The sequence below is a fragment of the Desmodus rotundus genome, chromosome 10 (genome assembly GCF_022682495.2).
Source record: "Desmodus rotundus isolate HL8 chromosome 10, HLdesRot8A.1, whole genome shotgun sequence".
Classification (NCBI taxonomy): domain Eukaryota; kingdom Metazoa; phylum Chordata; class Mammalia; order Chiroptera; family Phyllostomidae; genus Desmodus; species Desmodus rotundus.
In genome coordinates, this window is record NC_071396.1 from 5,041,148 (window position 1) to 5,185,326 (window position 144,179).

The 144,179-nt window shown below is 39.5% G+C and overlaps 1 protein-coding gene across 1 annotated transcript; it reads left to right on the forward strand.

Moving 5' to 3' along the window:
* Window positions 1-7,505: 7,505 nt before the first annotated feature.
* Window positions 7,506-110,502, forward strand: BRINP3 (BMP/retinoic acid inducible neural specific 3). Its single transcript, XM_024576073.3, has 6 exons — window positions 7,506-7,696; window positions 17,872-18,062; window positions 38,658-38,763; window positions 43,442-43,678; window positions 80,426-80,648; window positions 109,176-110,502. The coding sequence occupies exons 4-6, from the start codon at window positions 43,597-43,599 to the stop codon at window positions 110,290-110,292; spliced, it is 1,422 nt and encodes a 473-aa protein (XP_024431841.2). The 5' UTR covers window positions 7,506-7,696; window positions 17,872-18,062; window positions 38,658-38,763; window positions 43,442-43,596; the 3' UTR covers window positions 110,293-110,502.
* The last annotated feature ends 33,677 nt before the right edge of the window (window positions 110,503-144,179 follow it).

Consider the following 144,179-nt stretch of genomic DNA (forward strand, 5'->3'; position numbering starts at 1 on the left):
GTGGAGAAATTAGCACTGTCAGTTGTAATTTTAACTGTTAAGCAAGGCTGTAAAAGTTGAACAATGATAACGATTGAGGCAATATATTATTTTACAATAGAACTTTTTATTTAAATGTCCTAAAATGTTTTTTATGAATGTTATGCATAGGAATTACCCCATTTACTTTTGAGATACAACATTTATGTAAACCATTTATCCTGATCTGTTCTCTTTACTCATTCTGACGGTAATGTGATTATCTGTGCAAAGGTAAGTGAGATCTAGCCCAAAAATTAAAAACAAAAAAAGCCATAAAACTGATCTATCCAGAGAGACTGCAGAGATGTTTGCTACGTCGCAAACTTGATCCACTAGATCAAGGTCATCAAGGTCATTTTGCCTAAAAGCAGTACACCTTCCTTCATCCCCCACTTGAGGTTTCATTCCAAAAGAATTATTATGTTGAAGAGGTAATATATGTTTTCCACAAGGCCACATTACAAATAAGCCACGTTTCTTTCTTTTCTTCAAACACAAAGTTATGACTGATTGCGGTCCTTGTTTTTACACAGTATCAGTTGAATACTGCAGAGCGAACCACATTTTATGTTAAAGTATGTGCCTATGATATGGTGCCGCAGGAGAATTTTCAATATAGAAGTCCTTGCCAAATATTACTAATCACGTAGTAGAGATTTGTATAATTTTGAGAAGTGTAAGAGTGCAGTGTTTCCTATAGAATTCTTTAAGTTTAAAAGAGGAAGTCACAAAGAAAAAATTAAGACACTTGAATTTCTTAAGTCCATATGCTGGATTTTATAGCATAGAAAATTAAGGTCGTTTAGTGTAAAATAATTTAGTGCACAAATGTGTGATTATAGAATTCTTCCTCTGTTCACGTTTCCGTTTTATAAAAAATATTTTTATCAGCTTGTTTCATACACAGTGTTACTTGTCTATTAGTTGACTACGTACTTTCCTACCATTTATGTGAATGGTTATTTGAATTACTGACTCATGGGGAAAAATTAAATTATCTGTGATTTTCTTTTGATTGTTAATTTTTTTCATTATAGCGTTAGCTGCTTTTATAGAGTTAGCTCCCCACTGAAGTGGGGAGAGAAGGTACTTAATTGTGTCTGGATCTGTAATTAGAAGAACTGAGTCATCTTCTGTTGATGGGGCAAATTACTGGCAATTTTCCAATTTGCCAGATTTTCACATATATCACATGAATAATTAAATAATGAGAATGAGCCAAATCCAGGGTAGTTCATTTTAGTTGGGTGAATTCAGCACCATCTGGGCTTCTGGCTTTACTAACTTTTAATTGACCTTGTTCTTTCAGAAGAGTACTAATACCCAATTTATTAGTTATTCAAGCTCCAGCCGGAACCAGTGAGGCCACTTGTTAGAACACTTGATTGCCGCGTTAGTCTAAAATGCAGAAATGAAATCAGTGCCTGGCTTTTGATATTAAAAGCTCATTTTTTTCAGTGTCCATTTAATAATTACATAAAACCATAGCCCAATTTCTTCACATTTAACTTATATTTTCTCACCCCTTTTGAGTATTTTTCTGTTTTGCTTAGTTGCAGCCTAAGTAGAAAATATGTTCCGCTCCACCGAAAGCATGGCCGCCTTCCCCTCCACAGCCATGCTAACCGCGTCTGAAATAGTCCTGTCGTTTGCACCGTGGCAGTTAAGTCACCCACAGAAGAGTCGTTACACCACGGGACTTTGCGTACGGGGACTTCCCGATAGGGGTGCATGCAACGATTGGCTGGAGACAGGATGGGGGGCGCAGATAGCAGAGCTGTGTCCGCGTGTGTTATTGGTATCTTTAAAGCCGGTGGGGGATCTGTAACAGATTTGTTTTACGTAAATCCCAAACGCAGAAGACAGAAATACTAAGTGCACGTTGGAGACCACGTGTCAATTTGTAATCCGTGGATTCTGATGATGACGGAGAAAAAGGAGGCACCTGCCAGGCTATGTCACGCCAGCTTTATGTTTGTTTATAAAATGGTGTTCTCGCGACTCAAGCCTGATTCCCGCCGAAAGATTATAATTTGGGGAATGAATGTTCCATACCTTGCAAAATGAACATTATAGATTTTTATGAATATTTGTTTTGTCACGAAACACCAGCATCCTTACCTACCACGCATGGGTGTGGGAAACAAAATTAATAGCAAGTTGAAATGAGTTACGCATACCTTAAAACCTATGACCTACTATAGCATTTTTATTTCCTTTAACTACATGGAAAAAATCATAACATTTAAAAAGATCTTTAAGACATTATAAAACATGTATTTTATGAAATTGAGTTACTATTTAAACCTAATTTTATTATGCAAAATTTTCATAGAAAGATTGACAGTTTGTCTCAAAAATGTAATTACTCTAAAAAAAAAACCTTGGTTTTGCCTTTTTACCTTATGCTACTTGAAATGAAGCAGTTACTTTATTACAAACTCAGATATTTAATTGGTTAGGTACCTTGTTATAAATCATGGATTATAAATATTTGATCCAGAGTTTAATGTAGGGGTTGTATCTTCATGAAGAAATCTCCATGAAATGATTGCATAAATGTTTAAAGAAAGAATCAAAATGCAGATTATGTTTTCATGATCAGATAAATATAAGTTTGGGTTTTTTTCTCCCTCAACACCATTTAACTTACTAGTCTGTGTCTGGACCAAGAAGAACAATTTGCAGATTCTTTGAGTTAGTTATATGTATAAATTATTTTGTAAATTTTGCTCATTAATTCCACTCAACCTTACTACCTCAGTTGATAATCATATGTATTTGCAGCACGGGCGGCTTGAGACACAAATCTGTGACTTCACAAGGGTACACAGACCAAAATTCCCTGTGACATAAACAGTGTCCCCTGAACCACTTTAGCTGTGGTACAAATGTTACCTCTTCAAAAACTGCAGAGTCGGCGTTGCTAGATGTGCGCTCAGAAATAAAACGATTGTCCGTCAATGAGGTTAACAACTTGCCAGTGTTCTTAGAGCTTCGAATTCTGTTCCGAACCGAGTTGGTGAGAATGGGATTTCAACCTTGAGATATCTGACTCCTAAAGCCATTCTCTTTAAAAACAAACAAACAAAAAACCTAGCTTTATTTTACCTCCCCCAAATATTTAAATTCTTATATGAAATGCAAATATTTCCCATTTTGTAGCCAAGATAAAGAATTGATTTTTAAATTAGCAATGTAAAAATAGAGACCTTACATTTGTTTATTTCTTTTTATAGAGAGAAACAGAGTGGGTATTTTATTGTAGCTCAGTATGTCTGTCTCTGCTTTCTCTGCACTGATCAATAATTACCAAATCTGTGTAATTATATGTATGTAATTGATGAAAAATTGTGGTAAGTGGTAACAGATGTTAAACTGTACATCCAAAATTTAGAAAGAAATGAGTTTGCTTGTTACACAATCCCCTCTCTCTTCAACTTAAAAAGTCATTCATTGACACATGTATGTGTACTTTTAACATCAAAACTTTTGCTAACATCTGTTCAAACAATGGTTTGATTTAAACGTGGATACTATAAATGATTTTTATCTGTGATGGTATAAGCATCAGATACCTTTATATTTTTACTAAATTAATTACCTTTGGGAATAATGGCAGTGGCTATGATAATTAAATTCTGCATTATTTTTATTAAAATTGAAATAATACCCTATTAGACGATGATGTAAAATTATGTACGATAAAATTAAATAACTTTCGGGCATTTCATAGCCCTGAAAATTTAACATCCTTTAAGAACTGGAAGTATATATCACTAGCCACACCAGACGGTTCTTTACATGTTTCTTTCTAACTCCATCTCTGTTTCATTTTATTTTCTGCTCTCATCAGGCGGCCAGAGGCACAGCGAACTCTGCTGCCTCCCAGGGAGGGGCAGTGCTTTGGGCAATCTTGCTAATTTGTGATCTCTAATCTACTCTCAGTTTGGCAGCTCATTCAAAATGCGCCACTCGTGGATGGTGCTCCTCGGAAATCCTGCGTGTAAACATTTTACACAACTCCTATCTGTCATTGTGCTTTTATGTGCACAGGTTGATTCTGCTGAATCCCTTGCCTCTAACAAAAATACCTGCCAAAGCTTTGAAACCCCCCAGCACTCTTAGATCTTTGTTAAAAGGTGGTATTGGTGTATCAAGTGTCAGGAGGCCAAAGAAAGCCCATTCTCTCCGCTGCCCACTGCTTGGCCTTCAGCTGCTTCAGAAGCCGTCATCCAGGCTGTTAGGAACGTTTGCCTTTTCCTGGCCAAACGGAAAACAGCATCATGGGTGAGCTGTGGGAGCTATCCAGAAAGACTGTTAGAAGAGCCAGCTTTATACCTAACAGTTACACATCATAAAATTAGGGAAAACTAGTACTGATTATTGGTGGCCATTCGTAAGATCAGTAGGATTTTACAGATGTAATTAGGAAGTTATTGGTACTAAAGATGGGCAAGTCAATTTATGATGCTTCTGCTGGATTTCTTCACAGTTGGTTAGTGCTTGGATATTATGTGTTTTGTTTTAATATTCTGTGGCGTCTATGAATTTCAATGAATATGGATAGAATTAAAATTAAAAGCCAACCAATGTAGTACTGTGAAAGGCAATGTCATAATAGCTTCTAGGGCTTAGGCAACCAACTTTATTTAGAGTGAATTAGCAGATAAAGATAAATCATTTCAGCAACAGCATCATCTAATTTTGTCACTGTTTTTATGTGGCTTTTTCTTTGATATCAAGTCCAAAATATCCAATGCCGACAGCGGTAGCTTCTATGTTTGGGGTGGGGGGAGACCAAGTACATATGTGTAATTTTAAAGAAATCATGGTAGTTAATATATTTTAAATACATTGAATACAATTATGTATCACATAGAATTTAAATGTGGATACAAAAGGCAATGGCAGTGGCAAAGTAATTGATAAGACTCTTGTTTTCCAATCTTCTGCACAAGGTGCGTAGGGATAAATGACAGTAAATATTGGTGTAAAAAGTCAACATTACGTGGACACACAGAATAATAGATGCTTGCAAGTCAGAATTTTGAGCAGGCAAGCATACAACTCTAATCAACTAATAGAGGCTCCTCAGTGCCAACAAAAACATTTTCAAAGTAATGCTCTGGCTGAGCTGGTTATAGCCCATTTGTGTGTTTTACAAAATAGCGGCGCTTCCGAGAGGGCCAAGTTACATTAAACTCTAATGATTGTGCCTATTTCATCTGAAAAGTCCAAAGTTATGAGAGGAGGATACTCGTATTCTGTGAAGGCTGCAGGTAGAAGGCAGCATTATTTGGAAACAACAGTGTTCTTACTTAATAGAAGCATAATGCGTCTGGCCGGACGCTACCTTAGATGGCCTGCAGGTAATGTGCTCTTGTTATGATAACCATGCCCGACGGTGTGTTTTCAATTCAGCACACCATTGCTTCCTCTTCCCCAGCTTTAATAAATGCCTGGTCTAGTGACAGCGGAGGGGAATCGTAGCTGCAGGAAGGGAAGCGCCGCAGACTGTCATTCCTTATTGTTTCTCAAGGTACCCCAACGTCAAAATGCTGTACGTCTCTCATGGTGTACCAGATTGTATTGCAAGCAATGAACCAACGAAGAAGCTCATAATCTTGGTAGCTTTACATGACAAAATTTATTTTTAGTGCATGCGTGTGTGCATCCCAGCGAGCTGTGGGGATGGGGTAGGGAATGAGGGACCAGGCTAAGCCAACAAGCTCATCGTTCACTGGTCAAAGGAAGCCACTTGGTACACTAACTTGAAAGGACACCAATAAATGTCACCTTATCCTGTGCCCAGGAAAAACGAGGCACTAAGTATTTGTATTCATATCTAATAACTACTACTTTCAACATGGTACTTAACTATGCAGACATGACTTACTTTACTTCTGGTGTTCTTATCACCACTTCTCAGGATTCATTCCATACTGTCTCTCTGGGTTTTCACCAAAATGTATAGAGATTATAACAATGGTCGTGTATCATTAAAATATAAACCAAGTGGGGTGAGTGGAAATGAGAGATCTCAGACCTCAAACCAACATCTATGTTTTCTACACAAATTACACTTTTTGGATATGCACAAAAAAGTATAATATTTTACTTCATTCTTTATATGGAAATATTAGAGACTGACCAAGAGAAGAATTTTAGATGAACAATTAGTTCTTGAAATTAAGATAACAGTTTGCTGTAGGTACTAACAATGCTGGTTTTAATTCACTGATTTAGTTGATTGATTGATTACTTAGTTTTACTCTTAGGCTGGTGATACTCCCAAAGAGTTTGCCCTTTCGATTTGGTTGTTGCATGACGGAGAACAAATGAGTCAGGTGGGATTGCAAGGTGTTCTGTTCAGCTGAAACGTCAGAAGGTGAATCCAGGCCACAAACTTCACGGAGGCCAACTGGGGTAATAACAAGTCCCCCTGATGCTGAAGGAGTCCCGGGGAGGCTGGCCCCATCTTAGGTTCTTCACAGCCATACGAGGTCTGTGAGTATAAGGGAAGAGAAGGCACATTCACAGTGAGTTAGATTAGCAGCATTTGCATCCAACGGCAGCAATAACTTGGCTAGAGGAGTTGTGCTGTATAAGCTATTGCACACTTGTATGTTTGCACATAAAATATTTTAAAATCTTTGAATTGCAATTAATTGATTCCCATTTTATCTTGCTTCGTGTAAACCTTGAGTCCTGAGGTTAGAGGTTTTCTTACATTCATCTAGATTGCTAGCAAGATTTCTGATAACAATAGACAGTAAATTGTAAACAATGAATAATTTTTTTGTTAAATTAGTGTTATTAACTGATCTCAGAAAATGACAAATTTGTTAAGACTATTTTACAACCATATCGCCACTTTTCTAACTTGGCACACCCAACTTAGAAGTCATTTTGCAGCTTGGGAAATTGCTAATCAGGTTGAACTTGGGTTTCAAAATATGTTATCAACAATAATTATTGTAAAAAAAGTTTCTCGATCATGTTTTTTTTTAATTCTTCCACAACTCTATAATGTCCTTAAGATATTATAAGTTTCTGTGCTAAAATGAATAAACAAAGGAATCATTAGAGTGATGAAAATAAATCCATTCTCTTTTTTCAATTTCCCTTAGAAAATGAAAAATATTACATTAGTTTTTTTTTCTTTTTTAATAACTCTATTTCATATTCTATGCATAACGGTATCATTTTCTTATAAGTACATCTTTTCTTTGGGGGAAAAATCAGTAGAAACTGTTTACTTTAAGTGGTTTATTTTTTCCTCTGCATGACTGGGTTTTACAATATTCACTCCAATTAAATAAATTATAATATTGCTTCTCCTGCTCATAACACGCGGCATATTATTACAAGCAAGAGGTACTGTAATGTAGTGACCCCAGCTAAACTACCAAGTGAGTTTTTCAAATGAAAACATTCAGATAGATTATGTATTTATGAATAAAAATAAATTTGCTTTTCAGGGAGTTTGGCCGCTGGAAAGTAAATAACCTTGCAGTTGAGAGAAGAAATTTCCTTGGCTCCCCTCTGCCTCTTGCCCCTGAATTCTTCCGCAACATAAGACTTTTGGGACGTCGACCTACCCTTCAGCAAATCACAGAAAACCTTATCAAGAAATATGGGACACATTTCTTGCTATCTGCTACTTTGGGAGGTACGACTCTTTGAAAATACTTGTGTCTGTGTGTGCTTGTGCATAAAACTGTATACATTCAAAATGTTGATTAATCCAGACAGCTGCAGTGTGAATGATTCTAGAGTTCACTCACTAAGTCATTTAACACACTTATTAAGTCATTACTAAATGCCTCATATGGTGTTCACAGTGATGTTTTGTGAGGTAGATGAGTATCACTTCTGCCTGGAAGCAATTTGCTAGCATTTGTTAAATATAGGCATTTTTATTACACACTCTAATTCAAGGTAATATGCCAAGATGTGTTTAAAAAAATGAGTGACAAATAGTCTAATCACAGATGGAGTCCTCTCCTTAGGTTACAGAAAGCAGGAAGGATTTTCTGGAGTAAATATTGAAGATCTGAAATCACATTTTTAGTACCATTTTAGTATTTCTGATTATAGTTGATATTCAATATGCAAGGGATGATAAATATTAATTATGATGCATAATGTGAAAGTAGAGATTGATGCTATAACTTATCCCTCAATCAATTTATGAATTTGTAAAAATTCAGAAAGCTATGGTTTAATAATATCATTAGATCCATTTTTTATTATGGAGGTGTATAATTCAGCTTTTTCAATGCATTTAAATGATATTTTGGGAGGTAATATCTAACAGGAAAAATATATGGCATTTGCCTAAAAAGTTAAGAATATCCCAGAATGTTATATATTTTATTTCACATGTTACTTTATATAGTGTGCAACCATTCCATTGAGAAATGGATGCTATTCTTTCCTGGAATGAAGGGCATCGAACAGAACTGGATAGAAAAGCATGAGAACAGTGAGTTTCTCAGCTAGTTTCAGGAAGTCGGGCAGGCTGATCGTGCCCAGGGAGAGGTGATGGGAGACACCGCCTGTTCTTTGTTCCCCCGACTGTTAGGTGACGAGTCTTCTCTTTCCTCTTCCCATTAGTCCCGTCTGTCAGAGGGCCAGGTCCGTCTTTTCCTCCAGAACAGCCCATACTGTCCTCTTTCCTGCCCTCTGCCCCAGCATCGCCAAACCAAGCCAGCGTCACGTTTGTTGCAGAATATTCCTCAAGCCCCCCCTCCGCTTAGGTCTCACCGAAACTCGAGTCAGGTCCAATCAGTTAATTTTTAATTAAAGCAGAAAAAGCCATGCACTTAAAATCCGAATGCCTGGCTGGGGCTTATCCGACGCCCTGACGGCGGCCTGTGTCTCACACTGCTCTCTCCTGCTCATGCTCATTTTTTTTCAGCCACCGTAGTTTTTCTGCTCTGATGTTACTTTGTGAAAGAGGCCTTTCCTGACCATCCTGCCAGCACTAGTGCCCGGCGGACCCCTGATATTCTCTACTATTCCGTGATCTTTGCATTCTTTGTAGCATTATTAGTATGTGGGATATTTTATATATTTGTTTCCTGGTTCGTTGTCTGTCATTCCTGCGGATTTTCCTGAAAATAGGGACCTTGCCTGTCCTCGTCACCACTTTACCCCTGTCGTTAAACAGTGCTGGGCACAGGGTCTCATTAAATACTTGTTAAATGGGTGAATAAGTGAAACCACACTTTGCTGGGAGGCCGAGGTTGTCCAGTTCACTGACTAAATGTCAGGAGTATAATGCATGCAGAGGATAATTGAGATATAATTTAGGAGGGAGACTGAATGAGAGAAGCATGCCCAGGGAATCAGATGTATCAGTTAAACAAATAAAGACTCGGAGTTGGAGAGAGCCCCGCACCCGAGACCAGGGGAGCCAAGCCTGGGCAGGCTGGGAAAGGGCAGCTCCCGGGCACATTGAGAAGCATCAGTCTGCATGTCACCTCAGGAGGTCAGGTGAAAGGTGTAGGTGGCTCAAAAGGGCAGGAAAAGCTGGCTATGAATGCACACTGTCTCCACTCCCTTCCTCCACAGATGAGTGATGCTGAAATAGTAGGACAGAGATGTCAGACAAACCTGGCATTGAATCCTGACCACCTCCTCCTTTTAGATTTCTTTTCATTTGACCAATTGTAAGACTTTAGCACCTGTGAAGTCACTTCTCTGCTTTTTCAGTTTCTTTGGTAGAAAGGGACACCTCCAGGACAGGGTCACAGGAGGAGTTGTGTCAGTGGAGGATATTGTCCTTGGCACGGCGTGTGGCATCATTGAAACACGATGCGTTTGTGGTATTGTTGTTATGGTGGTACAGATAGCCAAAACAATCACAAACTATCCGAATAATTACGGTTGTAGATTCTGTGAAAGCCGTGTGTATTGAGCTTAGTAATGTCAGTCGTAACTAGTGCAATAAAACCTAAAGTAGCAGTGAAGAATTATTTCCATAACGTCTCGTTAAAAAAGTCCATTGGGTTTGAAACAGATAGAAGGCTTTATTACCACTCTCAGCAATGTGTGGTACCCAGAAGAATTTCAGGACATAAACTAACGATATTCTCCAAATAACAAAGGAAGGGGCAGAGGGCAGGCAGAGAGATCAAAAAGTTGAGATGATTCTCATGGACATTTTTGTTCTTTAGTCATAAAATTATGGTGACTTTGATTTGTTTCATCGTTTTGGTATTATGGATGCCACATTTTTGGTGTAAGATTAGCTTTTGTTTTGCAGGTTGTGTGTGGCATTAAATCACTTCTTCAGGTTGACTCTTCCACTGGTCACAGTATGCTGTCTCAAAATTGCTTTGCTTGAATTATTTAAAAATCTTGTTCAAACCTTTTTTAAAGTTTGTGGGGCCCTCGCTTACCTTCACATCTCTGAGTTTTCCAATGATTTAGTGTTCCTGGTATTTTCTACTGGAGGTAGTTTCCTTCTCTAAATGTTACTTATATTTCTCTTTTGGAGTCTGTTGGGTGATATTAATAATTTAGCTAAAATGCATGAAATTATTTAAGTAGCTTAAGGATATAAACTATTTGCAATTAAAATGTGTACCAGGTTGATTTCATGCAATTTTAAAATTATCGCTGTTGTAATTACACGAAAGCTTTTTTGTTACTTAAGTATATTTTACTTCATGAATTTTACTTGACTGAATATGTAATTGTGTTACTCCACTTTTTAAAAAAATTCAGATTGGTGTTATTTAACTTGAACTAATTCTCCCTCACTCTTTAATTAGCTAGCATTAAGAAATAATTCTAATACTGACACACTGGATGCAATGTACACAGCAAATTTTTATTTTACTTTATTTTATTTTACTTTTTTATTGTTTTGCAATTACAGTTGTCCCCCTTCCCCTCTCCCATTACTCCCCCCTCACCCTACCACAAAAAGCCAGTTATTTTATAACTAAGGGCTTCCGAAGTAATTAGATTTTCAACTAAATTTACACATTTAAAAAATCTTGAATGTAAAATAGTCACTATCAATGTTAGTGTGATGAAAGGAAATAAGTTTTAAAAATATCCTTTTCCCCGTGAGTTATTTAATACACCACGTTACTGATTTAGACATGAACCTTTGGATAGCAGATCTGAAGCCTTAAATGGGGTATTTTATGATAGATAAAGCCAGTGATTGAATTATTTTCCTATAGGGACAAATAAATTATTAAAAACCTTCTTCAATATATATCGTTTTTCCCATTTATTTCATCTTATAGCTTACAGACTATTTATCAATATAGAAATTCAGCTTGCTCCTCTTTGGAAAATGATATCTAAACTCCATCACTGCTTAAATATCTGAAATAAGCTACTCAATTTGCAGAACCAATCGTGTAACAGATTGCACTCCGGGGACATATCGATTTCTCGCTAAGGAATATATTTCATGACTGTTTTGTGATAGATTTTATTACAATAAATAAATGACAAATACCGAAGTAAAAGTGTATCTGTGTACTGAATATAGACGTACGAAGAAGAAAAAAAACTAAGTTAACAGGGAAGAAAGAAGGACTTGAAGGTTGGGGGCTTACGAAGGAGAAGAAGGGTGTCTGCTGGAAACGCCAGTCTGGGTTCCGGATCCACTAAAAAGGACAAAGGAAGACGGAGACCAGAAAATTCATTTAAGATTTTATAAAAATGTCACAACAAATATTTCTGATGATTTTCAGTGTGACCTCATCTCCAGAATTACACAGACGTGTCCAACCACTCAGAGTCATAGTCCCGAGCCACCCGCCATCCCGAACTCCAGTAGGGAGCTTGGCTCTGTCAAGCCTAAGGCAGGGAGCAGCAAGTTCAAGTGTGCAGTCTCTCCTCACAGCACGAGCGAAAGAGGAAGAAGAGGAAGAGGCAGGCTACTCGGGCCAGGCCCTTCCCTACCGCAGCTTGACAGCCCCCTGCACCTCAGGGGGCAGAGTCAGGAATGCAGGGACAGCGACAAAGTTTGGGTGAGCCACCTTCTCAGGAAGAGGGACGCAGGGAAGAAAGGTACTCTCTTCCTGATAGAAATATTTTTAGAAATTAGACCAAATTTTTTTCTAGGAGCCTATAGATTTGTTCACTTACAACTTTAAAAGCTATGTTTCATTTTGAGCAACCCAAAGACAAGTCCAGCTGGACCACTGGTTTTGAATGTATAGAGTTTTAAAAGTCATAATTAATATAATTTTCTTACTATGTGATTTGAACGCTTTCTTTGGAAAGTGCTTCTTATAAGTGTATTTTATGGTTACCATATTGCTCAACTTCAGCATTTCATTAGATATTCCATTTTGTTTAAATACATTTTCCTCACTGATAAAATGAAAAAAAGCATGATTGATGAGCAGAATAGTATTTATTTAAAATAGCTGATGCACCCTCAGTGACAACATAGCATATAAATTAGCCTGCACAATACTTTATTTAGTCTGAAATTATTACCATCTATTGCTCGCGTATGTATGTATCTCTTTCAAAGAAAGAGCAGAGTTCAGAAGTCAGGTAGTTAAGTTATCATATGGATTGAATATCATTTTGATTTTTTTCTATTTTCTTACATCCCCAAAAGTATCCAAAATGTAAATATTCTCATTTAATTTCAGAAATACTTACTTCTCTCTTATCTCTATGTAAATTAAATTCCATATAAATAATCCCGAGATAGTTTTTAAATCTCTGTCATACATCACCTTTCAAAATCGATTAATGGGTGTCTTTCTCATTTTCACTTGGTCTCTTCTTAGGAATTACACATTTCTTTTATTTTAGCTTAAGAGTAACATAATAAAGAAAGGAAACCTGTCAAAATATGTGCCATTTATTTCTTAAGCAAATATAAATAGTTATTGAAAATGCACGGAACTGTTTTCTCTAGTAGGATGCGTATTCTGTTTTAAGAAAAAGAACTGAAAGGAAAAGAAATATTTTCTGAAACTTCACATCCCCGAGAATCATTAAAATAGCGGCGCTCAGGGAACAAGCCTGCGACACTGGGGTTTAAGTGTGTACTCACACTGCTTCACGTGAATTACATCAGTTCCTCTCTCTGTCTCTCTCTGTCTCTCTGTCTCTCTGTCTCTGTCTTGCTCTCTTTCTCTGCCTCTCCCTCGTCTTTCTCTCTCACTTTCTCTAGTGAACAAAATGAAAAGTTTCAAATTAAAGCAATGCTGCTTATTATCTTTTAATTGTTTCTAAAGCAGTTACAGACTAAAATGACTTGAAACCATTTATGTAAATAATAATATGGTAACAAAGAAGAAAAGGAGTTACAATTGCTAAGTCAGTTCCTAATGAGATTCCTGTCAACTAAGTCAAAAGGTACATGCTCGGTTTTCGCATATTATAAATTTGATTATAGACTTTTTATTCTTCTTCATCACACTTGGCTGAGGTAGATAAAACCCCTGTGAAGCTGGTAACACATTTTACTCTGATTTAGAGCCTCATTACTCGAGTGTGGTCCACGGTTGCACACTATCAGCATCACCTTGGAGCTGGTTTGAAATGCAGAATCTCAGATTCCATCTCAGATTCATGAATCAGAAGCTACATGGTAGCAAGAACTCCAGGTGATTTATATGCACGTTCAATCAGAACAGCACTGTTTTGAGTTTCTCTATAAATTTAAGTGTCCCAGAAAATTTCCCTTCTGAGAATTAATCTCACCAAAATAATAGCAGGAATCTACTAACTATACATAACAAAAATGTTCACTGTGGCATTGTGTGTAAACAGCTCCAAAATACCAGTAACTTAATTATATTTCACTCAGGGTAGATTCATTTCATCTAACCTTGGAACTATTTATTTCCAATTCCTCTTTTTTTTTTAATGTTATTGTTCCATAGAGAATAATGGAATGGTATCTGAGTAATTTTGTTTAGAAAATTTTTAGATGTTTATGGGGTTACTGTTAATAATCATAAAGTCAGTTTTCCTTTTAGAGTGTTTTGCAAAACATATTATGTTTCTCTTCCAAAGCTGCGTAAGGCTAGCTATTTTCTTCTCAGAATATCTCGCAGATGCCAGTTGGTGTTAAGCCAACATGTCTGTTTTTTTACTGTCTTTATACATTTGGTTCTGCTTCTTGTCAGAAGCCAATTTTTTTAAGATTGGTTTTCCCCCCACTTTGTCTATTTTCTAAAACACTGTCTTATTTCCTATAACACTATTTTAGTGGAAAGATAAGTATATTATCAGGATGAATACTTTTTAACATGTTAAGCTAAGGGAGGATGGTCGTCAATAATGAGAGCAAAGCAAACAGTGAGAACGGAAATATAATTTTGAAAGGACAGCAGGACTCAAAATAACCTAAGACTATAGTTCAAGGGATAATATGATCTGTCTTTACCAAAAATAGAATAACATTTTTGAACTAAAAGGACACATCAAACGTAAAACCTACAATTAGATTTAAACTATGCTTGCAATGGTTATTTTTGTAAGAAAGATTTCTACTCAAATAGCAGTTCTTTGGAAGTAGAACTCACACAAAAGCAAAACAGATACTCACAGTGAGATCTTCGAGTGGAAGGAAGCTGAGTGACCAGGAAGATATCTGCCATAAATGCACGTGTTTGTTTGTTTTTTCTGGGAAGAATGGAAATCATTATAGGCCAGTAGACTAACCCAAGGTCAATAGCAGTGATGACATAAAATACAGCCAACCTATCAGAGTTAGCTTCGCTTCAATTATAAAAATCTCAGTGCATCGAAACAGTAACAGAAACTGTGTCTTCCCGCAGACCCCCTATGATTCTCCTCATTCTGAGAATCAAGCAGAAAGGTCCTCTAGGGAACATGCTGTCCTGTCCCCCTGGCAGAGAGGACAGAAAACTGACTTTATGATTGGAACTTGGCCATGACACTCAGACCTTGTCCAAGGTCACGGCATGTCCAGTTTGGGTGTATTCCACCAACGTGAGCATCTTCCTTTCCAATACCAGGCTAAAGGAAATCATTCACACACTTTAGTTCTTCCCTGAAGTGCATCTTCAATCCACGTGTGCATGTTGGCATCCAGGATGGGTCAGAAAATACTTGCAAAAAATAGCCCAGTCTGCCACACCGTCCTTATTGGTTTATCCCTAGGATTTTGTTTTTTTTCATTCTCTTGTCCATTTTATTTTATCCTGACTTTTTTGAGAGCTTCTCCTCTCTCTTCAATAACTTATCCATGACAATGCAAAATGAGAAAACCCAAGTGAAAGATAACAGTATGAAAGTTCTTTAATTTCTGTTTCTCATGGACACTATATATAATTGAAAATTTAGGACAGAAACATAAATAATTGTGAGGTCCACAGCATATCAAGTGAACTGATCATAGGGTACCATTAAAGTCATGGTTTTTTGGTTTCTTTTGTCCTGTTTCTCATTCTCTGTGAAATTTTCCTTCAATATGTGCATTTAATGTCCATAAACTACCACGGTATTTTAGTTGTAAAAGACACGGCTGCATGGTTACTATGTGAAATAATCACATCTTTATATATCCACAGTATTTCATCCTTTTAACTTTCTAACAGACTCAGAATGTTGCAGAGCTTTCAAAATTACGTTTAGTATTTTCAAAACACATGGATGTCCTTAGGAACTCATATCATGCTTTTGAACTACAGCTGGCTCAAAAACATGAATAGAAATGGCATTTGAACAAAAACTTTTGGGTTGCTTGAATAATATGTCCACCTTCAAACCTGAATATTGTGTTATTTACATAAAATTCAATGTACTTTTGTAATTGAATATCTGAGAGAGATTTACAACTAAAGTTCAGAATGCATTTTTCTTTCAAGACCGACTATAAAAGTCTCGAAGAATGTGAAGACCATCAACATCACGAAAGCATGATAGTTGTGTATGATTAAAAAAAAAACCCATCTCTTGGAGAAAATAAATGAGCTTATTTGCCATTAGATTGAGCAGCCTTGCCTGTCTGTGTGTCTTAGCTACTTAACAGTGCATGATTTACAGAACTTTGATATAGTTGTGTGGCCTGTTTGTAGCCACGGGCTTTCTACAAGGTATTCCTAAAACGGAAATGAACAACAGTAATTTGAAGAGCCTCATGTGCTTCACTGCGGGGAAAGCTTCTCTGCACATGAACTCATCTTCCACTGTGGAGAAGGACTGTGAGCAGTTTCTGGACGGATTCTCTTTATCTGGGCTATCGGAAGGAATAACCAACTGCTGTCTTTAATTAGCCCATATATCTTGATTACAAGATCCACTAGAAAATAATTTTGACTAAGTTTAGGCTCCTGGGGTGAAATTCAGTATCTATGGAATGCTTGCTTATGAAAACTTAAAACCCCCTCATTTACTGTTAGATCCTAATAAAAAGTGTAGAAGGAGCAAAGGATCTCTCTGGAGCCTCTTCTGTAAAGACCTTCCAAAGCTCCACTGCCTAGGACCATTATTTTTCGGGGGGTTTCTGTGAGGAGCTTAGGATTTCAACATATGAATTTTAAGGGGGCACAAGCATGCAGACCGCAGCACTGGCATGCACCACAGAGCTGAATTGTGGTTCCTTAGGGTGTCACAGCACCGTCGTTCCTCCTCTGTCCATGTGCAGGACGCCGGTTTTGGCACACGTGTGAAATCTCAGACTCATTGGTCTTCCTGAGTGAGATACATTCACACACATTTCCACAGTAGCTGATCCTCTCTTTCTGAGTGTGAATAATTGTTGGGGATTTTTGTTTGCTTGTCTGTACAGTAACTTACGTATATATTCTCTTCTCTTTTGCTTTTCGGTGTTCCCATCGAAAGCTATTTATCGTGCACATAACCTAATGCTGTTAATAATTTGGCCCACTCATTTGTGTTTTTGATGGATTTTTTTTCTTTTTCTTCAGCTACTCTGATGAGTCTGCTTGATTTTCAGTGTCTCTAGTATCTGTTGACCTGACCTCTTGCCGAGACACAGGGGCCGTTGCTTAGGATTGGACAACTACCTAAGCCATGCCATTTTAAAATGGTATTATTTTACTTTGGGAAAGACATGCCAACTACTCTTCCACTAGAAAACCTCAGTGGGTATTTTATAAAGCTGGCGTGTCAGTTTGTAAACGGGCACACTACCGCCCAAACAGATGGATGCCTGAAAGCAGGAGAACAGGCAGTGCCGCTATGTTGACTTTGACACTGTGCGCTGTCGCAGAAGACAGAGGTCGGGGCGTGCCTGGTTCTCAATGGTAAAGTTAACCAACATTGATTTGGTTGTTTTGGTTAACATTTGAACACTGAAAACAGTTACAGTTATAATAGGTGTGCCCTATGCAGGCAACCTCTGAATTTAACATATATTTACATAAATATAGATGAATTTATATGGCTTCTCTGTACTTTAAAGGTATAACTGAAAACTAAATGACAAAGATATCTTGATCATGTTTCTAGGCGCCATGCTGATCTATGGCAAACATTTCTGCATCATTCTAATGTTATATTATGCACTCCACATTAAGTTCATTTTACATAGTTTCTTAATTTGCTTTTGGGCCACATGAAAGCTAGGCATCCTAAGCTCTCTCAGAAATGGAATAAAATCTAGGGGCATCACTCCACAAAAGCAGCCACTCATCAGGCACTAAATTCGCAGGTACAGCTGCCAGCATCTCGAGTGCTTTCCCAGGCACCAGGAAAATACTCGCAGAACGACAGGAAAGTGGAAGTCCTTGCCCTTTTGTTATTTATCCCTCTTTTGTTTCATTATGCCTGTCATTTCCTCACCTTCAGATAATATTTTTTTTAATGGATGTTAAGTGGTAAACGGGATCATGTGAACTGTATTCAATGCAGGAGAGGAGTCCCTCACAATTTTTGTGGACAAGCGGAAGCTGAGCAGAGGGTCCGAAGGAAGTGATTCCAGTGCCAACAGCTCTTCAGTCACCCTGGAGACGCTGCACCAGCTCGCGGCCTCCTACTTCATCGACAGGGACAGCACCCTTAGGCGACTGCACCACATCCAGATCGCATCCACTGCCATCAAGGTAGGAACGGGTTTGCCCTACAGGTACGGGGCACCATTGTTTTTCCTATCCCCAAAGCCCATTTTGAATTGTTTGCATGTCCCACTGACTTAAGTAATTGTGTTCTGAGGTTATTTTAACATTCCCTCTTGTCATCAGTAATATAATATATTCAAGATAAAATTATGTGTATCTTAATGTAATTTTTTAACTTGATCTTTGGGTCAAGGTTCTTCACGGCCAACTATTAATTGATGTATCGTATACTCAAATTATGTACTTTTATCCTGGGAAACACAGAGTTCTTCACAAAGTGCTCGTGGATAAAGTCTTTTTTTAATAACATTGATTTTTTTTTGTAAACCTCCATATTTTATTTTAGTAACTTAAAAACATTGTCCTTAGAAGGGGCTTTGTTAGACTCCAAGAGGTCAGTGATGCAGAAGTGATTAAGAAGTCCTGCGTTAAGTGGTATTTTCCCTCAGTGCTTTTAAAATTAAATGCAAGTGTTTGGTTATAAGTTTCGAGAGGGCAAGATACACCATCATCTATAGTGAATGGGTAAACTCCGTGTGTTCACTAAAGTCCTTTGCTGAATTTCCTAGAGCTGCGAGGGAGAATAAGGTCTTTATTTTATTTTATTTTATTTTGAGAGAGAGAGAGAGAGAGAGAGAGAGAGAGAGAGAGAAAGAGATTGTGGTTTCCAAGCCAGTAGACATTTTGGCATATTCTCTGGCAGTTTAGGTCAGCACGTATTGTTTTGACTAGTAGCCATTGCAAAGCTAACAGACCAGAGAGTTTGCTCAGTCAGTGTGCTAGTGTGATCCTGGACTAAGGTAACTAGAATAAAATAAAATGCAAAGATCATTTTTTTGTTTCAATTGTAATATTTCACAATTGCTGTAAAAAGCGGTCTTTAAATCTATTGTGCTGCTTTATGAGATTAAAAGTAATGTGTGTATTATTTTGTCAGCAAATCGAAAAGTGAGGAGGACTTCAGCATCTGGGAACGCTCGGTAAAAGTAGCCCACGAAATGCCTTCCGTGATGATGAGCAGGAGAGAATAAGGGTGACACAGGAGTATCTTTAGCTTAAGTTTACAGCAATAATGCTCCCCATCTTCAGTAGTGCTAGTAGATGAGGTTGGGAAAAGGGTTCTGCAGACGTAAATTACGCTGTTATTGTTAGTTTATTTCTGACTGCAGGACTTAAGTTATGCTGAGTAATCAAGTGTATACATAGTAGTTAGGCTGTATAGATCAAAATGTAGCCAGAATGAAAGAAGATGTCTTAGTTAATTTAAAAGTATTGTAAGTGAGGGTATTGTGAGAGATGTTTAGCTTGAGGTTGCTGGGGAGAGATAGATTTTCTTTTCAGAAATCAATTTCATTGATATAAACAAGAACTTAAAATGTGTTTTCTAATAGAAGACATCATTGTTGTAAGTGTGTTTATTATATGGCCATTGATCTTTTTCGCCCAGCACAGAGTAGAATCATACAATAGAGGTTTTGTTCACACACTGGGGAGAAAATACTCATTCACGCTCCATGGGGAGACTCAGTAGGTATTTGAGCACACTCGCTTCTCCACAAGTGAGCTTGGATCACAAAAGGCATGCATTGTAAAGGTGCCTTTAAAGTGTAACGTAGTTTACAATGTATTACTGTCCCCAGGCTTGGTTTCTAGGCCCTGGTGACACCTTTAGGGACAATGAGGCTTTATGACTCAGACAGTCTAGCAGTAGGGTGGAGATGAGACCCAAAGGATGGTGGCTTTTAGGAGTAATCTGAGAACCGCTCTGGGGAAGGGAAGGGAACGGAGTGACCTGGGGGCGGGAGAGGGAATTGCTCATCTCGAGAGCGCTGTGGCCTTGACAGGTGTCCTTCACCTGTGGGCGTGTTGTGCGGTGTGTGCCCAGTGTCTGCAGACGGGAGGAGGGGCTCTAGATCAGGGAGAGCACACGGAGAAGAGTGTTGGAAGGACACCGGGATGGGTAGTAAACAGAGGCACCGCCACGTGGTGCCGTGTTCAGTCACAGATGGACTGCGTTCAGGGCCTTGGTCCAATCAGATTACGAGGGAGCGAAATTTCCCATCGCCTAGTGACATTGTACCGTCTCAGCAGGGTGCATTTCTCACATGTTCGCGGTGATGCAAACCTACGAGGCTGCCAGGGAGACAGAAGTATCACGCCCACAATCCCAGGAGCAGGCGGCACCATCTCGGTTCGTGTAAACGCAGGCACTCTGTGATCTCAGGACAAAACCGCCTATGGAGGCCTTTCTCACAGGTGTCCCCAAGGTTACCTTGGAGCACGGACACACGCGTGTCTGGTGCTGTAACAGAGGGAATGAGGCGTGTTCCACAGGCGGCAGCGTGGCTGAGGGTATAGTCACAGAAGTACAGAGGGAGTGCAAGAAAGAAGTGCTGAGGATGGGGCTGGGGGAGGCACCTGGGCCTCTCAGGATTTAATGTAGGGCTGGATGGGCTTCTCTTCCCCCTGAGCTGTCGTTTGAAATGCCTGGCGAGTCTCTGGTCCAGGGGCAGTTGCAGCCGGGATTGCTCTGAAAGCTCCAGGGAAGTGTCCTGTGGTAGAGTGCGTGGTGTCCATCTGCCCTTGGGGAGGTCTGCGGGCCCCCCGGGATTGCGTGCACACTTTTATGTGCTTGTGCATTTTCCAAAGGTCAGTACCCTTTATTTTCATTAGTTAGCAAAGGCATCCCTACCCAGGTAAAAGGTGTCTTTAATTATAAGATTATAATTGCTTAGACAGAAGGAACTAACGTGGTAAGAGGGGCTGAGTGGGTGGGGGTGGGAGGTTTGTACCTGGAATCCAAGGCATTTAATTACTGAAATCCTTTATGTTTGAATAAATAATTCAGTACCAAGTGCCTTTATAATATATTTAAAATCAAGAGCTTAACTCTTTTACTAAATCCCTAAAGGTTCCATGACTTGCTATTCTGTGTTAAAGATTCAAACTAAGTGTACAAAGAGCCACATTTTCTTTGATTATGTAATACATCTTGTGTTTTCAGTGCCACATAGGAAGCATTTAATTTTTTAAACAAATTCACAGAATTTTGGATAGTTTTGTTAAACAGTAAAGGCAAATAAGACCATTATCCACTAATGGCAAAAATATAATGAAATCTGCAAAATCATGCCTGCTTTTGTAATGCTAATTCTTACAAAAACTCAAAAGAGTTGGACAAATAGCGTTAATTACAAGCCTTTTCTAGGAAATGGAATAGAACAAATTATTGTTCTTATATCTTCTAATTATGATATAAATAAATAAAAGAATGGCTCAAATGAGGCTTAATTAACTTATATTATCCCAATTAATGGCATTTACATCAAATATTATTTTCAATATTATTTTTAGTACAATAATATAGCAAGAATAACAGCTACATTGGCCACTGTTCTCAAGTGTCAATTCAACTGACTTGTTATCTAAAAGAGCGAGCTAATACATGCATGAGGTTTATTTTGACTTAGTCTAATGAACTTTAATATTATATTATTGGCAAAGGTGAGAAAATAAAAATAGATTATATACTTTTGGAAAAATGTAATCTAACACCTAATGTGGGATATGCATTGCATTTTTGAAAATTTTTCTAATACTTTGTTTTAAAAATTATATTACATGCAGTGAGAAAATTAAATTACTTCATCAGACACTATTAAAAATTTTTAAAGATTAAATTATGATTATTTTCCTGAAACAAACTCTGATATATACTGTATTTTAGGCATTTTTCTAATATAGAAAAAATGTATATCAGATAGATTTTTTAAAATTATAATATTTAGACCTGTATTCCAACAAATTTTTATCTCCTCCATGAAAAGCAATTAGATAACATTTTAAAAAACATAATAAACATTGATTGCAATAACCCTGCCTTCAACCAGAAAAACAAGGCTGTCTCAATCTTACTTGGTTTGTTTTGTTGTCCTGTTAATACATTGTAGCTATCAGTATGACATCAGCACATTTATGCAAATCTGTTTGTCATTTGACCTTTATGTAGTTATTGGAGGCAAAATGAAATAACATTGTGTCAGGAGTCACATCTTTCCCCAGGAACCTTGAGTTGGTTGATTAGAAACCGTGATTTGGAACAAAGACTCACACAAGCAATTTTAAATCAGTAAAATTTTGAACTCTGTTTTTTCTCACATATGAATTATACTTGTAGGCCACAAAAAATGTAAAAGAAACAAATGTCAATTGATACCACCAGGATAAAAAAAAATAATTTTACAGGGCTAGAGCATAGGGAAAAATCTAGAACTTTTCAAGCAACATCAGTAAAGCAACCTCTAGGAAAGAAGGAAAAGAAGAAAAGAAAGAGCAAAAAAAAAAAAAAAAGTGTTGAAACCTTTACAAAATATGCCCATTGCAAATACTGAAAATGTCTTTATCAGGCAGTAAGGAACAGTTGGCAATTTATGCCATATGGAAACTGAAATTTTACATTTATTCATAATATGGAGAAAAATCAGAGAACAGGATGAATTTCAAGCTGTAACGTACTTTTAATTAAACAGCAGCGGCTGCACTGTTTGTTATTGTTACGTAACTATGGTATGGATGCTGAAACAGCTCTGAAAAATGTCACAGGCAACCCCAGCTGGCTTTTATCTGTCACCATCCTCACGGCCCTTCGGGCTCTGAGGAGCAGAGTGCCAGCTCTTCTAGTAAGCAGGAAGAAAACACAAAACCCTCCTAACCCTCTTTTGGAAACAGCTTATTTTTATTAAGAATGCATGGTTGCTCTTGTCTTTTACAATGATTCTGTGTATTGCATTTACTGTTCTGCAAAGCATCAAGATCCCCACGCAGCGGAACTAGAAAGATCCCATCAGTATTACAAACATGGGAAGCTCTTTGGCAGAATGTCCTCATCTTTGAAGTGCCTGCAGCACTGAGCTTGCAGTAGTGGCCCTGGGACTCGACACGTATTAAACGGATTTGGTTGAATTTGTGAATTTCTAGCTGCTGGCAAAGCAGGTGCTTAGGAAACATTTCTTCCCAAACTATGTGCAGATGGACTATCTGTTGCATTTATTTTACAGAGTATCTGATGACTCCTCAGTAGAGAAAGTACTCACCATTTATTGAAAGAATAGGAATTAATTTTGTTTTCAAAATCATCTTTTTACCAATCATCAGTATCTGAATTCAAAGAAAACCTAGATTGGTTTTCTCACATTTAAGAATAGCTCTAGAAAGTAAAGTAAGAAGATTTTAGTTGGGATTGGAATAGGTGCATGGTTCATGAGCTATCTGGATTTTGGGTTTTTTTGAATTCAGAATTTATTTTTCAATTTACAATAAGATTGACAGGAAAATGCATAAGTTCCCCATATATCTCCCCCTTATATGCACGCGCAGCCTCCCGCATCAACAGCGTCTCCTAGCAGATGAACCTGCGCTGACACGTCATAATGAGCCAGAATCCGGAGTTCGTGTTGCGATTTACTCTTGGTTTTGTGCATTGGGTGGATTTGGACAAAAGTATAATGCCATCCATTCATGACTGTAGTATCACCCGGAGTATTTTGAGTGCCCCCCAAATGTGTGCTCTGCCTACTCATCCCTCTTCTCCTCCACCCCCTGCAGCCACTCACTGATCTTTTTACTGTCTCTGCATTTTTAAATAAATGCTGCTAAATATTTTATTAAGTTCAATGAAGGAAATAAAATTTATATTGTACTTCTCCCTACTGTTCTAAAATTGGTTTATCTACCTGTTAACAGGAGATAACCAGCCATTGTTAGATGATACATGTTTTCTAAGTTTCCAATTGCTTTCCAGAGATAGACTTAACTACTTGCTTGAGAAATATCCTCCTATTTTCCTTTTCTCTACATATTTGTTCCTACTTCCTGTCGCAGTATGCCATATTATATCAGAAAAAGGCAGGAGAGCAGAACAGTGAAGAGCTCTGATTCTTTTTTTTTAAAGATATTATTTATTGATTTTAGAGAGGGAGGAAGGAAGGGAAGAAAATATCGCTGTGAGAAACACTGATCAGATGCCTCTTGTATGTGCTCTGTCAGGACTGAACCCACAACCCAGGCGTGTGCCCTGACCAGGAATGGAACTGGCAGCCTTCCACTTTGCAGGACGATGCCCGACCAACTGAGCCACACTGGGCAGGGCGGAGCTCTGATTCTGAAGACACATGCACCTGGCTGGTGTCCCAGTTCACTACCTATTGATCACATGATCTTGCTCAGATTAACTATATTCTCTATCAGTTTAATCATCTATAAAAGGAATATACTGATATCACTCACATTATATTGCCATCATGAACGTGAAAAGATTTAATATAGTTAAGGTGCCTAGAACAGCAACGAGTACATATTAAGTGTTATATACATGTTAACTCAACTAATTAGCCTATAATTACAAGTACAAGATAAGGCAGACAAACAGAGGACTCAGGAACATGCTCTAATGCAGAAAAACAATGTGAAAGAGAGTAGAAATGAGTCAGGGTCGCCTTACCCTTTTCAGAAGAAGTCGGTTAGTCTGAAGGGAACACAGAGGCAGACGACTTGTTAGAACTAAGCTGCAATACCCGAATCCTTGTTTATGAAAACTCACTGAACCTAAGACGAAGGCTCGCTTTCTGGTGAATTTATGCATTTCCACACATAATCATATTGGAAGGCTGTTGAGAAAATTGGTTTGTACAACATTCCAAAATTCTTCTTTCAAAAATTCAGGGAATAAAAATAATTTGGAGGATCCCAAACTTAGACAGCTTCCTATTTATAAGTGTTCAGTTGCTATTTTTGCCTAGTTTTTTATCATTAATTATGAATCTTGTGATTACTAGGTCTAAGTGTTCATAACTCGCTTCTTATCTTTTTAACAAAATACTCATTTTTTCAGGACTCAAGGAGATAAGAGACAGTTTGCTCTTCCCCATCTTAAGTTATAGCAATTTTCAACTCATTGGAAAAATGAGAAAAACCCTAGGCAAGGTCATCTTCAAAATAAATTTTTCGTTGACTTTGCAGTTTTGAAAAAAATAAGGTATAAGTATGGTATACGGAAAGAAATGACCTTTACACCAGTTAACCATCCATGTAACTCAGTAAAGGGAGGACATTGCCAATAAACTATTGTGCTTTTGAGATAATTTTTATTAATAGAAATGTTGACATGTAAGAAATTATGTCAATCATCAACCATCAACACTGTCTTGACGAATCCTAAATATGTACAATACTTCCAGTCCCACCCTCAACCCAAGTTCCCCTCTGATTTTTCCAGTAACCTAAAATGTTTTCCTCTATTTATCACGTGTTTTTTTAATCAAATTCTAAGGTTAGAAATAAGCTCTTCGCATGCCATTCTCTACATTTCTTCTTTATTCCTAAGCAGCCGGTGGTTCTGTAGATTTCTCTTCTTCTTACCCCTTCCTTCCTCTAGGTCCCTGATAGGAATGTAGTTCAGGCACATCTCGCTGTAGAGCCCCATAGCTTTTCTCCTTGGCTTTATTTTCTTGCCTTTCAAAGAGCAAGACCGTCCCAAGAACAATCCTCCACAATACTTCCTTGAACCAGACTAAAAAGTTGCTTGACACTTGGAAGGTTTCTGATTTCCTGTTATATCTAATGTTCCACAGATAACAGTCTCTGGATTTGAATGATGTAATGCCTCTCATTGTTTCCTATTCAACCATTTCCATAGTGACTTGAGTAATGGCATAAAGGAAACTGGGAAGGAAGTAAATAGAGATGCAAAACCATCTCAGGAAGCTGGAGTGTAAATGAATGTAAAGATTTGACATGCTATTGATATACGTGTAAAGTTAAAAAAATATTTCCTTTTTCTTCATTAACATTCTAAACCTTCAAAATAGTATTCCTAGCTCTTAAAACATGAACACTTTTTTTTTTTTTTTTGGTCCAGGGAATTAAAGAAGACTGAGCTAGGTTTAAAAAGTAATTTCTGATGTAATATATAACACTGAATTTATTTTATGCCACTTGGTAATGAATATTTTCCCCTTCACACTGCTTAAGAGGAGTTCAAAATGTGAGTGATCAAAACTGACCTCACGAAGTGCTGGGCATAGAGTTTCTATTTCAGATTGCGGCTCCTCTCTCCAGTTGCACTGTAAAAGGGAGAGGGAGGTTAAACTCCTTTTACATTTTAAAGTGCTCTTTAAAGTGCATTAACTTCCTAACATTTTTGCCCTGAAATGCTATACTAATTTGATATTTCTCCTGTATCATTTTTCTATCTAACCTAGGCAGAAATCCGAGTTGACCTTAATTGTATTTTCTTTCCTTTTAAACTACAGTCTCCTTTGGCAATTTCTGGACTCCTAGATGGAAAATTTTGTCATTTTAAAGCGATTGGATATTTTCTTTTAAATTTAGAGGTTTCTTCGAGAACTATAATAATCTTGTCACATTTAAAATATATAGCATTAGGCGTGTGTGACTTATGTAAGGAGAAAAGGTTGGAGCCTGCTTCAGTTAAGTGCATGAGAAATGGACTTTCACCTTCCCATAACTCAAAAATGGCTAAAGCAATTTAGTTCAAACTCTCCAACAAGTTCACCTTTGGTCAGAGTTAAAGTTTGAAAAATCTCCTCCAAAATGGAATCACACCCAGAGAAAATTATAACCTAAAAAGGAGATACAAATTTAAACATTGCTTATTTTTTCACTGAATACATAATATTGCTGTTTAATTCAAAACATTTTAATGCTTATTTTCATAGAAATCAATTGCTAGTTTTTATAGTTGCTAGTTTTTAAATCTGAAGCATCCAATCTTTAAATTAAATTTTTATTATAGTAAAATGAGTGAAACCATTTACTCATAGTTGAATTAATAAAATTGTCAATTAAAGCAAAATATATACATAATGTGTGACCCTGCAATTGCTAAATGCAATCAAATTTTTAATGTCCCATATCAGTGCAAATTTGTACAAAAGTTTACAGATCACCCAATTAATTTGTCGACTTGGTGAGTGTTTATTTCGTATCTGTGATCCACCCAACACTCGTAGGTGTTAAGGCCTTTATAAGTGAAAAGGCCATGAGTTTTAGCCCTGAAATATTTAGTCTGGTGAGACAGATAAGTAGAGAGAAAAAAATAAGGCAAAAATAACTTTACCTCAAGGACACTCACTGATTCTTGTCTGAGGGAACGGGTAAGAATATTCAGAAATAGTAGGGTAGTCGCATGGGAAGGAAAATCCAGACAAAAGGCAAAAGCTTTGAAATGTGGAAGAGTAAGCTGGGCTAAGAAAATGTAGAGGATTTCAGTGTGTCTGAAGAATTCTGTGACTGATTAGTGAAAAGAAGTGTTTACCAAGGTGGTAATGACATGAATTGAGGTTTTTTCTCCCCAGTATTTGCAGTTCTTTAGCTTGTCCCAATTTCTTACCCATGTCTTTAGCGCACCCTTTTCCACATGCCTTTGTGACTTCTGCGATATTCGAGGAACAGCTTTTTGTCCCCTTAGTGTTGGCCCTGGTCTTGTGACTTGGTCAATGGAATGTTGGCAGACAGGGCACAGACTGGAACTGTCCTTTTGTGGATAAGCTTCTGTCCTCCCGCTTCTCTCACCATCAAGTGAGCTAGTCTCTGGGCCGTTGCCAGAACCAGCGCCCTGGGAGCAAACCCACGCCCCCTGCACGGCCAGGGGCTTGTGCCCAATGCCAGCCTAACCAGGTGGGGGAGGCAGATGGGCCACTAAGATTCCACTGACATTGAGCAGTTTTTAGCACAAGAGAGTCGATTATGGGAGTAGGACAAGGGTAGTTACAAAACACGTGAACAAAGCAGGAAGCTAGTTAGGAGTCTGTAACAAATCCTCCGACATGTCAATTACTTTATGGTGGTGGTTGTTCCAGTGGGAAGTTTATCCACATTGTATCTCAGAAATGTCATTGAATTAGAAAATTCCAATGGCATAGAACTAAGTTAGGATGTGGGTGCGATTACTAAGGGAAGAGGAGACAGAGGCCTTCACTGATGCAGTAGCCATAAAGAAACACATAGATTTGGGAACGTAGAATTTATGTATTTCATACAAAGCACTGGAAGGTGTAGGGGAAGAAGCTAGAGAGAATGAAAGTGGATTTAAACCTGTGCTTTATGGTGGACGTGGTCCTTCCATTAATTTGATAGGGCATGACAGGACGCTGGATTTATATGTACAGAGCTAGTAAATTCAGTCTGGGGCACGAAATACACGAGGCATTTGTGACAACCCAAATAGTAACATATAAAATATAATTGCAATTATGGGTCACAATGTTCAAGGGAGAATCTAATGAGAAAATACGTGAGCATTACCAATGTATAGGTAATAAGTGAAGAGATGGGAGTGAACTAGATCAATCACAGAGCACTTGCTGGTCAGGAAGAGAAAGGGGCATTCTGGGAAGATGACAGTTTAAAGACAGAATTGATTTGCTCCCGCCCCACCTGTTCATGTCCCACCTGTTCATCTCTGCCAAGCCTGATAGGCTTAGGTGCCCACTAGAAAACAGGCCCTGGGTAGTGTAAGAAGTTTCTGAAGCATCTTTTCCCCATCTGGGATGACTGCCAGTCTGTCCCCATAGTTTTGGAAAGTCTTCATTTTGAGTATCAGAAAGCACTTGATCCCAGGGAGGACAGAGCAGGCAGAGACGGCTGGTCCCATGTGAGTTTAGCCTTGTTTCCCTGACCCTCAGGAGCTGAAGAGTAGTTTAATAAATGGGCAGAGTTCTCCTAGTCCAGGCACGAAAGCACCTCAGGGTGGAGAAGCTAAATCTTAATAGCTTCACAGAGAACTAATAAGCTACTGCAGTTCCTTTTAAGCTCACAATTTAATTGCGTGGAACAGTCTTCGGCTACAGCCGATGATGTATTTCAGCAGTTGATCTGGACTCCCACTGGGTAAACATGAAAAAACCCCAAGCCATCTAACGGCCAGAACAGAAAAAGGAGGAGCAGAGAGAACATTCATTCTCAACTTCTAAAGAAATTCAGATGCTACAGAAAAGTCTTGAAACCTTGACAAATACAGCTCAGAATACGTTGCTCTTGAGAAAAAAATTTAACAATTAATGGAGAATTATTACAAATAGAACATTAATAGATAGTATACCTCAAAACTGTAGGAATGAAAAGAAAGAAAAAAATTTTAAAAAATTGAAGTTGGGATAGAATATAGATGTTACATCAAGAAGATATAGCATCTGAATATGTAGGAAGTTTATAAAAAGAAAGAAGTACAATAAAAAAGTACGATAAAATTTATAACCTCCAGAAGGAAAAGAGTTTCAACTTGGATATTATATCGCTATGAAACTATTCAGTAACCAATCTATGCAGCTTGCTTTTCCGACTTCCTGATTAACAACAGACTTTCAGAGACTACTGTGCTGGCAAGAGGCACAATTGTTATATCAGTAAATGAAATCAAATCTATACTAATGTAGGGGAAGGGGGCACCCAACCTAAAACAACTGATTTAACACGGCAACGTAACACCACTGATAGAACAGCTCATAACCTCTCATCAGGCCCCACGAATACATGATCAAATCCCCATATACTCAATACGTTATCAGGTAAGGACTACTTGTATGTCAATTGAGCCAAGAGAAGTTGACATAATAATTTATTATAAAAGGCAGATTTACTTTCTTCTTTTGAAAATCTTTCAGAGGAAATAATTAAAACAATATTTTTTACAAAAAAATACAATCAAGGTTGAGTCGTTTAGAATAAACCACTTAAGAAAGGTTCCCCCTACCCATGCTATGTGAGTGACATAGGCATGAATAGGAATTTTCTTTTAATCTTTTAGAAAAGGGGAAAATGTAAGTCAAAATATCAATAACATACTCATTGAGGAATCACTTTCTCTAAGATTTTTAAAAATAACTTGATGGGAATTAGCGTTTAGTGCGGCACAGAGTTCGCCTTCTTGTATGACAAGGGGCACCCTCAGAATCGCAAAGTGAGTGAGTAAGCCTGAGCCCTTACAGTCACGGTGCCCCCAGGGCGTGTGGGCTTGGGCTGCACTCTGAGAAAGCCTTGCTGCCAGTAGCGCGTGGTGAAGTTGCTGTGCCACCCTGGCCTCCGAAGGACGTAAATGGGAAGAAATGATACAGAGGAGAGGAGGAAGACAAGAAATGCAGAGAGTCCACGCTGGATTTATATTATTTTGTTTCCAAATTTTTAAATTCTAAATTAAATATTCTAGGAAATACACAAATGCATACCTAAAAAATCACAAAACTTCTCGCCCTTTCTATTGTGTTATGCCTCCATTAATTATTTATTATAATGTATTGTCTCATTAACAGTTATAATCCTCAGGCTTTGTTTCAACTACAGAATGGAGGAAGGGCAACAATGCATAATGCAGTTACATTATTGCTGAGTGATCTGTCCAACGTATGGCTTTTTTTCTTGGCTCTTAGAATTTTATTGGTACACATGTAATTCATGTAGCCTATAAGATTCCTCTTTCTTTAATAGATATTTTTGTTCATTTAAAACCATCTTAGTGCTGACTTTGAATGATTATCAGTTGCAAAAGAATTGGGATGTATCCTAACTTTCTTGTGAGTAAAGCCAATTCATTTTTTGGGACAAAGATAGAAACGACAGTTAAACTGTTCCTGTAAATGGCCAATTGAAACCGGAAATCCATTTCTGTCTTTCCAATGATGCCCGAGTCTGCTGAGTCTTCACGTGGTGTGCCCTTCTTGCTTGTTTTATTGGGTGACAAATGGAAGGATATGTCAGCCTCACAATGAAAGCTTAGTTAGTCTGTGCCCAGACATTAGCTGTCTCATTAGAAAAAGGTAACTGAAGTCACCGTGCAGAAAGTTTTGCGATGTTTATGGAATTCAGAAACAGTCAACGCTTATGAAACTTTAAAAGACTATAGTAAAAAGTTTTACACTTTTAATCATAAGCAATACAACATGGTTTAATAAACAGTTCAGAATAGTCCCAGTAAGTAGGGGATTTCAGGAGAGTAATACAGCATTTTTGGTAAAAGTGTCTTTTTGGAAATAGAAGAGTAGGCACTGTGGGGGGTGCCATTACACTATCCTGACTTCTAAATTAAAGGAGACATTTCAAAATATTAACAAGGTGGGGAGAAATGCAGACAACTGTACTTGGACAACAATAAAATAAAAGCATTAAATAAAATATTAATGATGAAATAGTGTTACTACATGTGCAGCACAAAGGAGCTCTGTCTAAGCAGGTGCTCGACTTCCGCGTCCTGGTGTGGCAGAGCCCTGGGTGGCTGGCACTGTGACGAGTGACAGATTGTCCCGGCGTGTGCCTCGCGTCCACTCCCAGCCATGGGCCATTGGCACGACTCTTGATTCTTCCGCTCTCTTCCTCTAAAGGGGGGATAGGCACTTTCACCCCAGCACTTGACATTCCCACCTGCACGTTCTTAGTCACCTCGTCCAAAGGAAGCCGAACAGATTAATTTGGTTGAGAGGAACATCGGCTCACAGGTAACCCCTTGACCGAGACTCCAGGTAAGTCCCAACTAGAGAGTCTGGGTGGATCAGGAAATACACCAATGCAGTAAATTGTGCAACAGCCATTAGTGAAAGCACGTGGCTCTGTTTAGGGCGACCCTTTGCTCACTCATCCCAGCGACAGAGGCATTAGCCAAGTCATGGGTTAGAGTCTCTAACACCTTTGGTGTGTTCGCTCTCCTGTTTCCTTGCTCGTTCTACCAAAGAAGAGAGAATACATCAACCCTGAAGAATAGTTTGAAGTGGTGGGGTCTAGAGGGACAGAGAGGGCTTGGGGAATGAAATAAGAAGAAGCATAGGGAACAGCACATGCATGTGCTTTTGCAGAGGGCAGTCTCTGTCTCCAGGGGGGAGCCACTACGGGCTGAGGACGCTCTGCCGTGACTTGGTGATATTGAATGTAGCCTCTCATATAACTCCTACTTCGGCACTTCCGCCCATTGCGGACAGCTGACAGCGTCGTCGTTGGAAACGATTATGAAACAATAGCAGTTGTACGGGATGGTTTATAGAAGCTCCAAAAAATAGTATTTATGTTCTGGACCCCGAAGTATCAGGTGCCGTTGCATCCCCAAGCGTGTGGTCGTTTTATGGAGATTCAATAGCTAAAAGGCAATGTGATTGCAATTCGTAGACCAAACAATGAAGGAAGTAAAAGCCCTCTAAATGTTTTACTTCTTCCGTTTGCCTTCATTTCTAAAGTAAATGTATTGTTGTAAGCGCTGCCCTGAAATACATTTATTTTTTATGCGAAGGAACGGAAAAAAACCTGTGGCTCCTGACTTCTGAAAACGTGATTCCTCCGGGCAGGGGAGGTGGCAGCCTGGCACACCGCAGCAGTGACAAGTGTAGTGACTGCCTAATAACTCACCAGAGCGCGGACAACAGGCCACCACCCCGAGCTGGTTGCAATCTGTATTTGCTATTTGTAACGCCCCGAGGCAGTGAAGCTTCACTGCTTCCATTATTAATACTAAGTGCATCAGAAAACTTAGCCAACTCAAGGGTAAAAACGAGATTCTATAGCTTCTATACAATGAAGCCCAAAGTCACCCCTTATGCAACATCATCAGTTACAGGCGTGGCAGACGGAGCTTTGATAGAAACGTCGTTTTTCTAAATATGTGTACATTGTACTTAAGGAACCCAGAGAAAGCTTTTTTGTTGTTTTAACATGGAGTTTCTTGGAATTGCTGCGATTTGGGGCTTGTGTTATTTAAAACAGAAATCGAAATAGCATCTGTAGGAGTGTGCTTATGGATCTGGCCTCTCCACGTCCAGCCAAGAGCAGGCACTGAAGTCCCTGGACACTGCGGTCTGTGAGGGGTCCCGGTGCTGTTCAGCAGCCCTTGGAGTGAAAAAAGTGTGTCCAGTTTACCTTATTCCATGGCACCTGAATAGACACTTTATGAGTCTGGGAGAACTTCTCTCTTCCATCCCCACGTGAAACTTTATGTTTTCACGTGTGTTCAGGGAGCAGGCATACCCTTCCTCATTAGGGTTATCTGGGGCAGCTTGTGAGTGGCCTGCACATGTGTTCTTTGCATGCAGGCTACTTACGGAGTATGGAGAAAACAGCTCAGGCATTGTAACCCTGCCTGGGCTCATGGTGGCAGGGACAGGTGAAAACTGCACCCACGCCATTGCTCTCCAAAGAGCACACACTCTGTTTTGTCCCCAGATAAAGTGTGAGCTCTTTTGTGTTACTCTCCTCGGACCTTAATAGCTTAATTCACATACCATATTTTTTGGACTATAAAACGCACCCCCCCCCAAATTAGGGAGGAAAATTGGGGTATGTCTTATAGTCCGAATGTAGCTTGTCTGGCTCACTGGGTGGGGGCGGAGGGTGGGCTCGCAGTGGAGCAGGGGTCACAGGAAGCAGGAGCAGGGGCGCAGCTGCAGGAAGCCTTTACGGTCCAGTGCATCTTATAGTTTGAAAAATACGGTACTCTATTTTGGCAACAGTGTTTCTCATTTCTTAGAGTTTACAATTTATAGTTATAGTGTTTATTTTGTACATGTTTTATGGATACACCTAACTTAGTATTGTTTATAGTCATACTCTTTATCCTCATGTTTCAAGGATCGCTGTTCCTCCAGTAGTACAGCCTCTAGAAAGCTTTAAAAATGCAACCCTAGAATAAATGGTTGTGATAGTTAAATTATAGGAAATGGAACCAGGGAAAATAGTTTTCAGCATAAAGGCATTTGCACAGATAAATAATTCAACAATTCTGTTTTACATTGAACTTGATTTGTTTGTGTACTTTTTATGTGAAAATATGAGTCATCTTGGCATTGGTTATATACCATGAACTATTTTAAACTTCCATTAAATGGTTGGAGCATGTTCAAGAAACACTGACAATGTCAACTATACTTTAAATCATAATATTAATTGTGTATAATGCACCAAGTGCAATGCTTATTACTGTGTGGAGATGCAAGAAAACTTCACAGTGATACACTCTTGTATTTTTCACTTGGGGACATGAAGCATTTTATAGCTGAATCTGCACTTTTCTCACAAAACTTACTGTAAGTAATAAAACAATTCTTAAAAGTATTACATTTATATCAATATGACCGTTTTATTTTCATATGCTTCTTATATTAACAGTATATTTGCAAGTTGACTTCTAAGTTAAATATTCAATCCCAGAAATGCTGCAGGGTGTGGGACTAGGATTGTATTAAAGTAGCAGTTTGACATTAAAGTGCTCAGCAAAATGTTGAAATAAGATTTAATGACTGACAGAGAAAAAAATGATAAGAATATTTTTAAACTTAGTATTCCCATATGAAACAAATTATATATCTATACAATTTCTAATTAGTAGAGGTAATTCATAATTAATTATATAATAATTATATAATATGCATCATAATTTATACCATATAATTATTATATGCACTTACTATATAGTTACATATATAAACTGTTTTAGCCTTATCATATGATATAATTATCATATATTTTAATATAGTATCTTTTAATATCAACACTTTCTAAATATCTTCCTTAGCTTAATAGCTTTAAGCACATGCAATTATAAAAGATCCTACATGTATAAGAACAGAAACACGTGTGCTATTTCAGGAATACTAGAAACTCATCAACACTTGTATTTCACTTTTGAGAAGTCTAGCGTAGAGCGATATAAGAATGTATGGGCTTTTCTACTTCAGAGCACTAATAAATTAATACTTGGAATAAAATCCAGTTCATTTGGCCTTCAATCAAGGTATATTAACAAGCACATTTAGAGCAATATTTATCGTTCATGACAATGACCCAAGACGCTACGCCATTCTAATTGACTTGTACATCAATCCAGACCAATTAAATTGTGCTTTACTGTAAATGTATTGTGTGAGAGAGACAGAGATGGAGTGAATGGGGCTGAATTGGATTGATCGAGGCAAGCAAAGTTTCACAAACGTAGGCACAGAGATTAGAAAGCCAGTATGATTTCTCGGACGGGTATTTGACTTATGAGCTGGGAGGTCCAAGTCCCAGTCGCAGCTCTCGTTTCCCTTCCAGGACACCCAGCCACCTGCACAGAGCCTCCCAGGGCTCCAGGTACTGACTGCAGCTGCGTCATGAGATGGGGTGGGGGTGGGGGGTGCAGCTGGATGACTTGTAGAAGTTTGAATAGGCTGGCCCTGCTGCATTTTCTTCAAGAGGTTCTCCAAAGTGTGTACTAAATAAGCTTGAGTGTTCTTTTGTAATAAAGATTTCTAACTAAAAATTAAATGTTTATCTATCAATTTAGTTCACTGTTATGGAATTCCTATCGTGTGTCAGGTACTATATATAATTCTGAGTAGAGAGTTTACAGTTAAATACATAAAGAAGTTAAATGGAAAGAGTTGATGGTAAAGTAATTTTATAATTGCTGTAATAAAACAGAAAGGAAACTTTATGGTAAGATAAATCAGTAAGATGTTAAAAGATCAGGAGGGCTTTAATATCCTAATTGGTATATTTACTTGCTCATAGCATGTGCCTGTGTCTGTGTAGATCTCAGTTTTTTACTCTCCACCACCATCCACCCTGCCCCCTACCCTCCTGGGTTTGACAGGATGGCTAGTGGGAGCTAGGGCAGAGTCCTTCTTCAGGTCCCCAGGCTCTGAGGGTGGGTTCCGTCAGATAGTTTCCCCTCAGGTCAGGCTGGCGTTGATAAGAACAGAGTGCTCTGTGGTATTTAAAAATGGTTTCCTTTCCTCTCCCCTGTGGAAAGCAAGAGGGGATTTTCCTCCAGTATGTGCTGTAGGAACCTGGCTGGACCCTAGGGGTTGTTCTTGGAACGTTGTGGGGAGCCTCCCTTGGGCTGGGTCGCGTGGGGTTTTGAACCACCAGACGTATCCACAGGGACCCTCTAGCAACTCAGGGGTCACAGGTCAGGTTATGGGGGCGGGGGAGGCTTCTGCTCTTGAGTCTCCGCCCTGGACAGAGGAGACATTAGTCTTCTCTAGTCTCGTTGCTCCAGGATTGGGAGCAGCTGGTCACCCTGTGTCCCGTCTCTCACGGATTCAAGGATTGTTGGTTTTCAGTCTATTCAGGTTTTGATTTGTTAGGACTGAGAGGCAACTTCCAAGCTCCTTACCTGAGGAGCCGAAACACAGAAATGCACTGGGATTCTTTATCCATTCTGGGTATGAGCCATTCACTGGGCATATGAATTGCAAGTGTGTTAACAGATAACTTTAATAAAGAAAGAGCTAGTAAAATGAATACATACTGAGGAAAAATTCATACAATAATGCATCTTTATTTCTATTTCAAAAACAGTTACCAGTCTTTATACTGAACGAGGAAACAACATAACAGCAATATGAGCCAATAAGATCGATGTTCTCTACTTTAGTGATACTAACAAACCAAAAAAAGTTTTTAATGTGTATTAAGTGATTAAAGAACAGAAATGTCATTTCTGGAAGAAAGGCATTCTGGGGGAAATATGGGCAAAATGTGGTCCACATTACAGAAGGTAGGCGACAACTGGTGATGCAGTTGGTCCAGGTGTGGGTGCTAATAACACATCCCACTGGTGCCCTTACCCCAGCCTCCATGCATGCTTCTTGCTACATCGTGGGTCAGGCAACATCTCCTCTTAAATACTGATGCTTATTTTGCATTATCTAGGGAAGACGCAAGTCTCGGGAAGGGGTCATCACACCCAGAAGGAAGGCTCTCTCTCTCTGGGCAAAACTCTGAATGAGCTATATTGTACTTACCGATATTCTCCTGTTTTACATATATAATCAATGGTGATACAACATTATTCAAAAGCTACTTGGATATAAGCTACTATAACTCTGAAGCTAATGGAGTACAATCTTTTTAACAAGAAAGGGGCTATAAAGATGTAAGGTCCATGCCTTTTTGGTGTGTGAATGAAGGAAGGTCCTGAATGGCAGGTGTTCACACACTCACATGTGTTCATGTTTGGTAAGGGGACAAAAATGAATACATAGAGATGGGGAAACAAAGGCCGTGACACTCTTTGTTGCTTGAATTTTTACTTATTTTGTATTCGACAGACTAAGGGCAAAGAGGTCCATGTGCCTAACTAAATAGGCAGGTACTGCAGTTTTCAGAAAGTCTTGTGGCACACCCATTGAACATCGCTGGGTTAGACGATATTCCCTGCTGCCCCACTTAATGAGCTTGCATTCTCACGAGAGGGGTCATCGGTAGTCATGATAAATGAGGGACTTAGGCAGCTTGTTAGAAGATGCTAACTGCTATGGAAAAGTAGAACCAGATAAGGAGAAGAGGAAACAGTGATGTTTGGAAGAGGGGAGTGTGAGAGGGTGTATTCCTTTTTAATAAGTTAACCCACTAGTTGTCAGAGAGAGACCTTTGAGCAAAACTGAAGGAAGTGCAGGGGTGAGCTCAGAAATATTTTGAGGAGGAGCTCTCCAGCTGCAGGAACCGGGAGCCCGAAGCTCAGACATGGGAGGCTAACAAGCATGGTGAAAGAACAGAAAGAAGCCAGTGTGGTTGGGGCAGGTGAACAAGGAAAAGAGCAGGGGAGGGGAGTTCAGAGAGGAAACAGGAAGCAGGATGATATGGGGGTTTTTTTGTTTTTGTTTTTGTTTTTTTGTTTTTTGTCTTAGAAAGGGCTGGCTTTACCCTGAGAGAGGTAGGAAGCCGATGTGGGGCTGTGAGTGGTAGAACGGCATGATCTGCACTATGTTTTGCAAATATTCTGGTTGCCAAGAAGAGAATTTTTTTAAGCACAAGGATTACACAAAATGCCTCAGCTTTAAAATACGTTTGGTTAAAAAATATACCCTCGGGATCCATTTCCAGTCTCACATAATGGATTAAACTCCTCCTCACCTCCTGACTTGATCCATCCCAAGACACCCGTGGAAAAATCCGTCTCCGATATGTGATTCCACAATTAAGTGCGAAGGCTGTGTACCGCAAAGCATGACTTTATACAAACGGTAAAATTATACCAGTGGAAATCATTAAGGACTACGTCGTGTGGGTGTTTGAACAGGAGCTTAATCTTGAGGATAGGTAAAATCAATTAGTCAAAGTGGGGAACGGTGGGGTGTGCGAGGAATATGTTGTAGAAGTGAAGAATTAGAACTAGGAATGCCCAGCTGATTTTTAAGTAGAAAAATAAAATAATACCTTCAGTTTTTAGACAGTAGCATGGTAGATGGTTCTGATTTATTGAGGGGAAGATGAACCAACAAAAAACAATTCGTATACATAGAGTCAAAACTTGCTCTCTGCCTAAAGGGACATGCCCTTGTCATATCTTGGCTAACATCAGCGACCTAGATGAGTGATGCTTTTGATAAAAGAGCGCTTGCATTATTTGCCAGAGGATGTATTTCTGGCCCAAGGAGAGAAAATGGAATTGAAGACGAAGAGAGTTGTCTCCTCTGTGTTCAGGTGTGTGCACTGTGGCTGCGTGTGAGGCCCTAGAGCCTTCAGTGATGTGACAGCTACGTCAACCCCCAAGAAACATGGTAAAGTCTGACTTATATAATAACATTGACGTTTTCCTTTTGTCAGGTAACAGAAACACGGACGGGTCCTCTCGGCTGCAGTAACTATGACAACCTAGATTCTGTCAGCTCTGTTCTGGTTCAGAGTCCGGAGAATAAGATTCAGTTGCAAGGTACGTAGCAAGAATCTCATTAATTCTCTACCCAGTTGTGATTGCGTTCTTCTTCTTTTTATTATAAGTCATGGACGCAATAGTAGGCTGTTGAAATTCTCATAAAAGGCCAATTTCCTAAGTTTTTAACTGATAGAAACATTCTAGACCAGGTGAAGAAAATGTCAAAATTCAATTTACTTCTTAAACTAAGTAATCTACAGCAGTGGAAAATGTATCATGATGGTGTTCGACTTCCCCACAGTGATCACTGTCTCAGTACGTAGCAGTCTTTTCAAAGGTCTGCCGGAGCTTTGAATTTCTCCTTATAGATTCTGGGAAAACTCATAATTGTATTCATGCATCCTGGAACAGCAACTGTTGACATTTGCAATAGAAACGTAGATGGTGGTTAAGGCTGTATTTGTCATTTGACAGAAATGTACTTGAGAATATACTAACAAAATTTTGATATGTATATTATTTCCACTATAAATATAGATTATCTGATAATGTTAGTAATTACCATCTTTTTCCATTACCACATTTTTGAGATAATTTAATAGGGGATTTTTTAAATAATAACTTTTGACAAAAATGTACTCTTTTCAAAATGCTTATGTGATGCATAGCACTCATTCAGACAGGCAGGGAAAGGTCATGTATAAATATGTACTAGTTTGGAGAAGTTCAGAAACATCTTTGCGATGGTGCATTGCCGAAACCAGGTTGACCGATCAAAGGAGGAATTCGGAATTGTTCTTCCTCACCTTTTCGAATTGCATACGTTACATCTCTGTTTACGATACTCGGTTTTAGTTAAAGATGCATAAAAGTTTTAGAAATGGTGCCATTCTTTCTCAGTGTGCAGTCTTGAAAAATGTTAACAGCTTTGATTTATTTAAATTTAGTGTAAGTAATAAATGAATGCCATTCCCTTTGAATTACATCAAATTTGTAAGGAAAGTACTTTAAAATTTTAAACTGTAAATGCTATCCAATTTATAATTATCAATTTTGGATTTAAAGTTATTGAAATATTTTCTCTAAGTAGAAATGCCGTACACAGTATTACTAGTAATTCTCTACTGCTTACTCCTTTTTACGAGTATGGATTAATTCTCCATCAGAATGTGAACTTTTATTGAATAACAATAAAAATTGAAAAAAAAAAAGAATGTGAACTTTCATCCAAGAGGACACAATTTCAATTGATTTATTTTCAAAACCTATTAGCGCAATTAGTTGATTCTTACTGTTTAGAAATCACTGTGTTCTGTTTTCAGAATGTTATGTTATACACACACAACTTCAGTACCTGTATGTCTTGGAAAAAAATTAACACAAAGAATACATGAAGCAACACTTCCCTTTATTTAACTATCTTTCTATTCTTTTCAATTTATGTAATTTCTGCATCTCTACCTTTCATCCTTTCTATTTGCCAGGTCTAGATGTTTAATTGTCTGTTGCAGCTTTATTTGTTTACCTTGTTGGTACAAAGACCTTTCCAAAGACAACCTTAGAAAACGAATATTGACACTCTGGACTTCTCCTGTGCAGTCTCTTAGATTTCATTTGCCTGTATATTTATAGTCCAATTGTTATGTTGATTCGCCTTTTCAGCCTCACCATTAATAGTATACCTTCACTTCTTTACTTTAAGCAGAATGCAAAGCATTCACTCATTCGGGAGCAATGCTACCATAAATGCATTTCTTTCAAGCATATACAAAATTGTGGGTTACTGTTTGTAGCTTTTGGAAAAACAGGTGTTTCATAATTTTTTTTTATTAAGGTGTTTGCATCTTTTATAGTTTGTTAGTAATTTACTTAGTTGGTTGAGTGGATGGATGTACGGAGGGACCGATGGATGGATGCAGATGATATAGATACAGGTAGATAGATAAATAGATACATTTCTTAGTTTGTGTTGTGTTGTGTTTTGAAATGAAGCATGAGGCAAAGTAGTAGAATCAGTGTTTGGTCCTTTAGAGAGCTTCTGAATTCAAATATGTTACTGAGAGAAGTCTGGAATCAAGAGAGTTTTTTAGTATCGGCCTTATTCTTTCAAGCCTTATTCATTCTCTTGTAGAAGAAAATGAATGGCTCCTGAAGTAGCATTTTTACCAGAGCAAAGAAAGCATCAATATGAATTATTGACGGTAACAGCATTAGGCAACAATTTTAGAACAAAACTTCATGACTTAATCATCTCCATGAGAATTAGCATTCAGAAATGAGATGTCATATTGCTGTACGTCACATTGCTTTCGACTGGAAACAGAAGAAATGGGATGATTTCTGGCAGTGAATAAGCTGGATTTACTTGCTGCTTTGACCTTGAAACCTGGCTTTGCACAATTAGGTGACAGAGCAGACATCTTTCAAAAACTGAAAGAGCCATATCTACTGCTCCAAATTATTGATATAAAATTGATTTAATATATGACAAAGAGTAATTCATTCACAAGAAAGTATCATCAAATATATATATTAAAATTAATGATATTCCCATTTTTTCAGCCCCTATGAATTTAACATATCACAGAAGGTACCTTTGAGTCAAAGGGTAGTAGAAGTAATTAAAAGTCATTTATTAAATTTTAATAGTAACTTTTGGTAAAATTCCCGGAAATTGAGAAAGTGAATGAGCCATGTAACTGACCAACAGTTAGTTTCTAATGTTTCATTTCAACAAAATTGGCACAGTATGAGGCTATTACTATATAGAATATTTACTGTAAATTTTAATGATGCATCACTGTGCAATATTTTTTTGCTTTTAGTAAAAAAGGAATGATATGGATTTATGAAACTTCAGTTCACTATTTTATCTATTAATATATCATTGGAAGAAATTATCTCAGAGCTGACATATATAAAAATGAAAAGTAGGGAAATGATTTGTATTAAACTGATTTGTATTGATCTATATTTCTAGCAAAAAATACATTAAGTAATTAACAGCATGAGCAAATAAGCATCACGAGCACTGGTCCTCTGGTATTTTTCACTCTTTATCTCTCCAGAAAAACATGTGTCAAATAATGTCCCGGTCTGTCTTTTTTTATGAAAAGTCTTATTAATCTTATGAACATAGCATAATGCTTGGCCAACTAATTATACCTCATTAATTATATGTATTCCAACTCTACTAGTTATTTAAGTACTATCAAATATTACTAATATATACTTCTTTTCATTTTTCCTAAATATGTTACGTCTCAGTCATCTTCATATTTGCACTTCGCTTAGCAATTCTCTTCCAAATGGAGGCATTCAATTAATGTTATATTTTTAGGTGAAATAAAAATAAATAATAATGTGACTATGTAAGTCCTAAAAATACTTTTCCTAACCAAAATATGGGAGAATTAATCTGAAAGAATGAAACAGGTATAATTATCAAGATATGTGCAAAGTATTTTTTTTCCCCTAAGTGCTCTTTGTTTTTATTAAGTGAACCTCACAGATAATTGTTAAAGGTCAAGCATTGATTTTTTTTTTTTTTGGTTAGGGAAAAAACATAAAAGTTGTAAAACTCCAGTTTTGGACTAAATAGCAATTATATATTGGTCAAAATTTTCCTTAATATTATGTTTATTTTTATCTACTGATTACTTCGAATGTTTAGACTTTTTCTGAAATTTTTCTGTGTAGCAAAAAATGCTGAAACTGAAACTACATTTTCCCCCGAAATATCGTAGTACACTTAAAACCGGGAGAGATCCCCAAATACTAATCTCATGGTCTCATTTTCATTTTTGATATTTTTTTCTTAAAGAGAAAGCAACTTTCCTAAACTTGCATTAGAAAAGTAATGAAGTGCATCACTGGGGCTGTCTTAACACCTGACAAGGAAAGGAGCTGCAGATGGCTAAATTAGCTCATCTGCTTTCTGCAGTCAGTCTCCTTGATCACTCTCGAACAACCGCGAGATAAATTACGTGTTGTCAATGCCACAAGATACGCATTAGCAGCAGCCTTCTGCTCATCAATGCACCAGCCCATTGTACGATGATGTTTATGTAGATGTGGGATGATAGGCTGAAAAAAATGAAAATATTGAAAACTATTTGAAATCAGGTGACGCAAAATCAATGTTTGCCTCTCTTTTCAAAGGTAGACTGGCTCTATCTGCACAATGGAAAAATAACAAAATATTCTGATTAAATAAATCAGAGAGCCAATCAAATACATTTAAAAAAATCAGATAGTCTGAGGGATTAAACACATCTGTGGTTTCTGGGATTCTTTTTTCTTTAATCCTCACTCAAGGACATGCTTACTGATTTTTAGAGAGAGAAGGAGGGAGGGAGAGAGGGAGAGAAACATCTATCGGTTGTCTCTGGCATGCGCCCTTGCTGGGGACCAAACCCTCAGCCTAGGTATGTGCCCTGACTAGGAAGTGAACCTACAAACTTTTGCTTTATAGGATGACGCTCCAACCCTCTGAGCCACAACAGTCAGGGCTCTGGGATTCCTGAACAGTGCATGGAGTCAGCATATACTGAAAAGAATTATAAATATTTGTAATTTTGTGGACTCAGGTAATTTTCTACTGATAGTGTTCAATATGCCTCAATCCATAACTCGATGTACTGAGTTTTTGACCTTTTTAATATATATAAGATAAATATACATTATACTCTTTTTCTTTGTCAAAGTAAACTTGTGTGCATGTTTGTTCTTTAAGGGCTACAAGTTCTCCTTCCAGACTACCTTCAGGAGCGGTTTGTCCAAGCCGCTTTGAGCTACATCGCCTGCAACTCCGAGGGAGAGTTCGTCTGCAAGGACAATGACTGCTGGTGTCAGTGCGGCCCCAGATTCCCAGAGTGCAACTGCCCCTCCATGGACATCCAGGCCATGGAGGAGAATCTGCTTCGAATAACTGAGACGTGGAAGGCCTACAACAGCGACTTTGAGGAGTCAGGTAAGACACGGATTTCTGCATAATACTTCATCCTCGCCACAAGAGTATCTACTTTGAAAAGACCATTTTACCACTTTGGAAGAACTATTACATTCTCGGAAGGGACTTCATTTGATTTTCTTATTCTTAGCCTTTCAAATGGGCACGTGCATTGGTTTATTAGTGGTTATTCAGTATCTCACTGAAAGCACACTTGGTGCTTTGTGTTTTACTATATACTGTGGGCACAAGAACCTAGCCTGCTTTTGAGCCCATACGTGAGTCATGTCTTGCTTTTCTTAATACAAGAATTTATCATGAGACATTTCTGATACCTCACTGAACCTTTACCACACACTCTCAGGTGCCTAAGAAATAAAAGCTCTGGGTGTGGCGTGGGCGCTTGCAGATAAAATAGCAAGGATGGAGAACCCCAGAGAAAATGATGAGTTGATGGTGAGTTTCTATGACTTTTTTTTCCTCCCGGGATGCATTTATCAATTCTGGGCCAAGTTGGAAGCTGAGGATCTATGATTAACCCCTGGAAAATATCGCTATTCTGGGACAGAGAAACCAGACAAATGTTTTGTGGTCCCAGTAGACGGAATTGAGAAAATGGAGGCTGGGGGGATTTAAATGCACAACCAGCCTGCTCTGTTAGACATTTGCCTTGTCTTGAATTTCTCTGTGGCAAATGACTGAGAGATGAACTAAAAGCCTCTGAATGATAGATGTACGTCCTGCAGTGATACAGGCCGGAGGAGCGGATGCTCACCAGATCCTCATGCAGCAGCCCTGAAGTCCAGACCCTAAAAACGGAGAAACAGAGGTCAGTTGGGTCCTATATGATCATAGCCCAACACTGAGACAGCTCACATCCTCACCCAATGGGACTGATTCCAAGATCAACTTCCAAGAGTGTCTGGGAAATATGAAGAGAGTGGCCTCTTGAGGATGGAAACTTTTTCTCAAACCTCCATAGTTTTTTTTTGTTTTTTTTTTTTTTTTTTTTTTTTTATGAAGGACACAAAATACTAGTTTACGCCACATGAGAGCAGGCAAGACCTATGGCCAGTAGCAAAGACAAAATAAATCTGTCACTAGGTGAAGCTGACCCAGATATTGAAATTAGTAGAAAAAAATTTCAGATAATCATTTTTTAAATGTACAAGGAAATGAAGGAAGGTTAAAGTAGATGCAGATATTGAAAAGTTCACCAGAAATTTGGAATCTGTAAAACTGGACTACTCCACAATAAGACAGTAGATAGAAAACAGGAAGAACCATCTGGTTCAAATAGGTTAAGTGCAGTATAGCGGGAAGGTCTGGATTGTCTTCTTAATTAATTGTACTGGGTCACATATAACTTCACTGGAATGATTATTTTATTAAATATTACATGTATATATTCTAATATACAAATATTTTAATATATTATATATTAATGTTTTAATATACATTAATATATTCTTATATTAAGTGTTCTAAATAAAAGACTAGTACTGCAGTACTGTGTGAAATAATAATGATGATAATAATAATATTAGAGGACTACTTGATTTTCCATAGAAACATGCTAAGGATATAGATAAATTGAAGTTAAAGGATGGAAAAGAATATGCGATGCAAATACTGGCCAAAAATTACTACATTAAATTTTAAAGCAAGATACGTTATTTGAAAATAAAATATTCCATAATAATAAAGTAGTAAATGCAATGGGAATATATATCATAATTATTAATTCTTACGAGTCGCTCCATGTAAACAGACAAGATTTTATTAAGACTGTTGTAATTAAGGAGAGACTTAAATAGGGAAGAGAGATTGAGCTGAACTCCCGTGAAGCAAACAGCAAGGGGTTCTTTAAAACACCGGGTTAACTCTTGGGCAAGGGTGAGAGGACATTAACGGGAGGGTGGCCAGCACGATGTGACGAGGCCACCAGCATTTCCCAAGGCTCCCTTCCTGAAGTGAGACTCCTCTCCCAGAGAGACTGGGGGATACATGTCCCCTCTCCTCCATTCCGGGTGGATGGCTCCCAGGTCTTTGAGAAAGCACTTCTGCTGTGTCGAAGATTTGTACCTCAGTGGGAGAGAGAAAGAACGCACACCTGCAGGTTTTCTGAAGAAAAGGGAGGCAGGCACCTGTAGCCAGAAAGAAACCTGTTTAGAGGCTAATCAAGCTGAGGGGAATATCTGGGCCCTTTGGGCTAATTCCCGATAGCAGAGCCCCAAAACCATGAAGAAAAATATGCCAGAAGTACAAGGACCACAAGACTCACACAGAGCCATGGAGTGAGATTTTAATATTCTTCGTTAAGTAAATGAAAGAAGAAAATGTGTATCCATGAAGATCTTTGAATTTGGAAAGGAAATTACCCAACCTGACTAAAAATAGAGCACTAAACAAGAAGAAGAAGTTGACAACTTATATTTTTCTAGCGTTCATGGAATATTTACCACGTTTCACCATATGCTGGATCTTAAAGTAAGCCTGAACAAATTTGAAAAGATTGAAGTCATTTAGAATACATTTCAGACCACAGTGGGATTAAACTGGAATCAAATGGAGTGAAACTAGAAGATAAATGGGCAGACTTCATCTGCCTAAAATTTAATTGCCAAGCTTCTAAGTAAACTATAAAAGAGAAGTAAAAAGAAGATGTTAAGTCAAAAGTTTAAGTCAAAGTAGTTATAAGAAAAGAAAATATGTTGACTCAACAAAAATAAAGAGAGGACAAATCAGAACTGTGTAATGCAGGTAATGCATAGCTTTGAGAGGAAATTTATTGCCTACTGATATGTTTAAAAAAAACAACAACAACCTGAATATCAATTATTTAAGCTTTTATCTCAAACCTTTTAAAAAGAAAGAACTTCTTCATTAGAGAAGTAGAACAAGATAACAGCAGAAATTAATGTAATTGAAAGCATTCAGCATATAGAAAAAATCCACAGTCAAATCCTTGTTCTCTGAAAAGATTAATAAACCTAATAATTACCAAGGGTAAGCAAAGTAAATTTACCAAACTTGACAGAAAAACAGGTTGAAGAATCTATGTTATTATATTTTGGAAAAATGTCTCTATTATTAAAATGGTTCCTTAAAAAAACTTTTTTCAGAGATAGAATAAGGAAATTAAAAACAATCTTTCATATATGATTAGCAATGTAAAAATTTAACAAAATATTATTAATATATAGAGAACAATGTATAAAAATAATACATTATAAAAATGAAATTTATTCAGGATTAAGTTTACAAATATCTAATAGATTACATCAGAAATGGAAAATATAATAGAATCATGTGACCATCTCAATAAATTTTTAAAAATCCATTTATGATTTAAAAATATATTTCTTTGATCAAACTTGAGATACATGCAACCTTCTACCTTTTAATAAAGGGTTTCTACAAAAACCTGTGTATAATTGTGAAAATTTGGAAGCTTTCCTTCTGAGAGCAAGAATAATAATGTCCATTCTCACAACTTCTGCTGAAAAATGTACTCAAGGTTCTCGTCAGTGTGGAGAAAGAAAAAAGTGCAAGAGATAAAGAAATAAAAGGTGTAAATATTGGAAAGAAATAGTAAAACTAGCATGTTCAGAGAAAATACGATTGTATATACTTGGGAAATTTAAAAAATAAGTGCTTGAATAAGTGAGTTTAGCAAGTTTCCATTAAAAAAGATCAATATACCAAGTGCTTTACACAGCCGCACGCCAGAAGCACAGTGGAACACAAGTGGAGGGAGAGCTCAGAATGACTACAGTTCTCACAAAATAATGGTGGGTGTGTGATTAAGTCCTTCTTGGAATAAATGTTTGCTAATATCCACCAGAGGCAAAAATAGTATATCCTACGACCCAGCAGTTTTCTTCCTAGACGAATATGCAAATGAAATATGTACATATGTGCAACAACAAAAATACAAAAAGGTACAAGAATGTCCAGAGTAACGTGATTCTTAATACTCTGGCTGTGACAACTACCAAAATACCCATGGACAAGAAAGAGAAAGAAGTCACAGTAGAATTCTTGAAAGCTATGGAAATGACCAACCTGAAATGATAGGGATCTCTCAACTATAACCTTGAACCACAGAAGCTAGACTCAAAAGTACAAACACTATGGATGTGGTCCCGTTTATATTAAGTATAAAAACAGGCAGCGTTCATGGATGCTGTTCCAAGTGAGGGCTGTGGTAACTTTGCTTACGAAAGGGCTGGTAGGAGCGTTCAGGGTCTGGGGAAAGTTCTTTGGTGCTAAACTTTCATGATTCCTTGATCTAGAGGCTGGCTGGCATGCTCGGTTTCTGAAAATCCTCTGAGTTTATACTTTATTGTAGTGCATTTTCCTGTATTTATATCATTACAGATAATATTGAGGGTCTTTTTAAAAATTTCATTGTATAGAAAGTTAAATATCGAACTCACACTTTTCATTAGAACATTTTTAGTGGAAACCATATTCACTTACCCACACTTGGAACTAAACAACGTGTAAGATATTCTATTTTTACTGGACTCCTTTCAAAACTAGTGAAATGTATGGAAAAGCACATCTGAAAGTTTTGAGCAGAGTTGGTTTTCTTTTTATTTTTGGAGAAATAAAAAGCTTTTGGGGGCCTCACAGAGACACACAAAATAGGAGAAGTAAGGAGGCAGACGTTGCCTTGAGAACCAGTCTCTCACCGCCCACAGCCACTGTCGTGGAGACCATGCTAATCTCGTTGATTGTAAGGAAGTGCAGCCAGTGGCTTGCATTTTCCTGGGGGCTGGGAGAAGAGCGATACCCTACGCTGTGCAAAGGCACCATCAAACACACAGTTCAGCGTGGTTTCTCCTCGGGCCACTGTGCATGGTGAGCCGAGTCTTCCCTCCGTGTCCTCAGCCCAGGACAGGGGACACCAGCCAGCCTCCATCTGGAACGGCGTGTCCCTGTGACGGACGGAATGAACACCTTGCCGTGCCTTGCTAAGAGCCCGGAGTTGCGTGTTCTGACCTCTTCCCTGGCGCTGTGAGTTTAGTGGGTGCATGATATTCGCCCCCAGTACTGCTTATCGTGAACTGGCATCACCCCAGCCTCTGACAGAGTGTCCTGCGCACATCCACAACCCACCAACTCAGTGTCGCAGCCCTTGGCCTGGGCTTTCGGCAGCACGGCCCTGCCGCTCGTTTCTGTGGGAGTCAAGATCAGCTTGGCGACGCTGCAGTAGCAAACACACCATCCTCTCAGATCTGAGGTCATGCCTTGCTCACACCACACATCCATGCAGGTGAGCCGGAGTCTTTGGGCCGCCCTGTTCTCGCCCCGGATTCCGGCTGAGGAAGTGTCCCCATCTGGAGACACCCTGTTATGGAGACAGTGCAAGGAGAATAGTAAATCGTCACTGGCTCTTATGTGACTTCCCAGGAATGTATTACGGTTGCTTTTTAGGATCATGCCTAATTTCTAACCACACAGAGAAATGCGATTTCCCCGTATGCCTGGAAGGGAAAATGATCTAGAATGTTGGTGAATAACCGAAGTGCCCACCATCGTTCGTCTTTCGGAACAGGCGACTGAAAACACCATATTCTGTGTCATTGACTGTGTAATCTTAGGTGGGAATGTATGTTTTGCTGGGCTACCTGAAGCTCTATAGTCAGGGAAAGGCAATGCATCTATTGTTACGTGAACTTGGACACATTCAGTCCACGGCACACACAAAGTAGTTAAACATCAGATAAACAAAACTTTATCACTAACAAGCCGTGGGATCATTAGCAAGTCCTTTAATCTGTTAAAACTTCTACTATCTCATTTGTCATCCAGTTACCTTATTTAGATTGGAGGGACTAGGTATAAAATTCTCATCTGAAATAACTATCACATATAATATTGCATTTTCATGGGTGAAGCTTTTGGCAATCATGGGCTTGTATTTATAACATAGCTGTTTTATAGGGCTAGATTATTAAAATATAGGAGTAAGGGAAAGAAAATAATCTTCTCATACTATCAGGGCTCCAGTGAGTATTCTCACAGCATCTATGTATGTTTTAATTTATTGTGATGATCCGCTCGCTGGCTCAACTGTAATTTATGGGTCTCCCCAGCATGAGACCGTGCACAGCTTCCACACGGATATATCAAAACCAATTTGGTTTTCACGGCTCTTTGCTCTGATTCACCAATGCTTGGCTGGATCGTCTTTAATATATTATGAATATCACCTTTGCCATCACCAGATTTTATCCTGTACTTCAATTAATTTTCTAACATCATCTGGAAGAAGGTGGCTGTGGAGTGTCAAGCAGGTGTTTTACGGGAAGATTCCGACTGAGCTCCCAAAGCCTTTCTGCCATACGCCATCCACCTGTTCCTGTTTGCTTGACGTGTTTCGGTCCCAGACCAGGGCTCCTTGTCCCCAGGGTCTGAAAAGGGCGTGATGTTTCTTGAGGGCAGAGAGCGGCATACTTCTTCCCATCATTGCATACGAAGTAGTAAACGGTGCTATGTTCAGTAGACACATGGCACCCCACAATCACAATCAGTTGACTGACTGATGAATGAGAAGAAAGTACCCCTGCGGCCAGGCCTTTCCCAGGCTTTGATTTCCGCAGCTGCATCCGCTGCCGTCTGAGAGTCACGGCAGGTGAAATGAGTCTTTGCAATAGACACAGTCTAGGGAACAACTCTAAGAACTAAAAATACTTCACCCGTGTATTATATCCTTTTGTTTTGTTTTGACCTAGGGGTTGTGAGGGATGTTTCATTTTGTCTTTTGGTCCATCACTCAGCTCTGAATGAGAGCGTGAGCCATAAGGTGACAGGTTAGAGAGACACCCTGGAACGTAAGGGCGGAGGGAGTGCTGTCTTCATACATTTGAATGCATTTATTACGAAAGGTTCCCTCTCTCCGTCTCTGTCTCTCTCTATATACATATACATATATTGTGTGTGTGCACACACACATAATATATGTATATTTGTTCCAGTGCTATCCTAATGTGTATTTGTTAGAACTCGTAATTTGGTCAACTCTCCAGGTTAGTCTGAAACAAATCATTCATTCAAGCCATTGATTCAGTATCATAAAAATAACATAAAGGGGGACTTGATTAAGTGTTTTACTGTTAGATTTTTTTATGTAGACATAGACTATGGTGCAGAAAGATGCATAGGTAATGCTGTATATTCAGAGAAGTTTTACTTGTCACTGGATGGTTGGTTATATATGAACGTACGTGATGACTTTGCCGGGCTCCGCGCACTTCGTGGGGCCGCTGGGATCATTTTGATAAGAGAGGTTATTCACCTCACCCTTGAACTCTGGGAAGCCATGGCAGAAGCTGTCCGCACGCTGGGCATTCACATCTGCTGCAGTTATCTTGTAATGGTTACATAGGCTTTATCAAGTTCTTCTATGTAGTGTATTCACTACTCCGTGGTCAACTATTTTATTGCTGTACACACTTAACTTTTATACAGCTTTCCCTGACTGTGACAAACTAACAAGTAGGTGTGCTCACTCTTTTTCAGAGAAAGTCCTCTATTAGATTTTTTAATCTAATCAAAAACAAATGAGTGAGCTCTTTAAATGGGTGCACAGTTCATTTTGAGGTCTTTCCCCTGAAGTGCTTGGTCACTTACGTCTGATAAATGAAGACAGCAATATATGGGATTTGAACCTAGACTTTTGGGTGTGTGTATATAACCAAGTAGTAGAGTATTAGAAATTAAAATGAAATCAAGGTATATCCTGTGGAATTTGTATAGGGTCTTCAAATCTTAAAAATTAGTTATTTAAAACATGTAGCAAAATTTCCAGATAGTTAAGTGAAACGGGTATGTAAGATGGCGTTGTCGTTCATGCCCTTCAGCAAACATTACTGGTTCTCATCCTTATGGGCACATGAGAAAAGTGACCTTGGAGCACCCTTGGAGTTAGAAATGGCTATCTGACTTGTTCTGCTGAAGGAAATGTGAGAGAAAACAGTGCTTGTTATTTTCTAGAGTAACCCTTTAAGAACCAAACCCAATTTGTTAGGTTTGCTTTGTCAGCCAAAGCCATCGACGATGGTCCAGGTGGTGAAGATTGGGACAGCTGGTGTCACTGAACAGGACAATGGGAAGGAGAGCCCCACCACCCTGAGATGGATATGGGATATGAGCAAGAAAAAAACTCTTTGCTGTGGAAGCCTAGCAATAACTTGGTGATGTTTGTTATGTTGGGAAAACAGCCTATGCTGATGATACAATGCCTGTCTGGAAAATGTCCAGCCATGGTTAATATTAGGAGAGCAGTTGGCACGGCATCGATGTGACCTGGCAGCCAAGGAGAGTGGACTGGAATGTGCATGTGTGAACAATGACGACTTCACTGTACTGGTCAGTGGGGGCGGTAGATGCTGTTGAATGAGCATCTGTACTGTGTGGCCATCACATTCAAAATGACTGAAAGAATAGAACAATGAATCTGCATCAAACTTTGCATTAAGCTTGAACATTCCTTCACAGAAACTATTTGGATGACTCAGAAGGCCGCAGCTGTGGGCAACTGGTAATGGGCAGCTGCATCACCACGACGCACCCACTCATACATCACGCCTCATGCAGAATTTTTAGGCAAAACATCAAATTACCCAGCTGACTCAGGCCCCCTAGGGCTCATATTTGGTGCCCTGCCACTTCTGGCTTTTCCCAAAACTAAAATCACCTTTGAAAGGGAAGAGATTTCAGACCATCAGTGAGATTCAGGAAAATACAACAGAGCAGCTGATGGCGATTTGGGGAACTGTGTGAGGTCCCAAGCTGCCTCCTTTGAAGGGAACTGAGGACTCATTATCCTATGCACAATGCTTCTTGTATCTGTATCTTCTTCAATAAATGTCTGTTTTTTATATTACATGGCTGGATACTTGCTAGACAGACCCGGTATATAAGAAGACTGTACCATTTCATTGTAAGTGAAAATAATAGATTGGTGTTACAATTCATCTACTTTGAAAAACTGTTAGTTTGATCACCTCCTCTAAAAAATCATGGTAAATATTTGATATAGTTTCCAAATTTATTACTTAATGGGTTCAGCAGAAAGTATAAGGGCCATTTAGACACATTTTAGAACGTATGCCCTTTATGCTTTAAAGTAATCCGGCAAAGTACTCATATTATGATTGGTTTTGTTTTTATTTTACAGATGAGAAAGCCAGGACTAACACACATTGAGTCACTTGCCCAACACATCTAATTCACGGTGAAGCAAAAGCCGAGCTCAGACAAAAGCGCACGGCACCTCCTCTTTGCCCAGCTCTCTCACGAGCAGGGCTGCTATTACACAAGGGGATCCTCACCTGTGGGCCATTGCACCTGTCATCTCGACAGACGTTCACTCATAGGGCAGCTTGCTGTCATCTAGGGGTCTCAGTAAGCCCCCAGGGATCAAAACTGTCACATGTAGGCAAGGCACAAAGACAGACACATGAAACAACATTGTCCTTGTGTACGTGTATTAAATGCACATGGTATCGATGACGAATTCTGTATGTTTCAATGGGGGGGTTCCACCTGCAGGGCCCCCCCAGCTACCACGGATGAGAATAAGTCTACCAGGACATGATCTGCTTGGGGAGGAGAGGCAGCGGATCTCTCAAAGGAGAAGGGCCAAGAGCCTTTTCCTCAATGGGCTTTTATTGGGTTCAATTTGCACAGGAATACAGGTGAAGCTCATCAGTCACTGTCAGGCAGTAAGGATCAAATAATAGATAACAAACAAAGAACTCTGAGGGCTTATTCTGAGTCAGGGTCTGTTAGCTAAGGGGCTATAAGACTTTGGGAAACAAACTCTTTTCAGGCTTGGACCCTTATCATTTAAATTGAGGGTATTAGAAAGCAGGTTTCACAGGATTTTATGCATTCTTTCTTAGGCCTGATTGCCCCAGGGAACCTGCCCTTTCCAGCACAGGGCCGCACCCACCTCTGGCATTGTTTCAGGCTTAAATTGAGCAGGGGAAGTAAGGCAGCCAAGAGATTAGGAGACTTCTTGCAGATAGAATGAGGACTCAGGCTATGTCAAAGCAAAGGGGCAAGGGTCCATCACCCCCTTTTTCTATAGCCCCCCAAGTCCTTCCCTGCGGGCCTTTTTCGTGACCATGCCTGTCTTAGGTTGTCCCTCCCTTGAGGAATCTTACCCATCATTGGCTAACTGGTCAGGCTCAGGGCCAAGCAGGGTAAAGTGGGCAGAGGTGGTTCCCCTGCCAGGGAGAGAAGCTTTGCCTCTTTAGTGGCTTATGGTCCCAAGGTCTCTGACTCAGCCTTAGCCATGGGGGGTTACAGCTTCTGAAACCAGGCAGGGCGGTTCCCAACATTTCAATATTCCTAAATGCAAACAGTGAGTTATATGTGTCATCATTTGCTTATTTTATTATGGAATGATGGCCAGCTCACAGGTATAAAAAAAGATACTGCTTTTATTTAGAGTGAGTTGAACTCCATGTAGGGTGCCTCATTTACTTAATATTATCTTCCTGCATTTAAGAAAGGCTTTAATTACTTTTAATATTGGGAATCTAGGCTGTAACACTAACTATCATCCTAGTACTTCCATATCTCTGACTTTGTTCCTTTAAAAACCTATTTGTTCATTACTGTTACAGTAATTCAAGATTTTATATACATTGACCACTGCAAACTCATGGAGCATAGTCAGATGACCTACGGCAGTTATTTTCTCTGTTTGGGGAGGGTCTCTTTCCTACGGTGTCACCAGCGTCCCTTCAACCTCATCCATCCTCTCACAGTGACACCCCCAGGCACGCACTCGGCGTCTGCCGTGTGGTGAAACGGCCTGTCACGTCTCATTTAGTTTTTGTTATCTCATGGGTATGACTCCACAGGTAGCTGTGAGGAAGAAATAACCCTTCTGTGGGCAAAAGCCAGTGCTTTGTTTAAGGAGGTGACAAAATGTCCATGGAGAGGTCTTGAAGTTAATTGTCACCCAAACAAATGCGTGGTGTTATGTCAGCTTGTCAGGTTGCTGTGTTGTGGGGACTCTGAGCAAGTGTCACCCGAGGAAGGTTGACTGAATTTGTCCCACAGGCCATGCAAGGTAACACACACAGAATAAGAAGATCAGTGTCCCCAAGCACCACTGCAGCATAAAGGCACGCCTCAGCTCGTAAAAAATGACAGGTGCTTTAGTGGGCAGCTTGTCAAACCTTTCACCTGGTGGAGAATCCTCAGCTTGATACAATTTAGTGCCGATTATTTAATTTCTGTTCCCGGTGACGGGGAGCTCAGCGAGCCACGGAGCTCAAGAGTATGAACTTGAATGGCTAGAACTCTACGATGGCCCTTGTTCATTTTGAAATTGTATTTATTTCTCACTTTTCTGCAAAAATAGCATGATGTGGCTGTGTGCTAAAATATTTGTAGCTCTAACTTTTGTCCAATAGTCTCCGTCTTCTTTTCTGTAGTAATGCACATGTCCAGTCCCTTCCCCGTGGGGCAGCCTGGAGGTGTTTGCATAAACTCTCACCCCTCCCTGTAGCCAATTCCACACTCCTGGTCTCCTAGCCGATTCTTATTTCTAAACCGGTAACCTATCTTGTAACCCTGTTGGAATCATTTGAGTTTGTCAGTGGAATTCAGATCTAAACAGAACCGTGCTGTAAGTATGGATTCTTTAATGTTAAAAAAAATAAAAATTATCTTTATTCTAGATATAATGCAGACTAAGAATCCATTGACGTTTTGGCAACTATGATATATTGTTCAGATACATTGAGTTGTATTAAAAATATTAGATATTTTTTATATAGTCTTCTGGTAGGTCATATCTTCTCTCTTTTTATCTCTCCTGGCCCACACACAAACTTACACAAACTTTTTTCTCAAGTAAATGCTGATCTTCACTTCGTTTTCATATTCCCGCCACTGTCGCACTCTTTATTGTCTTTATGGAATCTGGCTACACCATGGACTCAAAAATAGTCTTTTTTGGTTTCTTATGAATTGGATGTTAACTAATTAGCATCATTAGCATGGACTGTGGTTATTTTAGCAGAAGAGGGCAAATAGCAGAACTCTGTCACACAGCACACTTGGGTTCCCTGGAAGTCGAGAAAAGTTTCACAGTTTAGCAATGTACGTGTCCCTCTTACACACTTCGTTCTTGGAATACCTAAGATACCATCCCGGGGTTTCTGTGTTTCTACATGGAACCCATTGCCTGAAGCAATGAGTCTTGATTTAGCCCTAATTTGGGAGCTGGTTATTTGAGGGGATGGATAGTCTTGCTTTAGGCCACTGGTAAACTCATCCACCTAATGTGGGTGTATTAGGATATTTTTTAGTCTGCTGCTGTTTCCTACCCTCTTGTCCTGCGCTGGAGGGACCAATGCATGGAAGTTGGAGGGAAAGGCTGTGTCCTCCTCTTGACTGGAAGCCTGGCCCTGAACATGTCTGGAAGTCTGATAGCATACACCTGGCTTTTTGAAAATAACTTTCCTTGAGGTTCCTCTGTAACCAACACCCCACCAAGGGACATAGCCTACTTCTGAAAATGCATAATGCCTAGAATAATCTACTGTGGCCAAAGGAAGCTATGTGGCCAATTCTGAAGTTAACAGGGTGGGGATGGGATCTTCCAGGGAAGGACATGCCAGCCGAAGGCTGCAGCTTGGGGCAGACACATAAAATCCCCCACAATCCCTGTGTTTAGGAAGGAAAACAACCAGCTTGAACCAATGGGTGTTGGTATCCAATAACTGATAGTTCTTAAACATGGCCAGCATCCCTGTTATTTTTAAGGGAAGTTACTCATTATTCCCAGTGATCTCTAAGCATTGAGATGTGAGATTATTTAGATGAATGCCTGGAAAAGCCCAGGCTGTGAGATGGATGTTATTTGGGGATACTGGGCAGACGGACTCTGCAATCAATCTCCTGATAGTATCACAGTCGTTCAGGGTCAGATACATGTGTTAGAGACCAAACCGTATATTCTACCCATCCGGTGTGTACACACCTCCTGTCACAATCATTCATGTGTGCTGACGGCAGCCACTTCAATTTTTAGATAGTGTTCCATTTTTCCCCTTAAATTCCCCTAATATATATCCCCCACTCACATCAGTTCTGACCTCTGGAGCTACACATAATAAGTCTTATATCTCCCCCATTTGGCTTTTAAAGTATTGGAAGTGAAATAATTTATTACTACCCTGGAGTCTTCTTTTTATAGGCTATGTATTGCTTGTTACTATTTCCTTTCTTCGGCTTCGAATTTCTGCATTATCTTGCTTGATACCTATTGTCAGTTTTCAAGTTTGTTTTATGCACACACCTGCTATAAAGTGCTCTGCACAGAAAGACAAAAATCAGCCGGAAAGGTTTTCCTGACTGTTTAGCTCTCGTTGAGGTTTCTTTCATCGAGGCACAGTTTTGCGAGCTCTTATTCCATATCAATTTGTTGCAATTAATTCACCTTTTATTTTTAATAAATACCAAGGTGAAATGCTATCTGTACACCCAAGCATTTTACCATTTTATTTTTTTTTCAGAAAGGATTATTATCAATAATGTAATTAGCAATTCTATTTAAATGCCCTCAAGACCAGTCTATACTATAAATGCCAATTCACCATATTATGCTACTTCTGATCAGATTTTCTTATTTTTGTGAGAAACGTCCACCAGTGTTTCAGTCTGGAATGTACTTCGAATTGTGCAACCAGAGCAGCCGCAGATAAAATGCCAACAGGCCCTGAGTTTCTCTCCTTGATCATTTTTTTCTTTCCTGATATCTGACTGTTGTTAAGATGCATACTTGCATTTTGAAATTCTCAGATGAAATACAAGGTATTTACCATCAAGAATGTCTCCTAGGAGAAAGTGCATCTGTTCAACCGTCTTTAAAACAATGCCTGAACTTCGCAGAGTTTTTAAATTCCAAGTCAGCTCTGATGATAACATCGTAGGATGTGCAAACCCTTCCCAGGAGGGTGCAGAGCTGTAGAGGAATCTAGTTAGTTCAACTTGTAAGAAACCGATTTTTTTTTAAAAAAAAAGAGAAATACATTTGTAATGTGTGTCTTTATAGAAAAATGTTCTTTGTTCTGTTTCCGTCCTAACTTCACCCCATGTTCCTTTAAAGACTCAAGGACAGATTAAAAACAAAACAAAACATCCTTAAACATATATTTTCTTTAATGAATTATACCGCATGGAAAAGTGTTACATCCTTACATAACACAGCAGTTACAACTTTGTCTCACATCAGCAAGAAAGTCCAGGCTTGTCTGATAATACTCAGACTGAGAAAATGATACAGACATTTGAGAAACAGAATTTCACAAAGAGCGCCTTGGTTGAGAATCAAAGAAGAGGGAATGCAGGTCAATACGGTACCCCATTTTTCTGGAATCGTGGAGCCCCCAGGAAGATGACCTGTGAAAACTGCAGCTGCCTGTGCCTTGTTCAGCATCCAGGTACCCAGGTATCGTGGACCTGTGCATGCATTTTTAAGTGGTGCTGTTTGCCAGGCACATCGCCCTCATACTTATCATTCTTTCCTTCCAATATCAGATGACGGGTGGATCAAAATCTGCAGGTGTTTAGGCGTTGGGGACCATGCAGTGTCTCTGCAGCCGTACCTAATTTGCTAAGTCCCACATCAAAAGCAGATGTTTCCTGAGAGTGCACGGGCCCAGGGAGGCCATTCTACTCTGGTCCGGTTATCCGTGCACTGTGCCCTCTCTGGGTAGCGAATAAATATGAGCCCTGAGATGTCTCAGTTCACGTTCTGTATGTTCTGTGCCAGCGAAACTCTAAATCCATCCCGAGTCTAAAATTATCACGAGATGAAAGGAATACGTTTTTGGAAGCAGGCAGAAGGCTCCAGTAGACTTTGGCAAGACTCACAAACAGTAGCTGTTTATTGAGAAATAGCAACCGAGTAGGCAGAGGAGATAACACGAGGAAGACTGAGCCCTGGGCAAGCTCACAATTTGTCTGGGGAGGCAGATTCTCACTGCTGACACCAGTGTCGATGGGGCACAGGTGTGCTCTGTGTGGTTTTGAAGCAAGGAAGGGGCATTGATGGGAAGTGGAGACGAAGCCTTCCAGGGGAGGGAGCCTGTCAGCGGCACCCAGGTGGATGAGTGGGCACCAGCCAGGCCGAGCAATCCCACAGTCCCCCGTCTGGATGGGGGACTGTGAGATTCCAAATAGAAGGGAAACTGGCTATTTAGTCCTTTGTCACACATTGAAGGTATTTTCTTCCATATTAAAAATATTGCATTTATACTTTAATGAAGTAGAATTTTTTTTTTTAAAGCCAAAGGAATACGGCTAGATTTTCATTTAAGAAAGGATGTGCTTTGATCAGAAGATCAGATTGCAGTCATCAGTCATCTCTCACTTTAAGACTTAAAACAAAAAACAAAAAACTGTTTATTGGTTTTTAGAGAGAGAGAGGAAGGGAGACAGAGAGATTCAGAAACATCAATTTGTTGTTCCACTTACTGATGCATTCATTGGGTGCTTCTTGTATGTGATGTGCCCTGACCAAGGATCGAACCTGCAGCCTTGGCATATCAGGACGAGGCTCTAGCCAACTGAGCTATTTGACCAGGGTCCAGGATCTCTCACTTTAATTATCATTTCTTATTTTCACTGTTTTGACTTTTATTTTGGCCTGTTTTCCCCCATTTTGAGACAAAGGTAGCTACCAGTAGCATCAGAAGCTTATCCCATGAGCTTAGCTTGAGATAGAAAATTTCCCCCAAATGCTACACCAAAAGTAATGGGTTGGAGCCTGATCCCTGAACTAATTGCTGTTGTCAGAGGGGCTGAGGCTGGGGAGGGAGATGCTGTGGTCTGCCTGGCCTGTGGCATTTGCCCCTCCTCCTCCTCCACTCAGCCTTTGTGGTGGACAATGTAACATGTTGGGGTTATTGTTAACTCCATCACACCTCCAGGGTTAAGAGAGAAGAAAATGGAGATCTAGCAGGGACATCCAGATGCCTGTTTCCAAACAAAATCTCTAGTTCTGTTTATTTTAACACTGGGTCTGCTTTAGGACTAACCTTGCTTGTGTTCATTTGAGAAAAACAAAAACAAACACAAAACTGTGGAGTAAAGTGTCCCCGTGACATCTTCCTGGTGATGAGATTCCACTCTTTTTGGGGTCAAGTATGGCTCCGGGAGGCCTGATGGCTAAACTTTAGTTATTGCTTCTGAAAGGTAAATTTCTTCCTGGAAATTCCCCTAAAACTCCTACACATCTCTAGAACACAAACAAGCAACATATTTTAAAAAAACAAACAAAAACCCTTTTAATTTGGCCAACCACTATGGGAACCTAAAGCAATCACAATGGAAGTGCCTGAGCCCCTGATATGTTTATCTAGTTGGGGATGTGCAACCTTTTGGCGTCTCTGGGCCACGCTGGAAAAAGAAGAGTTGTCTTGGGCCACACATTAAATCTGCTGCAACGTGTAATCACAAGAAAATCTCATAATGTTTTCAGTAAATTTATGATTTCACGTTGGGCTGCACTCATAGCCAGCCTGAGCCCCACACAGCCCGTGGGCCCCAGGTTGGACACCCCTGATTCTAGAGCTTCCTCAATGTCCGTACCCAGAGGCGTACCTCTCTGTTGGATTTGTGGTTCAAGAAACTGTTACTATAACTTGACTGCGAAATACAAATGCACGTCTAAATGTTTTTGGAGGAAAGATATATACCGTCGTTCCAGGGCCCTATTAAAGCTCATAGGAGGTATCCAGAGAGTTACCGAATCTCACAATAGCCAAACAGCTATCTGTTGCCGGGCGGACACTTTGACAGTTTGATTTATAGCACACAAGAAGGCTGAATCCCTATGCCTCAGCTAGGGACATGCCTGACTGACGATAGCACGGTGACAGCAGAGCACAGGGTGCTGTTGGTAGGCAAGTGGAATCATAGTGGTCTTGAAAGGAGAGCATCTGCTCTTTAGAGAAGCATGCCTGACCCTTGGAAGCCAGAGTTGGGACACTGTATCAGGGATAGATGGCAATTTCTCCTTTGTACTGTTAGAATCTATATCACTTCAGAATGTCACTTAGAGCCCTGGCCAGTGTGGCTGGAGTGTCATCCAACAACCAAAGGGGTGCGGGTTCCACTCCAGATCAGGGCACTTGCCTGGGTTGTGGGTTTGATCCCCAGTCCCCAGTCCAGGTGCGGATGGTTGGCCACCATCCGATCCTTCTCTCTTGCATCGCTGTCTACCTCTCTCTCCCTCGCTCTCCCCACCTTTCTCTCTGGAAAAGCAATGAAAAACAAGTGCCCTTGGGTGAGAATTAAAAAAAGATCTCAGAGAAAGGCACAGAAGAGTTGCCACCATAGGACCTGGAACAGGACGCTCCTCTACCTGTCCTCGGCCACTGCCAGCCACCGTCCCTTGACGTGCGGTGTTTTGGACAGAGAACAAAGGACAGGCACAGAGGCGCTAGTTCTGTGTAGCCGAACATGTGCTTCCGAATAGTTGAGTGGCAACAACAAGTACAGTTTTCGAAGAACTTGAATTATGAAGCGAGGAAGAAACAAAGAAGTAGATGAAGGAAAATCAGAGGCTGGAAATTTTTCAATCCTTTTTCAAGAAGAGAAGACAATCAGAGTAATTAACAAGGAATACATAAAGACTTCACCATACAATTTAAATACGCAGTAGGATTGTAAAACCGTAGGTCGAGTATTATATTTTTTTAACCGATGAAGTGACTGGAAGTGACTTCATCTACTTCATACGGTAAATAACGTCCATGAGATAAAGTGTGCAGAAAAATATTTGTTAACTGTGAAATGCTACGCGGAAGGTAGATGCATTTATTTATTTTTGATTGCTACACTATGGATATTATTTCTGGGTGTAATTGCGCCTATTTGTGAACTAAGTGAACACCATTTCAGCTTCAGGAGCTCTCCTTTGGAGAGCTAGGGGAAGTTTCCTTTGGTTGCTCACACGATGCTTTGTGGGATGTGGTTGCCTGCATTGATTTTAGAGAACTAACACATAAATAATAAAAATCTCTGTTTTGTTTTTTAAATTACATATTGAAAGGAAGCATGAAACGGAAATGTAAATAATTTGTATGCCGAAAGTTCCAAGTAACCTTGTAAACATAGTTCAACACATTGTTTCTACCCAAAGAAACAACTAGAGAGCTATTTTTAATTATTTATGCTAACCATCTGCTCCTTGCATATCATATCTTCCAGAACAGACAAATCTCCTGGCCTTCAGACTGCAGCTACTCCTGCTTCTAGATGAGCAGCTGTTTTCTTATCAAAAATCCATACTGAAGCTGTTTATCCTAAATTGGTGAATTTCATTAGTATCTCCAGGGCTCTAGCTGAATTAATCTATTTAAACAGCAGTCTCCTTAAAAAACAGGTGCTTAAGTGGCTTATCCCAATTCTATCATTTCAACAATAGTACTTAGAAAAAGAACACTCTGCATTTTCTGCTAAAACAAAATAGCATGTCTTCATTTACTACTACTTTTTGTTACGAAAACAACATGCAGTTGTTAACCTTGGTGCTCCTTGGGCACGGCCTTAATCAAAGAGTGCCCTCAGTCTCAAATGCTTTTAGCGGCACTAACATTTTTACGATAGTTAAATTGTTATAATTTTTAAAATGACACGTTTTGATACAGACATTTTCTGACCACCCTATTCATATCATAGGCCTGCTGTAAGAGATTGTCACAAACTTGGTGGCTTAAAACAACAGGAAGGTAGGAAACCGAGGTGCTGGTGGACCACACTCCCTCTGGATGCTCCAGTGGGGGAAAGCGCCCTTGCTTTCCCCTGCTTCTGGCTGCTGCCAGCCTTTCTTGACTGAAGGCCGCATCCCTCCAGTCTCTGGCTCAGTGGTCACCTCCCTCCTCTTCTTCTGTGTGGAATCTCCTTCTGCCTCTTTGTTCTAAGATCCCTGAAGGTGGCCTTCAGAGCCTATTTCAGTCAACCAGATTAATCATGCCATGTTGTCGAAGAAACAATTGCTACAGAGAAATTAAAAAGGCGAGGAAGATGTTAAGACCATTAAACTGGGAGAGATGGACCTCAACGCTACTTTAACAAAGATGGGAGAAATCTTGACCCCTGGAATGAGCTAGAGGAAAAGTAGCAGAGGGCAAGTCAGGGGGTGAGGGGGGCAGTCAATGTCATTAGGTCGTCTGTCTTTGCTAATTGGTGATTAGTTAGGCCAGCACCTTCCCACAGAGGATGAGAGAGAGCAGCTCTGTCTTTCTTGATGGTTATATTTCAAAAGGACGGCTCCCAGGTCCTTGAGAAAGACGTTCCTGGGTTGTAAACCTGTCCAGAGGCTGCGATGAGATTTACATCTGGATGGGGTAGAGAAAGAATTTACAACTGCAAGTTTCCTAAAGTAAATGCTCTGAGTAAAAAGAGGTCAAGGCTTGTCTTAGTCCATTTGGGTTGCTACAGCAAAAATATCATCACCAGGGAGGCTTAGAAACAATCGAAGTTTATTTCTCACAGTGGCAGAGGGTGAAAAGTTCAAGTTCAGGCACCAGCAGATTTGGTGTCCATGGGTCCGAAAATGAGGGACCACCTCCTCACTCTTAGATATCTGTTTTACAAGCAATCCCACCCCTGGTACCATCACCTTGGGGGCTAGGATTCCCACATAGGGATTTGGGGGCGATCTATTCAGACCACATCAGGGATTACATATCAGGGATCTATATTCCAGAAGAAACCTGTCTAAGGTTTAGTTCAGCTGAAGCAGATGTGAAGGTCAGTGTCAAGACTTTAATCTAATCACGTCTGCAAAGATGTGTTTTTCAATGAAGATGGCATTTACGGGTACCAGGGAGTAGTAGCGGGTGGGTAGTTTTTTTGAAGGGCACTCAGAACAGTGCTTGCGGAGGAAATAGAATGAGGGATCTGTGGATACACCGACAAGCACCATTCACGGTTCCTGAACTTTTGGCCTCACAGTCCCGACAATTTCATCATGCACCTTTGGGGAAAGATGTGACCTCTGTTATGGTACTTTTAAGTCACAGCGTATTTCGGGGACTTGGGTCGGCACAAAGAGTAGGTTCAACAAATGTATTTGAAAAGTTTTACTTTTAAATACCTTTTTAAATGACATTTCTTTCATTTGCCGACCAAACATTTTCTGCTACACTCATTGGACATAATCAACTCCATTATTCGCATATGTTTTGTGCTATGGTATTTTTAGGTCTAGACCTCTGATACGAATTCAAGACAGTGAGAAAAATATAGAAGACAGTTATGTGTTTGTTATTTCTAGTCCTTTGTGTCTTTGTTCTCTGTCATCATAACCTCCCAGAATCGGGGGGCTAGATCTCTCCCCACTTTCTACCAAAGAAAACTGACAAGTCCGGTGATAGCTCAGAGATTCAGTTCTTTTTTCTTTACGTTGTGGGTTTGTGACAATGAAGAAGAGTACAAACGGGTTTAGTGGCGTTGTCCTCTTTTCTTCTCACTAAGCCTCAGAGTTCAGCTCAGAGCTCGGATGTGTGCATGAACCAAACATGAGACTCTGCTGACACAGAGGACGTGGCAGGGCGGGGACCCACGAACACCAGGAGTGACTCAGCCACGGGTCCTGTATTTTTGTTGTTCCACTACTTCATTTTTCTTCTTTTTTGTCACCTTATACAGTACTAACTGCTAGGTGTGCTGATTCAGTTCGAAGTTAGTACAAATAAATTTTTCAAACCCACAATTCCACTTTACAGAACAAAATGCTGTGTCCCAGGTATGGTCAGGACCTTCCCAGCTCTGGAGGGCCATGTGGGCCAGGCTCTGCATGGCCTGGCGCCGCCGTGGTCTCCACACTGGGCCACCTCCTCCAGAGGAGAAGGCAGAAATTTGATTTAACAAGATCACAAACTAATATTAGATAAGGTATCCTGAGTCGTTCTCACTGCAAATCTATCTTTCTAGAAAGATGATTCACTTTATATGCAAGGCAGATATGATCTTGTTTTCATTGAGCAATTCCACGGGGAATGTTTAATTAGATTGATAAAAACTCAGGGTTCTTTTTAATAATTTAGAATAAGGAAATAGATTATTAATAAGTACTGCTCTTCGTCAGGGACAGGCTGGGTTGTGAGAGCAGACAAAAAGGAATGTCACGGCGTGGGTGGCCTAATACCTGTTCAGAAACCTGGGAATATCACGTTAAAGATTACAAACAGTCTCCAGGAGTTCTCAATATAATTATGTTTTCTTTATTATTTTGCAAGGGTGTTAATTGCCTGCTAGTAATTAGCTTCCCATGTGACTGTCAAGAAATGTAATCAATAGGAAGAGCAGAGGGACCAAGCTGTCATGGCTTCTGTGACCAAGATCCTCTTCGCACCCCTGACAAGGTGTTGCTGTTTTAATAAAATGAGCAGGTGCAAATGCAGGGGGTCACTCAGAAAGCTACCAGTGAAATCAGCTCATCTTGCGGCTCTGAGATGAAAATGCAGCCAATCAGAGCTTTGAAATATAATTGCCTCATTTTCCAACTTAAATACATTATGTGCCTCCTGCCAGTGTTGCACCTGGCAAATCTACTTATTAAAGTTATGAAGGGAAGACTTTGCAGAGACATTTTCAATATTATGCTGACATTGGAATAAAAGGAGGGAGAAAGGTGGGCATGATCTAATTCTTCTGATGCCTGCCCAGGTCAGGATATATCATTATTCCTGTGGAGCTGATAACCAAATTTCATGCGTGGAAATATTTCAAGTAATTTTGTGCAAACTAAAATCTACTGAATTTCAATATATTTCCTCTCCCCTAGATCTTACAGTTCTCTTGAATTTGCTTATCACTCAGCTACTATGTTGTCATTTAACCTATCCAGTTTAGTATTTCTTTTTTTAGCAGGCCTGTTTTCTTTCACCTTCGTGGTGATTTCCATTTATAGACACTATGTAAGTAATGGGTAGGGGCTGTAAGAAACATGAAATTCAATCTCTGTCACTGCGCTGGCAAATCATTGGTGTTTTGAGACATGATTAATCTTCATCAGCAAGCAAGGAAGATGCAGAATCAGTGGTCAGATTTTTTGGCATCAATATTGTAACCTAATTCCTTAGATCTATTCCCATGCTTTCCTAGATGCCATAAATAATGATAAGACATTGAACGTCTGGTTGACAAACATGTATACTTGCAAAGCGTGATATTACAACTAGCTTCTAGGAAAGGGAATTTCACCAAATAACTGTCTTTAGAATCCAGATGGTTATAACACTGACGATTGTAACGACGATGACCTGTAGAATTAAGAAAGAAGATGACCCCATATTGCATGCTCCCACATTGACCCACCCACTGGGCGAGTGACGCAGGTGAGAAATAGATTGCTGTTGGTTTAAGCAGCTCGGACTTGGGGAATGGTTTGTTATAGCAGCAAAATGTAGACTCCAGACAATTACAAGGCATGTAAGAGAGAGCTGATAGATAGGGATTGGTTGATGGTAAATAAATACATAGATTTCTGTTTAGGTTTTCAGTGTCCTATAAAAGTAATCTTTTTTATGCTTCTCAATCTACAGTAGAATCTAAGAAAACTATAGTTTGTAGTACATGAAGAATTGTTTCTAAACCTTTCTTAACTACATTGACTACATTTGTACAGAGAAGCCACATTTCTGGTGAAGGTCTAATGTTTCCATGGGTTCCAATAAAATAAACATTCCTTGAAATTGAGTGCAACTTTTTTTTGGTTGTTTACTTGTTTTAGGATGAGTTAAGTAATGGATTGTGAACAACTGAGGTCCATTGGAACATAAAAATAAGTGTATTTTCATATTAGTTCTTTCTGTTCTACCCCAGCATATGAAAGATGGCAAGATATTTTTAAGTAATATATTTTTGGTAAATCACTATCGTAATGTTCACACAAGAGTGAAGCATCACCGTATTGAACATTTATTTGGGAGCTTGAAATATTGGTTCCATTGTAGACCAATCCCTCTGATAACAATTTCACTAGCTTTGCAATTTGCTATTTCAATTTAATATTGCCAGTGGTGTTAGACCTGCTATTACTTTTATTGCTTAGATTAGTATTGAAAATATTGTTGTGAGAAAGAAGTAATATTGCCATGATTTTATTATTAGGCTACTTTTCTTCTACACAATGCCAAGTCCCTACAAGAGCATCAGCCTCTCAGACCATACCATGTCATTTATATCTTTTATGACCAGCTCTCAGAGTTCTCCTCGAAGAATAGTAATGGTGATTTTCAGCGCTACGGTCATAGCAGCTCACCACGGTAGCAAATCAAATAAATACGATGGTCCAATTTTGAAACTTGGCAGCGCATTTTAGGAAAGACAATCAAATGATAACTGTCTCAATTTTGTTTCTATGCCCCGTGAAACTCCAAGATAATATACGATGAATGAAAAGGGGGAAGATTATTGAGAGCATGAAGCAACTGTTAAGCTCAAACTAACATGATATTTTTCTCTTTATTGTGTTTAGATGATTTGAAAATTAAATGATTACATGTTCAATTCTTGGGGAATGAAGCAAATTCCCTTGCCTTCAAATAAGTAGCGCACCATCGTTCCTCGATATAAGCACCTAGAACATGGGTCCTCTTATTATTATTATAGTATTATAATATTTTAGTTTATTATTACATATAAAACTCTAGAGCTATTTTAGGCATTAGCTTCATATTATATACATTTGCTCCTTAGCATATACACTTTGAATGTTGAAACTTGTAGGTATAGTAATCTTAGAGCAGTAGTTCTGAAAGTGGAGTCAGTGGAAACCTGGGGTGGAAACCTGGGGTTCCTGAGATACAGTCAGGAGGCCCAGGAGATAAGCCTCTCGCTCTGATGTATTGAGGTATCACCCTTCTTTCTTCACGTTCGTTCTCTTATGAGTGTGCAGTGCAGAAGTCCAGGAACTACGTGGTATGTGGCATTGCAATGAATTGGATGCAGAAGCAGACATGCGAATCTGGCTGTTTTCTCTCTGGCCAGACATCGAAGGGGTTAGCAAAAATGCAAACCGATGGCAATCTGTCCTCAAATGGTTTTGTGTTAGAAAACATACTTGTTTTCATAAAAATATGTGGCTGATATGAGAAGGGCTGATTATCGTAATTTTACATGGGCTAATGAATAGTTATTTAATAGGGTGAACACTGATGACCTACCCCACAGAAACGTAAGCTCGTTGGGGTCCTCATGATTTCTGAGACTGGACAGGGCCCTCATGATGAGAAGTTGGGGTGCAACAATGCCCACATTTTCTTTTCCATCCTCAGTTACAATAATGAGCATTCACTGTACCTGGCATAGGCTCTTTCAGAATAACTTAAGATAACCTTTTAGGGTTGTCTTTAATTCAAGGATACCTTTGCCAATTTCAACATTTAAATGGTGGTTTCATTCATATAGTTTTAAAATTTGTCCTGTTTGGAAATATTTTCTAATAGTTAACTAATATGTGAACTAGTATTGTCTCTATAACAATCATTATATATTTTTACATATGGCTATGACATTTAAAATTACAGCACAGTATACAAGGCAAATTATGGGTCAAAACATTTTTCCAGATTGAATTTTTTCCTATTTTATTTTTTAAATTACAGTTGACATTAAATACTATGTTAGTTTCAGGAATACAGCAGAATGATCAGACATCTACATAATTTATGAAAATTGTGAGTTCGAGTACTAATTAAACTTTTTTGCAGACCTGCGTGCGGAGGAAATCACTAAACTTCTTTGACCTCCATGCAAATGGAGGGTCGTGTCAGGCAGGTTTGTCTGTTTGAAGAGAAAAGTATATTGTGTAAATGGTACTGTCTGTATGTGCTAAAAAGAAAAGTCTCTTCTTATGCCCATGACCACAGCCTGGAATCCTGTCTGATGGCTCATATATGCTTTCAAATGAGCTTGATCTCAGAGGCAAGTATTGCTTATGTGTTCAGCAGTTTTTCTCTAGATGTTATCACCAGGCTTCATACGTGGAGAAATTTACTCAGCATCTCTAAGGCATGGTTATTACCTTAATATAATGAGCATAGCAGCAATAACTACTGTGTAGAATTTAGAGCTAAGTAGCTAGAAGAGTGCTGGATACTTAAAAAAATACCAGACGCAGTTTTTCCTATTGCAATCATGAATACGTGATTTTTGATTTGCTCGTAAGCAGCGATCACATGTTACTGCAGCAGACTTTGATTAATTACCAGTACTCCCAAGTTTACGTACAGTCATTTCGCTACCTGAAACCCGTTTGCCAGGTGCACATCCATAAGTTAGTGTGTCTATGTTTTCATCTCGCAGGGTTACTTTCAATCAAATTCCCTTTTTCCATAGTAATACGAGGGCTTAGAACTGTAACACATATCTCATTTCAACATTTTTCCCACATGAGTCACTTGCAGCTTCCTATTTTATGTGATTAAACTCAATTCTACTTTCCCAAGTTAAATATTTTACATATATATTTACATTTACAATAGCTTCAATCATTGCTTTCTGTAGCTTGTCAATGGGTTAAACCATTTAATAAATATATACTTAATTCATAGCATGTGTGAAGTGCTGTCTTAGACTTTTGGAGGGGAAAATACAAAGAGAAATATTACATTGTCCTGACCCTCAAGAAACAAAATGATCTTTCCTTTTGTATTTCCGTGAGCGTGTTATTTTCCTCATCTTTCTCTAGTTGGCTCTGTGTGATGATCCCATAATTTGAATTAGTTTCACATCCAGTCTTAATAAAACCAGCCTGTCCTACTGCACCGTTATTATGAGATTGGTTGTGATAATGTTTGTGGAAAGTCTAGCAAACAAAAGCACCTTTTAGATAGGGGGCAATGATAATTTTATTTTCCTGTCAACTCGCGAAAGAGTGTATGTGTATTATGTCAGAGCCATGGGTTTTTTTTTTTTTTTTTTTTTTCCCAGTGTGCTTTGTTCTGGGCTCTAATTAATAAATGTGTCACTTTGAACAATTTGCCAAATCTTTCTAAAGCACGCTTGCTCATTAGAAAAATGCAGAGTATGATAATAATACACATCTCCTAGGGCCGTTGTGAACAGTAAATGAGAGAATCCAGGTAAAGTGCTCAGCACAGCCCACACAGAAACACTGAATAAATTATAAAAAGAAAAATAATAGCTAGCATTTATTTATTACTAATTATGTACAAATCATTTCATTCTGTTTTCATGGTGATTACCTAGTCCACACAGAAAACCTTGGAAGATAGTACTATTATACCTCTAATAATGATTTTCATCATAGTTTTAACACTTAACTAGCACAGTGATCGGCGCACAGTAGACACTCAATAAATATTGGCTGTACTCTTGCGAACTCCAGACCATAATTACCTTTGAGGCCCCAATTAGCTCTACATCAGTCAGCATTTTGCAAAAATAGAATCTGACTGTGGTAGAGAAGGAGTATATTTAAAGACATCAGATGGGGAAGGTCACAGAATCAGCAGAGGCCATGCCAGGAACGATCCCTAAATCACAGGCAAGAACCGTGTCTTGAGGACGTCCAGGAGCCAATGAATCTGCAGCGGGCACACCTGAGCCCTCGCTGCGTTCCCCTGAAGTCACCGCTTTCAATAACGTTATCGGATAATTTATCTGATGCGCCGTCTGAGATTTGTGATGAAGGTGCGCTGAACGAGAGACTATCCAGAGGTGCTCGGGACGACTGGACTCTCAGAAGCTTCCCTGAGGCATCAGGGGCTTCACTTGACCTTTCAGAAGATTTATGCACTCAGGTGTCGACCAGCAGCCAGCATGCCTGCCACCTGTGTCTTCCCGTGTCTTTCCAGTAGGCAGTCATTAACAAAATAAGTCGTGTGGCCTGGTGACATGATCTCCATTCCTGTGAAATAAATTGTAGCGCTGTGACTGAGAAGTGGTTTAACCTGAGAGTGACATTGGACTATTCAAGTCTCTTGATTGATAGGTGATTGCCTGATTTTGGAGAGAGAAGAATGGAGAAAGAGAGACATTGATATGGTGTTCCAGCTCCTTACGTATTCATTGGTCGATTCTTGTGTGTGCCCTGACTGGGACTGAACCCGCAACCCTGGCATATCTGACGTATGAAAGAAAACTATTTGCAGTGTTTGTTTGCAATGATAGAGGAAGCCATTTGTATTACAGAGGAAGCTTTATTCCTCATGCTGAGAGCCCCATCAGCAACAGTCCTTTACTTGAAGTCACTCTATGTTGAAGCTATGACCAGTATGGGGGTTAATTGGAGATGGGCTATGAGTACTATCTTCACGATTTTCGGTGTTCAGTGGACCTCTAATGCCTGCAATTGTGGCAAGCCGAGAAAACAAGCAACCTCACTTTGGATTTAGTCTTGGGTTGGAAGAGGAAGCTTCACTTTATCCTTCTGACTTTAATAGATCATACTTTATAATAGGTTGGGGAGCCAATAATCTTCTTTTCTCATTAATTAGACCTTGACTGGGGAAATAAATGTGGCATGGGTTAGGGTCTCAGTGGACCTAATTTGAGGGGGATTCAGAGAAAACCCAATTTGCTGTTATTTCTATTCCATCGCACTCTGATTAATGGAATATTCTGGCATTCACGAGTCCTAGCAGTTCATTTACAATGCAGAAGAAGGATTTCCCCTACTTAAGCTTTGATACAGGCTTTCTGCATCTTTGAAATGATTCAGAATGTGATAGGATAATGTTCTTTCTCAGGACAGCTCAAGTAAGGCCTTTGTTGCCAGGCCTTTTTTTTTTTTTTAATTATACAAGTTAAATAGGATCTCAGGATATGGGTTCTATACGTAAGTCCCTAGGACTGTGATCTGGTTAATACAGTACAATTTCTTCAGTTCAGACTATCTAAGGAGATCTCTGGGTCTGTTGTCTACTAGGATACCTGTGTCCGCTGTGTCTCTGACGGTCAGTGGCTGCCACTTGCCCAGTCACAGAGCGGTAATTGCATCCTCACGGAAATCAGACAGGTCACCTGACTTCACACAGATTCCACACTGACTGGTGCTCCCAGTCTGCAGAAAACAGCTCACAGTGTTCATTAGAGATGCTGGCAGGCATTCTTTGTACCAAAGCATTTAATGTTCTTTCTCCAACAAAAACGAGCGAATTCTTCAAAGCCTATTGAAAAATCAGCCTCACCTTAGAATATTTTCAATAAGCTCCCCTTGGGCATGGCAGGTGATGGAAGTGAGGTGTGATAAACACTGGCTTCCCAACGAAGGTCATCCTTTTGATTAAGACCGTTACAGTGACGGAAAGCATGGAAGGGTTCAGGGGGTTCTGTTCCTGGAGGGCGGGGAAAGTAAGCATGATTAATGCTTCCCATCACTCCGAGTTAATCCCAGTCTGCCCATTTATCTGTCTTCCGTTCCCAGGCCCCCATGTCTTCCCAATCTGCGTTTTATTTCTAACTGTAACAACATCTGGCAGGAGTTTACGTTCAAACTTGGGATCAGTTTGTTTTGAAGCCCTTCAGCTAGGAGTGATAGATGATTTCTTCAGCACAGTCTGTGAAAGTTTCTAAAGTGCATTCTGTGCTTTGAGAAGGAAGTGCAGGAATTTCGGCTCTTAAGCCATCTCTATTTGTAGTAAGGCGCTCACTCTCATTCTCTCACGGTCTTTATTCAGTTGGGCGTAGGCACAGTCCCCGATGCCATTTCTACAAGCAGCTCTTCCTTCTAGATGAGCACAGGTGGTATTTCTGCTACGTTCCACCCTTAACACTGCAAGGATTTAAAAAGCTTTGTTTTTCCCAACTAGTCCAGGAAACCAACAAGTTGCCCACAGAGACTATCGCCAGTCTACGTTCCACCTCTATCAGCCCAGGTCTTTTCCTGCCAGGTATGAACCACAGGCTCTGTCTGACCTAACCTGATAAGAAATCCATTTCACAGTAGTGGGTAACACATAGCATCACCAGGAAAGCTAGAGAAGCACACTCTTCTGTTACACAGTCAGGACAAAGTATGTTAAAAACTTGCCTAAGATTTTTTTAATGAGCTCATCACTGCTAACTGCAATGAACACGCGTTTGCACTAAACATTACCATTACCTCTGTAATCACCATCTCCTACGAAATGGCTCGAGGCATCTTTTCTGTTATTGAACCAACAGCTTAAGATTCCGACTCCGAGTGGGTGCATCTCCTAGCTTAGATAGTACATCGATTCTGTAAGGGCAGTGGGGGAGCGAAGACCCCAGTCTTGCAGGATTTATGTTTAGAGATAAAGCTCTGTTTGGGTAATTTCTCAAACAAGGCAATCCGATGAAGATTAATTGGTCTACTATGTTAAAGTATTTTAATTAAAAAATGTGTATGTTTCAGAGAAAAAGAAAACAGGAAAAAGCAAAATTTGTTTTTAGGCAGCTGCTAAAGAATCAGGATCGGTTTCTGATTTATACCCCTGGTTACCCATCACTTTGTGGCCTTATAAAATCAGCCAGTTCACAAGCGATTGAACAGGATTGCCATTTACTTTGGGCAGCATTATAGTATTTTGTCAATATCAGTATAAACTCTACGTTCATGGCTTCTAGAATGGTTTAAATAGGCTTGCGTTGCTACATGGCCACTCAAAGTCGTATCGATGATTTAATGGAGAAGCTGAGAAACTTCTCTGCTGATACAAATCATTTAAATGATCCCTTAGAAATGTTGGGAGAGGGGGAAAGTGTAAAAGTAAAAGTCAACCGATTCTAGTCAGGATTATGGAGTGGGTCAAAATTTGTGTATTAGTTGCACTTGCCCAAGGATCAGATTTCCATTTCAGCCTCTGCTTAAACTTTCTGCGCTTCGGGACAGAATTTTCTCTCTCAAGTTTCCTTTCCATCAGGCCCTTCCCACTCACATTCCCACTTGTTTGTCAATTTTTTTTTCTCACCTAATTGAGGCCAGCATTGTTGTAGTGTCAAGATTTGCAGTTAATTTATTTTTTAGGCAAATCTTTGCCACTAAAAACTAGAAGAGGACAGAAGAATCCATTCTATCCTCTGGGAAACTGTGGCTCTCAAGAAATAATAGCTTTTTAGAGAATATTCTGGTTGGACAAGCTTTGAAGGTCAGTGGTAGAGGTGAAACCAGAAAGTTGACATTTGTGATGCCTGTCACTACTGGAACCAATAAGTAGAGACAAGGATTGAATCTTTATGGGCACTTTATTCAGATGTTATATACCCTCAAAAACCGTCTTAATACCTCACCTCCAGCTGACCTTTTTATGAGAAGAAAGGTTAGGTAAGGTGTTAGAAAAAAAAAAATAATTGGATGAGTTGCAGTGGGGGGAGGATTTCCAAGTACTTTGTCTGTCATCAACAACTCAGATACCATCTCTATCACCTTGCAGACCCCCTAGGGCACAAAGGTTGAATTGCTTGTTGACCTCCTGGACTTCCTGGGATTCACCTAGGTCCTGCATTCCAGTGCCTGGAATATCCCTTCCTACCAAATTAATCAGTTAAGCCTATCAACTAAGGGTAAATCTTTAAGTCTTGAGTTCCCCTATCAGATGTACTTTGATGTTTAATTGTCAGCTTTGGAGGTGGTAATTAGGATAAGTATAAATGTATTGTAGACTAAATAAACAAGCAAGCCAACAAATTAATAAAAATCTTACAATCTTTAAAAAAAATCTAGCTGTAGAAACAGAATATGTTTGCTATATATTAATGGATAGATAAGGCCACAGTACTTCCGTATAAGGAAGTAATATTTTTTTTGGTTTATTGCTTACAGAAATTTTGTTTTAGAGTATTGTTATTAACATGTATTACTTCAAAAAATCCTATGTTCACAAACATAAGAGAAGAAATATGTTCGAAGGTGTTAGATTGGTAGTATTACGTTATCAGAAATTATTATCCCTTCTGCTTAAAAACAAACATTTGCATAAATTTTTCAAACATATCTGACATTTTTTTTGCCTATTATCTTTCTTCCATTTTAAGATGCCACGTGTCTGTGTTTTCCTATTTTTCTAGATATTGAACAATATTTTGTTATTATAGTAAGACTGTTGCTATGCTTTAATACCAAGTGAAATTATCATCCACATTGCATTGTCATTTCTACTGGGAAGATACTTTGATTGTGTAAAGATGCTCATTGATTAGGGGGAAAATCATAACATATGCACCAGCCAACAGAATGGTAACAACCAATACTCTACAGTGAACTGTATTGGTGGCGTTTGTTTGATATTTTATTTTGTGTTTTCACATCCATCCTGTCTACAAAATGCTCATCTGTGTCTCCTGCTTCTGGTGAAGAGAAGAAGGCATTTATTCTTGAAATGATGCTCAGAATAACTGTAGGCTAATGTCAGTGTTCAGAGCTTGTTTGAGGTGGGCGATTCTAAGCCATAATTTTTGGTTGGTTAGGTGTATTAAATTAATTTTCAACCTATGATATTTTCAACTTAACAATAGTTTCAAGTTAGGATGGGTTTATTGGTATGTAACCCCATCGTAAGTGGAGGAGCATTAGTAGTATTATCTTATTTAAATGTCTATTTGCTTAAATTTATTTAATGTTTTTATAACACATGTTTATTGTGCCAATTTCAAGGGCCTTCTTTGGCTATGTTTTTATAGGCATTCGCAAGATTTATTTCAATTTCAATAAAATAACACATTCATACAAATGAATAAAAGCCATAAAAGCACCAGTTTCCACCTCATTTCTTCTCCTCATAGTCCTGTGTTCTAAAGAAAGAAGCTTCTCTTTTTATGAATTATTTTGGTGGCCTTTTATCTAAAGAAATTATTTCTAAATAATAAAACAACTTCACCTGATTACTGTTCTGTACTCTTAAGGGAGTGAAATCCCACATTTTCAAAGCTTTAGAATACTCTAGAACATCTTTGAAAAATACATGCTAGAGCAGTACTGGAGAGAGATGCTGAATGTCTGGAAATATGTGATCGATCACATTGGTCCATGTGCTCCACGTTCATCAACAGAGGCAGAGACACGAATCAGGACACGTGTATTTATGGCTGCTTCCTCTTCTCCTTGGAAATGTCCAGTTCTCCATGCTTATGCATTTAATCCAACTGTGAAGCACGCGAATAAAGGGCATACAGAATATATAGTTGCATGTGATCACTATGTAAATACAGTAGTATTAATATTTTTTGCTGACAGTAGAGTTATGAAACTAAAGATAATTTGCATTCTACATGTAAAACTACTCCAATGCAATTTACATGAAGGGTTATTGGGGGAATTGAATTAATGTTTAAAGCACTTAAAAGTGTTCCTGCCCAAAGTAAGAGCTCATATTAATTGGGGCAGATCATTAATTTTAAAAATAGGCAATTAGATATCAAGTGTTAACTAGAGTTTCTATCAGGAGAACGGGGAGGAGAGCAACAAACCTTGTTCAGCTAATTTTGAAAATAGTTTATTCTGAATGGAGAGGCAGTAGCAGTGTTGAGAGTCAACATGGTGCCCAGCTGGTCTTCTGTCACTAATTGGGAAGTTCCACCTGGCCTGATTCTGTGCCTCCACAGAATTCATCAATGTCAGGCATTTCCCTTGGCAGTACTGTTTGCTGCTTGTGAATTAGTTTTGTTAAGGTGACTGAGTGACTATAACTTTCTACCAGCACAGAGGATGTTTATTACTATATTATTATTGTGATCGGTGTTATTTTCTCTCTAGTCCACAAAACTGTAGGGCAAAAGTATTCAATTAATACACACTTAAATGGATATTTCTAGATTTCATGAGATTATTTTATTTTCTTTTATAGCTGTATTCTCCCCACAAAGTATGGCTAGTTGAAATTTATTTGCTATTTGAAAAGCGATAGTAGATGAAGAAAAAAGAAAAAGAAGAAAAAGAAAAATGGATAGTACTTTGTCTTCTACCTGGCTTTGGAAATTATTGCAGAATAAGATGTTGTGTGGCATCCACTATTCATTGTGTTTTCTGTTCGTAGTTTTGTACATCACCAAACTTATAATGCTAAAGTCATTCATATTTTATTTTCATACCCAACAAATAGGAATTTTACCAATGGCCACAGGTGAGAGGGAAAGAATGTCTCCACAGGAATCTTTCTGGGAATTCTGTTGACTTCTAAATGGAATGAATTTCAGACACGGAAGATGTTATTTTAACACTTACAAATATTTCCAGTCATTTGTCATTTTTGAAAAGTGAGATGAAAGATTTATTCGTATTCACTTGCACAGACTGAAACATCTGTGTGTTTGGTTCACAACAGGTGTCTGATCGACGTGTTGGGTGTCTGTCCGTGGTGACTTTTAATGAGTTCATAATGAAGTAATTATTCGAGTGTTATGTTAAAACAGTGTTTCTTAGAAATTACGTAGTGACAGTTTTCAGCTGACACAATTATGTATGCTTTGGTAAAATTAAATTCCATTTTAAGCTCTCCTTTAACTGGAATACAATTTACTGATTTAGAGGCTTTGAGAATACCATTATAGCAAACAATGAAGAGAACTAAAATATGCATGCCCATGAAACAATAAAGGCTTATCCAAAGTGTTCAAGTCAAGGATGACAGTGAAATGAAGGATTTGCGTTCGAAGCAGTGGTGTCTGCTGGCAGTCGGTCCCAGGGATGCCCCCAGATCCTTTGTTCTAAAGAGGGTCTCTCAGAGGAGACCCATGGGACCTAACAAAATGTAGGGGGCTGTGCAATTGGAATTTTAAAATGCATTTCTTATTTATACCCTGCTTGCTTAAAAATAAATGATTTGAAGCATTTCAAATGGATGTATCCTCAAGCATCTTTCTTTATTATTATTTGCTATAACATGTTATATTTTCATTTGTTTTATTTTCCCCTCTCCTAGTAAAAGTCTATACCTACAGTGGCCAAAAGATGCCAGGGCTCTGTATTTATTTGTTGTAGATGAAATAATAACACTAATATCCATGAATATAACTTTCTCTTATGTTGTTAGAAAATTGCATATTCTAGCATTGATGAAATAGTCTGGATCTATCAAAATAGCCCTAACACATGAAATAAATATAACTTAATTGCTCTAAATCTGTATCTGAATTAATATGGTTTAGTTCTAAGAAAAGAAATGACATATTTTAGAAAGTGTTCATGCTAATCTGGTAGTTTTACAAAACTGTAAGAGTTTGGCCTACATACAAGGAACAATTATTAACATACCTTGTCCAAATTCAGTTGAATAATAATAATAACAGCTATAATGATATTAGAAAACAACTGTTTTTGAATTGGATATTTAAAACTATGTGGGAATTTAAAACAACTGTTCATAACATCATAGACCTTTTGTTGGTCACTGCCCTGCCTTGTTTCAGAAACTGTAACCCCAATGGCTAAGGCTGAGTGAGAGACCTTGGGACCATAAGCTACTAATGAGACAAAGCTTATCTCCCTGGCAGGAGCATCACCTCTGCCCACTTTACTTTACCCTGCCTAGCGCCCAGTGCATGACTCATTAGCCAATGACAGGTAAGATTCCTCAAGGGAGGGATGACCTAAGACAGGCACAGTCATGAAGGGGCCCTCAGGGAAGGACTTGGGGGGCTATAGAAAAAGGGGGTGATGGACCCTCATCCCTTGGCTTTGACATAGCCTAAATCCTCATTCTGTCTGCAAGAAGTCTCCTAATCTCTAGGCTGCCTCACTTCCCCTACCTGACTTAAGCCCGAAACAATGCTTTAAGCCTGAAACAATGCCAGAGGTGGGTGCGGCCCTGTGCTGGAAAGGGCAGGTTCCCTGGGGCAATCAGGCCTAAGAAGGAATGCATAAAATCCTGTGAAACCTGCTTTGCTAATACCCTCAATTTAAATGATAAGGGTCCAAGCCTGAAATGAGTTTGTTCCCCAAGGTTTTATGGCTCTTTAGCTATCTGACCCTGACTCAGAATAAGCCCTCATAGTTCTTTGAATGTTATCTATTGTTTGATCATTACTGCCTGACAATGATTGATGAGCTTTACATATACGCCCTGTACTCCTATGCAAATTAAACCCAATAAAAGTCCATTGAGGAACAGGCTTCTGGCCCTTCTCCTTTGAGAGACTGGCCATCTTTCCTCCCCAAGCAGATCCTGTCTTGGTAAACTTATCCATGGTGCTGGGGGGGGGGGAGGGTTCGGGAGAGGGTCTGCAGGTGGAGCCCACTCATCACCTTTAAAATTCCATGAGATTATCATCTAGAACTTTGTATGTAATTTACGAAAGAGGAAATTAACGCACAGAGAGGCTGAAGTTTAATGCATGCCGTAGATCTTTTTTATGGGTAGAAAAGTGACTAAAATGTAGTTTATCTATCTCACTTGCCAAATAATACTTGTTCAGCCATTGAAAACATTTTCTAAATCTCATGGTATGTTGATGTGTGTTTGCGGAGTTAATCCAACCACGTGCTACCTGGAAATGGTGCAACATGATATTCCTAACCAAATATTTTCAACAATACAATAAAAAATTTATGTGGAGTCCCCATTTATAGTATTTACCTCGGATAAAAAAGAGATGAGGGAAAGGCTCAAATATCATATTTTAATCTTTTACTGTGCTAAAATATATATATATATAAAACATAAAATTTGCCATTTTAATCATTTTAACTGTACAATTCTGTGCCATTAACTCTATTCACAATGTTGGGTAACCACCACTATCTTTTTTTTCCAAAATGTTGTCATCTCCCCGAGCAGAAATTCAGTAGCAATAGTTTCCCATTTCCCCCTCCACCCTTCCTGGTAATTTCTAATTCATTTAATGTCTCAGTGAACTTAACTCTGCTAGATATTTCATATAAGTGGAACCATACCATATTTGTCTTTTGTGCTGGCTCATTTTAATTCATGTAGTATTTCCTAGGTTCATTTGCCTTGTTGCATGTGGCAGAACTTCATTTATTTTTATGCAGAGCTGTGTTGTGTCTATCTTGTGGCTTTTGCCTCAACTCTCTTTTGTTTTTGGATAATTAATAGACCTTTTAGGTTATTATGTATTGTTGTGTAGCATTAACTTTTGTTCCTGCTGTTGGTTAATGAGACATTTGGGGGGAAAAAAGGTGATCTCTGGTATCATGATTAGGAAAACAAAAACAGGGGTCAATATTGGACCTTTAAATTCTTTTGACTTTTTCTCTTTAGTATACATTTATGTTTCAAACTGTTATGTCCTAATTTTAAATGGTTAGTTAAAGGGAATAATCAGAGTATACAGTTGAATCTTATAATTTTCTATTTAAAAATCTTTCGTAAACATTAAGAAATGTGCTTCATAATACTATATATATTCCATACTAAGTTAATAAAACTTTCTGAAAGTATCTCTTTGACATAAAACACTTAGAAGTGATTATTAATACCATGGGCAAAAATGAAGAAGGATGAATTAATGACCACTACTTTTGGAGAAAGTTCATTCAAGACCATCAAAGGGAGAACATGGGAAAAATAAGTTCGGTTTAAATTTTCTGCCCAAACTATGGGCTTCAGCACACATTATTTTAATTATCTTCTTCCCTAAAAGTTGAATTTTAAGGGGAACCAAGAAGGAAAATATTAAAGCATAAAAATTTTTTCTATTAATTTACAGCACACAAGTAATAGATTATATGCATTTATTTTTTTATATTAACATGTGAAATCTGTTTTGGAGAAAAAGGAAAGTGATTGTTGATAATTAAAGTATTGGGTTTTGACAACTTTCTTCCAGACGAATTCAAGTTCTTTATGAAAAGGCTGCCCACGAACTACTTCCTCAACACTTCCGCCATCATGCACTTGTGGACAATGGATTCTAACTTTCAGCGCCGCTACGAACAACTGGAAAACAGCATGAAGCAACTCTTCCTCAAGGCGCAGAAAATTGTGCACAAGCTCTTTAGCCTTAGCAAGAGGTGTCAGAAGCAGCCGTTCATTAGCCTGCCGAGACAAAGGTAAGACACCTGTGGACGTTGGTTTCCCAGGGAGATCTACTTCATTCTGAGTGCCGTGTGGTAAGGTACACAGCACAGTGACACTCACATTATAGGAAGTGATTCGAAAACAACGTATCTCAAGGCTCCAAGTAATACACTGTGGTTATCTTCCAAAGAACAGTACCCTGAGTAACACATAAGCTAACACCTCCAAATTGTTCTTTTCTTATTAAAACTGAAAAGCCATTCTAACTGGCTGTATGTGGAAGTCAACTAATAATTGTATCACCGTAAATACAAAACCACAAAGCCTTACATTTATGTTGCAAGTGAAAGAAAACAGTAGGACCATAATGTGAAATTTCTTAGCATGCAATTTTCAGTGAAACAAATTTAAAGTTTACTTTCTTTGATTAGTGTTCAGAGTACCATAAGCTGTATTCAACATGAACATCTGAAAACTGCTGGAGAAGCTACCATATATGGAGCAAATATACCAATACCAAATATGGAGAAGTTACCATATTTTTTGGACTATAAGATGCACCCCCCAAATTTGGGAGGAAGATGGGGATGCGTCTTATATTCCGAATGTAGCTTACCTGGCTTGCTGCGGGGGAGGGGTGCGCGGCAGCGGAGCCGGTCACAGGAGGCAGGAGCAGGGTCACTGCTGCAGGAAGCCAGCAGCGGCAGGATTGGGGAGATGCTGTGGGCCCTGGGCTGGGAGGAAGGGGTGTCCCGGTGGTGTGAAGAATGGGAGGCAGGAGCGGAGTCCCTGCTGCAGCACACTATAGTGCTAGGGAGGAGGGTACAGGCCGTGCAGGTGCGTTAGGAGAAGAAAGCCTGCAGCACCTGTATGTGCCTCCATCACATGACTGGTGTGTCCCCCCCATTACCATTAACACAGGCAAATTCCACTGCAGGGTCACCTGTCAATGTGGCCCTGTAGTTGTTGCAAAACTACAACTCCCATCATGCTTGGATGGGCTGGGATGATGGGAGCTGTAATTTGGCAACAGCTGCAGAAACACACAGGTGGTGCAGAACCGCTGTCCCCGTACAAGAGTGTTGCACAACCTGTGGCCCTCCAGCAGCAGACCCCCCCATAACAGTGTCAGCAGCAGATCCCACCATAACAGCGTCAGCAGCAGACCCCCCCATAACAGCGTCAGCAGCAGATCCCCCATAACAGTGTCAACAGCAGATCCCCCCATAACAGCATCAGCAGCGGATCCCCCTGTAAAAGCGTCAGCAGCGGATCCCCCCATAACAGCATCAGCAGCAGACCCCCCCATAACAGCGTCAGCAGCAGATCCCCCATAACAGTGTCAACAGCAGATCCCCCCATAACAGCATCAGCAGCGGATCCCCCTGTAAAAGCGTCAGCAGCGGATCCCCCCATAACAGCATCAGCAGCAGACCCCCCCATAACAGCGTCAGCGGCAGATCCCCCCATAACAGCGTCAGCAGCAGACCCCCCCATAACAGCATCAGCAGCAGATCCCCCATAACAGTGCGTCATCCACCAATGTTCTCAGCTACAGAGCCCCCGTAACTGTGAAGGACACAGTGCTGACAGTTCTGTCGTTACTGTATTTTGTTGTAGAAAGATACGATAGCGTGCCGTAGTCTCCTGCAGAATCTACCGTAATTGCGGAAAGATGTCAAAGCGGAAAAGGAGTTCTGCTTTAAAGGATGTTATTAAATATTTTACCACATTTTTTGCTTCAAAAATTTTTTCCCTATTTTCCTCCTCTACCACCTAGGTGCGTCTTATGGTCCAGTGCCTCTTATAGTCAGAAAAATACGGTACTAACAATTTATGTGAATGATGACAGACTATTAAAATACTGTGTTCGGACTTATTTTGAGAAGCACATTTTTTAGAATTGCTACTTTAAGGTGTATTGACCAGTTGGTGCAATAAAAACTGTATTTATTTATTTGAAGTCAGGTAAAAACTACATCAAAATGAAAAGCTAAGGGAAATATAGAAGGATATCACAAAAATATGCATCTGTACTATCTCTGTTATAAAATGCTTGTATTTTGACTTGATGCTCAAATCATTGGGAGGAGTAATCTATAATTATAGATTTTTTTTCACTGAAAAGTCTGTACACTCTCAGGTTTTTAAATTCAGCTTCAAAATAGTCATTGGCATTATTTTCAATTCATTGGATTTCAGTATATTCAAAATCTATGTAACTATCGCCACAATCTAAATTGAAAACATTTTTATTGTCCCCAAAACAAATCCAGTACCAATTAGCAGTCACCCTCCATACTCCCACACCCAGCCCTGGGCTGTTTACCTCCAGAAACATGGCAAACCCACAGCTGTGCCTGGTTCGGGCATTTCACAGAGATGAAATCAGACAATATGTGCCTTTTGTAAATGGCGTCTTTCACTTAGCATAGCACTGTTGGGCTCTGCTCCTTCTCCTCCTGATCTCCCCAATTCTAGGGAAATTCAAAATAATACTGTAATCATGGGCTACGATGAGGAACAAAAAAAGGAACATTGGAGGGAAATGAAGTGGAAAAACTCAGCAGAGTCTGTGAGTGGGGGAGGGTAAAATAAGTCTGCAATGATGTCAACTATTGCCATTAACAGGCTCGGGAAGGATCGCCTGTCCAGCAGAACCTTGTAGAGGGATGAGACGCAGCAGAGTTTGTAAGAAATACGAGTGTTCAGTTATCTGCTGGAGCTCCTAGAGACAGCTCTTAAACTCACAGACAGCAAGGGCTCAGTAAATATTTGATGAATGCTCTTTGATATTTTCCTGAATACTGTAGTTTGCCTTCTAGATGCATATAACAACGATTTAATACCTTATGTAGAGTGTTTCCTGTTCTATATAAATCGAATCAACTGCTACAATATGCATAGCATGCTGTTTTGTTTCATTTTGTTTTGTTTCTCTACTAGGGGGACAAATGTCCTCTCCTGTTCTTTCAAAGGGACCTGAGTCCTTGTCTCAGTTCCTAGGGCTGCTATAAAAATACCACAGACTGGGTGGCTCATAACACCACAAGTTCTGGATGTTGGAAGTCCAAGTCCAAGAGCACCATGTGAGGGCAAAGACTTCTTGCTTTGCCCTCACATGGTGGAAGGGGCCAGGGAGCCCTGAGAGATCTCTTTTATAAGAACAGGAACCTCACCCCTGCGGCTCCACCCTCATGACCCAAGCACTGTCCCAACGCCCCGGCTCCTCACACCACCATCTTTGGGTCCTAGGATTCTGACATGTGAATGGTGAAGGGGCACAAATATTCAAGCTCAGCAGACGGAGTCGGTCCCTATGAATCACTAAGTCTTTGAGACCAGGACGAGGCGATATGCTATCCACCCTTCTCTTCTGCGCTGGAGTCCTGTCCTTAGTGGACAGTGAGGAAGTGGGCACGCAGACCCAGCCCAGGGTGGGATATTCAAGCATCACTTAAACCCTGGATGTAGTACACCTGTCTTGTCGAGGTTGTTACCCAACTTCTCCATCTCAGGCATGTTCACCAAGTAGTTACGACTGTATACCACAGACAAGAAAAATAGATGTTTCAACATTTTCACAGGAGAAACGTTTGAGAATGATGTTTACCGCATCTGACCTACAGGGATAATGTATAAATCCTTTTAATCATATTTGTTTTTTCTCCGTAGTTCCTTTTCATCCCCTGCCAGCCTACTTTCTTTCTTCCCTTTTTTCTTTACTGAACATCCAGGCATTTTCCATTTTAACCTTCTCTCTTGATTGATCCTTTTTCTCTTTCATATATTCCCTCTTCAATGAAATCTTTCTCTAATTTTGTTTTAATGCGGAGAGATTTGGTGCTTTTGGAATCCCAGTTTACAACCTCTCACTAATCTCCTGCAAAATAGGGCTTCACATCTTGAAATCAACTTTCTCTCCTAATGCATTAAAGAATCAAAAATAATGGATTTTTATTCTCTTTCAATATTTTTTACACTTCCAAATACATGAGATATCTAATTATCTTTCCAATATGTTTTTCTTATATCACCATCTAATTCAAACTGGGTTTTCTCTATTTATAAGAATAGGACCACTTTCTAGTAGATGTAAAATCTAATAAAAATCTGGATCCATTTTTAGTATGTCCTGGAAGCAGTGAAAAGAAAGTATAACAATGAGATTTGCCCGTGGTGGTAAACGTGATCGCCCTGGCACGAAGCTGCTTTGAGAGAGAGGAGGATGCTCCAAGTCCAGCATGCTTGCTTTTTTGGCTTTTTCTTTGTTTGCTTTTTTGGCTTTTTCTTTGTTTGCTTTTCTGGTTTTTGTTTTGATAGTTAATTTTGTCAAAGTCTGTGTTTTCTTAGAGCATATACATGATCATCCAAAGCACCATTTTTGCACGATGTTGAGAAAGGCCATTTGGGAGACAACTGGCTTGGGGTGGGGGGAGTGAGAAAGCACATGTTGTTGCCAAGTCTTAATGGTACATTACATAAACCAATAAGGACACGCAAGTGCATAACATTAAATGCAGCAACCTAAGGTAAATATAGCTATTAAACACTGGGGGAAAAAATCGCATTTTACTTGGCACATGAACAAAATGGAAATTTGTGCAGATAAATTGCAGCAGATTTTATAAACAATGGGTATATAGAAATGGAAAGAATTTTAATTTACTACCAGGATATTTTTACAAGTATTTTCATGCATTCAGTAAAAGTGACCAGGGATCATAATTTCTATTTTGTATTAACATTATGTAATTTTGGCAAACAAAAGTGATTTATTTTGTTGTTTCTTTAATGAATACAGTCTATGGTCAGATAAAGCGATTTACATATGATATTAGAGTATTTATCCCTAGAAAGAAGGCATGGGTAAGCAAATTTGGAGACTGTAATTCTTACAAGCTCCTCTTGAAAATCTATAATGTATATATTCATGCAAAATACAATGCCCCACATTTAGGAAAAAATAGATTTGTTCATACAGGATTTTCCAGAACGAATTTTTTAATTCCTAAAATGCCTACTAACTTTGCAAAGTATACACTTTAATAATACTGTAACGTTATTTTTATTCCACGTTTTATAGCATCTAGAATCATCCTTTGTTGTAATATCACCACCTCAATCATCATAAACTGTTTAATTATTACCTTGAGCTGAAATGATTTCAGGTCTTTGTTTTCTCAACTTCAAATGTTTTCTGAGTGCCAGGTACCAATCCTTGGCATATCTTTTAATCACCATATTAAAAAATACTTGAGGATGACACTGCCTCATCTCTATACAGGTATAACTTGATATGGCCCTGCACATTAAGCGCTCATTTATTTACTAAAACACATTGTCTCATTTCTTTTTTATAACCTGAGCCCTGAGATTTTCATCCCAATATTTTCCATGAGATGGAAGGTTGCACTAACTGCATCCATTTCTGTGATGGTTAATTGGTCCATGAAGTTACGTCTTAGAGAGAAAAATATGATGGATGCAAGGGAATGAGCTGATGCTTTGTTGATACTGTATTAAGCAGCAGTGGTTTGTACGTGGACCGTAAAGTAAGAATCAATATAAATCCCGAGACACAAATGTTTCTCCAAATCTTATAATGTTATTGACAATAAAATTCTTAGAATGGGTGCCCTTTTAATTTTCAGATAGATTTCAATCAGGGCTGAGAACCAGTCTCATTTCTTTTTGAGTCACTCCTAAGCCATTTTACTTACATTATGGAAAAAATGAATACATGTTTACCTGCAGAAATAAATACCTCATTTACTGTTGGGATGGGGCTCTAGTTTGACCATCTCAAAACAGAAGCCCATCTTATAAAACCGAATTCTCTTGCTCCTGAACCTTTCCCCTGAACACATCCCCCAAAACGCCAGAGCCAAAGTAAACACCATGATGTAGGGCTCCCTAACTTAGAGTAGACTGGAGTCTCATTCTGCGGAAAATGTGACAGTGTACACATAAGAGGAATAACAAGTGTTTTCTCACACTATCTGAAAGTGTCTTCTGTCAGCTTTCATACAAATGACATTGGAGGCTTCAATGTGTATGTGCAATCGGTTATGTCAAACTGTCACCAGTAGATATATTGATAAGACACTATTTGTCCCGAACCCTTTTTCATTCTAAGTGGTTGTGCTAATAAAAAGAAATAATTGGATGTTGTGCTGCAGACGAAAAATCAGGGGAATCTGACAAACACCGCCTTTATGCAATCAACCCTGCCCAACTCAGTGGGCCAAAACCCCCTTTGGCTTGTTTCCATGATACATTTAATCTAATGCTTAGTTTGATAACACCATGTAAAGGCAGTCGGCAATCTTTCATCTTCATAGTATGTTTAATGTTATTTATGCTGAGGACAAAAAACATTGCCTCACTCACCTCCTTCCATCATTATTATTTCCCTACATGTATTCCTTGTATTTAAACGTATGTATCGTGCATATGTAAATGCACAGACACACACACAGCAGGCATGTGCACATGTACCAATTCATTAAAATGGCACATGGCTGAAATCCAGTGTTCTTTTCCTTGAGCAGTAAACAAAGGTAGCATTTCCTAAAATCAAATGCCTTTATAAATCAAGAAGGGAAAAGCTAAAGATTATCAAGAAATGGGCCAGCTCAAATCCCTACAACACTGGGGAAAAAACTGACAAAACAAAAAAACAACAACAAAAAACTTTGGAGGACTTCATTTGAGGCAGCCATTACAAGTTATAAAGTCAGTGAATACATTCAAAAATCAATGCCAATTGAAATCAAAATCCCCTATCTCACAATCCAGATGCACTTCAGACAGCAACAAATAGAACGGCACAAAAGAACATCGATGCGACAGAACAACACAGGAGAAAATGAAGGTCAGTTTGTTGCGTTTGTTCTATTAAACCCAGCAGGAAGACTTCATGTAGGTTTCTCAGAGGCAACAAAAAAGATCAAGTCTGAGGCAGTGCCTTTTATTGAGCTGAAATAAAATTAATTCATAGAAGCAGGGGAGGTTGCTATAAACAATCTAAAAACAACATAGTGAGGCTGTAGGAAAGCCTTCCAATTTTAAGGTAGATTTATATTGATGAAGTATGGTTCTCAGTATTACCCTAAGCTCACACACCCTTGACCATGACTTAAAAACACAAGGAAGACAAGACATGATTATGTTCCAAAACATTGGGGGTGTTTTTTGTTTCATAACCTCATCTAAATTCCTCTTTAAATGAAATAAATTATATCTCTACTGGATGTTATTAAATCATTTTGATCCACATGCAGGAATGTAGAGAGATTTGGGGGAAGAGATAGGGCAGGAAACAAATAGGAAGGAGGCGCAGCTGACTGAATCACCACTCACCACATCCATGTACAATTACCACCCAACAGCCAACACAGGAGATGCCCCAAGGACGCTCCTGCCCGTTAATCCCGAGCTGCAGCCGCACCATGGTGAAGAGGGGTAGTTCTGGGCTTCCTTGCTAAGGAGAACTGTCCATGGTTAGCTGGTTACTAGCTCACGTGTACTAAGCACACACTAAGTGTCAGTCTCTTCTAAATGCATACCTGTTTGCGTTCCTTAAATGTCACATTACAAGGCAGTTAGTGGTATTCCTCTAAAATTATAAACGAGGAAACAAGTTTAGGCTAAAGGTTCAGCTAAAATAGTAAATAATATTAAAAGGAGGATGATGATAGTAGAGTAGCATAAAGGAAGGGGGTTTTAAATGTAAGAAATAGCAAACCTATAGGGGTAGATGTGTAACCTATAAATTAAAATATAAAATCTCTAAATACATCTTCATGGCAATATTTGCATGAGACACCGACCAAATGGCACTCTGTGTTTTCATCGGTAAACTAATTATGACTTGGAAGAGTCGATGCATTGAAACGGGGAAGCCTAGGGAGAGCAGGGCTCATTTAAAGAGACCCGGCATTAAAATGCTCACGCGAAGGGGTCCTTTCACGAAGGTTTCTGAGGGGGCCAGTGTGTCCTCCTGCACCTGTCGTTAAGAGGAGGTACCACTGCTGAAACTCCAAACTGAATTGGCTTCAAAGAACTTGAAAAATGGCCTCTCTGTTTCAAAGTGTCTTTCTCCCATGAATAGAGGTTTTTCTTTTCTAGGGGGGGAGTGGCAGACTCTCGGGGGAGGCACCTGTGAATCTTGGCAGCCCTACGTGTCTGAAGCTGTGGGCATGAATAGCTTTACAGTGCGGGGGGAGGCGGTGGCCGGGACTGGCCGATGAACGCCTTCACAGAATGCTAATGCTGTTATCCGCAAACCGCAGGACTAGCTCCACATTGAAGTGGCGTTTTGAAATACAGTTCGCTTCCTCTCACCAGGTTTGAAAACATATCCTTCAGCCTTAATTTTAGAATGTTAATTTGGTAAAAGGGTTGTCGGGAGGTGGAGCAAACTGTCAAAATTACGTCTGGTCCTGCAGTTTCTGGTTTTACTAAGTAAAATCAATCTCGTTTAGTCTGAAACTCACTTCTATGTTTACAGTAGGATCAAGAGTTTATATGCATAAATAGAGTCCTACGTTTGGTTCATTTTTATACAATGTGGTTAATTAAAAAAGGCATCCCAGATGAGTTACTTTTTCAAAGCAGATGACCCCATTTGCCAACCAGAAACGTCACATGTAGGAAGAGATTTTGTATCTTTATATTAAAATCTTTACACTAATAATAAGTACATTTTAGACTACTTATCAACTATGAAATATCCCATTTAAACTGAATCAAAAAGAATGAACTATTTCGGGATTAATGTAACCGAGGAATTAAAAGACCCGTACTCGGAAAAATTAAGACATCGGTGAAAGCAATGGAAGACGACACAAATAAATGGAAGGATTTACTGTGCTCTTGGGAGAATTAACATTGTTGAAACGTCCATACTATGCAAAGCAATCTGCAGGTTCCCTGCAGTCCCCCTATCAGAATTCCAAGGGCGCTGTTCACAGAATTAGAACGCACGATCCAGGGTTTTACGGTGTGGGACCTTGTGAGCGTGCCTCACGCAGTCATTCAGAGCCCTGACGTGCGGAGGCTTTGCCTTTTCCGTGAGCGGCTTCCATCGTTACCCAGGACATCACCAACCAGCCAGTAAAAGGCGTGAGAGTGGACGGACAACCAGCACCTGTCTGTTAAGGGCCTAGATGAGCAGCGACCTCTTCTTCCATTCCTAACTCCCGTCAAGAACTCGTCCCCTGGTCAAATCTGGATCTGAAGCCGACTGGGACGCTTACAGCCTGGTGACGCCTCCCAACTTCCACGCTCTTACAGTTGCTGAGAAAATTAAGCAAGATAATGTGCAGGGTGCTCCTACAATAGTGTCCTGAAGGTAGTGTGGCCTCAGAAAGTATTAAGTGGAAGGGAAGGACTGTGGGCAGCCAAGCTCCCCCCAGGGCTTTGCTCGGGACTTTCACCGCTGGCACAGACTCCCTCTCCTGAGACGATTAAACTAGTGCTGAGGGTAAACGGATTCAGCTAAAAACATTTGAGGCCCCTAACTCAAGAGAATTAGCTAATTACCTTACAAGAGGGAGCGAGTCACACATGTTTTGATAAAAGACTTAAATTGAGTAAAACAAACCAAAAAGAGGTCAGCGTGTTTGGCCAGTTTAGACCCCTGAATGCTCAAAGGGTAGTGTGAGGAGGACACAGGACCACCAGGTTGGGGACGTTTGAAAAAAAGGCCTTTAAAAAAAATGTTTTTAATGGAAAAGATCTGAGTCAACTCTTACTAGCTCAGAGAAACCTGCCAACTAGAGAGATCAAGTAACGTCTACGGTCAGACGGGAATCCTTACGACAGAACCACAATTCCTCTCTGGACGTGCTTCCAGAATTCTTTCCTGCAGACACACTGCTGTTGCTCCAGGCTCTCTTGCCTGGCAACTCCTGATTGCAAGCACAGGCCCACTGAGATCTGTATTCAGAAACCAGGAAGATGAATTCGTGCCTCCGAAACAGATATGTGATTCTTGGAGGATTTTTCTCTAAAGAGCGGAATTATGTGCAGTATGTTGCCTTCACATTAGGACTGGCTGGCTGAATCACACGCTTCCCAGCACTATTTACCTCTTATTGTCTCTTGTTTTTGAGGAGTAGAACGTGCAAATTGATTTTGGCGTGTTATCCGTTACAGCATATGGAATTAATTTATTTCTCTCTAAATCCTCTGTGACTTCTGGAAGGAAATGCTAGAGGAATAAGAAAGACTGCTAACAAGGCAGCTAAAAGCCACCTCTTGTTTGCTCACGTTGTCCACGGTTTCAGAGCCTTCATCCCATCGGCGGGATTCTCATTCCTTGCGTGAGGATTGCTGCTGTAGACGTGGATCGGCTCATTGTCCTCACTGCTCCTATGAAACTGCACCTGTTCTTGACGCTACTTACAGAACATAATGCTATAATTGCCCGCCACGTGGATTACACACATCCCCAGAACTGCTAAATAATATAGCACTGCACACGAAAATTATAGTCTAATGCTTACTTGCATATAGATGACCGAAAACATGCCTATCCATGCACTCCTTAACGAGTAGACAATAAAATTACTATCTTTTCATTTCAAGAAGATATATATTTTTTAAATCATTAGCTGAGCTGGGTAAATTTTAGAGTTGATTTATAGAGAGAAAACTGTTAGTAAGAAGGAGAGGGTAGAGTTCATTTGTTATTAACCTTCTCACACATCTGTTTCTTATCTCCATCCTCACCTCATAATAGGATCATACAGCGGTTCTGTGTTTGTAAATGATATCATCCTATAACACTGAACCTGGTTCTTTCATGTAACGGCATGAATCAAGCTGTATATATATAACTGAAAACCCAGTGAAAATCGGCTCTCTCGGCCCTGTGCACTCAGAGTAGACTTGCCAACCAAATAACAACTTTCAAGTATTTATTTTTATGAAATGATAATAATCAGACATTTGAATGATTTTTAAATTATGTTGCATTTTGTACTTTTATTTAGGAATTCGTATTGACATGAGGAATTCTCATGGAATATATGCATGGAATGCACATATGTGCATATACCACCTAAGTGCTGGAAGGGAGAAATGGGAGAGCACAATTCTTTCCTTTGAAGGCATGGCCCAAAGGTTGATACATCATTCCAGTTGCAACCCAGCGACCAGAACTTCTTCTTAAGTCAGTTTAGCTGCAAGAAAGACCAGGAAACATAGCCTTTGAGTCAGTGGCCATGGGCTCAGCTGAACACTGTGTTACTAATACTACACAGAGACAGGAAGAATGACTATTACAAAACAAACGGGTGTCTCTGCCATCCCATCCCGTCGTGAATTTAATTTTCAAGTGTTATATTCATTCTTGGAAATGAAGCAGATTCCATAAGATATAATCAAATGAACTGTGTAGAAAATCAATTACATATTCTGAATTGCTATTTCATTCTCACTGCTTATGTCTTCATCATTAGCAACAATGGCCTTTTGGTAGTAAGGATTGTTCAGATGAAAGGTACAACATATTATTTACAACGAGCAAAGAGAGACTTTAAGGACGTTTTTAGGGAGAGCAACAATATAGGTGCACATCTACATGTCTTTCTATAACATGATGTAGGTACATACCTGTATTCCACATATATGTACATATTCCATAATACATAAAAAATGAATATATACTCACTTTGTATACATATTATAGATGTTCACTTTTACTTTTTTGGAATGTGCTTGACAGAGAAACTCTTTATTCTGCTCCATTTTTTAACGCTGTGGAAGAGCATGACCTTTATTCAGCTGAAAGGGCCCTCGTCAGGAGTTTGAGTATTCATGTTTGAGACCTTGTTCTCCTACTAATTACCTGTGCGACCTGGGGAAATTATTCTTACCAGTCAAGTTTCAATTTCCTCGTCTGCCCCGTGAAGGTGTTGGGCAAGGTGATCTCCCAGGCCCTCCCCTGCCCTCATTTCCAGGGTTCTCTGACTCAGGGTCCATTGTGAGCGCTGATCTAATTAATTTTCTCAGTCACCCTCATGACACTCAGTGGAATATCTTTTCTCCTGATGTTCAAGAAGGGGATTCGCGTCTCTGTAAGGGTTACAGTTGGGCTCGAACTGGAATTCTGGCTTTCCCGATAGGCACAGAGTTGCGCTTAGGATCAGGTACGGCAACTGCGTGGGGCAGCCACTCTCTCTCTTTCCTCTGCTCTTCTTACGTCAACCTTGGACATGCCTGCCTCCGGATAAGCTCTGAAATGGCATCAAACCAATTTTAATGTCCACACTCTTACATGCAATGCTGTGTTCAAGACTATGTCCTAAACATAGAGTATAAACACATGAGCTTTCTAAAATAGTTTTTAAACTGTTTAAATGGAAACGATTTCTTTAAACAGCACCATGTGTCATTCTCATGTATCACATCGTCATTTACATTGTATGTAAGTATTGAGCAGTTTCTAATGTTGTACTTTTTTGCCGGGCTCCAGGAATAAAAACATAAGATATGGCTGTCAGGCCTCAGAAGCTTAGGATCATGCAGGAGCTTAGGAAGGGCGCATGCTGTATAAAGTATAGCGACCATTTAAATGACTTCAGACCACTAGTGGATAGGGGAGCTGCAGATAATTCGGAAATCCTCTCCTGGGTTTGCCCATTGCCATAAGGACAGGACTTAGGCAACGTTTTATGCAACTGTCTAAACAAGGGCAATTAAACAAAGATGTGGGTGTGAATGCACTTAGCTAACACTTTGAAGAGAATGCTCAGAGACACAGTAACATCCAAATTTCAGGCACTAGCTGGAGTCAGAGAGCCAGGGCCTGGCATGCCACACTGCGAGCTTCACACTGGGGACTCATTTGTTTCCCTCTTGCTGAATGATGTGGTGTTTATTTAGAAAATCATTTTTAAATAAGTTTTGAATAAACCCAACAATAGATGTGGTGGCATTATGAGTAGGGGTCAGAGACAGTTAAAATGGTGAAACAATAAAATTTAATAAATAACTGAATAGGGAGGAAGTGTCAAGCATTGTGCAGGATTCTGAGACTTTACCCTACTTGCAGACTAAGCCTGTTACCTTTCATTGATGTTTACCGAAGGCACAGGACTCCTCAGTCAGAGACAAAGGACTTCATTGCTCAGGGACAGCAGAGCTGTGTAAACATCAGCATCGATCCCCCTGCCTCCAGCTCACATGGGGGATGATGACAGGGCACCAGCTGGAAGCTGTACAGGGGGTAGGCTATTGTCACAGCGGAGAAGCCCAGCACCAAAGCACCAAGGGTCCAACACCTTTGGGGGGGGGGGACAAGCGTTGTAGCAATCAGTAAACAAGCCACTCCTGGGGGTAGCAGCCACTCCTGGGGGTAGCCCAGTCAGGCCAGAATTGACTTGACCTCTTAACTACCCACGTGACCAGCTACAGAAACTGCTGAGTGTCAGGAGACAGAGCAACCTTGCAGCCTGGCTCACTTGGCAAGAATGTGCTGGCAAGTTCAAGGCTCACGGTGACTGTGTTCCAACAGGGGGAGGATTGAAAGCTGACGCCCAGGTTTCCCATACTAGACCTTTGGCCTCCGAAGAGCAGGGTCTCAGATTCAGTTGTCTTTAAAGTCTCAGTGGCTGGCCCAGACGGAGCACCGTCTATCCTTATCTCTCTTTATATTTTATCTACATCTCTATATGAGTTTCCTTAGGGGCACTGAAGCAAATGACCACAACCGGTGGCGTGGAAGGAAGGAAGGAAGGAAGGAAGGAAGGAAGGAAGGAAGGAAGGAAGGAAGGAAGGAAGGAAAAGAGAAAAAAAAACGAGACATTTATTCTGTCAACATTGAGGAAGCTAGAGATCCACAACCAAGGTGTCAGCGAGACTGAACTTCCTCTGAGGGCACTGGGGAAGAATCCTTTCTTGCTCCTGCTGACTTCCAATGGTTGCCAAATTTCTTGGCATTCCTCAGCTTGGAGCTCCACCACTCCAGTCTCTGCCCCCATCGTCTCCTGGCCTTCTTCCCTCCACAGGACTGGGTTCTGTGTCATCTCCTCTTTTTAGAAGGACACCAGTATTTGGATTTAGAGGCCACCCTGATCCAGCATTGCAAACACCCTATTTCCAAATAAGGGCATGTCCTGAGTGTTCCAGGAGGAATTTGGGGGGATACTATCAAACCCATTATAACACCTACATCTGTCTCTAGTCAGTGACTATGTAAATGAATCAACATGTGAGTGAACAAGTGAAGAGATGCATGGATTCAAGACCCTGTAATTGGATGAACAATGGGCCCAATAGCAGAAAAAAATATTAGTGACAACAGGAGGATTCCAATTAGCCTTGCTGATTGAACTTGATAATGGGATTTAAGGTGAGGAGGGCCCACAGGCAGTTGGCCAAAGCATGAGTGTTGTCGCCCCACTGTGTGCTAATTGGTGTAATGTATTATTCTTCACATGACAGCACCCTAGTATTTATTCCCCATCACCTAATCCCATCCAACCTGCAGCCTCCCTTCAGGTCTTCCCACCCCCATGATCTGTGTTTTTATAACCCCTCCTCCACTTGTCACTTGAATTTCCTCCTACGCTGCTGTACACTAGCACAACCTATAATCTGCTTATTTAGATTATATGTTTATTGCACATGTTTATGCATTTCTAGTGTGATACACACTTGGAATTCATATAGAAAATCCCCTGTTTATTTTTTAATCCCCAATTTCCCACTCTCCTCACATAATATTATCTAAAATGATGCTAGACACATAATTAGAACTTAATAAGTACCTACTGACTAATCTTCAATATTCATGTTTATGCAACCTTCCTATAAGTAGACTAATTCAGATTTTTGTATGAATTTTAACATATTTCAAAATAAGGGAACAAGGTAATGACACTTTTTAGCATTTATTTATAGAACTTCCCTTTGCTGTTAGGAGTACATGTGTAGAAAGACACATTTCAATAGGATTTTCTGTGCCAATTACTTTTAAACAGCAGTTGATACTCATCCAGCTTCGATTTTTACCATTTTTGTTTTATCTCCAATATTAATACACCATTTTCATTATCTCCATATTTCAAATAATGAAACCCACTCTGTTATGTTCTTGGAGGTTATACCGGCAACAGCCGGCCTTTAATGAAGCAAACGCCCGTTCTGACCCAGCTCAGCGTGCGGCTGATTCAGAAGGAGGGCGTCTCTCCAGACTTTTTTCTCGGCTTTGCAAATGCGTCTGATCATTCCATATTTAATTTCGTTTCAAGGCATTTTCACCTTGGGGGACAACATGGTGTGTTATATTAAAGGGTCTCCTGTTTGCATTTTCCCGAGTTTAATTTCAATTCGCTATGATATGTCATAGCTTAATCTAACTCTTTTGGGGGGAGGGAGGTATCTGTACACCTAGAGATGCATTAGTGTTGAGCGCTGTATCTACTTAATTCAGATGATATTTTTAAAAGCTGGCATCTTTGCAATGCAATCAGTTTTAGGCAAATCCTGCACAAGGTTTGGGAAGTGGTGTTTAAACGCTTGCCGTTAAGGAAACGTTAATTTCAATGACAGCGTTTAGATGTCCTAGACAAAGAAACTGCTAGGTGTGTTCTTTCTGATATGTGGTATTTCCTAATACACACATCCCCTACAACAAATCGTTTCCTAGTCCCCCTTCATGGAATGGGAAAACTTTATTACCGAGGACTTCATCGTGCATCCGCTGTGTGAAGTCCCTTTGCAGCAGAGGGAAAAGAAGGCTGCAGAGGGCCGAGGAAGAACGAGCCCTTTCACATTTCCGCATTGTCGGGTATCAGAATCACTAGTGCCTTATCACCAGCCTGTAGCCTTTCTGTTTTTTTAAATATACCTTTCATAATGGCCCGAGACATCAGGAGCTCCTTCGAAAGATAATTAAATTTAAAAAAAAAAGAAATTAATTTGATCTAACTGTTTGAAGGGAAAAGGAAATGCAGCAATGAGATATTTACTCGCTAGATGTGATGGAGTCACAAACTGACGGATGAGTTTCTTGCAGAATGACAAGGCCAACAAACTGCTCTCCCGGGGTCAGCAACACTGAGTGTGGGTGTTGGTCCTGACCTCCTGACCCCGGCAACACCCCGAGGTGGCCTGCAGGGGGCCCCAGTTGAGTGCCCACAAGCTGCACCAGCTTTCCATCTGGAATGCTGCTAATTCCAGATTCTGGGGCTTCCCTCCATTTACAAGATTGTGGAACACAAAATGATACATGTTAGGCATTAATCCATCAAAATAAATAACGGTTAAATCTGGCCACTGCTGCCCTCCCGTCCCTTCCATAATCCTGCCCAGTAGCGTGTCTTAACAAAATACATTGAAGTTACCTAAAGTACAGATACCTGCATTCAGTGCAAGTAAACTCTGTGGATAATAAACGGTTTAAAAAAATGATAGAGGGAAGACAAAAAAAAAAAGCTTAGTCTAATGTAATATCTTAAAAATTTACACACCACCAAGAAGAACTCAAATGTAGAAGATGTGAACTTTTAATTTTGATAATGGCAACATGGAAATGTAGCTAATTGAATTTCTTTGTTGTGTATTTAGCTACAATCCAGAAAATCAGAAAAGAATAAACTGCAATTTTTTTCTTCTGCTCTCACATACTATTTCAATAGATTCTGAAAGATCAATTTTAACAATTATGAATAATGTGGAAACACGGCTTTTCTCACATGTAAATAAGCCAGAGAAGACATGAGATGACCTGTTTGAAGAAACTTTGAATTGATTAATATGCCAGAAATTTTCTTAAAAAACCTCAGCTCACTAAGTGGTTTTTGAATAAACAAATGAATGGCTAATTTGGGTTTTCTCTACTTCTCTATTTTTCTCTCTCCATCTCCTCTTTCCCTGGCACACACTCTCACTAGTTTTATGTATAGATGGGCCTCTTAGAATTGACTGAAGTTTTAATTACCTGAAGGAAATACCATTACCTTTTATTGTGCCTTTAAAAAGCAGCTGGTTTTATGGGAATGCAGTATTAAGAAGTGAGTAAGAGTATCATATGGCCTATTTAGATCCCAGCTCATCCATTTCAGGGTTCATGTTCAGAATAACTTCACTTCTCACAGCAATTCACTTTCCTCATCTACAAAGTGGAGAAGATATTAGTACCTGTCTCAGGTTCATGTTCAGTTTTAAATGACTTAATAAAGGGAAGGTGTTTGGAAAGATTCCTGGAACACAATAGACAGTCAATATTAACTGCTATGGTAAAATTAAGTCCTCATAAAATTACTTTGTTATTACAAAATTAAAATATAAACACCAATTAATAAATATGTTTATTTATACAGAAAGTAACTATTGTAAGGCTAAAATTAAAAGAAAACTTAGCATTTGTTTGTAGTTAAGCTGGGAATATAACTGAACACTATCAGTTATGATAGGCAGTCTTGGTACCATACTTTTTATAATTACCTGATTGGAATTACAAGCTAACTTTCTGGATGCAGGAACTGTATTTTATAGTGAAAGAATTACAAACACAAAATGGTCTATTTTGGGAAGGGTTCTTCCTATAATGGTCCTTATGGATGTACTTCCAAGGTCATGCTCCAGAAGTAGAGAGCCTTAACTCACATCTCTCCTCTGCCACTGACTCATCCCCTACCTATATGGCCTCAGGAAGGTTGCAGAGCCTCCCTGAGCCTCAGCAATGTACTTTGTGAAAATTGGCAGCAAGAATATTTACCTTGGAGAAGTGAGAATGAAATGACTGTTAGGTAAAGCGCCTAAAATAGCTGCTTAATACATCTTAGGTATCTTTGTCTTCTCTCCCACAGCCCATGTGAAGGCCCCTTGGGAACAGCTGTGTCTACTGCAAACCCATTTCTTAACCTAGTTCCAGTTGTATTTGTGAGCATTTTGTTTCTCATTTACACAGGAGGAAATAGAAGTGTAGGGTTAGACAGAATGGCCTTGTATTTGGCTTGAGTACACTGTGCATGCTGTTTTTTTAATGAATATGTTTTAGGTAATCAGAGTTTGGTTTCAAATCAGAGTTCCTGTGTGAGTGTGGGTGTGTGTGAATTTGGGGATAGTTTGATTTGTGGGCAGAATGTTAATTAAAACCTAAAAAGCAGTAGCTATTTGGAATCACTTGTGAGATTTCTCTGTACCACCTTCCCCAAAAGACAACACGCCTGGGTCTTATCACACCTTTGATGTCAATTTCTAGTCTCCAGGTAATTATTTAGGGATAGTTGAGCCAGTTAAATGGCACCATAAGGAATCCATCAGCCAAATCCAGGAAGTGGGGTATATTATAAAACTGGTCTCATTTTCTCAAAAAAAGTCAACAGCATGGCGTAACCAACGGAGGGATGACTGAAAAAGACTTAGGGGGCAAAACTCCCAATGAAATGAGTAGCTCTCTTTGGATCCCGATTTTTTGAGAATGAAAAAGAATTATTTTTAGATTTTCAGGGAAATTGGAATATGGCCTGGGTATTAGTCACTGTCAATAAATTCCAGTTAGTCCTGGTATGTGATAATGGCAATGGTGATTAGGTAGCTAACGTCCTTCTCACGTTTTAATCTTCGAGATACGCACAGAAACGCACACGGGCTATTGGAGTTGAGGCTGCGTGAGGGATACCTGGAACTTCAGGTGGGATCTCTACTGTTTGCGTGCATTTGGAGATGATATACTTGAATGTTGAAAATTAATAACAATTGAATGTAAGCTTCTAACATTCTAACGAGTAGCTATCATGCCTTTTAGGGCCTTTAAACAATTATTTATGCACTAGGAACTTAATAGATACATATTAAATTACATGTATTGTTATGTGCACATTTTAGTTTGTCCTAATACAGGATTTTTGTAGATATTTGTAAAATGTAAATATTTAAAGATTGATACCACAACTACAAAAACACTAACAAGATGTTTCTTCTTAGATTAATTTAGCCCACATAACAATGAGACAGTTCTAACAATCGAATTACAAAAGGATTTAGACCTTTTCGTTCCATAGAGGCATTATGTTGAGAAAGTCAAGTGTATTTTGCATGAAATAGGAGTTTAAATACCCAAAGTAGTGGCAATAGTTCCCTTTTTACCAACTATAACTTGACTTAATGAAGTAATAATCTTTTGAAGTTGAAGAGCAACTGTGAGGATTAGAGTGTTCCTGTGCCCAAAACACTGTGTTTCACAGTTCCCTCAACCGACAGGAATCTGCCTCTGTGCACAGAAATTTCAAGAAACACCTGGCACACAGTCATCGAACATGATTGAATCCCACACATTTCCTATGCAAATAGCCACGTGTTTCAGTAGCTTCAGCTCATCCCTTCAGTTGCTCTTCAGGCGTCAACTCTATAAATAAAAACTCATGTTTACCTCACTCAATTTTTGAATCAGAAACTCTATTAGGAAAGTAATGGAAGTGCGCTCATTTGAAAGCATGTCTGGTCCCTTCAGAATGTTGTGTCTATACCGACGGCTGACATTGCAAGACCACTTGACAAGACTAACCCCTGGGTAGATATCCAGCGATGTGGTCGTCATGATATCCTGGATTTAATTTGTCACACACATTACTGAAAAGACAGCAGGTGTTTTTGTCCAACCCCATTGCTTGTGATTAGAGGTATGACAAAACTATGAAAATTAATGTTGACATGCCACTTTGAGAGCTAATTTTCTCGTGTGGGTGACATGCCATAGCACATCTGAAATGTGTATGTTTCCACTTTGGTCCTAAAAGCAGATGTTGTCTACTTCAATCAATTTTCAGCTATTAACGGTAGTTTTTAACTACATCGGTGAAAGGTGGGGACTTTGAATTTGTCCTCTGTTCAGGAGCAACATGACGTGTAGTTGGAGGAGAAACTTAAGGCTGCCAGAATCTACTGTAGCATGTGGGAAAATATCAACACGTATAAGCAATGATGTATGCAGCTTCAGGGGACAGCGTCATTTTTCTGCTGAGTTTTCAGCCTGCATGAGGCAATGAATGTTAGTCACCCGGAGTGGTATGGGAAGAAAAGAATAGGAATAGAGTGAATAGCAAAAAAAAAAAAAAAAAAAAAGCATCACATGACTCCCTCAATGCCAGTTTTTTAAGGTAATACAGTTGCTTTCTCGCTCAGGCGATTCCTCCGAGAAACATGCACATTTATGTCAAATCTCATTTCCCTGTTAATGTGTAAGGAAGCCAAATAGAAAGCTCCATAGAACATGTTCAGAAAACCAATTTCATCCACCGCATTTGATGTGTAATCAGAGACAGGAAACAAAACATTTTTGTTATTTCTTTCTTTTCCCCCAAAATAGTCTTAAATCAAATAGTGGAGTTACAATAAGACGTTATCTGTCGCCTTGGTTTTTCTCCAGCTGTTGGTGATGGAACATGGGGGACTCCCTTCTCCATCTAAGAGCTTCTCCCCGTCACTCTGTCCACAAAGCACTGAGCACAGCAAGTGGAGGTCCTCAGTTAGTACTGTTTTAAAGGTTTAACCTTGATTTCGTTTGCTAACAACATGCAAAAGCATAGAAGGTGCTTTCACATATCCTTCTATTCTATAAGAAACCATAGAAAATAATGAACTCAGATACTGGTGATAGAACAAGAGATTTTTCAATATTGAATGGGAGGCACATTTGCGTATTTTTCAGGAGAGAGGCTGTGGGTGTTTTCCAGAAAATGTTATAAGAAACAAAATGTAGAAATATTTGTCAAGTGATAGGTGAGAAATATATTCAAGGATTGACTCTTCTCTTTGCTCTTCAATGTTGCTTTATTCTAAAACATCTCCCAAGTTTCTCAGGACTTGGTAAAAGAAAACCAGTTAGAGTTTTGATAGTTGAAATATAGAACCTAGGGTTGGGGCCAAACAGGAAAGAATTTTTTTTCTGGCATTCCAGATGTCTGATAATCCATTCCTTTATCAAAACTTACTAAATGTGTATTCTTAAAAGTAAACAATATTTGGTTGATTTAATCAATGAGCACAGTTCTGCACGAGAGATTTGGCTTCCTTCTTTCGTTCCCACATATAATTTAAGTGGACCAGCTATTTGGCAATGGGCATAATCCGTCCTTATGGAACTTTGTGCTCATCCTCATCAGTCTATGCCACCTCCACCTGCATGATCTCTGGGTACAAACAATGTAACCCCAGGCACTTTGCCTACGTGTTCAAAGATGGTTTTAGGGGGAAAAAAAGGTGAGGGGATGATATGATGGTTATCTTGGAAAAAACAAGATTTGACATAATTGTGTTTAATACTTTTATGAGCAAAATATACTTTGCTACTTTCTCTTAACATGACAGACTGTGCTTTGGCTTCTGAAAGGAAAGTTGAGGGTTTGATTTCATTCTTGCGTCTTTCCTGGGGAAGTTAATGTGTCAGTGGAGTCTCAGGGAAAGGTAAGGCATGGACTTGTTTCAATCTGAAGGAATACGGAGAGGCTGTACTTCAGAACAATTACAGGAGTGAAATATGAGGGGGTAAACGGAAGTGAGAAGTAAGACATTTCTTATACAAGTCTAAATACTGTTAGAAGGACACTAAAAAAGAGATTCTCGATTTACTGGAAGAGGAAAAGTGCACATCGGATTAAAAACTCCAGCATGTATTTATCGGTTTACTGACTTTGTTTCACTGGCTTTTTGCAAATGGACCCTCTAAACTGTTCAGTGTACAAACAAAGAGCATCGTGAAGCCCTGGCTGGTGTGGCTCAGTCAGTCGTGCATCTTCCGGCAAACCGAAAGGTTGCAGGCTCAGTTCCTGGGTAGCGCACAAGGCTGGGTTGCAGATTCAGCCCCTGTCTGGGGTGTGGAGGGCAGGCAACTGATGGACGTTTCTCTCTCTCTCTCTGGAATATAATCATATTTATATATATGTATTCCATATATATGACACTGTGAATATGCAGGCTGTTCTATTGGCTTATGTGGCGCCACGGTCAAGGAATTCATAATATGCTAATACTCAATAATTTCATTATCAGTTCAGTCAATATTATTATTTGAAATGTAAATAAATCCTCATAACCCGAGAAAATAGCATATACTCTCAACATTAATTTGACATCATTTCAAAACAATTGCATTATCAGGACACGGCTAACCTAGGCTAAAAACATGTATATTAACTTTTCAAAAGTCTTTTTTAAAATTAAACACGCCTCCAGGTTTTATTTGAATCCAGCACTGGAAAGATTGGGCATAGTGACTCTGCACCGGCTGAGTTACTGGCGTCTCCCACTGACGGGGCTCCTACTGGGCCAGGAGGAATGTGTTTGTCTCCTGCTGACGTAGTAATGTGGTCCCACTTCCTGTTGGAGGTGTAAGGTATGTCTCTTCCTGTTGGGGGCAGTCGTGTGCATTGAGTGAAAGGTGCATGGGAGTCTCCATTTTAAATGAAGTTTCTGTTTATTAATTTTCACGCTTTCATAGGCGATACAGGTCAACTAAAAATCCATTCATTATGGTTCCAGACATAAGAGGTGAGTCCACTCTTGCTTCACTGAAACAGCTCAAATGGCCTAGGGACACCTGATCCAAGTCACTTCAGAGTCCCGTTTATGCGGCGATTCTCACTGCCACCCGACTCACATTCTGTGCCACATGGGTTTCAGGGGACCTTCCTTGGCTGAAACTGTAGTGATGACAGAATGCCCTGATGGTGTTAAGCTGCCAGTGTGAGCCCCATCTTCATCTCCCATGGTGCCGCTTAATCCAGCTCACGGCTCTTCCCAAAGCTTCTCTGAGCTGCCAAATCATTTCAGATAAACGTCACCCTAGAAAGTAGGCTGAAATTATACTTACCTAGAAAAACACCTTTTCTCGATGTTTATTTTTTATTTTTTACTTTATGTGTCTTTCTTGGGCCAGCAACATCATAGATGATACAGTGGAGGTAGGCAAGAACACGGGCCGGGGCTCGTGCCTATAGACAGTCAGCGCTGTCGTGTCAGGGGACATCTGATTGTCCCCTCCCCCATGAACGTGGGTAATGACAGTACTCACTGCAGAGTTGTTGTAAGGGCTAAGGCGTTCATATACATAAAACATGTAATTATTCCCTGGCACACAGTAACTGCCCTTTATGTATCTGTGATTCTTACTGCACGGTGCCCATGAGGAGTGTGTGATTACCTCGGTGGCCCTGAGCACTGGAGAGCATGTGGCTTTGACCTCTGGGAAACAGGTTCTGTGGGTCTGATGATCTAGCTCCAGAGTGGCCTTTGCTAACCCTTGGCTTGCAAATTACATATAATTTTGTAAGGTCAATCTTTTTTTATTAGCATATTTACTCCATGTATCATATGTAAACACAAGACAGGAATTAATCATCTAATCTTTTCAGATCATGATTTCAGTAATTATTTGCATATCATGTGTCATTTTCTTTTTATCTTACAAGGAATCATTTTATCATCAAAAGATAAGACATGAATTAAAAAGCAGATATAAAATAAATTTGTAAGCAAAAAAATACCTAATTATGAAATGATTTGACAATGAGTTCATTGTTCAAAGTTAAATGAAGTCTAAGCTGACAACACTAGGGAATAAACTTTGGGAGTTTTCCCCCTGCCAGCAGAACAGATTAAGTTCTTGAAGTGACACAGTTCTTTCTTTCTGCCAACTGATGAGAGGCTGGCATGGGTATTGCCACGCTTTGCCCTGCAAGGGAAAAAGAACAGGATGTTTTGCAAACCCATTGGGTTTGTATCATGGCTGGTATCACTCAGAGCGACTCAGTTGTCCCCCACTCAGATGATATTTTGGTTAATGGAACATCTTGTACCCTGAGAGAAAAAGAGAGATGTTGTATGTTATGTAAGTCTGCCCGAGACCCCCAGGACCAAGTGCTGGCTCCCCTCTTTGTTTTTTGAAGGGATGTGGGCTGACCATTGAAGCTAATTCATTATCGGCTGGAGTCTCCTCAGGAAAATAATGAGGCCCAAAAAAGGCTAGATGAATTCGATTGCTTCTGTTTTCTCCATAGTCATTGGGAACATTCTTATTTTCCACAGACTTCCATGTAACACTAAATCAGAAAATCGAGGGGCTAATAGCTGTCTCAGTCAACTCAGTACTGAATAACGAAAATACCATGGGCTGGTGGGTTGAAATGACAAAGGCTTATTTCCCACAGTTTGTTGGCTGGAAAAAAGAGCTCAGCACCCAAAGACTTAGTAGCTGGAGTGGGCTCGCTTCCTGGTTCACACTGGGAATAAAATTTCAGCGTGAAATTTAAGCGGATAAAAACATTTAGTCCGTTGCAATGTCTACATTCTTTTTCTTTCTGATGAAAAAATTGTGTCAAATAGGGCCACAAAGTTGTGAATTGCCATTCCTTAAACCGTTGTACAAATTTTGCAACATTTAACACATATACACAAAGCACAGTGTTCGTTTATTCCCATGAAAGGTGGCATTTTAAGGGCCTGGAGAACCCATTTTCTTCAGGTGATATATTGGGAAACCACTATTCACATATATGACTCAGAATATATGACTGTCCCCAATACTAGGCCATGTTCATATACAGCCATAGCTTTGACCATGTGACGTTAGGGACTCTTTTTATGAATGAAGGTCACCAAAGCAGGACCCCAGCAGGTGATACTTCCTTGGTGTTTTTTCCCCCCAATGGTTCAATTTTTTAAAGAACTCTAAAGCTTCAGGATCCCTATTATATTAGCACCTCAAAGATGACTGATTTGAGGATCACAAATCAGTCAATCAAATTCCTAAAGAATAATGTGGCCCAGAATGCCGTATTGCCATTTGGAAGAGTGACAGTAACAGAATATTATTTGGTGTCATCTGTCTGTGACTAAGCTAATAATCAGCTTTTTATTTTTTTAAATGGCACTGGGTGCTTAATCCCAAATTCATATTTAGTTTAAAGTATTAGGGTCTGGGAAGACTAACTCTATGAAGGCTGACATGAAATGCCCTATCCAAAAGAATATTTAACTTCAAAAAGGCACTGAAATTATATTATGTAGTTTTACCATTCAGGTCCACATTGCACAGAGTTGGAGAGCAAGACAACATTAGAAGGCTGGAATAAGGGACTTTTGAAACAAGATTATTAGTACTCAGAATTTAACCCCGAGAAGAGGGCATTGTTTTTGTATCAACCTATGTTCTAACACTTCCGTGCAAACCATTACGTATCAGAATATACGTCCTAAATATGAGCAATTTTGTTTTTGCAGGTCTCTGAGAGTTTGAAAAATCTCACAAAGAGGACATGCATCTACTTTTAAATATAGTCTCTGAGTCGTTGAAGATAAATGTTTTCCATTTTGTGGAGGAAAAAACACTTGTAATAAAGCTGCATACAGGATGTTTCTTTAAAAGATAACAGTAGGAATAACTTCTGTGATAACAAGAATGAGCATTTGCCTTTATTCTGCCTTTATTCTGTGCACTCTTCTCCTTCAGTTGCACTTCTTACGACAACCTATATTTTATTTCTATTTTACATCACAAGGCAAGGGAAACAAAATCCAAAGTTTGACTTCCAAAACGAGATGGGTGCCCACTAGCATCACTCAGGAACTAAACTTTATATCATTCTTCGATGTCAATAAAAGTTCTAAAAGTGTAGTATTTTGTTTTGAGATTTAGGTATGAAAGGAAACAGTTTTAAAAATATACTTCATAAAGCCTAATTTTGAAGCTATTTCTCTTCAATTTTGGAGATATTTATCTTTGAATATATTTCTATGAAATTTTTTTAAAGCCAAAATTTACTTGGTTGGAAAAGAAAAGACTTCATGATCTCTTGGGTAAGTGAAAAATCCACCGACAATCCTGCAATCTCCTCCGCCTTCTATTTCTGACTGCCTCTTTCACCAGAATTTCACAAGGAGTACAGAAGACTGTCTGTCGTATCTCTTTCCCCTTGAGAAACTGAGTCCCTCCTTGTGAATGCAGTGAAATAGTCAAAAGGACAAGCAGCAGCAAAGAAGGAAAGCCACATGCAGACTCATCCGACCCAGGGTCAGGGTCCGTGACAGAACACGCCATCGATCCTCACGCGTGACAAGCCGAGGCGCACTAAACCTAAACACAGTAATGCGTATGCAGGGACTTGAAAAGGGTGGGAGGAGCCTGGCACTTGGACAGCCATTGCTTTTCTTAAAAAGAGTGTCCACGCGTTTCTTTCTGTGATGCCCTAGTTTTGCGAGCGCTGTCTTTAGCCGTAGGTCTATTTATTTCATTGTGTGTGTGTCCCTATGATTTGGGAACGTGATTAGGGCTTCCAGTGAGAGATGAATTGGCTCAGGGAATGGAGGCTTTGGTTTCAGGGAAGAAAATATAATTTTCAATCCAGATAGGACATGTATTTTATATTTATATTAGGTAGACATAAATAGAACTGCAGAAAGAAAGAGGGAAAGGGAGGTGGGGGAGAAGAATATGAGGGAGGGAGGGAGGCACCAACTTGGGAGCAACTTCACAACCCTATTAAATGTGTATTTTTAGGGCTTTAAATTTTGCTTAAAAGCACACTTATTGATCAAATGTTCCTTTAATTTGTCTATGCATTTGATTCAATATTCAGTGAACACTGAAGGGCTGGGGTCCCCAGGCATCCTGCCGGGCACTGGATCTATAACTATAAACAAAGCCCACCGGGTTCTGACAGCTGGAGATCACATGTAATGGGATGAATGGAGTACAGACAAATAAGGACACAATAATATCAAGATGTATGTGGATAAAGGCACTATGAAGAATGCTAAGTAAATGTTTTGAGGGGGAATAAAAGAATTTTTCAATTACTTTCAGAAAACAGGGAAGAGCTTACTTTAAAAAGAAGTATTACATTGCAAAAAGAAGATGGGCTATGACCAAAAATAAAAATAGAATATACGAGGTTCAAATATGGTTCTGAATACCTTAATAACTTGTTTTTTATTGATTGTTCAGACAGATTAAGACCTGCATTCTAAGAGTATCCCACATACATTTAAAATGGTAGCCGTGTAATGGCTGAAGCAGGGGTGTCCAAACTGTTGGCTTCTCTGAGCCACACCGGAAGAAGAAGAGCTGTGTTGGGCCACACATTAGATATACAAACACTAATGAAAACTGATGAGCAAAAAAAAATGTGTGGGGCCGCATGCCGTCTGCAGGCTGCAGGTTGGACACCCCTGGCCACTGAAGGATGGAAGACAATACTGAGTACCTTTTGCAGGAAATCTCATGTGCATTATGTAAGGAACACTGGAGAGGCACAGAACACCAAAAGTAGGTGCCAATTTTGTGTCTGCCCTGAGACATGCACTTGGCAATACTCTAAGCCCATGCACACAGCCTGCGCCTAACTGTATCTCACAAGAACGCACAATAGGAGGTATCACCATTCCCGTTTTTCACGTGAGCAAGAGTGGCTAATGGGGCCTGTTCCCCTTTCCCATGCTTATATAGCTAGTGTGAGAAAACATCATGGTAATTAAGGATTATCTGAATCCCCAGCCACAGACTTCTTCAGTATCTTACTGAGATTGTGAGCACACCAATAGAGAATGAAGAATGTGGAGAAACAGGAAAATAAGATCTTAAATTCACGTCACGATTAGCCTGATTTCTGGGAAGAAATAAGAAAAAACATGTTAATGATTCAAATCAAACACATTAAACTAACACACTTAACTCTTATTAAAAGAACTTGTTGGTTTTAACGAGACATTTTCAACGATTTTCTTGAACAGCCTATAAGTATAAGATGGAACATGTTTTAATAATATTTTTCCTCTGAGTAGGTACTTGTCCTTTCAATGTTGATAAAACCCTAGGATTTAAATCCAGGGATTGACAATTTCAAGTTGTTTGTTTTTCTTCCATTTTTATTTTGTTCCTATTCAGGGCTTCCTGCCACATGAGCGCTCCGTGAAACTAAGGGTGAATGAGTGGATGGTCGTTATTCATAGGCTCTCATTCTCCCCTAGACAGGTCATGATAAAAGCCATTGCTATGTCCTATTGCTGGATAACTATATTGACAAACAGTTTCCTTGTATAGCAGTGAGATGCCATGCAGTGTCTTGAGAAGGAATTATCTACAGCTCATCTTGTGCACTGATGAAGGAAAACCATATATTATACAGGATCTGGCACAAATAACACCCCTTTTTATTACGAAATACTTGATTGCAAAATCATAAGCATGTAATTTTGTCACATAACACTATCACACTGAAGCACACCACATACCATTGTAGGTGAATTGTTCAAATTGAAAGTAGGATTTATTACGTCCATATTATTACACTACCAACCACACTCAAGCAAGTGTTACTCCTGCTGGACCCAGTATAAATATATACAGTCCGTGTATGTTGTACTAATATATATGTTTATGCTTTTCAATGGTGAACTACATGGATCTTTTAGTTCAGTCCAATCACTGCCCCGAGACAGCCTGAAGAAACGACAGGGAGACTTTGGGAGCTAAGTGTCACCCTGTTGCAAACCCCCACCACGTGTCTGTATTCACAGAGATCTGTTCTGTTTTGTGTTTCTAGAACCTCCACCTACTGGCTCACGCGCATCCAGTCTTTCCTCTACTGCAATGAGAACGGCCTCCTGGGCAGCTTCTCGGAAGAGACACACTCCTGCGCCTGCCCCAACGACCAGGTGGCGTGCACTACGGCCCTGCCCTGCACCGTGGGCGACGCCCTGGCCTGCCTCACCTGCGCGCCAGACAACCGCACCCGCTGTGGCACCTGCAACACGGGCTACATGCTGAGCCAGGGCCTCTGCAAGCCCGAGGTCGCCGAGTCCACGGATCACTACATCGGCTTTGAGACCGACCTGCAGGACCTGGAGATGAAATACCTGTTGCAGAAGACCGACAGGCGGATCGAAGTCCACGCCATTTTCATCAGCAACGACATGCGCCTCAACAGCTGGTTCGACCCGTCCTGGCGCAAGCGGATGCTTCTCACCTTGAAGAGTAACAAGTACAAGTCGAGCCTGGTCCACATGATCCTGGGTCTCTCTCTGCAGATCTGCTTAACGAAAAACAGCACCTTGGAGCCCGTGCTGGCCGTGTACGTGAACCCGTTCGGAGGCAGCCACTCTGAGAGCTGGTTTATGCCTGTCAGCGAAAACAGCTTCCCCGACTGGGAGCGGACTAAGCTCGACCTCCCCCTCCAGTGTTATAACTGGTCCCTGACCCTGGGGAACAAGTGGAAGACCTTTTTCGAGACCGTGCACATCTACCTACGGAGCCGCATCAAGTCCAACGGCCCCAATGGCAATGAGAGCATCTACTACGAACCCCTGGAGTTTATCGACCCTTCCCGCAACCTGGGCTACATGAAAATCAATCACATCCAAGTGTTCGGCTACAGCATGCACTTTGACCCCGAAGCGATTCGGGACCTGATCCTGCAGTTGGACTACCCCTACACTCAGGGCTCCCAGGACTCGGCGCTGCTGCAGCTCCTGGAGATAAGAGACCGTGTGAATAAACTCTCCCCGCCTGGCCAGCGTCGCCTAGATCTGTTCTCCTGCTTGCTCCGCCACAGACTCAAGCTGTCCACGAGTGAGGTGGTGAGGATCCAGTCCGCTCTGCAGGCCTTTCATGCCAAATTGCCAAACACCGTGGATTACGACACGACCAAATTATGTAGTTAACCATTCATGTCAAGCACAACCCAAAATCCTGAAGGAGTTTTTACAGTGCTTTTGTGGACCCGTTTATGTTTGGAAGAGTAAATTTAAATTGTCTTTTCAATATCTGTCTTATATCCGTCGATAACGTTGGATGGCGATCTACACACGTGAACTTGCTGACAATGCATATATTCCACTGCAGTATCGGTTTATGAATGAAATAAATACTGACACCCGTCTAGAAGACATTCTACTTTTTACAATAAATTTCATTTGTAATTTTATATGTTCCGTGGCAATGCTTTTGTGCATTACACCCTCTAGAGGGAACATAAAAAAGATACCAATAAAATTTTGTAGCTGAACAGTTATTAAAAAGAAGTGCTGTGGGATTCCTTTTTTTTTTTTTTTTCATGAAATGAGTTCTATTTTGATATAGCTTGTTAGAACCTGGGGAAAATTCACCGAGATTTTTTTTTTAAATGGAAACATTAGAAGGTCCCTTTCAAGGGCCTTCAGGGAAAACCCAACCCGACAGAATGCTTTGTAAGCAGTTGCATTTTTATGGAAGTGACATGTTGTTATTACTTGTACTTACAGAGCATTCCAAGAAGCGCCATCATTACTAGAATGAGCAAGTAAACCATTTCCCAACTAAATATCAGAACGTTTCGTGAAGCATATGAAAACATGACATTATAAGCACATCGTAGAGAAAGTGAACTCTCACATTTTTAGCAACTTGCTTAGTCATTCTTTCTACATTCTAATAACCAATAATCAGTCTACTCTCCACAATCATTTCATGTACTGGAAACCTGGTTATGCCAGTATTGCCCAATGTCAATTATATAACACATTTAGAATTCACAAATACTAATGTGTTGATGAACAACTGATATAAATAGACTTTTTTTCCTCTTAGAGAAACTACTATTACTAAAATATATTTTAAAGAGAAAACGCTTCCAATGTCAAACTAATTTTAGTTTAAATTTTTGGTTTGGAATTTAAATTGATTTCCCATATTTCCCATGGTGTAATATTAAGTATATAATTAGTACATTTTTCCTGTGAACATAAAGTACATTTTTGTTTAGATATATGAATGTGTCTGTCCAGCGTGGTTCTGATATTTATCCCTCGGCTCTTGTGTAGATATTTCACAAACATTTCTTACGGTTTAAACAAATGCACTGTCCAGCCCAGCTTTCCTGATGAGGCCATCAGGTCATTTTTCAGGGCGCAGAGAAAGGAAACAATGACATGAATGAAAAGGATAAGACTGACAATGAAATGATTTCACAGATCCTCTGGATTCCTGAGATGTTTGTTTCTATTTCCAAGTCATTTTAACAGCAAGTAGACCATTCCAACAAGAAATACTCACTCAATCTACCATAAGCAAAGCACTATTCTCCCATTGTTTTGGGTAGCTTGTAGGTAATTCTATACCAAATGTATTCAATTATTAAACACCATCTTTCTGATATTACATCAAATATTCTCTTCATTTAATTCTAACAATACCACTAGGTTATGGATTATCATTCCTATTTTCTTGGTGAAAAACAGGTTCTGCGTGATTTGTCAAATTATCAGAAATCACAAACCAAGAAGTTGAAAGACCAAGATTCCAACACAGGCTGTTCTGCAGAAGTCAGAACTGCCACTAGGACTTTTTCCAGAAAAGTCTTGGAGGCCTGGTGGTCTGTCCAGAGCCTCTGGGACCCAGACACCAGGTGGGCAACACGTGTGGCACCAATGGACACCGAACGCAGCCGTCCCCTGGCACATGAGGAAATTGTCAGCAATGCTCTCAGCCCACTCTGCCCCGACCCTGAGCACACAGGTAAGGAAGTACCTAACTAGGGTTTCATCCAGACACGTTCTGTGCCTGGCAGGTGTTGGTAGAGAAGTCCCATTGGCCAGGATCAAGTTATCTTAGTTTCGACGGTCAGTGTCACCCTTCTATCTGCTCCTGCTTTCCCTGACAGTAGAGGAGTAACAGAAACACTTTTCTCTGAGTGCTGAGGCTAAGGTACCATGACTGCAATTGAACAAACACACCACACAAATTCGATAGTGCTACACAGATTTAAAGGATAAATTATCAACACATATTTTCACATTTCTACTTCTCATATATTACCAGGTATTACCTATACAATAGATAATAGACAATGTAATCTAGCTTAATACAACATATGTTTGCTAATATATGGGGGGAAACACATTTCACTTTTCCTGAATTGGACTTATACGCAAACATTTTTTGCTTTAGGAATTTGATAACTTTTAATAAAATAACTTTACCGTCAAAATCTTATTTAGAGCCAAAGGTTGAGAGATGGATGTATAAAATCATATTTTAAAAGACAGGGCATTTGATTTCTTTTTTGATATTCAATTTTGATAATTGAACTCAATAAATTCAATGAAACCTGAGATTCTGAAAGCCAAAAATATATTGAGAATACATTTTCTCCAAGAACATCTCCTTGCAGCTCTAGCTATTCTGATGACTAGCAAGCACACTTTGACTTCACTTCCTATTGCTGGAAGCTCAAGTTGAATTTTAGCAAGTTAAAATAGGATTCAAGTGATCATTGTCAGCTCAAGAGAAAACGTTGCAATAGCTGATGATCTTTTTTAAAAAAAATATTTGTCAATCACAGTGCGCATTCAATGTTAGTCAGGTGCAGCATAGTGGTTACACAGTCCAGTCATACACTTCACACAGCGAGCCCTCCGATGTTTCCAGTACCCACCTGGCACCCCCAGAGTTACTGCAATGTTATTGTTGATATCCCCATGCTGTACGTTGCATCCCCAGGACTATTCTGTAATGACCAGTTAGCACTTCTTAACCCCTTCTCTTTTTTCACCTGGCCCCTCACCCCCTTCCCTCTGGCAACCATCGGTCTGTTCTCTGTATCTTCAAGTATGTTCCTGTTTTGTTGTTGTTGTCCATTTATTTTACTCTGTAGATGCAACATATAAGTGAAATCATATTGTATTTGTCTTTCTTGGTCTGACTTCACATAGCATAATACCCTCTAGGTCCATTCATGCTATTGCAAATAGTAAGATTTCTTTTTTATGGCTGAGTAATATTCCATTGTGTAAACAGACCACAGCTTTTTATCCACTCATCTACTGATGGGCACTTGGGCTGCTTCTATATCTTGGCTACTATAAATAATGCTACAATGAACATAGGGGTGAGTATATGTTTCAAATTAGTGTTTTGGGTTTCTTTGGATGTATGTACAGAAGTGTTATCACTGGGTCATTAAGGCACTTTCACTTCCAATTTTTGAGGAAACTCCATACTGTTTTCCCCAGTGGCTGCACCAGTCTGCATTCCCACCAACAGTGCACTAGGGTTGCCTCACCAACACTTGTTTGTTGATTTATTGATGATAGCCATTCTGACAGGTGTGAAGTGATATCTCATTGTGGTTTTAATTTGCATTTCTCTAATGATTAGTGATGCTGAGCATCTTTTTATATGTCTATGGGCCCTCTGCATGTCCTCTTTGCAAAAGTGTCTATTTGGGTCCTCTGCCCACTTTTTAATTGGATTTTTTGAGGGTGTTGAGTTTTGTAAGTTCTTTATAAACTTTGGATATTAACCCCTATAAGATGTACCATTAACAAGTATCTTCTCCCATTCAGTGGGTTGTGTTTTCCCTTAATTGATGGTTTCCTTTGCTGTGCAAACCTTTTCAGTTTGATGTAGTCCCATTTGCTTAGTTTTTTTGTTTGCTTCTCATGTCTGATGAGATATAGTCAGAAAAAATATTGCTAATAAAAATGGCAGATATTTGATTGCTTATGTTTTCTTCTAGTTTTATAGTTTTGAGTCTTACATTTAAGTCTCTAATTTATTTTGAGCTTATTCTTGTACATGGTGTAATAAGGTGGTCTAGTTTTATTCTTTTGCATGCATCTGACCAATTTCCCAGCAGCTGATGGTATTTTCTAACTGCATTTAAATAATGCAAGAAGCCCTGGCTGGTGTGGTTCAGTGGATTGAGCACCAGCCTTCAAACCAAAGGGTTGCTGGTTTGATTCCCAGTCAGGGCACATGCCTGGGTTGTGGGCCAGGCCCCCAGTGGGGGATGCACAAGAGGCAACCACATATGGATGTTTCTCTCCCTCTCTTTCTCCCTCCCTTCTCCTCTCTCTAAAAATAAATAACTTCTTTAAAATAAATAATGCAAGAAAATTCATTTTATCTTTTTTTATGGTTCTTGTCAATAATGAAGGAATATTTTGGAAGGAACCAAGACCACCTCCTGCCCTTTAATCATATATGGGTTTGTTTGTTGTTTAGTTTTGTAAATGAACCATCTTTTTTTCTTATAGAGGACTGAAAGTCTCTTCAGTATGAACAGACCAAAAATGTATACATTTCAAGAACATAACCCATTTGGAACAATTTGAAAACAAAACTATATGTGTGTGTGTGTGTACACACATATACACACATACATAAACATATATATACATATATACACATACACGTGTGTGTGTGTGTATTTGCCAAAGTGTGAGTTAAGAAGATAGGAATTCAACTGGAAAGAAAGTTGAAAATTTTGGAAACCTAGTAGAAAATACAACATTAAATAACAAACATGGTTTAAGATTTCAGGAAGCTATGGAGAGGTGTCCCAAATCAATGTGGCCATTGACAACTTCACATGAACACTCCCATTCTGATTTGGTGCCTGAATCATTTAATTAGACTAGTAATCCTTTAGCAAAATTGCATTTCCCTCTGGTCATAGGAATAGTATTTGTCATTTGAAGCCACGGTGTCACAGATGTTAAGCTTGTGGAATTCTTTTCTAACTTTTATCTTTTTAAAAAATATATTTTATTTATTTTTTAGAGAGAGAAAGGGAGAGAGAAGAGAGGGAGAACAAACATCAATGTGTGGTTGCCTCTCACACGCACCCTACTGGGGACCTGGCCCGCAAGCCAGGCATGTGCCCTGATTGGAAATCAAACCAGCGACCCTTTGGCTCGAAGGCCAGCACTCCGTCCACTGAGCCACACCAGCCAGGGCCAACTTGTGGAATTCTTAGGCAATAATAGTGCAAGTGGCTGAACTTATAAACCCAAGAGTTGACATGTTGCCGTTCCCGTGTACTATTTACTATTCTCCTGCTATTGGCATCTACCTTCCTCTCCAGCACCTATGTGACCAGATATAGGTTTCTCTCTCCAGGCTTTCCTAGAGATAGAAATATAAATTATAATTCAATCACCTGTTAATATTTCAATATTTGGTAAATACATGACAGCTGGAAATTTTTACATCTCCATTTACATGAAGCCAACAGCAGCTATTTTAATGAACTATGAAAGGCTTATGAATTAGAATATCCATGTCAAATTATTTGATATTGAGGACATGTGGTAAATGAGTACATATAAATGAAATTCAATCTGAAGCAAAAATTCCACACTCGAAATTATCTCCTGTTCTAGCAATCAGACTAACCATTTAAGGACCAAAGTACTATTTCAGTCTGTGATTATAAAATGTAATTATCGCATAAAGACTATACTACATAATGCTTGATTAATTTATTATCTATGCAGTGCTTAATGGGAGTAAAGCACTGTGCTGAGGGCATAGAATTTCAAGGTCAGATAGTGACTTCAAGGTTAGATAGTAGCTTCTAACTTGACTCTCCCTCCCAGCCAGTGTTATTATGGGCATAAAACCATCCTGAAAGGTCTTCAAAAGTAGGCTAATAAGGGAGGGGTTTTTTTCCATATTAATGAGTCTAGTATATTGCTGGGAATCCACAATTTATCTTTTTCTCTAATTTCCTTTGTTATTTTTCAAGCCCATTCTCTCCACAGTCTCCACAGTAAACTTTTAAGTTATAAACCTATTAAAATGGAAATGTTGCAGATATCATCATAGGACAGGGAACTAACTCTTTCGTTGGCAGGTAATTCCTTTCTTAATCTAGCCCTTGGCTATTTCCCTGTCTTCTGCTTCCAAAGGGTTTATTTCATACCAAACTCTGCAGCCTCCTGCCTCTGTCTGTGACACCTTTTATTCCTTCACCATTGATTGCCTTCTAAAAAAAAGAAAACAGTAGTAATTGTCATTCATGAGTCAGATGAAAAGTTATCCCACCTCTCAACTTTTTCTTCATCTTCCCATTAGCAAAATGGACCATTCTCTTTTATACTTCAATTGCAACAAGGTGAAAATGCAGGGGGGGGAAAAAAACCCACCTTGAATTTTTTTCTTTTTATATTCTCAGCCTAGGACATTGTTTCATGGCTTCTAGAGAGAGAGGAAGGGAGAGACAGGAACATTGATGCAAGAGAGAAGTACTGACTGGTTGCCTCCCATACACGCCTGGACCAGGGATAGAACCCGCAACCCAGGCATGTGTCCTGACCGGGAATTTAATCTGCAACCTTTCAGATATGGGATGACATGCCAGTCAACCACTCCAGCCTGGTAAACCCAACTTCTTGATATTTTCCTGTACTAATTTTTTTTATATCTGTTAGATTGTAGATTCCTAGAAGGTAGAAACCATATATCCACAATTCTCTTTAAACCTTTTTTATACCCTATTAACAAGCCTGAATTAAAGGTTCTAATACCCAGCACACTTTATAAATCCAATTAACTGCTGGATCAATGAATGAATGTATGGAAAGTTAGTTCTGCATTTAAACATTCTATAAAAATAGTTCCTTTTTGTAACTATTTTAACCTAGTGCATTTTTATACTTGCACTAATTTTAAAATTTGAAATCACCAACTAAGAGTGAACATTATGAAATGAGTAATATTTTTTCTTCTAAATTTAAACATCATCCAATCTTTTAAATAATATTCACTGATTATCACATCAACAGCATATCGTGGATCCCAATGTCAGAACCGGGTATTATTCACCCAAGACACTTCATCTTTTATCATTTAATAAAGGATGATGGCTCAAACATCTTTTTAAAAATAAATTTAGATGTCCTTTCCCTAAAGAGCCATCATTGCACAACCCGACGCAAGAGGGGAGAGAGTGGAAAAGGAGTCACTCAAGAAATCCACTTCCTTGAGTTTCAGCCAACAGAGTTAATGAACATTAACTCTGTTGAGCATTTTTTACATAAATTTTTTTGTGGAAAATCACAATTACCATAATAGTTACTCTTATTAAGTACTATTTCATAAATCTTTTAAAGTAAGTGGCTGATCTTTGCCATGTGATAGAGTGGATAAGCCTCCTCCAATTTGAGGCTCCTCAGGCCAGCAGCATGAATATGCTAAAGCCACAGTAGCACCTCTGTGGTTTTTAAAACTAACATTTATTCCCACCAAATAGCTTTGCTTCATTTTCAGACTGTCCAAAGTTTATGTAGCAATGACACATGGCTATAATAAATATAAAAACATATCTTTCCTTAAAAGAAAACTTTTAAACATTGAGTAATGAAAAACATTATACTGTAGTCATTTAAATGCAGATTAGAGTTGCAAATATGTGAGCTAAAATAATTAAGTGTTCTATTTACTACTTCTAAAGAGGTGTTGAGTGCGTTAAATGTCTTGTCTCAATTATAGGAAAACTCTACTATGATCTTCCTGATTTGAAGAACTCTACACTCTAGTGTATTAATTGTCTTGTTTCATTTGGCCAGAGAATTTCTGATAAGTAATAAGATAGTTTATATAATACATATGCTTTATGTAATGTCTATTATATAATAATTTTTATTTGTTCCTTGTCCCCCAAAACAAGTTTTTCCAGATAGTCTATTATCTTTTATGTTAAAATCACAAATAGTTTAAAGAATGCCTCTTTCTAATAAAAATGTTCTCATTAATTAGCATTATATGTAATCATGATTTTCTTTTGAAATAACAAACTTCGAGATCAGGTATACTAATCACAAATACTCATATTGTCTTACCAGGGATGGAAATACATTGAGAAGAATAGCAAGAATTGGGTTGTAGAGTGATGCCCCACTAAATAAATTCAAATATTGTTTTGATTTTTTTTGTTATTATTAGACCAGGTTTTTAAAGAAAAGGAAAATTGGGGGGAAAAAACCCTTAGAACAGGTTTCTGCTGTTCAACTTACATCAGTACAACCAACAATGAAGCAAAGCTATTAGGTAAAAAGTGAGGAATCTGAACAAAGGAGAGACTTTAGTTAATCATAATGTTACAATATGTATTAATTGTAACAAAGGCTATTGACATAAGATGTTAATAATAGGGAAAACTGGGGGTGGGGAACAGAAACACTTTCCTATCTTTATCATTTTTCTGTAAATCTCAATCTGTTATAAATAAAAACTGTTTTAAATTCATAATCCTAGGATATTTATTCAGTGTATTACTAGAAGTTTCATAGGTACAACTCATTTTCAAGTAAAAATCTCAACTTTTAAATATCTATCCAGGGGAGTATTGATGCTTTTTACTGTTCACTCCTTCAAATTCATCTTCCCCTCTTCCCTAGGTATTGTACAAAGCCTGCCAGCTAGATTATCTTCCTTCCTTCACTTGTAGGTAAGTGTGGCTGTGTGTCTAAATTCTCACCAATGAAATGCAAATGCAAATCCTATGGGCAATGCCCTATGCATGTGTTTAAAGGAAACTTGGCTTTGGCTCCCTGTAGCTTACCTACCGCCCTGTCTGTGAGTGGCCCTGAGTGGAGCTTCCTAGAAAGTCAGGTTTCCAGGGAGCAGAGCCCCAACTGTCCCTGAATGGAACACTCCGAGAAGATCCTGCATCCCCATCCTACACATTAAATAAGAGGGAAATACATGTATCTCTTTTTGTGAGCCATTCCATTTTAAGGCATTTTAAAATTCTGGTTCAGCTCTCATTCTAATATGGTAATACACCCTACACATTGCTTCTCTCCCGTATGTCCTCCAATAGAAAATGTAACTGCTCTAATGCACTGTTATAGGAACGGGCACAATGCTCACAATTTACACAACATAGAAATGCTTCATTTATTCAGTAACTTAGCAGGAACTAAATAGTGTTTTGTTTTGTTTTTTTGTAAGAATATCATCTAGAAATGCAAACCTTATACCCCTTTTATGGCCTAAAACTGTTTTGCTGTAATGCTTCTTGATGGTGCTTTTTGTACATTTCACACACAAGCACACTAAGTCATCGAAAAGGCCATTCGATCCCTTATGCTGGTGTAATAACACATCCATCACGGTCATCATTTTGGCACACACGCTTGTTTTGCTGCATACTTAAGCGACTCTATATTGCTAAAGTCTCATGTTTATGCCACTTCCCACAAGCCTCAGCCTATTATTTAGGCACCAGGCATTTACATACAGTTGTTCTAAAACTTTTTTGAAAAACACATTACTCCTGGGTAAAGTGGACGCCGAAAGGAATTTAGGATATACCAAAACGTGTGTGAATTAAAACGACTTTTTCCAGGAGTGATTTGAAACCCTCCGTGATTAGGGGACCTAAGATTGTGTACCCGTGTAACATATGGTTTGGCCAAATGTGATTTATACCTATGAAAATAGGACTCCACAGGGCTACTAGTTACCTACTTTTGCCTATCATGAGCCAAAGACTTTAAAAGAATGTTGTAATCTTTGGGAGAGTTTACCTAATATTAACAATTTACTAGATTGGGCCAGTCTCATTTTCTTAATAGCCTTGATGACATGATCACACTAAAATCAAAAGACTAAACTTTGTTTTTGTTCTGTTGATATAATTATTGAACCACACACTCATCGATTCAACAAAAAATACACCATGCCCCGACCACGTGCCTGTCGTACGCTAGGTATTAAGAAAGGAGCAAAGGAAAAATGGTCACACTGTGGCTGAGTTGACTATCGATGGGTAATTTTCATTCTTCCCTTCTTCCACCATGGGAACTCCTGAGTTTTGGGTGGCACTTGCTACCATCAAGAAAGCACATCCCTGAGCATTTCCTGTGACCCATTGTGGTCATCTGGCCAGATTCTGGCAAATAGGAGGTGACAAGGAGGGATGTGTGTTCGGCTCATTTTCTCAGAGCCAGCTCTGTAATTTTCAGGGTTCAATGAAAAATGAAAATGCAGGACCGTGCTGAGAATTTAGAGATGGTGAAAGTAGCACATTAATCTACTTTCTATGTGGGTCCTTCTATGTGGGGGGTCCTTGACCTCGCCCACGGTGGCACATTCATAAAGCTGAATCTGCGTGCTCTTCGGAGGCACAGGACAGCTTACCCTTGAACTTTTACCCCTTCCTCATGTGCTGGGATAAAATAACTATGCCCGGCCCTGGAAGAGCCATGGACCCAGAGGTAAAAGCCATGTGTTTGAGATGAAATCGATACCCATTATCCCTGGACTAATGACCTATTTTTTCATCATTAAAGGGCACTTTGTAAATATGACCTAACAAAATTAAAACTATATTACTTCAACACACACACATAGAGATAGAAATTAAAGCTGAATTGGTAAACTGATCAAATGTTATTTCTTCAAGTAACCCTAAACTGCCTTTAATATGGACACACCTATGTCATTGTACCCTGCTTTCTAAAGACGGGTTGCTCTCATATTTAATTTGACTTAATGAATCATTAGCTTCATTAATTAATGTGGATGTCAGTTATGTCAAACTGTTGACACATAAAATTTATATACTGTTTCCACATCAGCTGACTCCATCACTCTCCTTACCATCACTATCAGAAATTACACAGACTGTGCGGTTTATTCCAGACGGTGGTGAGTGGCCTGGGTGGGTGGATGGTGGGTGATCTCATATAAGGCATTACCATCCCCTCTGAGGACAGTAAAATCAAAACCACATGACAGAGGGTAATACATTCATTTTTACCTGCTCATACACAGTTGACCCTTGAACAACACAGGTATAAACGGCATGGGCCCACTTGCTCATGGATTTGTTTTCTATAAATACCTGTACACTTTTTGATCTGTGGTTGAGGGGGTCCACGGATGCAGAGGACTGACTGTACGCATTGATCTTCCCCTTATTACACAGGGGCTTGAGCATCCACAGAGTTTGGTACCTGCAGAGGGTCCTGGAACCGATTTCCCACAGGTACCAATGGATGGCTAAGTTTTGGGGGAGTCAAAAATTATATGCAGATTTTCAACTGTGAGGGGGTTGGTCCCCTAACCCCTGAGTTGCCCAAGGGTCTCCTGTAGATAGATGGAAGTGATAGATAGGTAAATACACGTCCATACCGTGTAAAAATACATGGGGAAGAAACCAAAGTTTTAATGTAGCAGGTTTTTTGTTGTTTTATTTTTAACAATAAGATTTTTTTTCTCACTGAAACCCATGTAAACAGTACAAATTAGTGGTATCTCTGGTTGAAATCAAGTTGAAGTATCATCTCTTCACAGTGGCAGAGACCTTTTGGGTGGCACCGGGCTGATTTCCATGGACCTCTAGCAGTGCAAACATACAGTAAAAAAAACTACTCTTTTAATAATAAATTGCAGTCAGGAGCTCTAATTTTTTTGTGCTCAGCATCGTGTTGCAATAATTAAGCCACTCACTTCCCCTGGGTCCTGAGTTCCTCCCATGTACACAGAATGTCTATTTTTGCTCTAAGTTCTCTTTCAACTTAAAAATTCCTATGACTTCACGTGCAAACTGATTCAAACAGTAGACCCTCTTTGGGTACGATGGGCTCGAAAGCTCAGTAGTGGTGATGGCCACACATTGAGCCTTAAAAGAGGACTTGGATCTTAGTGAATGAGGACGGTATGAGACGACATTCCAGAGAAAGCAGGCGCCATATAATCTGGGAATGCCGACGCATACCCTGGCAACAAGGGGCACAGGTGCTTGTCACTGCTTGAAAGTTTCATTTTCACTTTCGAGTCAGATGCTTTGATTTTTGGAAAAGCCGACATTATTTTTTGAGCACTGCTGAATGCAATGATTTCCTCAGTTTTTCAGGGTGATTTAAAATGAATGCCACTCTCCACTGGAAAGGGTCCCTGTACACAACCTGATATATTTGGCTTTTTGCAAGAACAAAGCCACAGTTAAGTTTGCCAATACAGCCGTTGCCAAAATCGTTGATGCCTATTGCCCCGTGATAACTGCAGGGGGGGATGGGATAGAAGGAAAGTGCAATGCATGATTCATTAGATTAACTCATTTTGTACAATAAATTAAATTCCCGACAATTTACATTAGTCATGTTGAATACAGGGATCACAGAAAAGTGTGTCTGAATTTTAGAGAAAAGATACCTATCCAAAAGATGGATTACTAAAATGAGTGCCATATATTACCTGTCTATACAGAATTTTTTTTATTTAAAAAAAGGTTAACAAAACAGAGCAATGTTATAACCTTTCCGATGGCACCGCCACTCGTGGAGGATGGACGTCTCCACAAAATTCACTCCTGTGGATTCTGAAGAAAGGGGAGCCCAGGAGTGGCGACTCATCCCTGGTGCCCCAGTTCCATCCAGGGGCACACACACCCTGATTAGTCCATTTCCTCTTTTTTAAAGATTTATTTATTTTTAGACAGAGGGGAAGAAAGAGAGGGAGAGGAACATTCATGCGTGGTTGCCTCCTACATGCCCGCAACCCAGGCATGTGCCCCACCCTTCCTCTTAAATATTCTTTTTCCATGTTAACACTTCTGAAACACGTCACTCCTAACAGGTAGCACGAACATGGTAGTACTCCTTTTCCTTTTTGTTTTCCAAAATCAGCAGTCTTTTAATTGCTATAGACTGAATGCTTGTGTCCTGGCAACTCATGTGTTGAAAGGAAATTCCCAATGACACACAGCATTAGGAAGCAGCGGTTTGAGGAGGGAATGGGGTCAAAGGGCTGGAGCCCCCGTCAATGGAATTAGTGCCCCTATAAAAGAGACAGAGAGCGCTCCCTGACCCCTCTTACCTAGTGAGGACACAGGGACAAAACGTTTGTCTATGCAGACTCTCCGAAGACACCGAATCCTCCTGCACCTTGCCCTTGGACTCCCCACCCTTCAGATCTGTAAGAAATAAATGCTTTTTGTTTAAGTCACCCAATCTAAGCTATTTTATTATAACAGTTTGAACACAAACTAAAACTTTTATAAAATGGGTAAAGCTTTTAAAAATCACTACTGTCTTAAAAATCATAAGTTAAGCTATGCCCCAAGTGGTAATGAAATATTTTCATCTCTCTTGTTTACATCTGTAAGGAACTAAATACCTGGCATAGTTCTAAGTATTATGCAAATATCAACCCATTTAATTCACGGAGCAACCCGGGAACATCTATTTTTATCACTAATGTACAGATTGAACCAACCAAGGCCCAGAAAGGTGAAATAATTTACGCAAGATCACCCAGAGGGTAAGTAATAGAACCAAGAATTAAATGGAGGCATTTTAGTTTCAGACTATGTTTTTAAGTACTATAGTTTTAATCTCTTCAAAAAGTTGCAGTGTGATATATTATATGTGTTTACACGTATCCTTGATAGCGACTTCATTCGTGGCCGCTCTTTCTATCAGGAAAACCTTAGAGACCATCCGTGGCTCATGTTGTTAGGTTCGCAGCAATAACTTCAGCAAATTTGTAAAGTGTATTAATAATCACCCATTCCCTTCAGTTACTTCATGCATTGCACTTGTGTTTTTTAAACAATAATTGAGCATTTACACATGATAGTATGAAAACCCTGGAAATTAATTTTCCTTTTGCCATATGCAAATTACTGCATCCTTAATACTGTAACTAATTTACTCTCTGAGATACTAACCATACCCCTTGGGCCCTTAGTTCTTAATTTCTTGCCTTCTCAGCTCCTTCACTCAGCATCATTCATTCTGTGGCTTTTATTTGTTTGTTTGCATTCAAAGCAAAATGCATAGGAGGTTAGTAACTACTATTTTCCTGTGGCTGCTGTAACATATGACCACAAACTTGGTGCTTAAAACAATCTACATTTACTTTCTCACATTTCTGGAGGCCAGAAGTAAGAAATCAGTATCAAGGAGCAGGCAGGGCCAAATGTGCCTCAGAGGCTCTTGGGAAGAAGCTATTCCTGGGTCTTTTCCAGCCTTGGCAGGGGGAGGGGGGTGGCTGTCTGCAATTTCAGCTGCTGGAAACCTTACTCTTCACCTCTGACCTCACCTTGCGTGTGTACTCACACAGTAAAACTTAATGAAAAATCTTCAAACCTAATGAATGCCCTTTAAAATGCAAAATGAAGGCAAATAAAGATTGGACCACAACTACAGGCAAAAAAGAAAAACAAAAAAGGAAAAAGTTCTAGGGGGAAAGATGTGAATAGAACATAAATTTATTACCATGAATAGTTAGGAAAAGAAATGGAAGTGTACTTGACAACAGGCAGTGTTATGCCCCTTCATTAAGAGAAAGCTCTTCTGTCATATAGTTCAAATTACATGTACAGAGATGCATTTATGTTGTATTTCACAGTGTTGGGTACGTTTAAAAGCTCTGCTGCACAAAACCACCCTAAATAAATGACTACATTGTGACGTGTTAGGAACACGAGGTTTTATCCTTCTTTCCTCTCAGATGTAAACTGGTTCTTCAATCGGGTTTCTCTGGAATCCATGGACTCTCTCCTCTCTGAGAAAACTGTCTTTTTTAGATAGAAGCCTGGTGTCATTGAACATTTTATAAAATTACCCTGGGGTATAAAAAAGGGGCATAAAAGATGAATTTTGCAGGTACGCATGCATGCTTCCTAACCAACAGGCAATCCTCCAAGTTAGCCAGCGTGGGCTGTTCCACAGGGAACAATTGTTCAGCGTTAGAGTCAGTCTCATTTGTGTGGCTTAGGCAGGGCTATCGACAAAATGTAAAAACGTCGGTTTAGGCTGTTCTCAGCCTATGGTCAACCAGCACTGTGGCTGGGTGGGTCCTTGTGGTTTTTATTAGGATTGCAAGATGCACCTCCGCAGCAGCCACCGGGAGACTCCAGAAGAGACACATTTATGTGTCACACCTGGGGCCACACAGCAAGGCCCAAGGTAGCGAGAGGGCTTGGGGGGGCGCACTCTGCTTTTACTGGTGTAGAGGGCGGGTTTCAGGAGCTCAGTGGTGAATTTCAAACATAACAGCAGGAAATCGAAGTGTGGGAAGAGAAACAACAAGCAGCCTGAATGGCCAGTTAGGAGGGGGTCGCCTGGCTTTTCACCCAGTCCTGGGTGGCTGGTAATGTGCTTCTATTTGAGATGGCCGCCTTAGGAGTGAACAGCCAAGCAATGAAAGCTTTTCATCGCAAATAAAAAGCTTAACTTTCAGGGCTCACACTACCAAGTCCTTGGGGGGGGGGGGGGGGGGGGGGTGTGTGTGTGTGTGTGTGTGTGTGTGTGTGTGTGTGTGTGTGTGTGTGTGTGTGTGTGTGTGTGTGTGTGTGTGTGTGTGTGTGTGTGTGTGTGTGTGTGAGAGAGAGAGAGAGAGAGAGAGAGAGAGAGAGAGAGAGAGAGAGAGAGAGAGAGAGAGAGAGAGAGAGAGAGAGAGAGAGACTATTTCTTAATTTTTCCTGGTGGACCAACATCGTATTTAAATTCATGTAGTTCTGTACCTCTTAAGCTTTGGATTCTTTTTCTGTTGCATTTCAACTTCTTCGATTCCATTTTCCTTTTTTCTTTTGTAATTAGTGGTTTGGAGAATAATGGTTTGTTGTGTCACCATTTATATCGCTCCTGTTTCTGTCATCTCACTGGTTGTTTGTTTTAATCTAGTTGCTTTTTTCTTTAAATTCTGGGTGTTAATTATTTTAACAATTATTTTTCCGATAGTGTTGTTTCTGACCTAAACTTCTCATAATACTAATATTTGCTCTAAAAGTATATTTAGTTTAAAGAATATGTCGTTACCTTGTTTTCCCCCGAGTCTCGATGTTCCTTTAATTCAGCTGTTTATTTACTATGCCCTTTCCTCTCCTGTCTCCTACAATCCATTCTTGTCTCAAATTTAATAATGTGAAAAGCACACACTTTCTAATATTTATTCCGTGTGCAGTATTAAATCTATTTCAAAATCCAACAGTTGTGTATTGAGATTGTGTTAAGTTACATTTTCTTTTCTTTAGGTGGTAGGATCATACCATAATACCCCTTCTGATTTTTAAAATTCATTTTCCTGGTTATCCATTTGTGACTGATGGGAGAACTATTCACACCTGCTGTTTCCCAAGAATTGACCCACAGATTATTTTATCCTCATTTCTTAAGCATGTAACTGCTTTAAGAATCCTCCTTCAATGAATTGAAGGCTGGGAAAGATATACAGCTAACTCCCCTGTATTTTTGCAGGTGTCTAGTTAGTATAAGGATCCACTTCCCCAAAGAGGATCTATTTCTTCTCTATCAGAAGTGTTTGGGATTAGATTTCATTCCTAAAGCAGTAATGGACAAATACAATAAAAATAGTGTAAGTAAATAAAAATAAATAAGATCTTCCACAGTTCTGTGTCATGTCTCTTGACTTTAAAAAGTAAGTGAGAATGATAAATCCCATGGTATATTGTTATAAAATGTAGTCAGTTCTGGTCTCTTTCCATGGTGACCTTTCACACAGGAGATGCCTTGTCTCCCTACAATACTAACCGTTCTTTTTTTAACGTGACAATCTTTTTTTTCAGAGTTTTGCTGAAATAATTTAACACTAAGTCAGAAAAGATCATTTTAACAAGATAAAAAACTATAGTATGAAAATGAACAAGAAAATATTAATTTTTCAAAGTTGTCTATCACTTTATGGTGAATACGTGTTTGTCAGGCCATGTAAGGTAGGACGAAGAGTGGACAAATAAATATAGGCAGAGTAATCACACATAGTACAGGTAATCTTGTTCGAACACTGGTTTTGGAACTGAAGAACATTCAAGAGCTTACAAATTGCCAGAGGGTCAGGCATTTATACAGCTCTCATATACTTGCTTCCTATTTTTAAAAAATTACAATATTTTCTCTGGTTTCTATACTGTTCCTTTTTCCATCCTCTGCATATCTAAGCGAGTGGACATCAGCTCAGTTAGACCCCTAGGCTTTGCTTAGAAGAATTCACATTAATTATTGCTCATCAACATTCGTCATGGTAACAGCTGCTGTTAGTAGTGCTGTTTATTCTTTCTCACCTTCTCTGCTTGGCTGTCAAATGAAAAACGTTCATGGTTCTTAAGGGAATGATCCTTCTCTATGACCATCTCCTCTGAGGAAAAACAAAGTGTCTTGTCTCCAGTGTTGTTCTGGCTTTGGTACTTCCTTATAAATGTAATGACACCGATGCAACAATTAATAGTCTCCTCTAATTGAGTTCATTTATAACAGAGTGGAGTTAAACCAACCAAAAAGCCATTTAATAGAATCCTGAACTCTAATAGTATTTCAAGTGCTTTTAAAAATGATTAAAAAACCCCCTTACATAGTCTTGTGAAAATCATATTTGTGTATTGTGTGACTTAAACTTTGACTATGATAATACCCTGTTACTTTACAATAAATATTTGCATTACTTTAGTTTTACGTGCTAGTAAATGATATTTTGGGTTCTTTTGAGTTAATCAGTTTTTATTGCTGCAGTCTTTTTTAACGGTCTCTTACACTCTGGGTTTCATAAAGTCTCGTGGGTCCTTTGCCAGCTTTTATGGCTAATCCACCCAACATCTTAGTTTATGGAAAGGATAAGTTTATCCTAAACAACAGAGGCTGAGCTTCGAATTATCAAATGTACTTAAAAAAAATCCTGGGGTGGTACCAGGAGAGATTTCTGTCTGCTGGTAAGGGTGACTTCAGGGACTTTAGGAACATAGACTACTGAAAACTATTTTTAAAGAGCTGGACAACAATCTTTTTTAAAAAACTATTTTTGAGTTTCAAAAAGCTCACAAAATAGTGAAACATCACTGGCCACCAAACAGAAAGCAGCATTTTAAAGAGGAAAGCCCAGATCGATCACCACACTCGTTGTTCTTAGCGCAGTAAGCATCACCCACAGTAGACGCAGCGCCCAGCATCACTGACTGGCAGTTGTCAATCCTTGCCTCCTGGCTCCAGTTTCACCTTTCTGCCGGCTTTGTGATGCAGGGCAGAGAAGTAAACCCTGTAACCACCTCCCCCTTGTCAGCAGGCCCAGTATTGGGCTTTGGCACAGAGGGCATTGGAGGGGCACCGAATGACATCAGAGAAGGGGCTGCCTCTGCTGCCTCCATCATTTGCCATTGACTTTCCATTTCTTTTATAAAATATATATTATTTATTGGTATTTTCAAGTCTTTATGAACTCAAAATCCTGAGGTATCTACAGACTGGCTTCTATTAGTGTTAATTTTTTTTTTTGGGGGGGTATTGGTGACATTTTCCTGACTTTTTTGTATATCTGATGACTAAAAACAAACAAAACAAAATTTGACATTTGTATTGTGATGTCACAGCCGCTCCTTCAGGCGATTCCTTCTCCCCACTGGGGGGTGTGGTCCATTGCCTCGGTCAACCTGGAAGGAGCCCATGCAGGGCTGGGCTTCGATTCGGGGAAGACCCAGGCCATATTCGATTTGTTTCCGTTCTTTGAATGTGATCCTCTAGGGTGTTCGCTTGAGAACAGGAAGGATCTATACCGTTAGAGCCCCAAGAGAATGTGAAGGACAGGTCTGCCCTTGAGCAACTTCTCAATTCATTTCTTACCCTTTACCCACACAGCTCAGAATTTTGACAAATGGCTGTTGGGGCTGTTGGAAACCACGGCTTGGGTGGAGGCAACAACCACCTTCAGGTGCATTTGTCTCCCAAGCGCTGTCAGCTGAAAGGAATTTCATGTCTTTCACCAGGCCAGTCCGCCGCAGAAGTCAGCCAGAAAATGGGCAAACACTCGGGCGGTCTGAGATACCTCCAGTTGTGGGTCCACCATGACAGCCCTGGCTCTCAGCTAGTGGCCCGCCTGCCACTCTGGTCCCTCTGCTGGGGGCAAATTGGAACCTCAGCCTAGGCCCTGAATCAGCCAACGCTCTCACGAGGCAAAGCAGGCGGCTGTGCTCCTGGGCTGGGCTCTCTCCTCCGCAGATGGCCCCCAGGGGGAAACGTCCCATGTCTGCGGTTCATCAGAATTTCCTCACTGGTTTGTGTGGCGGTGTTGGAATCTTAACAGTGGAGCACATCCTGCCTGAGAGTGGAAGTGTTTATTTTTCTTCATTGAGGTATGTTTCCTGACATTCACTCAATTTTCGTATACACTTTAAGTTTTGATGATGGTATATGGTATTGTAACCATCACTGCAATTGAGATTTCCAGCACCCTAAATATGTTCCTCGCCCTCACTGAAGATGATGATGCCCCAGGGCATATTTTGATTTAGTTTCCTCTTAGAGATACCTTTGTTTTCTTATTTAATTTCTTTCCTGAGTGCTAGTGGTTCAATTCACAACTCCTCTCTGTTGTTGTTGTTTGTTTGTTGTTTTTAAATTTCTAAGTTTTGAATTTCTGACTTCTGGTACCCTGTCATATTTTCATTGCTTGTTTAATTATAATAAATTGATTTTGAAATATTATGTTAGAAATGTTCTCTCCTTTGTGGTTGAATGTTTGGGTAGTGTTTTTAATAGCTAATTAATATTGATTATCTTCCCCTGTTTCACTCTTATTGTCTGTTTTTTATGGATGATGCTTGACTTTACCCATTTATTTTAATTTATACTAATTTTTATCTCTGGACCAAAAATTACAAGTGTTTATGAAGAGAGGGTGACATTCTAGGTACACTTCCTGCTGGCAGTCAGATACAACTTCTTAAACACATGACACTTTTTTTCTTTTTTAATAAAGATGTTTGGTGAATCATCCAAAATCATGTAATGGAACCCTTACTTTTACATCCCCTGATTTATTTTATTTATTTATTTGTTTTTTGTGTTTTTTTTTTACCATCAAGCCTCTCAGTGGTTGGTACCTTCTCCTTCCAACTGTGCTTTCCCTTGAAAGGGTGCCTTCTAAACAGGATGATGACTATAAACACACATTCCAAGTCAACCCTTGGATTCCCCAGTACGCGATGCTCTGGCCCAGGAGATCTTAGACCATTTCGCAATGTTTCCTTTTTCAGGGTCAGAACTTTTGCTTATGCAGGTCACACTACACAATTATCCACTATGAGTACTCTTTTCTTATTTTCACTTAATTTTTACAATTCTCTAGGTAGTGATTTGGAATTCACGGCAGCTTTGCTACCTTCAAGTCATATTTATATTTACTGTGAGAGTCAGAGTTCTCCAGGGAAACAGAACCAATAGGATATATACACAGAGAGAGAACTGGGGGTAAGGGAAGAAGGAGGGATTGATTATGGGAGCTGAGCTACATACCACGATCTGCTACCTGTAAGCTGGAGAAAGAGGAAAACAGGTGATATAATTCAGTCTGAGTCTGAAGACCTGAGAACTAAGCGGGCTATTCAACAGAACAGTCCAAAGGCACATGATCCAGGAACACCAAAGTTCAAGGGCAGGAGAAGATGAAGCCCCAGCTCAAGAGACAGAGAGAGAATTGATCCTCCATCTAGTTTTTGTTCTGTTCAGGCCCTGGAAGGATTGGATGCCTCACCTCACATTGCTGAGGGCAAATCTCTATTCATTCCACTTACTGATTCAAAAGTTGCCCTCTTCTGGAAATAACGCAGCGCCCCCCCCCCCAACAGACACAGCTAGAAATAAAATCTCATAAGCTATTTGGGGAGCCCTTAGCCAGTCAAGTTGACACATAAAATTAAATAACATATAGTTAAACAAATGAAGCCTATACCCTAGTTTTTATTTTTGGAGAAGGTGAGAGATTTCTTTAGGCAAGTTCCATATTTTTAGCCTACTTCCTTAATATCACTTGGATTTTGGGCAATTCAAAAGACTTTATTTAGGTCTTTGAGAAAACCAACTCTATCCTCATTTCTACAGGGTCTGGCAGAAGTAAGGCCTGCTTGAGTATGGTTGGTAGGGTAATAATATAGGTGTAATAATTTATAGTTTTAATTTGAACATTTCACCTAATATGTCATATGGTATGCTTGAGTGTGATATTGTTATATTACAGAATCACATGGTTATGATTTTGTAGTAAAAGATTGTGTAATAAAAAAAGGGGGCATTATTTGCTGGACCCTGTACTTTTCCCTCTCTCAATATTCTACCTCACAGTCAGGATGTCAGCCCACCCTGGGATTTTGACATCTCCAAAATGTACAAACTCACTGTAGTCTCAAACTCTTTGTGTATCTTATGCTTTCTTTGCTGGGTACTGCCTCCCCACCCCCAGATTATCACAGAAATCCTCATCACCTACATCTCTGTTCAAATTTCACCCATTTTTTAAATTTTTAAAAAGATTTTATTTATTTATTTTTAGGCAGAGGGGGAAAGATAAAGAGAGGGAGAGGAACATCAGTGTGTGGTTGCCTCTCACACACTCCCTGCCGGGGACGTGGCCCACAACCCAGGCGTGAGCCCTGATTGTGAATCAAACTGGTGACCCTTTGGTTCGCAGACCAGCACTCAATCCACTGAGCCACACCAGCCAGGGCAAATTTCACCCATTTTGTCAGGTTTCAGGAGTTCCTAGCCAAACTGGGGCCCTCCTCAATGTCTCTAGCCATTGTTTCCCCATACCTCATTTCCTCTTCTTCCTAACACTTACTACTCTTCAAAAGTGTGATATGTATAGATTTGCTTATATATTTATAGGCTGCCTCCTGCCATAGAATGTAACTGAAAAAGAGCAGATACTATGTTTGTTTTTATTGTATTTCCAGCACCCAGAACCACGGCTATACATAGGAGGTATATAACGCATATTTGTTGAACAGTGTTTTTTTCAAATTCAGTTTGATTTTTTTTTACATATTTATACACAGTAGTGCTCTGAGAAAAATCCAATATTTTGCCAGGAAACTGTGTCAGCTCCATATTCCATTTTGATTTATCACATCAGAAGTGTTCTCTGTTTTCAGAGTAGGATTACTGGATGGAATTGAAACTTTGAATTAAGATTCAATTTATAGTTTTTGAATAGACATCACCTGAAAGTTATTTAAAGTTCTGTCACTGCCCAAAAAGAAGCATGTTATGCCTTTCTAACCTATGTGCAAGTTCAGAGGGAGACTGCCCCACTAAAAAGCATCTCTTGTTATAGAGGCTTTCTAAGTTGCTTTGCATGGTTTCTCTCTATGCTCAACTTTCACACTGCAGGGAACATTATTTACCCAAATTCTATACCTCAAAGCCGGACAAGCACTTTCAAGAAGCTCACTAACAAGATATAAACATAGCATTTATCATTTCAGAAATGTTTTGCTTTTTTTTTGGTAATCCTGTCTCCCGAAACGTAAAGTCTCCAAAAACTCTTAGTCTCTCAAGGTTCATAACAAAGGAATAGAAAACTAAAAATGAGAAAATTGCGCAACCCTATGGCTACTCTTGCTTTGAGCTCTGTGGGGTTTACAATTTTTCCAAGACATTTCAGCCACAGAGAGAAGCAGCAATTTTGGCTGCCCCTTCTCCGAGCGGTATTCCTGAGGCGCAGTCCATTAAATAGAGAGAGGGGAAGAAAGAGAAAGAGAGAGAAAGAAGAGAGAGCTCTCCACAGCATATTAAAGTCTATACTGCTATCAGCGTGTGGTTTTATTTGTCATTTCTGAGCAGCATTTCACAAACATCCTTGTGCCACCCTGTCGAGTCTCTGTACGTTACAGATATTACAGAGTTAGGAAAACGGAAATACAGGCTGCTTAAGGAGTATAGCATGGAGAATAATTATTAAGAAACTGAGTAAGAAAAATGGAGAAAATGTACATTATTCAATGTGCATTGCAATAATTAGCTATTTGTACATGATTCCCCTACTTTTCAAAGTTATTGGATATTTTATATATATATATATATTTAAAATTTTTTATTGTTATTCAATTACAGTTGTGTGCCTTTTCTCCCCATCCCTCCACCCCACCCCAGCTGAACCCACCTCCCTCCCCCACCTTCACCCTCCCCCTTGATTTTGTCCATGTGTCCTTTATAGTAGTTCCTGTAATCCCCTCTCCTCACTGTCCCCTCCCCACTCCCCCATGACCATTCTTAGATTGTTCTTAACTACAATGTCTCTGGTTATATTTTGTTTGCTTTTTCCTTCTATTGATTATGTTCCAGTTAAAGGTGAGATCATATGGTATGAGTGGATCCAAAAACTATGGTACATTTACACAATGCAATTCTACGCAGCAGAGAGAAAGAAGGAGCTTATACCCTTTGCAACAGCATGGATGGAACTGGAGAGCATTATGCTAAGTGAAATAACCCAGACAGTGAGGGACAAATACCATATGATCTCACCTTTAACTGGATATTTTATATATTTATTAAATACACGTGTACTTCATTGTAATGCTACAGCTAATAGAAAATCGGAGGAGCCAAAAGCACACACAGTATGTCAGCTGCTTAGATAATTATTTTAAATTACAGTATTGTATATATATATAAGAGAAAAGTACAAAGAAACTAAAGTTAGCCATCGTTGTGATCATTCGAATACAAAACAGTGGGAATTTTTAAGTCAAAGCAAGACAGTAAGACCAAGTCTTCCTTCTCAGAATGTGTTCCTTTGAGTTTGCTCACACGTTTTCCTGGTTTTTTAGTCAGAATTCCAGGTGCTCTGGTGTACTCATTGTTACTCCATGCGTCCTGGCCTCCGTGAATGTATTTATGTCATGCCCTTTGGCTTCAGGGCATTCTCAGCGCACTTTTTTCTGTGTGTGTGTGTGACTAACTCAATAACCTGACTGTAACGGGATTTAATAAAACTGGATAATGATTTCCAGTCTTACATAAAAGGGCCGAAGACCATACAGGATAATGAAATGTTGGATTGGATACAAATGTCCTTTTATTCTACCTGTGGCCATACTGCTGAACTTTGCTGCATAAAATGAGGGCCACCGGGCAGAGGATGGCCAGTCACAAGAGACAGGCAGCCAGACGGAGCCCATAGGAATGTATGATGTATGACAATTTCCTTAAAAACACAATAATTTTTAACATGGGAAAAAATCATGACTCTCACACAAATATAAAGAGGAACACACGTTATCGTGTTTGTTAGGGGAACATGCTTTCCTCTTATTCTTATTTTAAAGGATTGTTTATTATTTTAGAGGAAAAGTGCTTTTTCCACAGGGGGTCTGTACCCACAGGACAGAAGTCCTTGCGTGTCCACAGAAAAGAATTGCTGTGCAACGCTACAGTTGTCTATGACTTAGGACATTATAAAATAGCTCCCATGAAGTCAGAATCAGCTAACCCGGGAGGGTGTGCTGCAGACAGGGCACAGACTTGCACTGAAGCACACGTTTCTCCTGCAACCGTCAGGTGAAAATGTGTCAGAAGATGCCTGTTCGCAGCGATGGGCTGAAGACAGAACAGAGCAGATTTCTCAGAGGGTGGACAGAGCTTACAGCTTTTGGAGACAGCAAAGTCGTGTTTCTACAGGCAAGGACTGCAGACAGAACAGCTCGTTAGGATGGCATTGTGTTTCTACGACCTACGGATATGGTCCTGGGGTAGCATGGGGAACACGTCCCTTAACTTGGATTGGAAAACCTATCAGGAAAAAGTAGAAGTGTGTGTACTGTTTCTGCCCTGAACAGAGGACATGAAGGGACCACCGAGGCGCTCCTGCATTAACAATAAAAGAGGGCTGCACCTTCACAAAAACCATTAGCAGATGTTCCTTCTGGCCTGTGACCTACAGCCCATGCACCGGATTTCAAAACAACCTCAATCCTTTGGACTCCTGGCCTCCAGTCTGGCTTTGGTGGGCGTCTGCCCAGTCCATTTGGTGGAGTGAGTTCAGTTCTGAGTGAAAGTGAGTGGCTGTCGTCACACGGGCTGCGTAATGACTGACAGCCCCTCCTCACTTTGGCTGCGGCAGTCTGGCCTGAAGCTGCCGACAGGGGAGAAAGGCCACCCTTCTCCAAAGAACATCATTTTCTAAACAACTCTTGGCATTATGAAGCTGTTTAAGCTAACCCATTAAAACCATTAAAAAGACAACAAGTTAGCTTAGTAACATTTGCAGCAATACTCTGATCTGGAGATTGAAATTCATACCTTCAGCCAGAGCAAGGTGTATAGGTTGGGGTCCTCACAGCCTGTACTTGGTTAGAATTAATAAAAAATTTAAATGACGATTAAAAGAGAGTTATTTCTACTTTGCCCTGGGTATCTTCATTTCCAGTGTACTTTATGTGCATTAGTCGCAGGCTATAATGTTTATCTGTATCTTTTTCCCATTGGTATAATTCTTTATTTTAGCAACATAATACTATCCATCAATACCAGCTATAATATAAAGGCAATTACATGATGCTATTTGAAGTTGGTTACTTGTCCTAAGCAATACTAAACAAGATTAAATTTTTCCTCTTGTACATTCATCTGCAAGTCCTTTACTAGACTTAGGAATGCTTTAAAATGGCTGTCTCTCCTTATGAAATTTATTCTAAAAACGCAATTCATTGTTTTCTTTTATCCCATTGTGATGGCTTCATTGCCTGAAAGTTGGATATTATACAAAAAACAAAAACAAAAAAAGAATCCTATGACATGGCCGAGGACAGCAATAGAGTTGAATTATTAGATGACGTCAGGTACAGGCACACAAGAGCATATCGGTGTCATACAAACCAAGTCCGTTTTTTTCCTTTCCGCTCCTGCGTGTTCTTTGAATTTTTGACAACATTTTTTTAAAGGATATTCTTTAGACCTCAGAACATTTGCTTTTCAAAGACCCTTTCTTTCTTTGGTGAGGAGACTCAGCATTGTATTTACAGGAAAGACTCGTTTGCGATGCAGGGACAGATATGCTGACACCTTTATTTACTGAAGACTCTGAGAGTGATGCCCATGCCGTGGAGAGAACCCCACTCGCGCTGAGGGAAAAAAAAATCTGTCGTCTACAGCAGCCTTGGAGTCCTAAACGCTCATAAATACAGATTTCTGCCTCTTCCCTAAAGTCAATCTGGTACATCTTTTGAAGCTGAAAGACCCACTATGATGGCTGTAACTCACTGAAAGACACAACATGGCCTTCTCCGAAATCACTGCCAGAAACCTAGGATCTGCCATCAGACGTGTGTGTTCTATCCTAGGGGCTGTAGCATCATCTTCAAAGAAAGAAGCAATTGATTCACACTAAGCAACCGCAGGCGAATTCTCTAATTAGGTGACAATTGAGATGCAGTACACGCCCCGAGCTGCTGTAGAGCATCCAGCGCAGAGCCGGGAAGATGCCCAACTGTGGGGCTTTAAAGAGAGCAGATGGCCAAGAAAACACGATTTCTACAACTATTTCGGACTTGTAACTTCCAAGTCCATTTAGAATTATTATTTGAATTTCATTCTTGGACTTTTCATCAGGAAACCCATGCAAATATTTTCCACTCTCTGAAATAATTTCCCAAGTAGATTGGTAGAGAGGCATTCAAAAAGTTCCACCATGACGGAAAATAGAAATGGGTTTGCCTCTGCCATCTGCCATCTGAATGCAACAATTCACTGTTGCAAACGGAACCTCAAGGCATTTAGCTCTGTCTGAGTGTGCTGCTCAGTAAAATAACTGCATGCATCCTGTGTATGTATATTTTTTAATCCTTGCCAGAGGATACGGTTATTGACTTTAGAGAAAGAAGAAGCAGGGGAGACAGAGAAAGATAAAGAGAAACATCACTGTGAGAAAGAAACATCCATTGGTTGCCTGCCAAGTGCATCCTGACCAGAGACAGAACCCGCAACCTAGGTATGTGCCCTGACTGGGGACTGAACCCGTGGACTTTTGGTGCATGGGATGATGCTCCAACCAACTGAGCCACTCGGCCAGGGCATGGCAGTGTATCTTTTAATGTGTTACATAGATCTTTGAGCCTCGGATAAGTAACACTTTTTTTCAGCATTATAGTAACATTAAATAATGTAAAGAGAAATTAGTACTATTATCGTTTTCACTGTAGCATACGCATTACCAGCATTGTAACTTATTCAAACTTATTGTCACCAGGGGCCACATCAGCCTCACAGTTGCCTTCAAAGGACCAAATGTCATCTTAGGACTGTGTAAATGTAACTACTCCTTAACAGTTAGGTGAGAGCTCAGTGCTGCCGCCCAGTAGAAACAAGGTGGAGGGCCGGATTCAGCCCTCGGGTCTTGTGTTTGCCTCCTGTGCGTTACACCATAACAATTATTTGACCACTTACTTTGTTCACATCATTTTCTTCAAAAACATCTTTTTCACTAACTTCTATGTCTATTATTTTCCTGTAATTTTTCCAATTATCCAGACTTAAATTCTCAGATTTATCTTTAATTCCTCCCTTGCTCTTTATGAAGGAGTTGGCTGAGAAATCATTTGAATTTACATCTCTCATAGCCTTCCCAATGCATGGCCATTGTTTTGTAGTCAAACTTTGTATGATTTTTGCTGCGTATTTGTCCTTACCTTGCTTCCTGATGGTTTAAAAGATGTGATAACAACCCTCTGCGAGTAGCAGCCTATTTTAATTATACTAAAATATGTATGCCTCATCATCCTATTTTCTAGTCCTGAAAGTTTACTAGCTTGACACTGTCTCATAAATTAAACACAAAATATTACTTTGGCCTTTGAAATTTGACGGTGATAATCCAAGCTACATCCCCAAGACACCCCCGTGTTCACGGAACATACGGTGTGCGTCCAAATCAGTGATCCTTAAATCTCATCTCAAATGCCACCCAGAACAATACTTTTGATCTGAAGCTTACGTACTGATCATATTTTCGTTATTGTTAATTTTCAAAGAGCTTGACACATAAAGGATTATTCTGTTTTGCTTTATAGAAAATTGCATAGCTGTTTAATTGGCTAGATTTTAAGCCCTCTGAAGTCAAAGTGTACATGAACATGACTTATATTCCTTAGCAAAGATTTCTTGAAGGTATCAGGCACTCTAAAATTTCATTTCATTCCAACAGAGCAAGTTGTATTTACATAGGCTCTGTTTTACTTACTATATTGAAGAGTAGTGATAATGTTGTTTTCTGAAAGAAGAAAGGATACTACATATGGAGATATATGATATTCAGTTCAGTCCACAAACATTTCTTTATCAGGCTGTCGTGGGGATTGGGAATAGAACATCATCTGAAACACACTGTCCCTAAAGGGCTTAGCCTGGGGAAAAGAAGGAGACACAGTAACGAATCAAGACTTAAGTATCATATTCTTCACGCAGTGACAGAGAGTAAGGGCCCACACAAGCAAAGCCCAAATGCAGTCTGCATAGTCAGGACAGCTTCATCCCAAAGGGCGGTGTGTGATTTGAGCAGGAAAGGGGAGTTAATTCCCTAACAGTAGCCTCCTCCCCCCTTATCCGCAGGGGACATGCACCAAGACCCCCAGTGGAGGCCTGAAACTGGGGATCGTACCAAACTCTACATACACTGTATTTTTCCTATATTTACCTACTTACCATTGATACAGTTTAACTCATAAATTAGGCATAGTCAGAGATTAACAACGAGTACTACTAATAAAATAAAACAATTACAACAACATACTGTACTAAAAGCTATGTAAGTGGCTTCGGGGCCATTATCAAGTAAAATTAGAATTCCTTGAACACAAACACTGCCGTACCGCTGGTGACTCAAATAACCGAGGGAGCTACGCAGTGACTGGTGGGGGACTCAGAAGCACGCAACTGAAAAGCCATGAATTATTTATTGCTGGGATTTTCTATTTAATGTGGCAGGGCTGCTGGTGAGCATGGTAACTGATACCATGGAAAGGGAAGCTACGGCTCTGGCTGACATCCCTTAATAAAGAAATAGACCCGTGTGCTAGGAGGTGGAGTCGGAAGCAGCTGCAGGGTGGTGCGTGATGAGGCTGGAGAGAGGCACCAGAGGGACCAGTGTATTGACGGGCGGGCGTACTGGAGAAGGTGACCGGCAGGCAATGCTATGTGCACGCTGGGGTGGAAATGACCTTGACTGGATTCAAATCTCAGGAAAAGGCATGGTCACTCACGAAGCATTGCCATACTGCCCAATGTATTTATTCCACAGTTCAACAAGTAGACGAATACTTGTAAATATTTTGCATTCACTTGACACCCTTTGAAGTGGTTCTATGCTTAGCCTCACATGTACTGACTCATAATGTGACAGCTAGAATGCTGATTTCTCATTCGCTTCTCCTAAGTGGGCAGAAGACATTTACAAAAGAGTGTCATTTCTGCAGCATCCAGCAATGGCTAGTCGGTTCTGTTAGGGAATTACCTCACTTTAACAGCAACACCCTCGCACGGGGGGTGTTAGCATTTTACATTCACAGTTTTCCACACTTTAACAGGAGGACGTTCGATGTCGAAGAACGTGAGAGGGGACTTGGGTGTGATCATTTTCTTGGTTTGTGTCTGTTGCACGGGCTCGGCGTTGCTGTATTTATGGGCTTGCCGAAATCTTGTCCCTGCTTGACCCGTGTCTCAAACCAGGGTTAAAAAAGTAAAAAATGATTCTTCACAGTTCATGGGTCAGGAAAATATGTGCTGGATAAGTTTTCACAATGAGCCAAAGAACACATATCTTAAGAAGCTGTCAGATACACTCTGAGGAAAAAATATGGGAAGAATAATGAAAACTGATACATTGTGGTATTTTAAAAATATATAAAGGATTTTTCCCTGCAACAGAATGTTAAGTATCAAATAATTCAATAATTAGAAAGTAACAGCATATTAGTACCTAATTTTCCTTTCCTGTTCCACAAATTATATTTATTTGAAATCTTGGGACATACAATTATTTTTCATCTCATTAAAATTTTGGGATACATTTGGGCTTGGTACATGTAGACATTAATATAAGTTCATTAAAACTCAAGAATATACTATGTACGGGAAAGGTAAGGTCTATGGGTCCTATATAGACCTTGATATAGTTAAGGCCTAGTTTATATTAAACTCTATGTATATATATGCACACACATGCATGTATGTGTATACACATGTGTGTATACATGTGTGTGCATATACACATATATAGTGCTGTCACTGGGCTGTCATCCAAACCCTGAAGTTTCTCAAGACTTGAACTCTGTCACCAGCTGTGCTTTCTCCCGGGAACTGAAAAGGATTCCCGACCTTCAGAGGGTGTCAAGGACAAAGGCCAGGGTATCAAGGACAAAGGCCAAGCTGGCGGAGGGGCATCATGTGCAAAACCCACCACGAGCAAGAGGCCGGTCCAGCAGAATGCCTGATGCCTACACAAGCTCAACCACCACCCATTCCCAAGGCCTGTGCTCCTCCCCGGGGTGGGGGTGGGGGTCAGGGTGCCACTGGAGCGTGAGCTCACCTGCTCCACCTCCACGCAGACAGTTGGGCTTTTTATCTGAAAACACATAAATTATTGCTCTCATCGGCCACTTTGCTCTGTGCGTGCTCACCTGAGCCCAGTCGCTATTCCCGTTCTAGACACTCTTTAAACCTGTCTGAGCTGCCTGTCATTTCCCATCGGTGGCTTAATGAGTGAGGGCATGCGGGCAGACTTTTGGGGCCGGATCGGGGGGCGCATATTCCACAATGCTTTAATTTGGCTTCTCGTGTAAATTCGTCATTGGAGACACAAAGCACGGCAGGGGGACTCTCCCTAGGTACGCTTTTGCAGAAATAATTGTGAACTGACTAGTCATGACCTTGGCTTTATCTACGCTCAATTTTTGATCTAAAATTTCAGTGAACATCAATTTTGAAACCATTTCCGAGTACACTGAGGAACAGCGTTTGAAGCCTGGGACCGTAAATTCCCTTTTAGATATTTCCCTGTTCAGGGTAGATTGAGTAGGATTAAAGGGAGCCGTCGTGCACTCGGGGTTAAATAAAAAAGGGATGGCACTTGAACAGTAATTTAGGGAGGAGGGGTGTTTTCCGCGTTAGGGACACAGGGGTAAAGTGTGGCAGGAAACTATTCAGCAGGGGAGACTAAGGGAAATGATGCTTCCAGCCTCCCTGACCCACAAACAGAGAGAAAAACCATTACTAACTTACACCAGGAGCAAGTCCAAGGCAAAGGACCACCAGGCTATGGATTACCATGTAAGCGACTCAGAGTTGCTTTCACCAGGGAAAACAGTTCAATGATGATGAATGTGATAACCAAGGGCTAGTTAAGTAGTTAGTGAAGAATATGAAGCTGGGTTTTTAAATATTATCTATTACTCAAAAAAGTAGTTTGTTACTAGTCAGGGAAATGTTAACTGAAAACAATATGTGATACATCAGGTTAAAAGAATGAATCAGAAATTACTTTGACATTATACAGTAAAGGAACAATGTTGTTTGGTTTGAAATTTCTATAAATGCCATTATACTATTTTGACGGGTACTCCAGTGGATATTTTCAAGAATGCTTATAGTAATATACTTTATAATAGGAAAAAAAAGGGAAATTTCCCACCTATTCATGGAGAGGTGAAGGGAAAATAAACGATGATTATATTTATATGTTCACATTCAGCAGAATAAAACAAGTCAGGTTTTTAATCTCAGGTATGTGAATCTGAGGGGGTCATGTTCAACACCGAGCAAACCTTCATCATACACTTCCCAGTGATAAAACTACAAAGCAACTCACGAAATGGTCAATGCAACGTTCCATATAAAAGCTTCCGGTGGGGTGGGATCAAACTGGGCCAGGATGTTCACTTCGGAATGCCTCAGAAGCTACAAATAACTCACAATTTGGGCGGTCTGAAGGGTGGTAGGTTTATATTGTTTTAACATTTTGCTTTACATGTTACACATGATTTTGTTACATCACTATTTCATGATCATAAAAGTCTTTAAGGCAACACATCCAGCCCAATGAAATGGTTTTCTATCAATTTGTAGGACAACATCCAACCCACTGGGCCACAGCAGTCAGGGCTGACATGATTTTCTGTTGTTAGGAGAGAAATTGAGATGAGAAAAAAAAACCCTCTCAGTCCTATTTCCCTCTACATTATACTAAAATGAATGAACCCTGAGTGTTGAAAAGAAAGCTAGAGACAAGGGTTGACGTTACAAGCCTCGGTGAGGTAAGACTGCTTCTGAAAATATTGTACATGATGCGCCCACGAGTGGGACAGGCTGAAGCGCTGGGGGTGTGAAGGGCAGGTCAGAAATTTTGACGTGCCCCGCCTTGGCTGGCCAGGTCAGAAATCTTCATCTGGTTGGAACCCACACAAACATGAATGATGAGAAGTACCTCATTCAGGTTTTCTTGTGAAGCTAATTTCTGATAACCACATTAAAACTACATATGTTACTGTAGATATTTTAGTATCTGATTTAGGTGTGTTAGGAATCAGTGAGATGTGATTCAAGATAAGAAGTATACTTAGGGGAAAGGTGAAGGCTTGAATCACATGAAGCTGGAAATCTGAAAAGCACAATGAACATACAGGGATGACTTCAAGATAACCTTGCTTGGGGTTCTTTGGGGGAAAACATGGGGCATCCTGTGGATTATTTCAGAAAGTATCCCTCAAATACAGGGGGGAGTGCATTAAAAGAAAATACAAATTAGCATATATGCAATATAAATTTTTGAGGTGGGAAAATGTGTATCTTTCTTTCAGTTTATCATCCTTTTCATGGATCGATTTTAACAACCTACATGCTTTACTTCCAGACAAGTCAAGCTATGGGTTGACTTGGGAAATCTTGCAAGAATTTTTTTCCCTACTTACTGATCACTTACAAAACAACAATTATGTATTTCAAAGAATTTTATTTCAAATTGAATTGCTATGTACAATTGACTACAAAATGGACCCCTTTTATTTTGATTTAATAACATGAATTTCTGAATTAGTGAAACATTTTTTATTATTTTGAACTCTAGGAAATTGAACAATTGGCTACATACCATTAGCAGTGTTGCTCTGTGATATGAAATATACTGTTGCAGACTTTACAACCAGGTATGTTTACTTAGAGGTGAATTTACTAAGTTTAGTCATTAAATACACATAAAACAATAATTTCTGGCAAACATATATTTCCCTAACTATTTATTCAGCATAACCATGTGTTTACTATACTTCCAAAGACAGTCAACAGACAGTCCATTTTCACTTGCAATTTTTCAGTTCCACCTCTAATAATTAGTATGTGTAAAATAGTATAAAAATGATCCTTTAGCAGAATCTATTGAACATGATCAACCAAATGCATGATTATAAAATCAAATCATTAGATTTTAGATACCTAAGTTTCACATAAAGGTGAGCAAGCCAGCAAGAACCTGGCAAAATGAATACCATTGTCCTTCATCAAATTCACTCTATATAAATACAGTCTTTTCTTTTTACTTGGCCTTAACCAAATAGTCTTGTTTGTTAAACAGTTTTGAAATATAAAACCAGATCCTTTCATGTATCATATTAAAACTAACATAAAAGTAGTCCTCTCTGAAGAATTCTACATAGCTTGTTTCATACTTATTGTAAACCTGTTAAAATAAAAAGCTTTCAAGAGTTATTCCATTAAGATCTCTTTCCCGGTAAAAACTCAAAAGCATGATTGCTCACTCGATATGGGTGACCCCGTGACCCCTGTGAAATGAATGGGAGAAGATGGATGATGGTGCTTTGCACTCTCAGCTACGACCGGCAGTGTGTACACTCTGTTTAGAATTGCTATGATGTTACATTACAGTTTACTTTATGCCCAGTGTTTTCATTGTAGCATTTCTAAAGTCCTCTGCTTAACAATTTTAAATTGAACTGTAAGGGAACAACATAATGTAGGTTGCCGGAAGTCAATTAACTCTGCGTGAT

Excerpts from the sequence above, each read along its gene's own strand:
- BRINP3 (XM_024576073.3), top strand. The coding sequence starts at position 43,597 with ATGGACATCCAGGCCATGGAGGAGAATCTGCTTCGAATAACTGAGACG. Across the intron at positions 43,679-80,425 it reads CAGCGACTTTGAGGAGTCAG|ACGAATTCAAGTTCTTTATG; the intron begins GTAAGACACGGA and ends ACTTTCTTCCAG. Across the intron at positions 80,649-109,175 it reads ATTAGCCTGCCGAGACAAAG|AACCTCCACCTACTGGCTCA; the intron begins GTAAGACACCTG and ends TTGTGTTTCTAG.